The 114,369-nt window shown below is 41.4% G+C and overlaps 5 protein-coding genes across 18 annotated transcripts; 3 read left to right on the forward strand and 2 right to left on the reverse strand.

The window, feature by feature from the left end:
* Window positions 1-8,505: 8,505 nt before the first annotated feature.
* Window positions 8,506-54,336, forward strand: LOC120798499 (myomegalin-like). 8 transcript variants are annotated; one of them, XM_040142774.1, is made up of 49 exons: window positions 8,506-8,713; window positions 10,300-10,346; window positions 10,450-10,517; window positions 14,970-15,080; window positions 21,098-21,174; window positions 23,931-24,054; window positions 24,148-24,305; window positions 24,387-24,543; window positions 25,080-25,133; window positions 32,712-32,849; window positions 32,951-33,070; window positions 33,188-33,280; window positions 33,412-33,636; window positions 33,742-33,900; window positions 34,008-34,109; window positions 34,831-34,968; window positions 35,199-35,378; window positions 35,649-35,843; window positions 35,934-36,116; window positions 36,191-36,307; window positions 36,395-36,475; window positions 36,594-36,700; window positions 36,821-36,963; window positions 39,557-39,678; window positions 39,845-40,020; window positions 40,174-40,537; window positions 41,800-42,004; window positions 42,122-42,238; window positions 42,351-42,613; window positions 42,738-42,952; window positions 43,205-43,322; window positions 43,466-43,583; window positions 43,735-43,789; window positions 45,747-45,991; window positions 46,070-46,174; window positions 46,285-46,446; window positions 46,632-46,889; window positions 46,976-47,107; window positions 47,196-47,312; window positions 47,391-47,580; window positions 47,674-47,795; window positions 48,042-48,278; window positions 48,404-48,505; window positions 48,723-48,943; window positions 49,050-49,193; window positions 49,322-49,460; window positions 49,844-49,890; window positions 50,144-50,198; window positions 52,980-54,336. In XM_040142774.1, the coding sequence occupies exons 1-49, from the start codon at window positions 8,664-8,666 to the stop codon at window positions 53,117-53,119; spliced, it is 6,996 nt and encodes a 2,331-aa protein (XP_039998708.1). In that variant the 5' UTR covers window positions 8,506-8,663; the 3' UTR covers window positions 53,120-54,336. The 8 variants fall into 8 exon arrangements, with proteins under 8 accessions (XP_039998708.1, XP_039998699.1, XP_039998700.1 ...); XM_040142765.1 differs by lacking the exons at window positions 8,506-8,713; window positions 10,300-10,346; window positions 10,450-10,517; ... (4 more) ...; window positions 24,387-24,543; window positions 25,080-25,133 and adding an exon at window positions 29,993-31,327; XM_040142766.1 differs by lacking the exons at window positions 8,506-8,713; window positions 10,300-10,346; window positions 10,450-10,517; ... (4 more) ...; window positions 24,387-24,543; window positions 25,080-25,133 and adding an exon at window positions 29,993-31,327 and having other exon boundaries at window positions 48,726-48,943.
* A 4,040-nt stretch (window positions 54,337-58,376) lies between these two features.
* On the reverse strand, window positions 58,377-62,141 carry prkab2 (protein kinase, AMP-activated, beta 2 non-catalytic subunit). 7 transcript variants are annotated; one of them, XM_040143257.1, is made up of 8 exons: window positions 62,017-62,141; window positions 60,802-60,981; window positions 60,486-60,643; window positions 60,213-60,306; window positions 59,582-59,696; window positions 59,062-59,195; window positions 58,861-58,929; window positions 58,377-58,745 (listed from the first exon to the last, which is right to left on the reverse strand). In XM_040143257.1, the coding sequence occupies exons 2-8, from the start codon at window positions 60,958-60,960 to the stop codon at window positions 58,668-58,670; spliced, it is 807 nt and encodes a 268-aa protein (XP_039999191.1). In that variant the 5' UTR covers window positions 60,961-60,981; window positions 62,017-62,141; the 3' UTR covers window positions 58,377-58,667. The 7 variants fall into 7 exon arrangements, with proteins under 7 accessions (XP_039999191.1, XP_039999192.1, XP_039999194.1 ...); XM_040143258.1 differs by having other exon boundaries at window positions 60,802-60,984; window positions 62,017-62,138; XM_040143260.1 differs by lacking the exon at window positions 62,017-62,141 and adding an exon at window positions 61,976-61,996.
* Window positions 62,142-64,622: 2,481 nt separating this feature from the next.
* Window positions 64,623-68,869, reverse strand: LOC120798717 (calcium-binding mitochondrial carrier protein SCaMC-1-like). Its single transcript, XM_040143254.1, has 10 exons — window positions 68,247-68,869; window positions 67,949-68,075; window positions 67,699-67,786; window positions 67,412-67,523; window positions 66,195-66,353; window positions 65,956-66,108; window positions 65,742-65,849; window positions 65,465-65,632; window positions 65,146-65,296; window positions 64,623-64,838 (listed from the first exon to the last, which is right to left on the reverse strand). Exons 1-10 carry the CDS (start codon window positions 68,424-68,426, stop codon window positions 64,657-64,659), a joined length of 1,428 nt encoding a protein of 475 aa, XP_039999188.1. The 5' UTR covers window positions 68,427-68,869; the 3' UTR covers window positions 64,623-64,656.
* Window positions 68,870-69,867: 998 nt separating this feature from the next.
* Window positions 69,868-78,546, forward strand: LOC120798718 (protein FAM102B-like). The gene is made up of 11 exons (XM_040143255.1): window positions 69,868-70,150; window positions 71,712-71,832; window positions 72,138-72,167; window positions 72,690-72,806; window positions 73,327-73,373; window positions 74,787-74,890; window positions 75,295-75,390; window positions 75,496-75,703; window positions 76,311-76,447; window positions 76,980-77,043; window positions 77,297-78,546. The coding sequence occupies exons 1-11, from the start codon at window positions 70,005-70,007 to the stop codon at window positions 77,337-77,339; spliced, it is 1,113 nt and encodes a 370-aa protein (XP_039999189.1). The 5' UTR covers window positions 69,868-70,004; the 3' UTR covers window positions 77,340-78,546.
* A 555-nt stretch (window positions 78,547-79,101) lies between these two features.
* prpf38b (pre-mRNA processing factor 38B) lies at window positions 79,102-84,503 on the forward strand. The gene is made up of 6 exons (XM_040144583.1): window positions 79,102-79,531; window positions 80,145-80,213; window positions 80,473-80,624; window positions 81,112-81,172; window positions 82,428-82,663; window positions 83,002-84,503. Exons 1-6 carry the CDS (start codon window positions 79,322-79,324, stop codon window positions 83,666-83,668), a joined length of 1,395 nt encoding a protein of 464 aa, XP_040000517.1. The 5' UTR covers window positions 79,102-79,321; the 3' UTR covers window positions 83,669-84,503.
* The last annotated feature ends 29,866 nt before the right edge of the window (window positions 84,504-114,369 follow it).

Raw genomic sequence — 114,369 nt, forward strand, 5'->3', positions numbered from 1 at the left:
TTGTTTTAGTCAGGATGTTGTTTGAAACTAATCATCGTTACATTTCTTGTACATTTTCCACTCTTTTTCACTGCAGATCATAGAGAACAAGCATGTGTGTTACGCAACTACATCTTATGGATGAACAACATTTGTAAAGCAGGCCTACATCTAATGCAACTTTATCTTCTGTAACAAAGCGGCTGAAGAGGATTATGCTGCTGTTGCCACAGAAACTTAGTGACCAGTGGAAAGAGAGAGTAGAGAGGGGTGGGGAGTCCATGAGGAGAGAAGAAGCAGACTGTTTCAATCAGACGTACAGACAAGCCTTCGCCCACACAGCAGACAGGTTTTTGTTGAAGTGGCACATTTTTTTTAAAAGAGTCCACTCAGTCTGCCACCATGCTGCACCCTTTAATCATCGGTATTGTGACCGTAAACACCTCTCTGACAATCGTCTATTGGTCCTTCCTCCTGGGAGATGCCTACTTCAAGTGGCTGATGGAGCCAGAAGACAAACCCAAGAAGGTGGTCACCCCAGCCTGAGGGAGTCACAGTCAGCATGTACCTGCCTGACGGAGTGACTGGTTGTTATTTTTCTTAGGATTAGTTCAGCTTGTAGTGTTCTCTGTGGAGTTTGATTTTACAATCGATCCGCTTTCTGTTTCACTTGAAGAAGACTTGGAACCCCAGGGTGAACTTAAAAAATTTACTGAACTGAATTTATCCTGCAAATAAATGAGAAAGGAATCCTTCTCACAGGTAAAGTTGGGCATTTATCTAAAACATTTACACAAGAAAATACGTTGAATTGCATGATTGATTATCTGTGAATTGTCTCGTAGCAGTATTTGTGGCTGACAGTGTGAATCAGCGGCTTAAACTGCACCACCATTCAGTGTCAACAGGTACCTCAGGTGATGCTTAGTGGACTTCATCTTCTGTTTTGCCGTCTGCTGACTCAGTGAAAGGTGTTGCTGGTGATGGTGGGATGTGTCAGCCAAATCCTCTCAAGGATTACTAAAGAGGACCTTGATACTGACTCAGACAGCCTTATTCTCCTGACAGCCTCATCCTGAGACACATTCAGAGACCTCACACTGCTTTTTCATCACATCCCCTCTTCTCATTTGACATTTTTGTCACCTTGATTTTCATTCAAAATCATCACCTTTGTACATCTCTCCTCTTCTGGCTTTGACCAGCATGACCGAAGACGACTTCTACTACGGGCTGCACCCAGTCTCTTGGTTCATTCTCTTTGCAAATGTAGCCATCACCATCCTAGAATGGCAGTTTCTCATTTCTCGGTTTTGCCTAATTCAAAACCCGCCGAAAGTAAATGAGTCTAAAACCTAGAGGAAGCAATCCACAGCACATCCTGATGCTCCACCAAGAACATCTGAGAGGATTAAATAGCATTTTAGGATCCCTGTTTACCTGCCTGTAAAAAACAATGATGGTAGGGTTTTTTTTGTTGTTGTTGTTTTTTTTTGCTGTTTGCTGTGATAGAGCAGCCTCTACGATAAGCCTTTTGTTTGCATCACCTTAACCTTCTGCCATGTGTTGTGGTTATTTCCAGAACTGTCAATGTACAACGCGTGCTAATTTGGAAGTCCCTTCATATTCACAGGACAAAGAAAAAAGATGAGGAGCTGTTTCAAGTCTCGATTACAAGGTAAGGAGTTGAAAGTGTGCCCTAAAACATCTTAAACTTCATTACTTACTTTTAATTTCTAACATTTTCTCATCTTCTATATTAGGAAAGGAGTTGATATTTTGCTCTTTATCAATTTCATGTGAGTCTTTCATAAGTTACATTTGATGTTTTACAGTTTTGTGCTTGTCCTACCCATAAGAATATTTTCTGGTCACAAAACTCAGATTGCCTTTTGAAATATCAAAATCTGCTGTGTTGTGAAGCAAGAAATGAGCTGTGAAAATACAGTGTCGTATTAGTGAATCATATGATGGGACATTTATAGAATACAAGAAGTGGACCTGCTCTGTTTAAGATGAATTTAAAGTATGGAATATCCATAAAGTGAAGCCAGTTTCAACCCAAGAGAAACCGGGTTTACTGTAATATATTCATCATATATATTCGTATGCATTATGGTCATGGAGGACCATAAGCCTCTTTGGCATATTACTGTCCACCTCTTCTCGCTCATATCTCTAATCCCTACAGATGGAAAGCTGATATTGCTCTGTGACAGACTCAATCCTATTAACTCTGTCTGTCCTATATTCACCTCCCCTCCATCTTACACTCCTTGCTCCAATGGAAATTTGACCGGGAACCCCCTCTCTGAAAGACTAGAAGGAGGAACGCTGGGATTTAGGTCTAGACGAGAGATTAGGAGAATTGGCACACTTATGAGTTTTTTCTTGTCTGGTGAACTATATTTTTGTAGCAATATCGTGACAGAGAACTGTCACTCCTGAGAGACATTGCTCTCATTTTTGAACCATCTTCACATTTCCATCTGTCAGTCAATCATACTTCCCAACTTCAGACAATGTTATAAATCTTCTAACACTCAGTTCACCCGTTTTCCAAGTTTTCACAGTGCCATGAAGGAGCTCAGATCCACAACAAGACAATAAATCTGTCATCACCCAAAGAAAAACAGCCCCGAAGCTTCACCATATTCTCTGAACAGACTCTTCTATAACGAGAGTATCTGCTTGTCAAACTCAACCCTACCAAAGCAGCCAAACCATGAATCAACAACCAACTGCGCCCCTGAACGCCCTAGGAAGGGATCTGCTTTTGAACCTCACAAAGGTGGGGTTTGAGCACCGACAGCTCCTCCAGCTGTCCAGAAGGAAGGCAGAGGAGGCCTATTTCGTGGACTACATTCCCCCAGCTAGAGATGCTATAACTCTGCCACGCAATGTAGTCTATGTCCTTGTTGGGGTGGTGTTGGTTATAGTGGCCACTTACGCCATAGTGGGACACCTGATTAAAGATCTGATGCATGACCTGGCAGGTAACCCCAGGCTGGTGTCCTCTCCCTCCCATCACTCCACACTGGTGTCCATGTTGGTGGTGTCTCTGAGCCCTTTTCTTACCCTCAAGTCTCGGTTCAAGGTGGCGTCAACATTTTGTCTTTCCCCTCTTTATCCTTTTGGGTGACCCTGTTGCTTGATTACTCTCCGTCACATTTATCCTGAGGTTTGTGTGCAGAGTTAAACCTCCCTAACAGTTTGCTTGTTATACTGTAAAGGTGAAAACTGAAAACTGATAAAAATTTGAGTGTTTATGTAACATCTTAAAGGGTTACTCTAGCAATTTAGTATTGCACTTTCACAATGTTGGGAGGCCAACATATCCAGACTTTTAGTCAAAAGCACTTGATCCTGTATTTCCTGTAATCAATAGCATCTTTAATTACACTTTCCTTACCTGGTAGATGTCCACTTCTTTCAAACTCCATACCCCTATTTGTAACACAGGCTCTTTTAAAAAATGTAACTTCTAAACCCAATCTTAGACAACATCATCAGGGTTATCTATGCAAATTAGGAAAGAAACTGAATACTCCCCATGATGAGTAAACTAAACTTTATGTGCAAAATTGGTGGAGCACCCCTTTAAAACACACCTTCAGTTCACCATTGCACTTCATGTCACTCTTATGCTTTTTCACCTCACAGACTGGTTCCTTGGCCCCAAACCAGCGGAGGATGATTCAGAGGAAGGGAGAGCAGAAATAGAAGAAGAGCGGCAGCTGAGTGTTTCCGGTAAGCTGACAGGGAAAGACATGCTGAAGATGGAGAAGGAAAAGGATGGGCTGCTGCCTGGTTTCCACCAGGTAGATGAAGGCTGCCGCTATCAATCCACCCCTCCTCCACTGAGAAGCGCCATTGCTTCATCATACCCTGGAGACAAAAGGATGTCTACTTATAGTGTGACCTTCGCCTACCCCGTGACCCCTTATGTTACTTCCCTCTGAGTTTTTGCAAATGCGCTTTCTCACAAAAGTAGTTCAGATACATTGTTGTCACATATCTCATTTCAGTGCAGTGGTCAATGTTGTGTCTTGGCTGTAGTGATGCATAAGTTGAAGCGTTTTTGTTTTCTGTAAAACACTGCAAAATGTTGGTCAATAGCTATAGTTTGTACTCATTTTACAAGAAAATTCTTTCTTTCATTATTTAATAAAAAGCTATGTAAACATGATCCAAAATGTCCGTCATTTAATTATATTGCACTATATTATTGTTCGCTATCCAGCTTCTCATGCTACAAAATGTATATTATTCTCTATGTAAACTTCAAAGACGTTGTTGCGAGCTGTAAAAAAGCCATTTTATTTTGATAACTGACATTTAAATCTAAAAACTGTATAATTTGATAACACTTTTCAATGAAAATGTCACATCCTTCCATAAAAATATCAAGGTTTTTTTTGCACATGAAATGCCATTTCTGTGTATCTTCCACTGTCATAACTGTCATTTTCCAGTTAGTTCACACTCATTGCTAGAATCTGTTTCTGAGGAAATCATACACCAATTTTCCTGTTCTGTACTAAGCTTCTCTCCAGTAAACAACTGAATAATACAAGAGTGCTGTTGTGTCTTACCTGCTTTCATTAATCCATTTTACCTAACTCTAATACCTGGTTGTGTCAGGGGCAGTGACCTTATTTGTAAATGCAAGGGATTACTCTACATCAGCCATATTAAATACTGTTCTGTAATGATGTAAGCACAAAGAGAGCATTAAGATAAATAACTCAAGACACTGCTGCTAATCTCGTTTCAATGTGCCTATCTCAACAAGTGGACAGATTAGGAGTTTGTAAACAAGGGAAACAAAATGACAAAAGCATCAGATTGAGAGATGCAGTTGCACTCTTAATTGAAGTCTCACTTGCTTAGTGTAGTCTTTAGCCAGGGGAGTGTAAAGACACCAAATGAATTGGAGGATCCTCACCTGCTTCTTTGCTGTATGTTAAAGTATTTGTTCATGTCCTACTTACTAAACTTTGAGCAGCATTGTTGTTAGAGTATGTGAGGCCATGAGGTGATTTCTGTAGAAATGCTGCAGACACACACTTGATTTAAAGTCGGAGAATATAGTATTTCCTCTGGATCCCTTTGTAATTTGCATGGAATGATAAGTAGGAGAAAGCTTTGTGCCGGCTTCTTAATACAGCGATGACACAGAGATATTAAGTGGATATCCCCTGGCTGACAGCAGATTTTTGAAGACTGCTACGCGGCAATGGACATGCCAGTGGAGAGCTTAAACGTTCGTTACAAGGAGGGAGATGGGACCGTGCTCTTTGAGTCTTATGTACCCCCTTCCCGGGATGCTGTCCACCTACCTACCTATGTCCTCTACCTGCTCATGGCAGTCTTCATTGTGCTGTCTGTTCTTTATGCCATCATTGGGCACCTCATCAAAGACCTCATCCATGACTGTGCAGGTTTGTTGCTGTACTTCTAGCTTCTTAGAACCAGAAGATGCAAAGGGTGCCTGTTTCTAATATTAAATACAGCCACTCATTGTGCTTTTCTCTCGCATCTAGTCTAATGTTTTTCTTCCTACACATCTTCCCTCTCTCTCTGTTTTACAGATTGGCTGTTTGGGGAGCAGCCTGAGGAAGTGGTGGTGAACTACTGTGAGGCCAAGGATAAGTTCATGGCCGACTGGTGCCCAGAAACCTCACCTGAACTGGAGGCAATGGCTCGAGCCGAGGAGAACAAGATGGTTGACAGGGACTTCATGAAAGCCCCTGCCATCTGGATCATCTCAACAGAGCCTCGGGGGACCAGGACGGGACCCCGTGTGGTTTTTGGGAAGAGGTGTTAGTGAAGAAATTAATGAGGACGATGATATCAGATTAGAGACTTGTTGTTGATGCTGACCTTCTGTATCTGGTGGGAATGTATGGATACTAAAAGGACTGAGAGGTGAAGGGAGTGGCTGTAACCACCGCATTATTGACAAAACGCATATTGTGCATAAACGCGTATGTGATATCATATTGGGGGAATAGGGGTAGCTCTGTCTGTGTAGGGGCTAAATGCTTGAGTGGTCTCATGAGGACATCCAGTGTCTGTGGAGGTAACTGCAGCGGATTTGCAGCAACACACATGGATCTTATTGCACACAGAAATGGTAGCACAAAATTGAGATTAAATTATGAGATGAGCAAAGATAACAAAAATGAACATGAACATGCCTTGCCATGTCATCTCTGATTATTTTATAGCTTAAGACAGTATTAGTTTTTTTTCTGTTAATAGCTGAGTTGAGAATATGTAGATATGTACAGTGTGTCTCCTCTGTAGTACATCTATGATAGACGTCAGTCTAAAGTATGAAGAGTTGCGTCTCTGTTGTGACTGCTCAGAATTAAGTTGCAGAGTAGCCTAATTTTAATAAACACAAGTGGGAAAAATGTGTTTTTTAATGTTTCACTTTCGTCTATATCTTATATGTGGAAAAAGCTCTATGCTCTCAGCAGTTGAGGAGTAGTGCACATATTTAGTATTATATGAACAAAGACAACCAAAAATGTTGATGCTGGGATGTTTCAGATTGATTCAATGAATCATAATGGAACTCATTGGAAAACATAATCTGGGGATAGTAATATATTATTTGGATGCACAAAATAACAGAAAAACTCCAGCCCAACTTATAGTCACACAGAATGAGTAAATTTTAAGAATAACCATGAAATATGTATTTTTTAAGATGTATTAAACTGTATGTAATAAAGAGAGGCAAAATTTGTAAAGAAAACAAAACAAAAACAAAACAAAACACATATTTAGTGTTTAAAATGGTGAATAGGAAAACATAACATTTAATTTACACCAAATCTATGACGCACAAAAATGTGCATATCCTTCATCTTATGGTAAAAAGTTGATAGCTGTCCAATTAAGTACATGTTTTACAAGCTTCTTGGAATAATTCTGTTACAATCAGGCACTAGAGGCACTGTGAGTAGGTTATGTGAATAAAAAGGTTAGCAAACCTTAAGAGAGTTTTCTGTAAAGTCACAAAGAACAAATATTACTGCTCTGAATCAGAGGCAATTTGTTTCAGCTTAGAGTGTATTGTTTGGTTATAGCTGAATCATTTTGTCACATCCAAGTCAAAGAAAAGGGGCATTTGGAGATGCACTGTGAATTATGAACGTCACCTCTAACTATGAATTATATGAATGAGATAATACTAGAAACAAGCTGTCGATAGTAGAAACACAGCTGAGAGTGCAGTCGAGGGTAACGCTTAGGCATGACGCCCTTGTTTGTGTGAACATGAACCATTTTAAACATAAAAAATAACTTACCCTGATCTTAACCAGACTAAACCCAAACTTAAAGAGTCAGTTCACCCAAATAATAAAAAAACTACAACAAAAAAAACAAACTGCCTCACTAAATGGCAACATTGGGCCCAGGAGAGGGCGCTGTGGTAAAAAAGTCCCAATAAGCTAAATTCCACTACAACTGATGATGTGTAGGGAGCACAGGAGCCTTTTCAGACTGATATGAATGTGGGGGTCTGATAAGTCACAACCAAACAGGCAAATATGTTGGGATATTTGTGCTTACTTCTTTATAAGCTCAGAGTAATGACTCTTCATCCTCCAGGCTCGTGTGTGATGCCACAGGCTCAGTTACGGACTCGTCCAAAGCTGTTCCTGTTGCATCCATGAGTAATATTTTAAGGGAGAGTTACACGTTGGTTCTGTGGCCTCTAACAAGATTATCAAAGCTGTATCCCTCTTCACATCCCCTGGCTGTAACTGAGTGCTAAAGTAAACACTGGCATAATCTTATTAACTTTGTCCCCCTTCTCTTTCAGAGCTGAACCCCAGAGCTAATGTCACTATCTTCAAATAGATAAAATAGTCAGAAGACTCTGCAACTTGATACTAATTTCAAATGAGTGGGATCTCAGAGAATTTAGCAGAACTCAACTTTCTCACTTGGGAAAAGTAACAGAATAAGTAAAAAAAAATCCTTATGGTCAGTTTGTGCTGTATAAAGCATGCAGATGTAGTTTTTATGTGGCAACTGGTGATATGTTGATGATCTGTCTCTAGTGGTAATTTGCATTTTGATAAATCCGTACTATGCCTTAAAGAAAATGGACATTTGATTTAGAAATCAGTCAAGGATTACGGGGGGGGGGGCATTACAATAGGTCAGTATATCTGCTGTATAAAGAGCAGGACTGTTTAATGTACTATTTCAGTGAAAACTGGAAGCCTATGCTACACTTTGCTTTGAAAACATGGTTGTGGTACCTTTATTTTGGAAAAATCCGCTGCCTTCAGTTTGACCAGGGAATGTCCCGATCATTATTTCCGAAGGTGGATCCTTAGATAGCGTTCTTGCTTTTGAAACAGCATATTCTTCCCCTCGGCTCATCTGGCGGTGGGCTGGTTGGGCAGCAGGGGCTCTTCTCCGTGGGATGGGGGCTCTGACACATCCCTGCTTTCCTTTTTTTCAGGGCGCGCATCCTCGCACACCCCCTCCACACTAAAACCTGCGCGGTGTGCGGTGCGTCGACCGCGCAGATAACATGCCCCTGTATGGTTGTGTTTTCTCCCTAAAGAAAAAAAAAAATGAGTGACGGACGGGTGATTTGACGGCGGCGGCTTACCGGCATGGATGCCCGTTGACTTGAAGGAATAGCCTATATGGATTGGAGCTCATCATCGCCGGAGCAAACCTGGGGAGAGTCAGAGAGGTGAGGCGGCATTTGGTCGATCGTGAGCGCGGAGACACCGCAGCGGAAGACCGGCGCTCGCTGGGCATTTTGAACAAAACGGCCGTGGTTTGGGCTAATTAAGGCAAACCTTCCTGTTACAATGCCGATATTTTCTGTCTAATGCTGTGTTCAGTCTTCTGTCACAAAGGCCTTCTTCTCCACACAAGACGTGACTGTATCACACACAGCAGCCATCTGCATGCTTTATGGAACCGTGGAAGCTATCGAGGCCAGTGGCGATTACATTTTTGACTTTGACCGTCATATTGCTGCGGATGTCTGTACCCCACACACACACACAGGCTTAGAATGAGATTTTTTGATGAAATATACGGAGCAGGACGCGCCTCACGGGGCCAATTTTGGCCTCATTTGCACACAACAACAAACATTGCGGTGCAGTGGCAAATATTTGAAGGACCCAGTTGTGCATTCGAGCAATGGGGCCCGGGAAGACACCAAGACACAGGCCCAGAAGTAATAACTCAGCTCAAATTCCTTTATACGGTCAGGTTCTGAAAGAGCGTGACAAAATAAAAGCAGTCATTAAAAACGTTCTCATCGTAATTCACTCTATTGTAATGCACTGAACACCGGATAACAATAACTTGTATTTACTCAGAGTGACATGGTTCAAAATCTCCGTGCACTGGGCAATATGTAGGCTACTGCATAATCACATCCCTCCTACACACAGGTACACTTCAACCCAAAAGGGCCCATCCCACCGATAAATTTAATAAGAAAGCAGCAGTGAAAGAGGATTAAGATACGCTGCCCACCACAGTGTTGCAGCGTGGCTATTTCCCCACCTGGCGAACTTCTAAACCCCCTGGCATGCAGCAACTGTCTTTACATTTTCTGACCCAGCAGCTGTCAGAGGAATTTACAATGTGCAGAGTCTGGAATGAGGAGCACTGATGGGCAGTATGCAGCGCTGTAAAAGACATAGACTAGTAGTGTAGGCAAAATAGGGAGCCTATAATGCTACTGTCATGCTGTGGTCACTGAACTCAGTGTTTAACTGTATAGCTTTGTTGTGGTGTCCCTGTCATTTTCTTGTGAAAATGTGTTTGAACGCACTCTCATCAATTGGTTTTAACCAGATCAAGGGAAGAATTATTCCACTGATTGCAAGTGTCATGTAAACACCCTCCAGATTTGCTTGGTGGGCAGATGGTTGGGAATAGTTAACCCCCACCCCTCAAAATCTCTCCTCTCCCCTGCTGGGACTCCCTGGTGAGCCCCTACTCTCCTACAGAGGTGCAAATGAGATCATGCGACTATAGTGAAAAGATTTTAGTGTCCTTTTCATTTCCAGAAGAGATCCCTGCCTGTAAGGATTACGAAAAGACAGTTAAATTGTTATTTTGCGTGATATTCACATCTCCATAAATGTTGGAATGGATATACTTCTTCACAGGTTTGTCTCTCTCTCGTTAGTTATGTGTGTGTGTGTGTGTGTGTGTGTGTGTGTGTGTGTGTGTGTGTGTGTGTGTGTGTGTGTGTGTGTGTGTGTGTCTTACCCATGCTAATAATGCCTCTTTTTGTGTTTCTCCGGACAGTGCTGTGGAAGAGAATACTTCATCCAAGATCACAGGTCACATGACAGGTACATAGCTCTCATGAAAAAAAAAACAAAAAAACAAAATATTAGGCTTATTTAAAAACATAAATTGCTCATTTGTCTTGCTAACTCCATGATTTCTGTTTAGATTTGTGTAGTGATGAAACAGACAACGCTCTTCCTCTTCAGCTTCACACACTCAAGCAGTTTGAACAGGTGAGAGCCTTTATTTTGAATGATCATAGGGCTTGATGTGAGTGACACTACCTTGTCCTTCAGCATGATTAATAACACTGTGGGTGAGCCCGATAAAAATGTGCTCTAGAGGGCCATCTTGTGGATCCATGTCTTAATACAAGATGTAATGAGCTGATTTGGTTTGCTTTGATGCAGAATCCTCTCTGTGGGATCAGATCACAGAGTGTTGAGGAAATCAACAGTGTTTTATCCAGAAATCCATGATTACAAACAAACCATCTGTGGCACATGTCTCTGACATACTGTACAGAAAAGGAGAACACCTGCCGCTGAGGATTTGGATGGAAAACACCCTGAACCCTCCTGATGGTTCACGTCTGCCTCTGGCTACAGCATGGCCTACTTTAGGACTTCTCATCAGTCTCCGTTGCGCTATTATTGGGCATTGTACCAGTCACACTTTACAGGAAGGCTATATTAAATATTCTTTTTGATGTCTGACAGTAGGGTGTTGTAATGATCAGGCGGAATAGTACTGACCCAAATTCGAACCCATATATATTTAATCATGTATCAGGCTTAAGTGCACAGATTTGATACAAACTGCGGTTTTGTTGTTGCTGATCCACCTCTAGTTAAATTTCATTTAAAGATAAATTTGACAATGTGGAAGTCTTGAAGTTGGGGAATCGTCAAGAAAATGTGCGTTTTGATAGTAATAAAATCGTATAGGGTGGATGGAATACAAATTTTGGCTTATAAGTTAGGTTTTATTGTGAAATGTCAATGAAAGCAGAAATACAATTTGTGTAGCCGTTATGATTTTAAATGAACATTAACATATGGTTTTTTAAAAATTGCTATTTAAGATGGTTATGTGGAGAAAGGTATTAAAGCTACTTGTATCCACAGGCACCTACAGAAATAAATTTTGAGGAATGGCTCTGTCCAAACTAGTCTGTGATGAACAACAGTTTATCCTTTCAGCCAGCACTGTGCAGTGTCTCCGCTGGTTGCCTGACTCGAGGAAGTCACTGCTCCTGGCTGTTGTTCGCCAAAAAATAGTCACAACACGTAACTCCCCATGAAACCGCAACTTCTCGTTTTACATTTCCCTTTGTGTTTGTATCTAATTATAAAAATGCTAATAGTCTCCCAGCTCTAGCTCCATAATTAACATAGCGTCATACATCTACCTACTGCCATTCCTTGGCACCATTCGCCCTTGTTTCTCTTTTGAGTCCATTGTCCGTTAGTAGCCCAAATTAAGTGTACCCAATGGCAGCGTCTGCAGCTGTGCTCTTTGTAAAACAGCGTTGTTTACACAAGTATGGCTGATTATCCTCTAAAACACCCAGACTGTGTCACACTGTGTCACATTGATTCCCAAGTCCAGCACGCTTTTGCCTTCAATACACGCCTCAGTGCTCTTCTCCAAAAACTGTTGATGTTTCAGACACATACCAGATCAGAATAAAACACAAGCCAAGCACTAAAACTGAAAACACACCACCAGTGATACTCCTTTAATGTTATTGTGTAGGTGGTGCTGAGCCCTGTTAAAACGGGAGGTGTCACCCACCAGTCACGAAAGCTGAAGTTACTTTCTGAAAGACAGCAGCCGACTCGAAGCTGGAGTCACTTTCATAGCTGCCAGGTCTTGGATGTGTCACTTTTACACCTGACATAAACACATTCCAACACACACTGCACGCATACAATTACACACATTCACTCCTATTTATTTATCTCTGACCAAGAGCTGGAAAGGGATCGTGTGAGAGGGCGTGGCTGTGCGTGTGGAGTTGTTTAAAAACACACACTATGAACGATGAATGATGTCATCCCTAATGATATGTGGAGATTCCACTTGGCGCCTAGCCTATCTTTGCTCTGAATTATTTAGCAACAGCATGTAAGATGACACTTTAATGGGAACACTCACTGAATGCATCAAGAAATAATAATGACGAAACTGCAAGTGTTGGTAACATGTCGTAGTCCCTTTATTAGGGATTTTTTTTTTTGCATTGGACAGTGGTCATGAAACTTGATTTTAGCCAAGGTTGTTGTTTTTATTATGAGAAAAAATACTTAGTGGAGCCCGTGCTCCTGTCTGTTTCTTTCTTTTCTGTTCACTCATCTCTGAGGGACATTCAGGGATTCACCGCTCTGTGAGATTCAGGACACCTCCCTATTAATAGCACTGTGGCTCAGTGCTCCCAGGTCTCCTATTTCATTCCAGCTTCTTTCCACTCACCTGTCTGTCCCACTCCCATCAGACCCTTGCGACTTTATTTCCCTATGCTGGTTAGCCCTATTCGGGGGGGTTCTGATTTTTAACGGTATAACTATCATAGACGTATGGTAAATTCAAGGTGGGACTGGGTAGATGTTGTCCCTTTACAAATGTCAGATGATATTGACTCAAAAAAAAAAACTGTATTTCAATGTGCCTCAGTTACATTTCTATTTGCTTAGTTAAAAGCTACCTTTATTTTGCCACTAGGGGGCACAAAAAAACAAAACAAGCTGTCAGACACAGCCACATTGTTATGGCTGTCGTGTTAGCAAACAGTTGCCTACTTTGCTACACATCCAGCAGGCACTCGGAGTTGTATTTCTGGTCACCAAATAAAAAATACAAGTTCAGTACTTACTTACTTACTTACTTACTTTCTTCACTAGCTAGCTTCAGCTCATTGCTAACTTTACCTAGTGTTTTGTGCTGGGCATGTTGAATACAGTTTGGTTTATCAGTTGTTGTTGTATTTTTTTTAATGGTTGCCTGCTACTGCTTGACACAGAATTTACTGAGACTGGTGAGACTGAACCATACAGTAAATTTCCTAACTATACTACCAAAACAGTTAGCTAAAAGGTACAAAAAAAGCTCAGTAGAGCTGCTGAGTTGGTTGATAATTTTCTGCTGGTTTGTCACTTCAAGTAATGCCTTTTACAATAGACTTTCTCATTTGACTGAGTATTGGCATTTTTATTAAAAGCAAAATTGATTCATGTAAATATAAGACTCATATGCTGTGGGTCTGACTGGGCCCTTTTACCTCTTGAAATCTTTATTCCCTTTACTTAAAGGCATTGTCACTACTCTCAGCTAGAAATGCTGCATATTGTTATTTTCTAAAGAGATAAGGCTATCCAAAAAATCCATCGTTTTGCATGTGGGAGGTATTAATCATGCCCTAGGATGCCAAGTATTTTTGACCAAGTCTGAGTTCAGAGGGTTGAAACGATTGTTTTGTTTTTGGTTATTTTGGATTTACTTACCAAACCTTTTAAATATTTTTTGCTTGCTAAGAATGCACATTTATTAGAAAAAAGGAGACAATGGTTTGCTTCTTAGTGAAAATTTCCAAAGGGGGTGTAATTTTATAGTGTCTCCCCATAATGTTGTGAAAAATGAAACCTAAATCCAAGACAAGTAGACAATCTTGTTTCCTAAATCAAGGGTTTCCCAGTTTGATAAACTTGTATAGAGTGTATCAGCATCCCGAGTGAGTTATTACAAAAGATACTGATTAATTTGCTCAATGTGCAATATACCAAAATAAACCAAAGATTATTGAGATTGTCATTTCCCAAATTCAGCAGAGGCTAAATGGAAGTGAGTCACTGTTATGTAACATGGAGGCTGGTGTGGACTTTCAGCTGTTCTCTCAATACGGCTAAACCTCCAGACTCAAAAATATATTGAAAAGTGGTAGGGAGGTGGTTAAACCGGACAAATGAAATTACCTTCAATATGCTATCTGAAAGGAAGTAGACAAAATGAAAAGGACACAAAGGGACTCACATTTAACCCCCCCTTTTCTCTTCATGTCCCTGTTCCTCCGACAGTTCTGTTTTGCAGAGGGGTGAGATTTCCCTTCATACCACAAGTGCCTGTGAGCCCTGAGCCTTTTACCTCCCCCTACTCCCCCCCCCCTTCCACCCATCTCCCTTGGCAGTCTGGGATTCCAGGGATGTCTCCTCCAGTAAAACAAGCTACTGTCCCGTCCCCTAGTAGACCAGATCACACCATGGAGCTGACATGGCTGCATCTCGGACTGCCCGGGCTGCAGAGTAACCCCCTGCACTGCAAACTCTAGTGTTAGACTCTAGTGTATGTGTGGGTGTGTGTGTGAATGTGTTAGCTTTAGTGCCGATGTGGTTTGTTTGATGGTTTCCCAATGGCCTGTTAGAGGCTGGGATGCCGCTTTGTAAATAATTTGGCTTTTTTCAGGTGCAGCATTATGCTCTTTTGGAGAAGGAGGTAGCATGTCTAACGGTTACCGGACTCTAACACAGGGACGTGCCTTGACAGTCGCTGTCCTTTAATATGGACTCTGTATTCCTCCATGATACGGAGAGGACGAAGACGACTGTTCATTTCAGACCCATAACGGACATGTCAAGCAGTGTCGGTGCTTTTTGACGGTCATGTCTAACGGTTACCGTACTTTGTCACAGCACCTGAATGACCTGAAGAAGGAGAACTTCAGCCTCAAGCTCCGCATCTACTTCCTGGAGGAGAGGATACAGCAGAAGTATGAGGAGAGCAGTGAGGATGTCTACCGCACGGTGAGTAGGGCGGTTCTTACTGAGCAGGAGGAAATGAATGGGAACCTGTTTGACTGGTGATGAATGGGTCTGTAAGTGGTTGCTCTTCAGGGGCCAAGGGTCATTTCATTACAAAAAAAATGATCAGCACCGATTGATTTTTGCTTTGTCGAGAAATTTGGCACTGAGTAGGTAATCAAAAGAGTTCATTTGTGCCTTTTTCAATAGATTATTATTGTTAACATGACAGTGCTGAAGAATTGCTTTACTGAGCCACTTCCACTGCTTGTTGACGCAGCTGTTGTACTGACCTGGTTGAGGTGATGTGACCTGCCATGTGTTTGTTTTACCAAGTGCTTGTTTTCAGATATGGCCACCATGTGAAGGACTATAGATTAACTAGCTTTTTGCTCAGGAACTTCTATATGATGCAGTTTGTGTGTTAGCCTGTCTGTCAGCTGTCCAGTAGGACCTCTGTCTTACGGTGTATTGTTGTCTTATACTGGGATTTGGGAAGAGTTTATGTCCTTTAGTTAGATAAACTAAATGTAGTCTCTCACCACAGCGGTGATATACTTTAGATTACAACGCAACTGCAGAAATATAGGGACTTAGTGGGATATACCTGTGAACCTATAATGGAATCTCAGGAATTGTCGAGTGATTTAAAAAAAAGGGGGAAAAAAAAAACAAGAAAAAAAGTATCAAAACTTTACAATGACTGAAAGTTGACGTCAAACCCCCGAACAGAATGGCATTCCAGATCATTGCTGCTGATACTGACCTTATTAAGTGGATTGGGTATCGTCCATTTAATGCAGTTTCTTTGCCAGTGCCGTTATAAAATTCTGTGTTTCCACTCTCAGGTACATTCATTCAGTCACACTGGGCCACTGACTCAATCTTTAGTGTCACAGCAGTCTCTGGCCTCATGTTACCTTATTTAGAGATACAGTAATTCCAATAATTCCCCACGGTGAGGTGCACAATTTGTATTTAGAGCAAAGAGAGCGCTGACATTGGATCAATATTTTGTTAAAACATCCTGATTTGAAGTATTGGAATCGGTATTGGGAGAGATAAAACCTGGACCAGAGTATCCCTACTATTATCAGATAGTTCCTGACTTAAATATTGAAAATGCCAATTTTAAATTGTATTTCATGTAGGTATGGCTACTTTGGTTTTAAACAACATTTAATATTTGAGTACTTTAACTTTTGTAAAATGAAAAAAAGAAAAATTAAACAAACATTTTTGTTCCTGATAAGTGACCTCAGAACTACATAAATTACTGCATGATTTGGTCACATAGTGATCCCCACGCAAACCGTTGGGAAAAATCAATCACACAGTATAATACAGAGTGCTGACGTCACAAATCATGCTAACTTAAGGTATCTAAAACAGTATTGTTTTGGTACTGGTACCACAAGATATCATACTGTCACTAGTATTAATAATCAAACAATACTCAGATAGATTATTTTGCCAAACAACAAAATTGACAACAAATTACATTTCTTTAAAAACTGATTTATTGTTTAAATCTTTTGTGCAGCAAAATTGCCAAGACTGTCTTGGTCCAGCTTCTCAAATATGAGTATTTGTTCCTTTTCTGTTTTATAAATTATTGAACATCTTTGGGCTTTGGACTGTTGGTCAGATAAAACAAGGAATTCAAAGATATCACTTGAGCTCTGGGAACTTACTATGGTCTATATTTTACAAATTTTCTTGATCACACGATTAAATGATTAATCAAAAATATAAACAAATGAAACACTGATAATGAAAATAATCATTTGTTATAGCCCTTAAATTGTCACAATTTTTTTAAACTGCTTGTCTCTTTCTTAGGGTGTCAGTGAGTACACCATTTATATGCATGTATTGTGCACTGTTTGTTTCTAAGTATGCGTCCCTCTGCGCTCCTCTGTATGTGCGCGTGTAAAGTGTGCACCTACAATAAGGTGACCCAGCTCAGCTGGTGTCTGTTAGCATGGGCCAGTCGGCATTTAAAACTCATCTCTCTCTTCCTCCCTTCACTCGAAATCCCGCCTGATCATCAACAACTCTTTGATATGAGAAAACTAAATGGCCACTTGAGCCGGCCGAACAAGACCTGCGTGTTGTCCACTGCATACCAGCAGTGGCTGAGCAAACTGATCCTACGTCATCCAGACATCCAACTGGAGTTTAATCCCTTACTCTGTGTGGCTAAAGGTTAATCACTTTTTCATTGGAGCCTAAATCTTTGCACTGTAGATGTTATCAGACCTGAGCTGCTCGGGCTCATAGTGATCTCTCCCAGAGCTCGATAGACTCTATTTATAGAGCAGGCTTGACTGCACTGATTTATTTATCACATGTATTCATATGTGTCTATATGACACGAGCCACACTTTGGTACATGTGTTTGTGTGTTTGTATGGTTCTCTTCACACTATGTTTTGTTATATTGGTGTATTTTGTAAAGCATTGAATTTAAGTCATGTCAGTTCATTAATATACCATATGATTTAGGCATACTATTTGATATGAATTGTCGGTAAATACATATTTATCATCTTGTGCTGAAAGAATTGCAGTGCTTAATTCACTGATTTTTAGGGCTGAAACGGATGACTGTTTACACAGAATAATTTTTTGATTAATTTCCCGATTAACTTATTGTTTATAAAATTATCTATGAAATGTCAAAAAATTCTGAAAAATGCCCATCACAAGTTCTCAGAGTCAAGGGTAACATCTTCAGATGTCTTGTTTTGTCCAACTACCAGTCCGAAATCCAAAGATATTCAGTTTACAGTGATGTAAAACAGAGAAAAGCTGCTAATTTTCATATTTGAGAAGCTGGAAAAGTGAATCTTTGCTGTTTTTGCTTTAAAAAGGACAATATAAAAGTTGTGTGTCAGTTAATTTTAAGAGATACCACCAGATGATACTACCAGATATCTTTAGTATGGTTTAAAACGAACTGAGCAGGATCATCATTAGATGCCCTGAACCTAAGTGATGATACCTGCCAGTAGGGGATAAGTCATTGCACCATTGCAGGTGTGTTTGTTTTATGTGTGAGAGTCCTGTCAATGCAGCCATCTCCCTCTTCCTTCACTGGTTATAAGTGGATCCTGTTGCTGAGGGCCAACAGGCCAGGAAGGGCTAGAATAGCAGGTGCACTGTGATGGGTGTCTATATTTAGAGCTGTTTTCAAGATGGGAAGATGTCTCTCTTACTGTAAACCATGTTGACAAACACACACACACACACACACACACACACGAATACTTGTTCTGTTGCATGTGTGGTACATTATTTATTGTTAGAGAATTTAGGCAAATCATTTGCCGTCATTACCCATGCAGAGCATATGTCTGGTCATATGTTGCATAAATTGTAGTTACTTCTGCATTACTTAGTGTCTTAAGAGTAGAGTGTTTTGAAAGAGATTAACTGGTCAGAGTAACATTAATGAGCAATATAAGCAGAGAATCTGCAGAGTCTCAAATAGTGTTCATTTAAGACTATTACCGTACAAAACATTAAATCAGGTTATTAGGTAGGTTTTTCAACATTTCTTTGCACTGAACACAATCTCCCCTGATATGTAATCATAAAGTATGCATTGTTATCTGCCTTACTAAGCACAACCCACCTTCGTATCCCCTACAATGAACTTCTGTAGTTATTTTTTCTTCCTGTAAATACTGTCACAACATTAACATTTTTTTTTTACTTTGCTACTACAGTTACTAGTTACTACTACAAATTGCCAGCTCTGTAGGGCTGCAACTGCAGTTATTCTGCCAGATATTTTCTCGATTCATCGATGAATCGTTTTCTCTATAAAATGTCAGAAAACAGTGATAAATTTCGATCCTCAACCAGTGAATTGTTGAAGATTTGCTGAAAAAAACAGCCTTTAAACAATTAATTGACTATCAAAAATAGTTGCGTAGTTATTATCACTCACTCATTTCACTGATTTAATGTCAGCAAACAGCATGACTACTTTGACTCTGGTCACATGTGCAGAATGAATGTGTGCTTGTGTGATGACCAGCGGTATGTGTTGTTTTGAGCAGTCATGAGTAATGGTGCCTGGTAACTTGTTTATGGGGAGGTTTCGGGCTCCGAGTGTAGGTACACGTGTAGCCCGGCTCTCTGTGAGACTTATCGACATACAGTACATAAAGCTCTCTGGCAGGGACATTGGAAGGTCAACAGGCTTGGACATGCACAGAGGCACTGAAACATTTCCAAAACAGAAATAGAGAAAGGAAGAGACAGGAAAGGAGAGACAGAGAAAGACAGGGGGGCAGAAAGGCAGCCAAACCAAGATGATGGACAAGAGAAAGTGGGCAATCTGATGAAATGAACGTGAGCCAAGCTTCAGTGATAAAAGTGACAAAACAAATGAGAGCAATTATCTGATGTGAGTCCAGTAGACAGACAGACAGATAAAGTGTCCTCTCTCCTGTCTGAAGTCGGAACGGAAAGAATGAGCCCCACTATTCCCACTGTTTAAATCCTCTGTACCCTAGCCCTGTTTAAGAGCCCTGATCGGCCCTAAAATGTCCCCTGTGGACCCCAGCAGGTAAACAAACTGTGGAGTTTAGCCTTTGGCCCCAGTGGTGAAAATCTGAGCTGCCCTGAATTCTCCAGCTCTAAATATACCAGCCCTAACGGCACGGTCAGATGTTCTGTAGTAATGATACACAACACCCAGCAGCCGGGATTCGCACAGCAGAGACAGAGAGATCAGGGTGTGATGGAGAGATGAAGTGACTGGGGAAACTGAGTGTGGGACATGACAGATATGTGCATGAGATGTGAAGAAGAGAGGGAGGATACTAGAGATTCAGACAGACCCAATGAACATATAAGCAATAAATACAGTGCTACAACGTTTTAAATACCATCTAATCAACTTTCTTTGATATATAAAATCCTATATACATCTTATAAATATATGATAGATTTAAAAACAGCATGATCCTGAAATTGATTCAGTTTGTCTCCGCATATACGACAAGCTTTGCTGTTACTCCAATCTACATGATTTGCTGTAGGTATGCTAAGTCAAGTGTGTAAAGTGAGGTATCCCAAAAGAAAATTGTTTTATTTTTGTATTTTATACCATTATAATGAAACTGAACATGATTTTAAAGGTCTCAAACTTTGTACCTTTTGTACTGACTTGATGACTTTTGTTACTTCCACTTAGGAATATTTTTATTATTTGCCATACCCCCACTGGTGTTTCACTGTTGGCCTATTTACACATCACACAGCTTGAGTCCTGAGAAGAGGTCTCCCTAAGTGGAAAGACCTGTGTGGGTGAACCATAGGTGTGCAGAAGGCTTTACAATTCAAATATTTTTTATGTAAATTAAGACAATTGACAATTTTACAGTTTCAGCCACATAAATAATTACTAGGTGGTAATTTTACAGAAATTGAAATTGCTATCCAAGTTTTCACATAGATTACCGAATGAAAACTAAAAGGCAAGAGATACTAAAAAGCCTCTGTAAATCACTATTGCTGTTTGTGTTTGGAAGCTCCACGCCAAATGTAGTAGCTATATTGACAACCCAACTTATGCATGTCTGCCTGCAGAGTGTTTGTTTTAGAGGGAAAAAAAGCTTTTTTATTAAGTCTGCTTAGTGCCATGGGCATGGGGATGTGAAAGCAAATATTTGTTGTTGTTTTTTGAGGCTTGGAAAATCATATATATTGCAATTACTGAGAGAAAATTACATCTCAAAACAGAATTTCGTTATTATGTCAAGTTTGTAATATTCACAGGGGGGGCTCAATGATTTTGACAGCAAATTACAGTATTTATCACCAGACCGAGTCACTCTTTATTCACAGCTACAAATTACCACTTACTGACTCTGCAGACTGTACAATTGTCATTATCTGTTGCTGAGATGTTATGCTGGTGGGGGAGACAAAGTTTGATGATGATGTGTATTGAACAGTTAACTGATTGACAGTCTGACCTTACTGCTCTTCATCTTTTGCAGAACATCGAGTTGAAGGTGGAAGTAGAGAGCTTGAAGCAGGAGCTCCAAGAGAAACAGCAGCTTCTGGACAAAGCCCTGTAAGTCCACAAATATTAATCATAAATTTTTATTGTTGTGCACTTCCAACCCTCAAATTAAGGTTTCTTAGTCTGTAAATAAAACGTTTCTCTCCCTAATTATGTAGATACACCATACCAAAGAGAACATTTTACTTACCTGAAAAGTCAGCATCAATGATTATTTTCCAAAGTATCGTAATGTCGAAAGGTCTCTCTAGACAGGCAGGTATCGACACCCTGGCTTTATTGAAATGGCCTTCAGCAACAGCCTATGTATCATAATTACATCCAGTTATTTCAATGTTTTCTTTGGCCACATAGACTTTGTTTAATACAGTACATGGTGTGTATCGGTGGGCAGATAGACCAGTTGCTCCAGGGGAGTTAAGAGGTTGATAACACAGATGAATGGTGTGTCAGACCTGTGTGTGTTTGTGCACCTCCATCTATGGATGTTGGCTGCTGAGGAGTAAGTGTGTCCCTAGTGGAGATTAGCTGCGACTCTCTACATGGTGCTGTCTTAACTGTGGTATCACCTCATATCTCTAACAGCTCATATGTCATGCAGCAGCTGATAGAGACAACACACACACACACACACACACGCACGCACGCACACACACACAATGGAGTTACGAAAACCTTCATGTATAGGTGAGTGCAACCCACAATGTAAACCCCTAACGTGAGAAAAATCTTGGTTAGGACTATTGTATAAATGCTGTAGGAAAATGCTAGTGTTGTCAATATGACATGGTGATGAGGGCGACTGTCCTTTAACCAGATGATCTAGTTTTCAGAGTTTCACAAAAAAATCTGAAAAATCTTAGAGATCTTTCTACATGTCGGGCTTTTATTAGTCACGTTGGAGACACACGAAACACAGGTATTCTGTTCCCTTCGTGTAGTATTTTAAGGGCAAATGTTTGTTCCTTTTTTGACACTGTCGATTCCTTAAAACAGATGTTCTCCTCCTCCTGCAGGGCTTCTCCTGCCCCAGGGTGGAGCTTGAAACTGCTCTAGAGGTTTAGCAGATTGTAAGAGATATGTAGGAATGGGTGGTGCTTTCGCTGGGTTGTTTACATGGCAGCATTACAATTCCCATTTGTATGGCTTACACTTCATAATTGTTTGGGCCTGAACTACTTTGATATGACAAACTATCAAGAGAGAATCTTTCTACTGCTGAAATTGTCTGAGATGCTGCTTAAAGGTCGTGGTTGTTGACCTTTAAATCGGTATGGATCATCACTGGCCAGCCGTTGGTGCTCTTGGAAAGGATAAATTGGCTCTCATTACTTGCTCTATTTTAGTTGCTGTTGTTGCTCCCTCTCTGCACATTACTTTACTGTAGTAGAGGTAAGGATAAATATGATTTGAAAAGCTGTGCAGTGATAGCAGAGAGGATTCTGAAAGTGACGCAGTTATTATTGCATGACTTTGACTCTTCTCCCCTCCTGGCCAACAGTTGTGCTGCTGTATATTTTATTTCTACAGTGCATATTCTGTGGTTGTTGCCACAGAATTGCTTACCGCCGGTGTTAATGGTAAATGGTAATCTAACTATCAGCGCACTGGTTGGGAAAAGTGACCATTTCTGCACAGCCCCAGATCAACATGGAGGATTCTTGCCATATCAGCAGCATATTCTGTGTTTTGAGCATCAACCTGATAGCCAGAAATGACTGCCGTAGCCAATCACTGGAGCTGTTGTACAAACACGCATCACAAAACATCATAAAAAAAATACATGTAACGACAATGAAAAAGCACAGTCTTATTCAACAGATTCTTGAATTTAAGTCCCGCTGCATTTCTTGGTAGTTTAAATTGTGCATTATATTTTGGACAGATCAACGTTACTGCATTCTGACTTCTTGAAGAAAGGATGGTGTTTAGGCTGTCCACATTGACTGAAGATCTTGTCAGATACAAATAAATGACACTGTCCAAGAGACAGACATTTGCATTACTCAGACTGGTTCAAAATATCCCAGTTATTTGAGCTGTTGCATGTGGTGGACAGAGTTAAAAACGTATGTAGAGAGGGTCCAGAACAGGACTCATGGCGACAGAGTGGCGAGCACCATTCTGGGAGCAGGAATTCTGGGATAGGGTCGTTGACTGACTATGTGATATAGACAGATGCTTGCACAGTTGGAGTCCAAAGGAGTGAGGTAAAACACTTATGTCATGAGCCACATAATGTGGTTGTAGGAAAACACAAAGAAACAGGATGTGTGTGAGAAATTTCACATTTCAGAGTTAAGTCTAAAATATTCATGTTTTGTGAATATACAGCTTTTGCAGTTTATTTCAATTAACTGTTTTATCACAAACACATTTACCGAAAAACCTCCACATCTGAAATACAGGCCTCTGGTTGAACTCAGTCACTGCCACAGTCAAGATTACTTTCAAAAGGAAAAAGGGCCCAGATTGAATCCACTACTGTATAAATGTCAGACCATGGGAACATCACAACATCATCAAAGAGAGTACATATTGGTGTTAATCGTGACAATAAAAGCCTACACCATGGGCGGGGGCATACTTAATCTGTGCTGTGAGTGGAAGGGTGTCGGGTATCCCATGAGCACCGCACCACACAGGAAAATGATGGCACCATATTATTTCTTGGTTCTCACTAATGTCTCCATTACGTCCTAATGCCAACCCTCTGAGTACATAGTCAGAGGGGCTATAGGGCTATAGTCAGTCTGGTACCTGACTGATGTGGTGATCAAGTCTGATTTTTCTTTCCTCTTTGACAGCACAACAGCGGAGAGCTTGACCAATCACAATGAGGCAGAGCTGCAGAGACGGTGTCAGGAGAGACAGCAGGAAATTGATCACATGCAGCAAGTGCTTGAGACCAAGATTCAGCTCCTGCAGGAGGTTGATCCGCTTATACCTTCTGCTATTTAAACTGGCACAAAGGTGCCTCAGATTAAAAAAATTATAACAGTTTTACTCTTTGTGTGTTTCTAGGAGGCCCAGCTAGCACGCAGTGAGGCTGAGCGGATGGCCTCACTGGCTGGGTCGCACTCCCACGCCTCCCTCCTCTCCCTAGACACCCCCATGGAGGACATCCCAGAGGATGAGAGGCCTCCGAGCGTCCTGTCCCCATCCAACACCAACAAAGACAGGTGCAAAAAAATCTCTCATCAATACCAAACTAAATCGATCTCCATGTGGCACTGACCGATCATGCCTCTGTCTGTGTTCAGGTTGATAGAGGAGCTGAATAAAGAACTTCGCTCCAAAGAGGCCCTCATCACAGAGCTGAGCGGAGAGAAGACGACCCTCACACTCAGGGTGGGAGAGCTTGAGGGACAAGTTCAGGAGCTGTCTTCATCTCTGCTGCAGAAAGACAAGGATGTTGAGGTATGAATGCCTTTTATTTCTGCCTTAAATGACAACTAACATCAAAACTCCTCTTCATTGGCATTTCTCCAGTTGAGTCGCAGCAAATGTGTACCCAAATTTGCCATATGCTTTTTCTAATCTGAGGAACTGTTGGAACCCTTCAGTAAATTTCTTTCCATAAGCTATTTCTCCCTTATGTATGTATATCTGCCAAACCCTCTACAATGTATGACGTCCTTCTATTATTACTTCATTCCTGTGGACCACCATGTTTCTTCTGGTCAGACTTCTATTCTAGAAAGAGGCTACTGAAGCAGCATATGTGACATTCCTCGGCCTTATTTTAACAGCTATTCATGTAGGTCACAAGAGCAGTTGGCACGCACAAACTGCTACTTAAACAAACTCAGGCGGTGATGTATGCAGTTGGGCATACTTATGAACACCAAAAAAACTTGAGGTCATCTGATGAAACCAATCATTTCATATTTCAGGCCATGTTTTCCTAGGTTACTACGTACAGTAGGTTTATACTCTGTCTTTCTGTTACACAGTTCTATCAGGAGGAACTGGGTCGAGAGAGGCTGCGCATCGAACAGGAGATGCAGGTAGGTGGATCGCTAAATTTGAGAACTTCGATTTAGTATTTAAAACAGCTCTGGTTCATTAGCTTTCAAATGTTATTATACAGTTCTCCACTAAGTGTCAGAGCAGCATCGCAGTGCTCATTGTTAAAGTCCAGAGCACTTTGTTAGACAGACGCTGCCTCCCTATGGAGAAGTGAAACATAGCATTTTTACACAATAGTTGACAACTGTAGACTAAACATGACACATATTTGAATAATTTGGTATGTAACTTGTTGATTTACAGAAACAACCTGTAGTAAAAGAAAGATGGATATTAGATCATTCAAAATATGACCAATACAATATCATTTATAGTTAAATAAAGGGCAAGGTTGTGGCACTGAATCAACCATCGTCATCTAAATTTGACCAAGCAGAAAAAAAGCACAGCATTAAAAATGTATTCCATCTCTGCAGAGTGTTTTGTCCAGAAGTCAACATAACAAAATCAGTACAACTACTGTGTAAAAATACAAAAAGCGTCATCATACTGCTGAAAGACCTAACTGTTAACAATGTCATGGTAAAAAGTAAACATCCAGTGAAACATCCTGCGGTGAACTGAGACTTTGCTCGTCTTTGTGCAATCTAAACCTTGAATGTTTCACGAGTCATTATGACTCAGGGGCTTTTTCAATAGTTATTAGATACAGGACGTGCTGATGTGACATTACACACTGTGCATCTAAAACTAAAAAACAGAGGCGAGGAACATGATGCAAAAAGAACTATGTGTTTATTAAACCTGCCATGGATGGAGCATTATGTGAGGCTTCCAGTGAAAGTACAGTCCATCTTACAGAGGGTTTATATCATAACACAAAGTGCAAGAATCTTATTACATTTACAGGCTATAGCTGCACTGGCATCCCCAAGGACACATTTCTCCTTGGGTAGGTAATGAAACTACAAATGGAGAGGGACCATTACCTTGACAGCATATACCCTATTATAACCATAGCCTTAGCATAACCTGTGCACTGCTGGTTCTTGTTTTTGGGCAATAGCCTGAATGCGTCACAGTATTTACTGCAAATATTTCTGTTACTGGGTGAGTTTATACTGCAGGCTTTTTAACTTGTAAATCAGTTTTGGGTGAGGGATGCAAATGTACCTGCCAGACAGACTCTCTGCTCAGATTTTCACACTGGACGCATCTGAGTGTTTGCCTCTGTTAGTGTGCACTGAAAAAATACACAAATCTGAGTACTGTTTTGAAAGATTGACAACTACACTGAATGTGCAAAACATTTAGTCACTTAGGGAACAGTGTGCTAGTGTATAATAAACTTCAAGGTATAATTTACATATGATGAGAAACATTCTGTACAGGAGTATTTCCTGTATATACATAGCCTTAACATGAGGACTATAAGTAGACAAGGTTTTTTTTTTTTTTGATGACTGAATTTGAACTACCTGTTTGTCGAAATATGGGTTGCTGGTGCAGAGGACAGTTGACGTTGCAAAATTAGAGGGAAGTGACCGTTGTTTGTTGGGTAAGTGGTGCATGTGTGTGTGAGAGACTGTGTAGAACCAAATGAATATACTCTACATATATGCAAATGGTTCCATATTGTCAATTTTACAAAAAATATATTTTTGTATTTTGGACTTTTGGTGGCGTAAGATGTCTAAATCAAAACCATTTGTCATATTTTGTAGCTTTAAATGTCAACTGTGCCTTTTACTGCAAATAAATGATTCCAAATATGGACTTCATTTATATTTTTTAGTAAAGTTACAGCTGTGAGAGAAACTGTTCAGATGTGTTCTACACAGGGCTGCATTTGCATCTCCTCACAGAGATCAAAGGAGATCATGGGAGGATCAGCGTAACTGGGGTCTTGAGTTTCTGTATGTGTGTATTTGTGTGTGTGTGTGTGTGTGTGTGTGTGTGTGTGTGTGTGTGTGTGTGTGTGTGTGTGTACGCATTCCCATGAGGTGCCTTCTTTCATATGTGCGTGTGTCCCTGCAGGCATCTTGCTAGTTAGCACTTTAGCGGCTCTGGTTTCAGCCGAGTTGTTGATAGGTCAGGTTGACCTTTGCGTGATCTGAAACCCAGACACTGATATCAGGCTGTGTTGTTTCAGACGGACTACGGCCACAAGAGCTCTTAATTAGCTCCCCAGACACTAGCCATTTAGATCAAATCTATGTCTGGAGAGAAAGGAGGAGGCGGGAAAAGTATAACCTGAAAGCTCTTAACACAATTATTTCCAGTGTTTCCTTTTCAAGAATAATGTGTAGTAATTGGTACACTGTAAACAACTAAATAGTTTATACGTTTGGACATTTTCTTGTATTTATGAATAGGACATTTTACAAAACATAAAATAGTATGATCACATAACATACAAATATAATATAGAAATATCATATGTCTAGCCTTATGATTCATCTGCATCTTTCCCACATGTGTTGTTGGCTGTCTGCAGCCTCCTGAAATTATCTGATTCTGAGAAAATCACTCAGGCCCAGCAATTAACCTTCAAGTAAATCAATCAAGGACCTCAAAGCAGACTTACACACATTAATCTGGCTGTACGTGATAACACTCTGTCCTGAACCAAAGGAACTGCTTTGAGGATGAAATTTATGGACGGTAGCTGGGATTTTTTCATTGCGTATCTGTTTGCAAGTCACAGCATAGCAGCGTGACCATCTCTTTGCACACCCTTGGGAAAACAAAAATTGCCATCACTGCAGAGACAAACTTGCACAGTCGAATGCATTAGAAAGGCCTGGTTGTTCGGCCATCACAGTCAAACCATTGTTGAAATATCTGCACCAGGCAACAGGACGTACTAATAATAATGTTGGAGCATGAACACGGTTTAACACTTGGTACTGGTGTTTGGAAAATTACACTGGTCCGATGAGGGGACTATTAAAAGACCAAAACTAACACAGCAGTAGCCACTTTATATTATTACGTCTTCAAAATCTTTAATTCCACTTTTATTAATTACTTAATAGAGGACAGATAGCAATTGTAACAAACATTTTGAAGCTGTAGCCAAAACTGTTTATTTATGTATTTGTTTGTTTATACATGATAACTTTATATGTGATAACTGTGTCAAACAATTTATTGATTGTTGGAAAAGAATGTCAAGCACTGACTCTTTGATGCAGCCAGTATAACAACCTCTATTCAGAGATTATCTTATGTATGTTACATCACCACACAGAAGCCGTCATCCTTAACTGGTTTTAATGCTCGCTAATGATCATTATGTGTGCAGTAGAGAATACATCCTTTTGTCCTCACTCTGCGGAGCCTCTTGGCCTGATAAAATACTAATGAATGACCAAAGGTCATGCAGGTGACCCTGAAGAGAATAGAATAGAATAGAATAGAATAGAATAGAATAGAATAGAATAGAGGAAAATGAATAATCCCATTGGTCTGTTCTTTAGAGTTAGAGTTTAGAATTATATATAGTCTAATGAAGTCTAAATTACATACAGCATTCCCAGTATAATCATATGGGTTGTAGAGTTATTGCAGAAATAAAATGCTGGAAAATAGAAACTGGCTCCAGTCAACCCTTAGGCAGTGCATATGGGTGTTTGTGTGCGTGTGTATCTGTCTTTCCATTTAATTTGCTTTATCACAGAACCGAATAGGATATTAGAAAAAAAAAAAGAATTTATAAATAGACTGACATTGAATAACAACAATACTGTATTGTCGCGCCAATTAAAAAATAATTTAAAAATAGAATAGAATAGAATCTGTGTCGCTCTCAGTTGTATTTAATTTTACAGAGCTTCACTAATGTTACCAGGCTACTGAGCATTTCACCTGTTCAGTCAGGCGAGCAGAGCCTGGTAAACCGGACAGGAGGAAGTCGCAGACCCCCGGGGGAACTCCACTCCGCCTCTTTCACAATAAACCTTAAATAAAGCAGATAGTCAGTGGCTTCACATTTATTTGTGTGTTTCAAAATGAAATTCGTCGTTATGAATTGGAATCATAGCGGATAATAAACCGCGAGCATCCCTTTAGCCTTTGACTGCACCAGGCTCCTCCACCCCCGCTTTCCCTGAATGGTGCGCTCCGCCGCTGCAGGTCTGGTTCAGGCAGCCAATTCGTTATCTGCCCGGAGGATCTCCGACGGCACGGAGCACCGATCCCGGTGTGCGTGCCTCCTTCTCTGGCTGTCGGCAACAGCTCCGAAATGAATGAGGGGTCCATTTTCCCGAACACGGACACCGGCGAAGTACTCGGAGGACTGTCCCGGGACGCCTGTTACTGCTCCGTGTCCGGGTGAAGGGCAGCGGATTATCGCCGGTCCCCGGCCATAATGAACCGGACGGCGCGCGGTGCGGCTCGTGCGTCCGCGACAGCCGAGTGTTGGTGCAGAGGAGCGTGCGGTGCTGCGGGGAAGTGCTGAACGTATACGGATGAATACTGCACCTGACTGACGAGACATTAACGTCGGCGGGGGCATGCGCCACATCCCCGATGCACCTGCACCTCCAGCAAACGAGCTGATGGAAATCTTCTAATGATGGTCACAGCATCTATTGATCTGCTCTACACTCGCCGTTTTCTTTGCGACCAAGTACCACACGTGCAACCATTCTCTACAAGCCTGGGCGACTGCTTCTTCTTTTCTACCTCATCTCATTTACCTTTAAGCCATTGAATTAAATGCCATTGTAAAGACTGGTGCCACGAGTAGCTTTACACCATAACGCTTTAATTGTGATACGTGTTTTCTCTGTTTTTGTTTACACGGGTTCAAATTCATCAAGAGGATCCAGGTGTCCACATGTTAGAGCACATAAGATATTCTGCCACTCCTAGATAATTGTAAAGTTGGGGAATGCTTGATCTCAAGATGAAGGAGACATGTCGCATCTGTGGCCGAGAGCTCTGCGGCAACCAGAGGCGATGGATCTTCCACCCCACCGCCAAACTCAACCTGCAGGTGCTGCTGTCTCATGCTCTAGGGCGAGAGCTGACCCGCGATGGCAGAGGAGAGTTCGCCTGCTCCAAGTGCACCTTCATGCTGGACCGCATGTACCGCTTCGACACAGTCATCGCCCGTGTGGAGGCCCTGTCCATCGAAAGGTTGCAGCGGCTCCTGCAGGAGAAACATCGGCTGAGGCAGTGCATCGGTGGGCTGTACAGGAAAACAAATTCAGAGCAGGGTTCAGTAACAATCAGTGGAGGTAAAGAAGGGCCAGGAGATGGCATGGTGGATATTTCAGGTCTCACTCACGCGAAGTACTGTGCCCTGCTCCAGGATGACCTGGTCTACTCCTTGTATGAGTCCTGGGCTGACGACAGCCTGGACTGTAACCATCACCACCACCCTCAGTGTCCTGCAGGTCCAGGGTCAGAGGTTACAGTTGCAGGCTTGCAACGCTGTGTGCCCAGCACTCCCAGGAGATGTCGAGGATGTTCCTACTGGCGGGTGGCAGACGCTGACTACGAAGCTGTTTGTAAGGTGCCCCGGAAGTTGGCACGCAGTATTTCCTGTGGGCCATCGACCAGGTATTCAGCCAGTGTCACAGGAGGCAGTGTGATTGGAGGAGTAGGAGGTGGTGGAGAAGGAGACAGAAAAAATGTGGAAGATTCGGAAGAACCCCCCTCCTCTCTAACTCTGGTCCCTGGTTCTCAGGACCCCTCGAGGACATCGGACAGCGATCGCACACTGGCTGGACGAGCCAGCTCCAGCCCTTCTATAGCATCCCTGGAGATAGCTGAGGAATACATCCAGCCTGGAGCCATAACAGATGGTCCGCTGAGCTCCTCCAGGGAACCCATAGATGACCGGATATCTGATTCCCTTTCTGATGAGCAAATAGGAGCCCCACATGGCCAAGCCTCACTTGGACTCAGCCTCTCTCTGGCGCTCTGTTTGCTGCAGAGCTATGCCGTCTACCGGCCAGTCCAGAGCTCTAAGGGGAGCAGGCTGCCAGTGCTGCTCAGACGGAGCTCCAGTATCAGTGGCACAAGGCTAGGCTTCCCTGATCCTGTCCTGGAAATGTCATATGGAACTCCAGATGGAGAAAGAGACAACAACATGCCAGCACCTGAGCTGGAGACCCCTCTCAGGCTGGATGTCGGGGTGGATCAGGATCTGAACTTGAATGACATAGAGGATCTATTGGAAGATTTGTACAAAGAGTTTCCTCCCCCACCTCCCCACCAGGTATAAAACCATGATGACGATGGTGATGGTGCTGCATTGAAGTATGTCACTGAATTTTGACTATGCACTGCAAATCTGCAGTATCTGCAGCGCTCTGAGTGAACCATCCCAACAGGCTCAGATGTTTGACAAACAGTGCAGCCTGCCCACAAAACGATTATTCTCACCACTCTTTTTAGCTTAATTAGCCACATAATCCAGCTGTCAGTCACTTAAATCCTGCCTACAGCCTCTCCCACAAGCTTTTACTCAGGAGGATGTGAACTGTGGCTGTGTGTGTGTGTGTGTGTGTGTGTGTGTGTGTGTCCTCTGCTTAGTTGTCTATGTGTCGGTAAGCGGTGAAACACGACATGACCTAATTACCTAGTGTGTACGTGTGTGTACAAAGAGGTCATTAGTCATGTCAGTAAAGTAGAAAATAAGAATATAGAGTGAAAGAACATGCATTTTTCACTATTGAGTGAGTGTAAAATATCTTAAAATTTAAAACCAGCATTTAATATCTAATTGAGGCTCAGGATCAACGGGGACTTCCATTGCAGCTGCGGTTTTAAAAAGTCAACTTCCTCAAGTTAATAATCGTCTGTAATAGGTTTTGGAGGGCTTGCCTTTGCCTCGGAACGAGATGTTCTTCCTTCATAAGAGAGTGTGATCTTGGTGCTGGGGCTGCTGACTGAAGTAGGTTAGATGTGGGGAGACATTAAGACAGAGTGACTCCACTACTGGCCTATTTTCACTTAGAGCCCTTGAGGCAAATTTATCCACGCAATGTCAGACCACCCTGTCATCTCAGTAATGGTTGGCTACTACAGAAACACCATATAAATGACAACTTAACTTTATAATTTGTATTAGGGAAAGAAATTACAGTAACAATCGAAATGTAGTCATTTTAATCCCAGCTGCATTAAACCACATATTTCTCTCCGGTGAATCAATGTGTAAGTCAGTGTATCATGATAGCCTTACTATAGTTTGTGAAAGCGGGATTTATTTATACAGCGGTTATGTAAAGATAATAGTAGCACACGGCAATTTGGGCACACTCACTTGTGCTAACTCATGCATGCGAATGCTCACACACCAATCCAGAGGCCCTCTTCTCTTCATAGCTTTTAACAGTACACACATGAATGAGCAGAGTTTCTAAATGTTGTATGCATACAGTGTTACACAATCCACTGTGAGAGTTATGCAGCCTTCAGTTGAATCCTGAGACAATATATCTTCTTCACAAATAATTTAGCTGCTGGATTTGGTCAGAGGACTAACCCAGTAAACATACTATACAGTATGCCAGTAAACATACCATATAGTGTGTTTACTGTCAAGTTGTTTTTATATCTTTAAACTCTCAGTTCTTACCTTATTGTCTTCATCACAGAGTCTTGTTGAGGTGCAGCAAAGTCAGCTGAACCAGTATGAGTGTGCGGCCAGTCAGTGTGTCAACGAGCTGCAGAAGGCCCAGCTCCAGGTCCAATCCCTGCAGGCCAAGATCCACGAGAGCGAGGCCAACAATATGGTATGACACATAAAAACGCCTCATTGCAGTTGGATATGTTTGATAAAAGCACACCTGAGACCTGATGACAGTCTAACAGCGGTCTCTGTCTCCGTCTGTAGAAGCTGCAGGAGAAGCTGAATGAAATGGAGTGTGAGCTGCGTTCACTCCGCCATGCGGCTCAGAGTCAGGAAAGAACCATTCAGGGCCTCACTGAGTCTATTAGCACAAAAGACAGTGAGGTGTGTTTGTTTGTTTGTTTGTTTTTTGTGCGATAAATGAACAAAGGACAGCCAGTGTGAGATGATATCTGTTCCTGCTGAGAATTTGTTCATACATGTGGTTCATTATACTTTAAGGCCCAGGAGCTGTACCAGATGATTGAAGGGCAAAACAACACTCTGTGTAAGCTGCGAGAAATGGCCCACTGCAACCAGCTTGCTCAATGCAAGGTGAGACCTGATGCACATATAGTGGTGCAAACCCTGATCCAGAATAATTCTTGTCGATAGTAAGAACTCTTTTCTCCAGGCTGATGACGTACTATTTGTCTGACCTTGGTCTGTGGTCTTTCCTTCTCCAGGCTCTAGAGGGGGTCAGCGAGTCCTTGATGCTTGCTCAGCTGCAGGGCGAGCTGGTGGGGGTGCAGAGCTCCCTGTTCTCCCTTGGTCTGGAGCTGGAGGCCAGCCAGAGGAGTCTGAGACAGAGCCAGAGGCAAGGAGACGACCTGGTGAGGTTCAAGGACAGACTAAACTCTGATCTGCAGGAGGCACTGCAGCACAGGGAGGTCACTGAAAAACACAACCAGGTTAGTGTGCCTGTGAATGTTTGAGTGTGAGTAAACCAAACATTTAGAAGTAACTTTGAAGTATTAATAATGCAGCATGTGTAACCTCTCATCTCTGTGCTGCAGGACCTGCGCTGTGCCCTTCAGAAAACTCGGTCTGAGCTGCAGGCTAAAGAAACAGCTCTGAAGGAGAGCGACGCAGAGAAACACACGGTAGTACAGGAAAAGGACAGAACCATCACACAGCTCAAACGCTCTCTGCAGGACAAGGAGCAACAGTTACAGGTAACACACAAAACCCAGCACATGTTGCATGCATACAGTCTGTAGATACACAGAGGTGTACACATGCACATATTTCTGATCCTGTCTAAAAATCTTTATATCTTTAGGAGTACTCAGACATGTTGGAGTCCGCAGGAAGCTCCAAACCAAGAGATGCCCTGCTGGAGAAACTAAGAGAGCGTATTAAAGATAGAGACAGAGCTCTGGAGGTAAAACACAAACACACACACATATTCATATACATGCCAGGGACAGAATTTACTGGCAGCGTGGTGGGAATAGTGAGTGGATGCAAACAATGCTCTTGATACTGAAGACTACACCTCTCAACTACTGTTTCATCTGGATCACTGTACCATATATTGTGTAATTGATGGGACGGTCATGGGAGTCTTGCTTGGGGGAAAAAAAGAGAGGTTTTTCATCAGAAAAGAACTAAGAATGCATTTTGTAAAGAGCAAGTGGTAGACAGTATTGCAAAACCCCTCATAAACCAGTAGGTCAGTATAAAATTTCACCACCAGCATAGTAAAAAATCTTGCTGGTAGGCGTACGGGAAAGACAGGAGGGAAAAAATCACCACTGCCCTCTTTAATTTCTGTCGCAACCATGAAGCAGTGGTAAAGAAGTTCTTAGTTGTCAGTATGCAGTTCAGGATGCTATTTTATTAAAAAAATGTGCCATGAAAAGAATCAACATTTTCCTAAAAATGAGATGATGGTGGTGCTCCCTAACAAAAATGTTGATTTCATAACCTGATACATTCAATTTAATTAGTTTGTAAGGAAATAGACCTGCGAATACTGCATATTGGCTCCTTTTAGCTGTCAATTACAACACTGAACACTGTAGAGAACATGATGAATACCACAGTTACGGGCGCCCAAAATAGCAACAGTGTGATTTTTCTCCCCCCCTCGCTGTCTGCAGCGCTCCATCGATGACAAGTTCCACTGTCTGGAGGAGCGTGAGGGCCAGGTGAGGAGGCTGCAGCTGGCCCTCAGGGAGAAGGAGCGAGACCTGGAGAGGCTGCGCTGCATCCTGTCCAACAATGAAGAGACTATCACGGTACGTGCACTACACCGAGCGCAAAGATATTAGACCTGCTCGTTTACACTAAGGGCCAGGGCCCATACAGTAAATTTGTCTGAGCTGGAAAGGCCGGACAAGTCGTTTTGCACACAGAATCTGGATAAAGATCCATCGGCAACTCCGAAAGACTAAATGCACAACATAGACATACATGAGGTTTCATGTTTTGCTTTTTGTGTGGTTACATCTGTGATTGTGACCATCAGAGTCTGGACGGCTTGGTGCGAAGCAAAGAGCTGGAGCTGGAGCAAGCAGCAGAGGCCTACAGGAACCTCCAGTGGCTGAAGCAGCAGAGTGAGGACAAGGAGAGAAACACCCTGAGAGAGAAAGACACCATCATTAACCAGCTACAGGCAGCCCTGCAGAGCCGCAGCCAGGAGACACAAGTAACGCACTTGCACACACACACAAACACACGTCAGATATAGTTTATGCCTTTATTATCATGGCCTTTAATTGTTTGCTGTGTAATTGTTTGCTGTGTAATTTTCAAAGCTGTGAAAAACCAGCCCAGGGAGACAAAACTGTGCTACTTGTTTTCACTTTCACAAACACAACAAGTGTGCTGATGCAGCCTTTTCTGGGTGTACGTTGTTTTTTGTGTGTGTGTGTGTGTTTGTGTGTTTGTGTGTGTGTGTGTGTGTGTGTATGTACAGGATCTGACAGCCGCCCTCGTATCCAGCGTTCAGGCCGGTCCAACTGAGGTTGTGGAGGAGCTGAAGGCTCGTCTGGCACTGAAAGAGAAACTGTTCCAGGAGCTGCTGTCAGACCGCAGCCGCCAGTCTAATGAAAACCAACACCAGGTCCAGGATCTGCTCAGCACCCTCAGCTCCAAAGACCAGTATCTGCAGGTAGGCCACGTTGCTGGTATATGCAGCTGAGATTGTACACAACAGAAAGGAGTTTAAAAGCCTTCAATTTCTTCACTCTCTCTGTGTCAGGACTACTCCTACAGACTGTCCTTAGTGATTAGTGAGCGGACCAGCCAGCTGCAGGAGCTACGCAGACAGGTGTCGTTAAGAGAGCAGGAGCTGTGCGAGCTGAGACGGGACAAAGAGAGGGAGATGGGAGGAGAGACAGAGCACCTGCAGAGTCTACTCAAAGAGAAGGAAGCCTTTATCAAGGTACCTGTTCCTGCATGCATTCCCTTGCTCTGTTTCCTCTATACCTAATCTTCACAGTGTACTTTACTCATTAGGAGCTGGTGCAGGGACAGGAAGAGGCAATGCAGATGTCTTCTAAAGAGAGTGAGGCAGAGAAGAAGTCTCTCCAGGAGGAGCTGCAGCTGGTACTGAAGAAGGAGAGGGAGGCTCAGGTATCTGTGTGGACCCTGAGATCATGCATAAAAACAATCCATGTGTTTTTTGTATAATCTTAATATCTTTTTGTCCTCTCCCTGCAGAAGGAGCTCTCTGCTCTGCGTTTATCTTTGGCTCACCAGCAGGTCAAAGAAGCTGCCACCAAAGACAGCACTGATCCCCAAGTAGGATTTTGCTTCATTCCCAGACATTAGACAATATTTCGGAGTTTGTACTGCTTAAGTATTATGCATTTAATGTATATCTCCTTCCTCCTCAACCCTGCCTGCCAATCCAATCTAGTGTGTGCTGGAGCAGCTTGTGTCAGAGTACAACAAGCTGAATGACGCCCTGAGGGCAGAGAAGAGAGTGTACCAAAATCTCACACACATTCACACCAAGAGTGACAGGTAAGGAGGCTGCAACCAGGCCTTATGACAGCCCCGTTTGCTGTTGATACTGTCAGTCACAGGTTTTTTTTGCTTTTGCCCTAAAGACACTTTTTTGCTCTCCTCTTCTCCACCTTGCAGCAGCTCGGAGAAGATCCAGGCCCTCCACACCGAGCTAGACTCGGTTCAGGCACTCCGTGGGCAGCTGGAGGAGGTCCTGGCCAGGACCCGTAACATGGCCTTGGTGCTGGAAAGGGCAGCTAAAAGGCAGTCATACTTTGGAGGTGGGGATGGGCAGGGTCCAGCCTCCAGGGCTGCAGGGGGCACTGTCACTAATGCTCCGTGATGCTGTGTCTGACCACAGCGCTACTGAGTGACACTGACACTCTTTATGTGAGATGAAGCTGTCTGTAGCCACTGATGGTCAGTTTTATGAAAAATTGTTGTCCTAAAGTGAATATGATGTGGCACAATCTGCTCAAAGTATGAATGAAAATCCAAATCTGACCCTCAGTCTGCAGAAAGCTTTGTCCAGATAGCACAAGCACTACTCACAGTAGCAGCTGCTGGTTCAGATCAACCTTAATGATATGAAGTGGCAAAGTGCAGAGTCTTATTTATTAATATATTTCATGAGTGTGGTGTGAATATGTTTTTATATTGTTTTATGAAAACGGCCTGCATATTGCTTTGCAGTGCGATTGTTCTGTATTGCCATTTCTGTGTACTGTCTCTCACCGGTGTCACTCTTCCAGCCTTACTGTCACAGTGAAGTCACGTCTTGTGGAGAAACTCAAGCTCATGCCTTACAGTGAAACGTCTCACCATCCATCATTTGTTTTATGTCATCCGTTCGTGAAAAGGATATGCACACTTAACAAGGCCCAATCCTACAAATCCTAAAAGATGGCCAAGTAGTTTCCCTCAGTTCAGCTTACACTTGGCTCGCTTTCATACTCTGCACAGCTGTAGTTACATTTTAGTCCGACAGATATGCATGAAACATTAAGTCAGCCACATTAGATATTAGGTAGGTAGGTGCGTGCTGATTACTCCAAAGTAATGTTATGGTAAGTTAATATGATATGTGTTGTTTTTAGTTTATCTGCTGTACTGTGCTCTCTATAAATCATGAGATATGAATGCCAGAAGTAATACTTGCTCATTAAATATTTATATTAGGTAGAGTACATTTTCTTGGAATTTGTGCACTGATCTCTCATCTAGCCTCAAATATGGAATCCTTGTCAACAATTTTTTTTTTTGTATTTTAAATGCAACAAAAATAAACATGTGCTGGCTTTTTTGTCAAAGGCACTTCTGTTATGGATTTCTCTTTATTGTGTTTAATTGGGAATTTGTTTTAAAAATATCCCAAACCTGAAATCCCCCACTTGGTCCTTGTTATACCTTCCTTCTTTCCCCAGAGATCAATCCACAGTGTGTTTTATTTCTCTGAACCATTCCTCAAAGTAGAAATACCAATTACATGTTGTCCTCAGCCTCCTCAGTTGGTCCCCTAGTTTGTCCTAATATGAGTTTTTATAACTGTAAGAACACACATATTATAAAAGGCTTGAAATATTGTCACAATATTGTAAATGTTGTTAGAAAAATCAGAATTTGTCAGAAGATTTCTGTAGATAATTCAGGTTTATTGTTTATTTAAACATATGCATCAAACTATAGTGTGTATTACCAGACATTTCCAATCCAAATGACTGTTTTTTGTTCTTGTTCTTGCTCCCTCATGCATGAAATTGTGGCATGGTTTTCACGTTTGCATGGCTGTTCTGCTGTAATGCCCAGTTAGATGTTCACAACACTAAAATGTAAAAATTCACCAAATAAGGGAAGCTCACGTGAGCCCTTTCACTCAATTATTCTGATATTAAAAAACCAAACAAACATGAAATCCTTCTTAGTTTAAATGACAGATACGCCCCGCAACAGACAGTACACAGATTCAAGAAGTGCCTCTTTCAACATGTTCCCAGTATGAGAGTGGTGACAATATGTAGTGTCACAGTGTGTAAACAGGGCCCCACATTCAGTGAGTTCAGCTTACAGAGTACATTGTTCAATCAATAATAACCCAGCAGTTTTGCTCCATGAATTCCCTGCTATCTCACTAGCAGCAGAATAGAGATTTGATATATTTAACTTTCATCCTTTTTTAACGGGTGGAGGCATTTTAAGTTGTTAAATATCTTTGAACTTTCCCTGATTATAAAATAATCCCATAATAAATCCCGACAATGCACTGAGCAGCTGAAGAGATATACACCCATACACCTATGATTCACATCTAGCACTGTACAGTGTGTGTCATCAGGGCCTATTATGTAAAACAGTTTTCCTTTGAAATTCCTGCCAGTCACTTTCCACTGAGCCACTGCTTCCTGGCAGCAAACCAGTGTTCCTCACTCACTCTTTGAGTGTTAATACAATACCTTAATAACACGAAACAATAGAATATGCTGCATACATATTCAATTTTGGGGCACAATCACCACCAACCTTTGATGTGTGTGAATATAAATGATCCAAAACCAATTAAATTTGTTTCAGTTTAAAATGTGTAAAGTCTTTCTCATGAACACACACATGCACACGCTCGTACTGGGTTGCACCGCCTTGAGTGTGTTTTTGGCTGGCTGGCAATGTATGACATAACATTTCCCCTTAGTCCCATGACTTCAAAAGTGGCGATTCAGTGCACAGACAGAGGTGTGGAAGGAATGCCATAGAGAGAGAACGCTAGAGGGGGAGAGACGTAAAAATGAAGGATTGAGAAGAAAAGTCTTGGATTAAGATTTAAAAAGAGCAACAAAAAAAAACGTGGGTATCGTCCTTATATGGTTGTTGTGTTTCCAGAGCTCAGCACAGAGGAAGAGGAGGAGGAGGGAGACGATGAAGATGGTAGCAGTGACGAGTTCACAGACAGCATAGAGGAGGATGATAATAAAGTGAAGGCCAGAAGTTTGGCTGTCATTCAGGTAAAATGCTTCTTCTTACATTTCACAGTTGAATACCTTTAAATTCAGGCAGTTTGCAAGCACAGATTTATTGATTTTGTACTAATTTAAACTTTGGAGAATGTACTTTACCTAACTCCATGACTTAAATAGAAATTTAACTGAGATAAGTGTTCTGACTTTTTAGACTTCTGTGAAGGCCCGTGAACCTGAGGTTGTGATTGGAGGGCGGGCGAGGGGGGTACTGTTCCAGAGGGCTGATGTAAAGCAGCTTGAGGAAGCAAAGGACACATCTGAAGGCCAGCTTGAGGACATAAGGTTACAACTAGCGAGGGATGGATACACATCTGTGGCCCAGATGAGGTACCTATTTGTCTCAAAGAACGTCTAAGAGGACTTCATTGACTGTTGTGTTGTTGTTGTCTCTGCCCTCTGAAGCGCCAGAGGGGTTTAAACCTGACAGCTCCACTTTGCTAATGTCTGTTTGGCTTCATCTTTCTATCTGCCTTCCGCTAGGAGTGCACTGCAGAGGCTTCAGGAGGAGAACCAGGCTTTAAAAGAAAGCCAAGGACGAGCTGGAGTCCTGGGACTGAGGACGAACCCAGAGAAGAACCACAGGAGTCTGAACCAGGAAGAGGAAGAGGAAGACAAAGAGGAGGATATTGAGGAGGAGGATATTGAGGAGGAGGATATTGAGGAGGAGGAGGAGGAAGAAGAAGAAGATGAGGAGGAGGAGGAAACAACTCCAGCACTGGTGGGGAAGCGAGGTCCTCAATGTGTTAGTCTGAGTGAGGAGCGAGGGAAGAGGCACTGCACAAGGCCACATTCTCTGGACCTGGGCACGCTGACGTCCCACCGTCACACATACCAGACTGAGACGGTAACACATTTTATATTTAACCCAGAAATAAAATAATGTAGATGTTTGAGTGACTTTTATCAGCAGCTACTAACTATCACAGAAGATTTAAAAATACCTGCAGCAGAACTATTATATTCATGAAGAATTTCTTTTATTTCCCCTTCAACTTGTCTAATATTTGGATTAAAGGTACAGGGGCTAGACAAATCCCCCCATAGTAGGAACAACTCACAATGAAGTTTGATTCAATACAACAACACCATAACAAACATCTCAAAAAAAAAAGATCTTAGTTGCATCAACATCTCTCTGACACAATCTGTATAAAACTGAATGTACTAAGTTTACTGCAGGGTTAATATGTAGGATTATGCATGATATTCTTATTCATGTTAATTTTTCCATCCTTCATACAATATCTTCATTTTTACTATGATACACAGACACAGAAATAATTTTCAGTACTTTTTTCTTCAACCCATCTGACAATGTCTTAAAGAGAATAAAATGGCAAACAATTTAAGTCCTCAAATAATAACTATAATAATAATAATAATAAAGTTAAGGTGGTAAATAACAGTTGGATGGGAAAACAGGCAATTAAAAGTCCGTATTAAATTTGTAATTCCAAGCAATTATAATTGTAAATTTATTGGCAATAAAGTATCACACGTAAAAGTTCATTTTGAAGGATGGTTAGTGTTAAATAATTGAGGCACTGAAGCGCAATAAAGTTTTTGTAAATTTTCAGTTCTACAGGTTGCAGTGAATAACAGCTATACTTTAAAGTAATAGCAGTAATTTAAAAATGAATCATGCTTTTAAGCTCATCATACAGTATGTTTTGCACGTATAACCATATTTTGGAAAAGAACTGCAGCTGGCAGATTAATGTAGCAAAGGTGCTTTGTTAGGGTCCACCTCTGTTAATAAAGCAATATCTATGCTGGCTGCAGAGCAGATTTCAGTGATCTGTGCTAGAACGGCTTTGCCTCGAAGCCCTGCCCTCGTTTTCTGCCTGACTTCTCATCACTCTGCTCTCTATTTACAGTCATTGTGCACGGGTGTTGTGTTCTTTTAGTCTCGTGGTTGTTAACAGAAGTAGTGGAGTTCTCACTGCTGCACATTTCCATGTTAAAATATTTTAACAGTTAGTGTCCTGCTATATGTAGTGATCAATTAAACATAAGCTCCCATTTCTTAAAGTGATGAAATTGACATACCTGTGATATCATACCTTTGTATTACCTGTCAGTTGCTTAAACACTCGGCTGTTGCAGGAGGTGGAGACTGCTGGGGACAGCTGTGAGGTCGGGGGGCTCTGGCAGGATAAAGAGGAGGGTCTCCGCGAGCAGGCGGCCCACCTGCGCACCAATCTGGCTCTGAGCCACCAGGAGAACAGAGAGCTGCAGGAGAGGCTGATGGTGTCTGAGGCCACGGTCCACGCTCAGGCTGAACAGCTGAAGGACTACAGAGATCTGCTCAGTGAGTTGCTCTCAAGAACTTGCACTGTTTGAAGGAATGCAGACACACTGATAAACACATACACAAACAATCGATAGTATACAAGATTTCAGTCATTTCTCTTTTGTGTCTCTGCAGCAGAGACTTCGGTCCAGCAAGCCAGTAAACAGGTGCAGGTTGATCTTCAGGATCTGGGTTATGAGACTTGTGGTCGCAGTGAGAACGAAGCTGAGAGAGAAGACACCAGCAGCCCGGGTAACAAACATGAAAGTTTCTCTTAAATCGTGATAACCAACATTCTTTTTCTCCTGTAAAATACACTCATGAATCATGCCACAATATGTCTCTTCATCTCACCCTCCCGCAGAGTTTGATGACCTGGAGATGTGCACATCCCTGTCTCATCATCAGGACTATGAGGGTGTGGGCAGCAGCTGGTATGCTGGCAACAGCAGCAGTAACAGAGGAGCTTATGAAATAGGGGATGAGTCCTCTCTCCAGCACCTTGTCCAGGATCTGCGCTCACAGCTGACCCGCTGCCACAAGGTCATCCGTGGGCTGCAGCTGCGTGTGCGCTCCCTGTCGTCCACCAGCGACTACGCCTCCAGCCTGGAACGCACCCCTCGCAAGGTACGGCAACATTTATCAGCTGCTCTGCATCACTGACTGTTAAATTACTGAGCCTTCATAAAGTTTTTTGCTCATTTGTTTGTCTGTTTGTTTGCTTCTTTGCCATTTTATCCTCACCTTCTAGGTAAACTGGGCTTTTGAGACATCACCTGCCCCCAGCGGTGTGGAAGAGGACGAAGGCTGGATGTCTGACACGCAAGGAATTCGCTCAGGGTCCAAGCCCAGGAGGGAGCTACAAGAACTGATGGCACGAGTTGAGTCACTGGAGGCACAACTGAAGAGCTCCAGACAGGAGGGAAAAGGCCAAGCAGAAGAGGGGAAATGTGCCACCTGGCCTGGGTGAGTGGACAGAGACAGAGAGGCAGTGGTAAATGAAAGAAGGGGAGGGGGGCCTTGTAAGGGTTAGCTGGTCCCTTTATTATCCCCGTATCCTCTAAGGCATCTTTAGTTGATCTAGAATCTGTTACAAGTTGCACATGGGAATGGTTAGTCATAAGACTTAAAGCCTGCAGTTCTCTGAAACCAAACAAACCTTCCTATTAATACTGAGGTTCCTTGTGTTCCTCTCCAATGCTTTTCCTCCCTTCACAGGAAGTACAACTCTCTGATCCAGGCACAAGCTCGTGAGCTGTCCCACCTGAGGCAGAGGATGAGAGAGGGGCAGGGAGTCTGCCATATCCTCACCCAGCACCTGGGTGATACCACTAAGGTACTGTGCACCCCTCTGCATTAATTCAGTTCTTCAGTCGATGATATATTATCTGTTTTCTAGATATTACTGACACAAAATGGACCTGGGGACGTTTTATGGTCGATATTCTTATACTTGCTCAAATGCTCATCAACTTTCAGGCCTTTGAGGAGCTGCTGCGAGCTAATGATATCGATTACTACATGGGTCAGAGCTTTAGAGAACAGTTGGCACAGAGCACTGCCCTGGCACAAAGAGTGGTCACCAAGATCAGTGGACGTAAGAAACATCTTCCCCTTAATCCAGACGCTCAGAGAGCTACTTCATGTTTTACAGTTTTTTCGTTATTGTGGTCTGTTACTTTCTAAATTTTCTTTATTTTAATATTGTTTGCCTCTCCTATGCTGTTGTTTCATTTTGGTTTGTATAGGTGACCGGGCGGAGAGCCATGATGATAAGACGGGCCATGAGTTGCTTGCCCTACGGTGAGTCAACTTTATCGCGTCCCCATGGTGAATGTATGTGTGAAAAAAACAATTTCTAGCATGCCACAACTTGAGGTGGAGGTAAGGTGAGCTGTTATGTGGAGCCAGTCTGAGAGATTAGTTTGACATAGACCTCAATGCGTACATACACACACCGTCAATCATATAAAAGAGTTGCAATAGGTACAGAGTCCACTGTAGCTGTCTGCATGACATGTTATAGCCATGGTGGAATAATGGTTTATATTACATGCGCATGTGGTTGGTTGCGGACGTCCACATGTGCAGGACAGGTGAATGTTTACAAGCTTAAAGATGAGAAATCGGAATGTGGACACACATCTGAATCATAATCTGCCTAATGATTCGGCTGCAAATTTTACCGTTCAGATTATGTCTTGTATGCACTTGACAAGTGCATGCAAGTGTTTAATACTATTTAGACTCCTGGTCAATAAAATCACAATTAAAACGGGATAAATTCCAGCCTTTCAACCTTCGCCTCACCCACAGCACCCGGTTAGTGGATCTCCCTGTAAATTATAAAGTCACTTTGCAGGGCACTAGCTCTGTCCTACTGATTAGTTTACTTTGTCATGTGACATACTGCAGCACACGAGGGAGCATGCACATGGCTCCTTATGTTGGAGAGGAGACAGAAGGTTGCTGTTAATCCGCACACAGCCCAAAGTATGGATCCCTTACTGTTAAGTTGCTTTAGTTGAATAGACTTAAAGGTGCACCGCCAGCCGGGCTTAGGAGGCTCAGTGTGACTGTGTAACAGTCCTTTACTGGTGGTGCCTCACCCTGCTGAATGTAAGACTGTTGGATCTGTAAGAGGGGGTTATTTATGGATTTCTCTCATTTTGACATCTGCTCCTGTATTTATAACTACTGCATTTTTGTGGAGTTTCTGTTTTAAATTCATTTTCCAATACATTTTATTTATAAGGTCGTCTACAAGTCTGGGTAAAGTGAAAAGAACCAGAAAACAAAGATTGTAGTCAGTAGTTTTCTCTGCAGGGCCCAGCCCTGTCTGTAGTGCATCAAGGACTTGTACAGTTTCTAGACTGGACTCAGACTCAGATGGCTCCTTTGTGGAAATCTATGCTTTCTCAGAACAATTCCATATACAGGGACTCTCTGTGGTCTTTTTCTATTGGTTGAAGCCAAGCAAGAGAGACAGCCTTTTTTAGGATGCTGTTGGAGAGAGACAGGGAGTTCATGCTTCGACAGATGAAACAGTAAGAGATGCACATGTAGGTACCTCACACGGGCATATTTAACAGCTCTACTGTAAAAAAAACACAATTACTCCACCTACAGCAGAAAGTTTGCTTCAGATCATCAAAAAGATTAACGAAATGGAAAGACTGACTTTATTACTAAGCCTGAGATGTATACATTTATACTGAATGATTTTTACTTTCCAAAATGGATGAAATAGTTTTGCCTATAAAATGTCAGAAAATAATGTCCAAAAATGCAAAAAGCTATTCAGTTTAGTATCATGTATGGCAAAGAGAAGCATGAAACTCTCACATTTAAGAAGTTGTAACCAGCAAATGTTTGGCTTTTTTGCTTAAAAAGTTATTAACACTGTTATTTGATTATCAAAATAATGGCCGAATAATTTAAATTTTTCAACTAATTGATTATTTGACTAATCATTGCAGCAGCTCTACACTCTTTTCTTTTTGTTGTAAGTTTTTATATTGGTTGATTATCATTTGTAAATTATGGAGCTACATAAAAACATTCTGTCCTCAATTGTCAGTGGTTGTGAAATAGATGTAATAGTGTTGTTTCTTGTTTTCTTGTTTTGTCATGTAAAATTTAAGTATAAAAAAAGAGTTCTGTACCAGGAAATGTCAAACAGTTTTTAGTAGACACACTTGCTTCCTCTCCTTAAGCTCAGAGTGCCATAGCTGATTCTTGTCCTTGTGTGCACGTGCAGGCTTAGTAAGGCGCTGCAGCAGAAAGATAAAATTATCGAGTCGCTCCACACCAAGCTGCAGCAGCGTCCTGAGACCCCATCTAGCTGCCACGCTCTCTCTGAGACCACCGACCCATCAGACCGGACCTCCCTGGTGTCCGACGATTACAGAACCAATGAAGACTTGGAGCTGTGCTCTGATTTAGACGCCAGAGAGTATCAGGAGGAGCACCGGCTGCAGCCAGGACACGGATCAGAACCAGACGGTATTGTTGAAGCTTAATCTTTCTTTCTCTCTGTGAAATGCCTCTTCTATCCTTTCACCTTCCATTCCCCTCTTCTAGTCCGTCCATATTTCCCTCCTCCTCATGGCCTCCTCAAGTCCTCCAGCAGCTGTCCCAACATGCTTTGCTCAGCCCCTGTGGCTTTGACCAGTCAGTCCTCCAGAGGTATGGGACTCACAGATGGCTATGACTTGCAAAGAACCCAAAAATGAGATTTTCTTTTCCTCCTCTTCCTCCATGTTCTGTATCTGTCACTTCCTGTCATTCTCCTTCAGCCCTTTTCAGTGAACCTGTTTCCTCCTTCCTCTCTGTCCCCTCTGGCCCTGACGTCTGGGGTAAGGAAGTCACTTCTGACCCCCGGCCCAGGGCCTTGTCTGTGATCGCTGTTCGCCCAGAACTGGACACGCTGTACAAACAGATGAATGAGCAGAACAGGGGTGAGGGGCCAGGGAGAGTGTGTCATACGTGAAATTCAATTCTAAATTTTTAATTAAATACTTAACTTTCATAACTCTACTGTGTGTAACCACCATGTCATAGTCCTCTCTTGTCCTTTGAGTGTTTTTTCACATCATGTTTCCCACACATCTTCACTCTTTTGTGTGTGTCTTTATGGTTACAGGCTTTGAAGTTCCCCATGACAAGCCTCTGTTCACTCTCTCACCTGGTGCCCAAAACCACCACGACCTCTCCAGCTACAGCCTGCTATCCCCTCATGCCTTTCAACAGTACCAGCTGGGTGGCATCCCTGAAGGCCACTCGCTGAAGTCGGACTCAGGTCTAGTGACAGGTGGGACTTTGTGGGACATGGAGCACATGGTTCAGCCAGTTAGAAGCTATTCTGGATCATCTGGACACCAGCCAGGAAACAGCAATGCAGGTGTGAATAAGTTATGTTGTATCAATTATGTGCCTGCTCTGTATTAACATCACAGGCTATTCTTAATTTGATCTTTTTGTCTCTAGGGGTAAATTTGATAGAGGAGCACCTGCAGGAGGTGAGGTGTCTCCGTCAGCGTCTGGAGGAGTCCATTAGGACTAACGAGAGGCTCCGACAGCAGCTAGAAGAGAGACTGGCCACCACCAGGCGTGATGGAGGTACGGCAGCCCCCCTTGAGAAACACCAAACATGATCACTTCTTTCTCTCTAAGAAATTACATCAAATAACACATGTTTCTTGTCCAGGGGCACCAACAAACATCTACATACAGGGACTGGATACAGTCACTCAACTGTCCAATGAGATCAGAGTCCTGAGGGAAGAAAACTTGGGTCTACAGTCCCGCCTACAGGCCAGCACAGGTGCTATATCTGAAAGCCAACAAAATGTTTCTACTAGAATATACATGTTAACTCATTTGGACTCTCCTCTTCCCTCAGATACGTGTGAGGAGGTGGTGCAGTTGCGGGAGGCTGTGTTTACAGCACGGGCCCGCCTGAAGCAGGCAGAGCTGGAGGCCGAGCAGTGGAAGGAGGAGCTAAGACGACTCCAGACTCACAGCCAGGAGCAGGGACAGCAGATAAACACGTTAAGGCAGGAGCGACAGGCCAGTCAGGAGAGAACCAACAGGTTGTTGTGTTCATGAGCATATAAGAATTGCGCCTGTCTGTGTTTTCATATCTGTCATTTGACCACAAAGTATTTGTGCATATGTATCCTCAGGCTCCAACATGAAGTGTCTCTGCTGCAGCAGCAGCTATGTGAGAGCAGGGAGCTCATCCACTCCCTGCAGAGTGAACTACAAGTTTATGATCGAGTATGTTCCAGCACAAAGGCCAACAAAGGTCAGAATTGTAATTGTACACTAGCTACGCTTAATGTATTCCCTTTTTTAAATAGAAAAAAAACAGTTAATATAAAGTCATATGTGTGGGATTTCTTGTAGAATTCCTTACTTTGGCACCATCTGGTGGTAGTACCAAGAATGACATCATGGTAGACCATGGTAGAAGAAAGCCAACATAGACTGCTGAAATTGTTAACCAGAAGTATGTCCCAGTCTCTCCAGCAATTTTGCATTTTGTCTTCAGGCTACCTGTGTGAGCTCCCAGGTCTACCGGTGGAGCTGGGGGAGCTGCTTGGGGAGGTGAGGAGTCTGCGGGCCCAGCTGCAAACCAGCGTCCAGGAGAACAGCGCCCTCAAACAACTGGAGCTCCACAAGCAGCTGGAGCAGAAGCTGGGTGTCGGCTCTCCTCGGACTCCCTCCCTCTCTGCCCTCACTGCCAGCCCTCAAAGAGAAAACTTCTACAGACGACAGCTGCTACATGGTGAGACAGAGGCTTCTAGATGTGACTCCAAAATATTATAACACAAGCTGTTTGTGAGGCTCACCGTGCTGTGGTGTGGTTTGCGTTGTGTCCAAGCCTGGTTCTTGTATATGTGTGCTCCACAGACCCAGCTCCGTCTCCACCAGTCAGGGACATTGGTCTATTTAATTGTGGATCTCCTGGTCCTCCCTACTCAGACCTGGATGACAGCCATAGCACTGCCAATGGTGTGACTTACACTGCAACTGCATGACTGCATCTTAATCTGTCTTTGATTTGTTGGCTTATTATAGGAGAGTGTATTGCTTTGTAACAATAATAACTCCCTGTTATGATTCTAACGTGCTTGTTGCCATTTTGTTTTAGTCACTTCTGAACTCCACAAAATTCTCTCTTACATTACAAAAAATAAAATAACGTCATTTAAAGACCTTTTATTTCCAGCAGACCCTCTGGACCCTCACTCTGAGCTAGAGGGGGAGGCCCCTGATGGATCGTTTGCAAACCGTAATGGCCGCCACGCTATTGGTCATGTGGATGATTTCAGTGCTCTGCAACAGCAAGTCCTAGAGGGCCGGAGCCTCGTCCAGCGCATGGAGACCACCCTGCAGGCTTGCCTCGGCCCACCACTGCTGGAGGGCAACCAGAAACAGAGCCACGAACTGGTGAGAGCCAAAATATTATATAACAAATATTTTTAACACAGCAGTTTCAACAAATCATCAAGTAATGACTGTAGAGCACAAAAATCCACCTGAGATCTTTACGCAGGTTCTGGACTACGGATGTGTGAAGAGTCTTCTGTCCAACACCAGGACTCTGAGGCAGATCCTGGAAGAGGCAATGTCTCTGCTGAAGATGTTCTGGAGGGCAGCTCTGCCCAGCACCGATCCCTCCATCCAAAACCTGAAGAAGGTTTGGAAACACATTATGATATTTCTCGACTGGTTTGGTCTTCAAGAGCTCTGACGGTCAAACATGTTTACGTAAGAAAGTCGAGCCATGGTAACCAATGTTATTTGTGTGTGTGTGTGTGTGTGTAGGAGCAGTGCATGCAGGAGGAGATCTTGTCCCTGAAACTGCGTATGTCAGAACAGGAAGAGGTTCTTAAGGGGACAATTCAAAGACTGAGGAGCACCAGTCGCACCAAGGAGAGCATGGAGCACTTCATAGTTAACCAGTGTAAGTGTTTGTGTGCGTGTGCGTGTGTGTGTGAGAGAGTGACAGGAAAAATGTAGGAAGGGCAAGTGTAAAACAACAGACCTAATAGGGTAAAGTAAGTGAGAGAGCAATTCTCAGTAGACAACATTGCCTGTCCCTTCTTGGAAGTGTAGAGAAATTCCAGGTTGGGATTTGGACAGAAACAATAAACGATTATCCAAAAGAGCCCACAGATCTGTAATACACCAGCCTCTAGAAGGAAATGTGTTATTTTTACTGATGTCATTTGCACGTGTCAATATGTGTCGCACATATAGTGCTGATTTGTTTTTATCATCTCTGTGCTGTTGTGTGTAGTGTTGTAGTAGCAATATAACCATACCTTTTTTTCTTGTTTTTTGCAGTGTCAAGGACTCGGGATGTGCTGAAGAAAGCAAGGACGAATTTAGAGGTAAATTGCTTTATATGGACCCTCACTTATCCAGGATATCATACATAGTATAGGTTATCTGTGTGCATATTCCATACGTCACAGTATTATGTGTAAGAATATTGTATGTTGTGACTTCCCTGGTGTCCTAGACGTCTTCAATTCTTTGGTATTTATGATGTAAATTCATCACTTTTGGCTTTTGTGTCTCACTCGTTCCTTTGTCCTGCATTTGTCTCTCCTCTCCTCTCCTCACCTTTTTTAAAACCCCCAGAAGAATGAGCTGAGACTTTCCTCTCTAAGCTCCTCCTCTTCCTCTCCTTATGCTGGTAATTGTCTGACATCTCATGGCCTTGTAAATAGGTAGACATTGTCCCAGATACTCTATTTGAACAGCTCGACTGTAGTAATATTAGTAGGACTAGTCCTTCTGGTTAAAACGAGTTAAAGTAATGTTCTGATATCTGGGGCAGCCTTTACCTACGTGTGGATTTGCTTTTGTCTAATCATGCTGACATCACTGCTTCAACATCCCATCCGACAGTGAACTCCAGCCTGGTTTAACTGTTGACTGTTATTTTTAGCATTTTAATGTGTTTATAAGAGGGAAATAAAACATGGGAGATAAGGGAACTGATGGCACGCTGCTATTCTGGTCCTGAGTAGAAAACAAGATGACCCGCACACACACACACACACACACACACACACACACACACACACACACACACACACACACACACACACACACACACACACACACTGCTCACGTTGTTTTTTTTTACCTGGGACACTGCCATGGCAGTGCCTAAGTTTTTGGTATGTATGAATATTATATGCAGTGTCATGGCCGAAGCCTTAAGCTCCCTGTGTAGCTACTTAGCAAATTTCAACAAGTAAGTAAAGCTGGTTGAATGGGAGTTTTAAAAGACTTTGAGCTTTTTCCTGAAACCACAACGCTGACACCAAATTGCAAACAAATCCATCTACTAAGCTGCCACAGCACCAAAGTGTTTTTCACTTGTACATGTCCCCTGAATTAAGGCTGAGTCTATTTACAGCTTCAGAGCCTCATGTGTGTAACTACTGCCCTTCAGTCTTAGGATTGAGTGGTGTCATAGACACTTAGATTCATTCACACCACAAGGCAGGCAGCACACAGAAAAAAACAGTGAAAACACAGAAAAAAAAAAAAGTGTGTGCGTATGTCACACTAGTTATTAGGAAATATGGCCATATGGACATATAGAAATTGGGCCCCTCATCCACACCCACTCCACCCACTCTGTATTTGCTAGTCTGACTAGCTCCCCACCATTGTTACATTCGGCTTCCTTGGTCATACCAGGTGCTCCTTCACATTTTTTTCTTAGGCGGAACTTCAGCCATTGCCTCTCCGCTCCTTTCTTTTTCTCGTTCCATCTTTACTCTGGACTTTCTCTTTTAAAATCCCCGATTGTTGGTGACTCTGCATTTTTTCAGTTCGCGGCAGAGTTGTCTACTGCACATCTATCTGGCCAATTGTTTGGGCCGCACCATTTTCATAATAACAGCCCGGGGGTGGCGGGTATCAAATGGCAATTTGAAATGTGACAAATGTGTGTGTCAACACATATTTATATGTAAATATATATAAATTGTATTGTCAGTGATATATGTCAGTAAGTTATTTTAAATATCGCACTGAATCCCATTTAGGAGTCAACCCTAGACTTTTGCATGACCTTTGCACCCCCCCCCCCCCGGCTGGGCCGTGGGCCGGGGTCATGACCTCCTTTGACGGAAGGGCTGGTGTGATGTGTTTGTTTGTGTGAGGGATAGGACATTTGAGCATTTGAACAGCATTGCTTATTCTCTAATCACTCATTCTCAGCTCTTCATCTGCAAGCAGTCGTATTTTGGGGATTTTATGACAACTAATATTAAGCACAGCAACATGCTCCTTGTTGCGGTGTTACTTGTTTTAAAGGAAGGTTTGACATTTTGGGAAATACGCTTATTTGCTTTCTTGCCGAGAGTTAGGTGAGAAGATTGATACCACTCCCTCTCCTGTATGCTAAATGTGACGCTAGAGCTAGAAGTTGGTTAGCGTAGCTTAGCATAAGGACTGAAAACAGCTATCCTGGCTGTGTCTAAAGGTAAAACTAAAATCAGCCAGTACCTCTAAAGCTCACTAATTAACAGTGCTTTCAGGCAACTAGTGGAGAAATTATAACTAACTATAAATTGATAAAATTGGTTATTGTGTTTTCCATATTAATGGAGGTAAAACAAAAAACAAAAATTTCACAAACTTCTAATGTTACTTCTAACCCTTCTAACTGTACTTCATATCAAGATTTCTTTTAGATAATGTTGTATTTGCATCTTTACTGCAAACAGCCCTCTGCTTTACTGTCTTGCATTTAGTTGTGCAGTTCTGGCATCTTTTTAGGAGAATATTAACTGTAGATATATAAATTAATCTGAAAAACGTACCATTTTTTAAGCCCTGAGTAGTGTCAGCACTGTTCCTCTCAGGCTGCAGACAGACACAACAACTCACTGTAAGCCAGCCTGTATGTAGCCTGAGAGGCGAAACCTAGGGCCAAGGCAGACCTCTCCCCACACCACACCACACCTTGCTGCTCCTTATTGCATTGGGGGCACAATAATAACGGAAAGTGACACAAATGTGTTAGAGTGCATCGACATTTTTATCATCTCAGATCTTCTCTCAACTGGATTATGGTGGCTGGACAGCAAGAGAACAACCTGACAACAAAACAAAAGAAAATCAACCTGAAACAATAAAAGTGAGGAGGACAAAAATAAGATTTTGAAAAATGAGGGGGAGATGTGGCCCCCATCGCAAGTGGAAATTACACCGCTGTGCTAAGCTAGGCCATTTCCTGGCTATAGTCTCATGTTTACCATACAGACACGAGAGTACTATCAATCTTCTCATCTAACTCTGCAAGAAGGCAAATAAGTGTATTTCCCCAAATTTTTAACTATTCCTTTAAAATTTCACCTCGCCAGCAGTTTGTTAGTTTTATCAGGCTGTCTAAGAATTGTTGAATAATAACTTACATCTTTTTTTCCTCCTCTCCTTTTGTAACTAAATCCAGCTGAGGGCCCAGGAGGTGCTGCCAGAGAGCAGCCTGCTGATTGCAATTTCCTGAAGACCAGCGGTGCTTCCGGAGCCTCCGGGGCTGCAGCCAATCAGCGTCCGGCGGCAAGAAAGCGCAGCAGCCAATGCCTGCTTTAGACTTTTAAAGAACCAGCCTCAATGCACCACCTCTGACCTCTGACCTCTATGCTGAAACAGCCAAGACCCCTCCCCTACACACATCCGCTATCAGCCCTCCATACCAGCCTGCCCTCTCCCATCCGCCACCACCTTCCTCACCTCATCCATGAGAGTGCTTCCACCCTTCCCTCCTCTGGGCAATATGTGTACAGTATAATCTGCACCTTGAGCCTTACCAAATTCCCTCCACTCTCTCAGCAATTTTGTCACTGTCTGCCCGCTCCCCCCGCTACACGCATTATTGTCTTTGAGTGATTCAGTCAGCAATTTGCCTTGTCGTGTGTGTGACAGAGGAAGGTATTTGAAATGTGCCTCTGATGGTTTTAGTGACGTGTGTCCTACTGATGGAGCTGGTTGAAGATGCTCTTAGACCCTGATCCTCAGACCAGATGTATCTTTTCAATCTGGTTGCAGTGAAATGTTTAGGGTAATCGTGGTAATTTAAGTTACTGTCAATTACCTTGTATTTTTAGAAATTTAGACAAATTTTAAATTGGAGAATTTTTTTTAATTCAAAGTTAGACTTCAGAGAATTAAACTTGTGACTTAAAATAAAAAGTTTCTATAATTTGCCACCAGATCTGTTTATAAGAGCATCCTCTCCTGGGAGCCAGAAAGCCAGAAAGCCTGATGAACAGATGTTCATGAATGTTTAAAATAGCTTGTGAGAGGAATTCTACACACATATACACGCATATCTATATGCGTGTGATCGAACACAGCTCACTGGAAGACAAGACATCCTCAACTATGACTGCCACCGAAATGTTTACTTCTCGTGGCGCTTTTATTAACAAGGAAATCTTTTTTGCAAATACAATGCAAAGAACAATGACACCCACAATGTATCATTAAGACACAGTGGAGGAATGTAGAGGAGGTAGGTGATCACTGCTACATAGTTGTGTACTAGCTATATTTGTATTTGTGGAGGAAGCTTATGAACGGTATGTCAGCCATCAGCCAAGGGTTATGAATAGCAGAACGAAAACCAGAGAAAGGTTCCATTTCAGTCACAAGCCTCCTCTTTTACCTCCTAACGGTGCTTTTTGGCATCAAACTGCTGTCATGAAAGTACTGCAGACAGGAGAGTTGGATCAGTTAAATTCTTAAGGCCACTTTCTGTTTGGTCGGTTGTACACCACAGTATGTTAAAAAAAAAAAAAAAAAAAAGAGGTCAAAGTGCTCAAATGGAACCTGGCTAAACACGCGTATTCAAGCTCCTCTGTAGGAGTTCTCATACGAGCATGTGCAATAATAACATTGTTTCTTGAATGATCATGCTGCACCGGGTTATTATTTCTTTGCCTAACACTGGATTATTAGTCACACTCATAATAATGTTAGGACACGATCAGAGTAATGATTGTACTTTTTTTTCTGGAGTGTTGATGCATGACAGAGATTGGTAAATGGTAAAACATCTAAGCTATGGAACAGGGAATTGCCAATACTTGCCAAAGTTTGAACTTTGAACTCTTTACTTCACTTTGACTTGCCTTATCCATGTGAATGACACACTGTCTAATCAGACTGTAGGGATACCGAAGTGTCTTTTATCAGAGGGGATCTAGAACCGTGGAGACGGTAACCGTTAGACAGCTGGTTTATTTTATTTCAAAATATGCGACAAAAATGAGCTCCTTTTTTGGACCAAAACTCAACAGTGGATTTTCTCACAAGGTCATATGCTATAGTCTTTATGTTATTTCTCTCGGTTCAGGCCGTTTTAGCATTCCCATGGTAATGGCAATATAGGTTATCAAGTTCTTATAGATGACACAAACTTTGGCAGGATACTGGTGGGATCATTGTTCTATAATTCACTCACTTATAACAGTTCATCTCTACATTTAGTTTGATGTGTTTTCCTAATGTATATTTGCCATTTTATGCTGTAAATAACCTGCTTTTTCCGTATGAACTTTTGTGTGTGTGTGTGTGTGTGTGTGTGTGTGTGTGAGTGTGTGTGGTTGTGTGTGTGTGTGCATGTGTGTGCCTGAGTGTATGTGAAAAAGCATCCAACATTTGCTTTTTGCAAAGTTGATTATCTGGGTAGCTGTGCAATAGCTTTATATATTTTATTTTGATGTTAAACATCATTGTATTTCAAGTATGTTTGCTACATTCACTTCCTGCAATGTATGATTTATATGCAGTGTATGTTAGAGGATTATGTCACTTTGAATCAATTAGTCTCATAGATGTGTCTGATAAGAAACCATTAAAAATGCCTTCAAGATATGTAAGACACTGATCACAAAATCATCCATCTATAACAAAGCTCTGATTAATGTTCGCTTGCCTTTAAATTTAGCTTGAGAGCTTCTTCGATCTGCTCTCAGTGGTAGAAATGGCCTTGAACTAGTGCTTGTCTACCTGGGATCTGCCAAATTAGGTTTTATCTGTCTAGAGTCTTAGGAAAAAGATGAAAGTTGCCAAGTATTTCAATAGTGGTAAAAAGTTTGATATTTCCTTTTGAATTTAAAGAAATTAAAGGGAAAAGCTTTGAAGAATTGTCTAGTTTAGAAAAAAAAGCCAATGACTAGAAAGATTGTGAAACACTGGATTCACAAAGCACCTTGTTAGAGCGTAAACAAAGCCTTATTGCTATTTGTAATTAAAAAGGGAATTAAATTGCAGTTTGAAACAATGTATTTTTGGTCCTGAGTTGCGTATGTATATACTGCTATTTGATTGGTGCAGCTTTTATGTGATTGGAAAGCAGCTTTGTTTCTGAGTTTGTGTATAATGAACTAGGAAGCCGATACAGGACTCATATGGATCCTGTCTCTGATGACAGTTAACAGTGTGTTGCGTTGGCATAAGTATTATCAATGAAAGATTTTTGGGAGAGAATGAATTAAACACTTAAAAACTTGTGTGGTTTATTTTTGTTGAATGCAGTGTTTTGGTTCTAATTTAATGTTTCTTTTATATTTGGATCCCCATTAGCTTCCTTTTTTCCTTTTGCTAGTAGATAGAAGTTTACACCTGAGTTCATTAAAGAGTAATTTAATACAAGGCTGTTGCACCTCTGGCCACACCCATGAGTGATGTCACAATGTACTGACACACCCTGGGGTACACTTTTACATCACTGTAACAAGGTGAGAAGTTAAAGCACTGGAGTAAAGCAGAACAAGCAACTACTTTACTCTTTTACTCTTAGCCTTTGAAAACATTTTTTTAACTGATTAACAGAAATAAAAACTTGTGTATTAAGAACAGACAAAAGTGTGTCTTCTACTGAGAATTCAAAATAGTAGCTACTTGCAACAGTAGGTTGCAAGTTCAGGAGAAAGTTTTGTAATTCCAACTATAAAACAGTATTGCTGAAGTGTAATACTTGCTTCAAGACAAGGGTGTAAAAAAAACAAAACAACAAAAGTCAAACAAAACATACAATCATTCCCCTTAAACTAAGCTTAACAAATTTAAAACTTCTAATATGCACCCAAAAGAGTATGTCTTTAATCCAGAGTATTAGCTTCTTACACTAGGAAGAAGACAAAAAGACAGGAGTTTGGACCAGCATGTCCTCTCTTTATTTGCAAACAAGTAAAACTTCGTACGGTGAATCATCACACTGGTTCGGCAAAGCACTTTAAAACATTCATGAAACGGTTGTAAAATTCAAGTTTTGGTTTTAGCCTTAAATTACTACTCCTACAGCTTTTGTCCATACTCTCTTATCATATCTGTAAGTCTTAAAAACTCTTTGGACAAAACTTTATGGATAGGCTCAACATTCACAAAATACTTTCACTGTCCAGTTGATCACCAACAGGATTCATGAAAGCCCCTTTTATAGTTCTGTAGAGTATCAACTGTGGGTATATACTGGACTGTAAGTACAGACTATTAAACAACACCAGTTACAAGAGACAAAAATAACTTTTAAAGCCACCATATTTCAAAATACAGATGAGCTTAAATGATTATAAAGCACACACGTGAGCAAACTTTGCACAACATTTAAATTCATGGCAACTATTCATCCTCATAGCCCTATTTATTGTTCTGAAAATGTGCCTGTAATCACATTTTGAGGTGTGTGATTTGCTTCTGAATGTGTACCGCACTCAGTAAGAGTGCCATATCCTCATAAGTTACAGACATTCAATACATGCAAAGCAGCAAGTTGAAACAGTTTGGGTGTACACGCCTCTGTCTATGACTGTACATGTAACAGATACATACAGTACATTTCTATTTGATAAACAGAATTCAGTATAGATGCACACACATATAAAGCACTGCAAGTTCATCATATCAAAAAAAAAGAAAAAGCACTAATTGGGTTCTTCTATAGTCCAGAGAAACTACAGTACAAGAGTTGTCTGCTGCATAGTTAAAAGCTTCTATCGACACTCCTGCTCGCAGGATGGTAAAGTGCTTGCAAAATTATGTCAAGATAAAGGCAACAACAGAACTAAACATTGACCTTTGACCACCGTTCCCCATTTGGAAAGTGGGTTTTCCTCTAAAAATAGACAAGTATTCCATCTATACTCACGTTTAAATTAACGAAAACTGAAATTGTGAGAAATTCAACTTAGTAATGTGTATTGACAGCATCAGATCAGGTTTACTGCTGCCTCTTAAAAAAAATTTCAATACTTTTCTTCAGCAGGTTATTGCACTTCATGTTCAAGCAAAGCCAAGTCTGCTGTTCTCCTCAGCAACTCGAACCTGACTACGGCCCTGATCAACTCATTCTGTGATTCTGCATGCACATCCCAAGAGAAACGTCAAGTCAGTTAGTTAAAAACTTAACTGAATCAGTTGAATGAGGATATGACGACACAAAACCTATTATCCCATTTTTGATCCATACCAGAAACACTCAAAATCCCTCACTTAATGAGAGCATTCATGGAATAGATCATTCACAGATCCTCTATCTGCCAAGGTGGCATTTGACATGGCTATACAGAAAAAAATAAAAAAAAAATCCTCTTTTTACACACGAACATGCATATAATCACAAAGTGCAGCGAACACTCAAATACACACAGTGTTTTAGTCAGTCTCTTTTCTGTCGGTAGATGTCACAGGTAAAAACCACAGTATGGTTTTTCTTCTCTCGCCAACACCCTATACACACGCACACACACACACACACACACACACACACACACACACACACACACACACACACACACACACACACACACACACACACACACACACACACACACACACACACACACACACACACACACACACACACACACACACACACACACACACACACACACACACACACACACACTTTGCTACTTTTGTTCAGAGCCCTATGTAGACAGAAGTGCAACCTTTAAAAAAAACAAACAAAAAAAACAAGCCACAGTCACAGCCACTGGCCTTGAGCTCACCTGTAAACTTGTTTAAGTGCAAGATTTGGCTTAATGTGATGATACAAAAAACAAAAAAAACAGCAAATCAGCAGAATACAAACAGGCTGCTTTCTAAAAGCACTCTGAAGCACCCAAGTTGAGGTTTAGATAGGCTTGTAAAGCAGAGAAGTGACATATTTCTTCTTGTATCTGTGAGTCGCACTTAACACCATCACTCCATCCTACACAGGGAGAAAAATACACAGGCAAGCTGCCATTAGTGGGATCCATACCAACAGAGAAAATAAACAGAGTGAGAAGAGTGACAAGTATTTCAACTCTTTCCAGCAGACCTACCTTTATTGAGAGAGCGTAGAGATGATTTAACATGACGTGGTTGGGTTCAGGCAGTAGGGCAGGGTCACACTGACAAGACAGAGTAAGAGGAAAAGTAACAAATAACATAAAAAAAATGGTAAGCAATGATAAAGAAAATACAGTATTAAATCAGAGGTATAAATAGGGAAATGTGGCAATGGGAAAGGTATAGACACTGACAGATATATTGGTGTCTTTGTTGAGTATGACTTGAAGGAGGTGAGGAGGGAGTATCGGTGGGGCTTTGAAATGCTCCTCGGGTCTGAAGATGTACTGCTCCTGTCCATATGGACCTGGAGGGGAGCTGGATAGATCTGTGAACACACAAGAGAAACAACCACACTAGTAAAGTTTCGACATTTCCTAAAATTTTCCATTGCTAAAAGCCTTTGCTACTTTTCTGTCACTGTAAATGAGTTGATATCTGCTGGTAAGTGTACAAAAACAACAAATGTTCACAGGGATGATAAGGAGAACGGATCTGCAAGTATCCGGCCCAATCAGCAATGGTTTTGAAGAGATTCTGCCCAGTCCCTGAGACTATTCAAATTATTTTTTCATACATTTCCAAACCATCCAGGTCTGTTTGTGTGACCTGTATTGGAACATAATAACACTATTCCAGGAAGTACTGATGTGAATTGGTGAAATTTCATTAGCTAAATAAGAACCCGTATTAACAGTGTGTATGCAGGCTGACCTGATGTGTCTGAGCACTCCAGAGAGTCAACCTGCAGCGCATCAAACACCTCAAAGTCAGACTTCTTCACCTGGATCAGGTTGTTGATGGTGCCAAGCTGGCTGGTTACCACTGGCTGCAAAAGAGAAATGTTCCCAGAAGTCACGATCGAGCATAGCATAATTATTATTTACAACACTATGCACGCATTTCGCTGGGTATTAGAGAGACTTAAAACGCAGTTATTAGTAAGGGCTGAAGATTTTAAAAAGGCTTACAGCAGTGTTTGTATGGTTTTTCTGGGTTTTTGAAGGCCCAATAACATGACAATAGCAACATTAACAATATCAGTCACCACTGGTGAGTTTTGGAATGGATGAGATTATCCTGTCAATTTTGTGTTGATTTCTTTTATACTGTCTAGATCCCCTTAGAGGCTCCTATCCTTTCACGTTTATACCTTCATAAATCTCTGCAACACGCCAAAATTCAGTGTCTGGAACTTAAATTTTCCAAATCAAAACGCTGAGCAAAAAACTTGTACAGTATAAAAATGTTTTTTTCTAGATTTCAGTCTAAGTGGTGAAAGAAAGAACTTAATGAATGGAAACACTAGTAACATGAAAATGACAAGAAGAGAATGATGTTATACCTCAGAAGAATCATAGACCCATTGCCCATCTACAAAAAACTTGTACTGGTGCTCTCCTTCAGGCAGGTCCAGGATCGCTACGAAGTCATTATGGCTTTGGAGAGAGGAAGAAAAAGAGTATTAGTGCAATACTGGGCTTTCCTCTCTGTTAAAACAAATGGAATTTGTGGTTACAGCTTGGATGTAGTACAACTGGGGTAAATGTCATTGCCATCCAAATAAGGATAAAAGTGAGAATGTACTGATATCTACAGCAAAATCAACCCCGTTTACCTCTTATTTAGTGGTATCTTCGTGCTCCAGTTATTAAAGGAACCAGCTATGTAGACCTCCTTCCCTCCACCCGCCCATCGGATCACAGTGGGTCGAGCCTGAGGGCCCGTCTTCACCAGGTCATCCATATCTGGGGTGAATTCTTTCTCTCCTAATGCCTAAAAGCAATTCATTGCAAATCTTAACTGCAAGCTGTTTTTGGAAAAAATAAAATAAAATCCAACCTCACATGTGGCATTGAGATCAGCAAGTTGTTCTTGCAGAACAAACCAGGTTCTGCACAGTAATCTGTATTTCAATATTTTTCCAGTAGTACCTTGGACTCAGGCCCATGGGTGTTGAAGATGTTGGGGTCATCTGTGCTGTCCACCATCTTGCTGCTGGGTTCTTGGTCTTTGTGACTGCCGCTGCTGTCTGAACGGTGGGCTTTGGATCCATGGCGATCTCCCGACACCCTGTCACTTGTGTTGCCCATAATGCCTCACTATTTTCAGTGCTACTGGAAAGAAAAGACAAACTGTAAACTAATGGATTCTAACTTACCATTCAGAAACGAGGGAGCAGATTAAAAATTCAAAACAGACTGTAAACTAGAATCACTAATGAACAACATAATGTGTTAACTTCATGTCTTTGTTTATAACTTCTGTAAAGCTGATAAGGAGTTTGTCCACAAATGGTGGACAAAGTCACTGATGACTTTTTTTTTTTTTTAAATCTTAATATGGCGGAAAAAGCCCCAAGATGCCTGTTCTGCCGTTTCCTTATATGTTTACTTTTTCATTGTACGACCTATGGTACCAATACAAAGTATTGAGATACTATTGACCAATGATTGCCAATACGTTATTAATATTAAGATCAATCACAGTGAACGACAATCATAGCACTACCCCCACTATGAACCCCGTATGAATTATGATAACAATGTATTGACAAACCATGACAGGCACAAACTGGGGCTGGCATCAGGCTATCATGATATCTAAACACAAATGTGACTTGAAATTGAACATTTAATCTGACAACCGACACCATACATCTAGGAATGGGTAATGGTTTCCAGATAAATCATCTGCGAGCATGATGATCAACAGAAAGGCTAAAATGCTTAACGACAAGCTAGACAGAGACGAGTTAGAAACTGTGGCTGTCCGGTAACTGTGAACCTGGACTTGGCAGAACAGATCAGACCACAACAACCGCTTAACGCAAATACAATCATCCTGTCAGACTTACACAGTGCCAGCAACAGGTTTTAGCTTCACAAGCTAACCGCACATAAACAAATTCATACACCGTAGTTAAGAGCGTACATCTTGCTAGCTGTAAACTACCACAGTCTCCCCGCTGTCTTTTCAGCTGTGCCCACTGAAAATTACTTCGGCAGAATATTTTTAGCTGCTGCTGACAGTTAGCTGGCTAGCTGGCTAGCCGTTTGTCTAATGAACAAGGTCGGAATCGATTGAGATAACGCGACGAAAACTAACCGTCTGCTCCACGGAACAACGACAGAAGCGTATAAACTTACCGCTAACAGCTGCTGTTATTCCGTAATTCCCGGAGGGCCCACCTCTTTATAATAACTGCAGCGCCGTTGTGCTTCAACTACGGTGTGCGGCTAGGACAAAAAGAGTTCGACACCTCGGCAGGGAGAAGGACTGCTAGGTATGTCTGTGAGGAAACGCAAAATTCGTCAGCCGGGGAAACTGAGGGTCGTTCACAGTTTTCATACAGATGCAATACAAAAAACAGTGAGATCACATAACCTTTACTCAGGGGAATATATAAAATTCGACAGGTACTATAACAGTGACTTTAAAGCAGCAGGGGTGTTGCTGACTTTGGCAGCATTATGTGATGCCCGGCTGGGTGGAGTGATATGTTGATTATCACTTGTATCTAAACTTCTTTTTATAAACTCATTTTTATTATTATTCTTATTGTTCTTCTTCTTATAATTAATGATAATAATATGGATAATACTAATAAAAATGTTCTTGGTGGTGTCTATAATCTATGTTAAATTGTTGGTTTGGTAGAGTGGATGTTTGTCTACCTTGGCCTGGGTAAACACTGAGTTCAACTCTGCAGGTATTGCTTCGAGTGCCTGTCTAGACATCAGTAGACCGACCTTACTATCCTCACAGTGTTGTCATTCTCCTCTTGGAAGATAGTGTCTTATCAAGGCATAGATTTTCTTCTGAGAAACTCTTTATGAGCCTAGTCAGTGAGAGTGGCAACCTACTCTGCTACGGATTTATGTCTGTTACCTCTATAGTGTGTACTGCTAAATCAGATTTATATGGTATTTGCTCTGCAGAATTAGTTTCCTGATTCAACTACAATATTAGGTTGACTGAAACAATTAATTTTTCTTAATCCCACTTTTGGGGAAAGCCCCATTTATTATGTTCTGAAAGAATCATTCGTTAATGAAATCAAATGTAATTTATCAATTAAGATTGATATGACCAAAAACACCAAATTACAAATACAAAGCTGGTGGGATATTCTCAGTCTTATTTCTCCTGGTGAGTCTTCACTCTGTCTGCTTTCTCACAACAGTTTCTCTATAATATATTGCTGCCCATATTTTTATTAGGCCTGCTGGTATACATTTTGTTGAGCTACATAGTAGGATACAAATGATTGAGTCTAATACCCCAATAATAATATTACTGAGGGCCAATAACTTGAAAGGTCTAAAATACTATTGTGATCCTGTTTACTTATATTCTGTTGACACACACCAATACCATTAAAATTGTCCCACCAATGTTGTCTTTATTAACCACTAGGTGGAGCTGTTAACACATCTCAATAATCTTCAAACCAGTGATCTCCAGTCGAAGGGGCAGAACTTGAACCATCGCTCTCAAGCAAGCCTTCCACCAAAGACCATGTCAAGCCTCTATGTGAAGTTTTTACACGTTCAGGTTAACGACTATTAAATCATGAGACTTAGTTTTTGCCTCTTAAAATTCACATTAACGTAACTTTTAATATAAAGACAAACAGACGATTGTCATCTCACATGGTAATTGAAAACTTCACACCACCTGGCTGTGTGACAGAACAAGTCACAAAATGCTAAATGTAACAGGGTCCTATTGTGGTTGTGTATGTGGGTGTTTAGAGGTGGGGGGTCTTGATGTGTTGAAATGAGGAGTGACACAAGACAGAACCATGCTCCTTGCAAGCTTTTCAGTCCAATGATCAATTATTAGTTTTCTTAAAACTTTCACCATGTTATGTAATAGTAACAATCGTTAAAACCTATAATCATACAAATAAAAATATATATATATGCACACTACAAACACAGAATATACCTACAAATATAAACAAAAAAAAAGCATCTGTTGATGTCAGAAAGTTTACATCGAGTGGCTGTAAGGCACATTTAAATGATTATGAGATAACAGAATGTGGAATTAGTGATATGCACATTGCCCAAGATGTGTGTGTCTTCACACACACAGTATTCCAGTGTTAACTATTGATTTTTCAGGGCCAGTCATTTCTAGTTGACATCTGCTGATAGGAGCAGTGTTTGTCTGGAGCTGGTGTCACTCCAGGGCAGGTGTTTACAACTTAGAAAAGTGTTAACTTAGCCCTAAACGGTGTGGACTTAAACATTTAAATTGACACATTGTAATTTTTTCTCACTCTGAGTTAAAATAAGACATTAACTCTGCTGTGTATCCCCATGTAGTGTAGCTCCACCTTTCTCTAAAGAAAATGTTTTCTTTGGTAGCAAAGAGCACAGCAGTATGTTCCACTGAGCTACCAATGTGGCTGATCACAGCTTTAAAAGAATAACAGTAGGATAAATTAAAGAACTGTTGTGTGTTATAATTTTTACGTTTTATGCACAGTACTGTGTTCGTGTCAAGTATTTTTTTGGAGAGTGTATACATTTGGGGAGTATGTTATGTGTAACAGCAGGATGAAAGTCAAAGCATGCTCAAAACATATGATTAATGCTCTAGCTACCGACAGACTACCCTTATGGTGATACATGCAGTTTTCCATCCGCTGAACTCCTCTGCAAGATGGTGGAAGTCATGCTCTGTATGTTTGATGTCCATCTGTCTTCTTTGAGTTATTTCAGACATTTTCAAGTCTGACAAATACAGTAAATGTTCTTTTTTATTTGCTTGCACTATCATTTGGAGATTCCTAAGCCAGTTTTCATGTACTCGTAAACCACATAGCTAATGCTGACAGCAGGAATGACTTTCATAAAGTTTGGCAGGATTCCGCGGTAGAGTCCGGTAAAACCATCTTTGGCTACAATCTTCTTCATCAGAGAACTCATAGAGGGCTGGTCTGATGCATCCAGAGACGCTGCAAAGAAACCTTAAGTTAGGGAGGTAGTGTTGTATCCAAAAGCACACTTTTTATTTCTGAGTCTGTTCTGTCCATAATTTCATAATTTCATCTTTCATCTCCATCTTCATTTCTTCTCTGTTGCAGCCCACTTACATCATGTTAGCTCTAACACAATTGTATGTTTACATAAAATATTGGATACCTTTACAGAACTTTTTCACCACATAAACATCTAGCCTATGATCAAAAATATTATGCACTGTGTAATAACGTGTCATGTAAGTTTTGTCATCGCTGTTATCAAATGTCAGACGAGGCTTACCTTGTGCCTGCATCCGTGTGCGTACAAGTGCGAGTGGATAGCTAGCCAGCTGGCCACAGGTACTAGAGATGGTCCCACAGCCCAGCAACACCAGAACTCCAGGGTTAGCTGAGTCTTTGGCGTAGTACGACAACCAAGTGTTCTTTAGACTCTGAGATACAGCGGAACACAAAAATGTATTTCTCTGATTCAATTTAATGTATCCCTGCAACCCAGGATGAATTGGTTTATCATGCATATAAATGAGTTGATTTAATAAAGTGTACCCTGTTGTGAAATATCACTGAAAGTGGCAGAATGCTTCACAAAGACCGAATACCTCATAAACAGCGAGGTCTATCCCGGCGTAGGGAATGATGCCCAGTAAGTTTGGAATGTAGCCCTTGTAGAAAGCTATAACACCCTCCTTCCTCAGGATCTTCTTGGCACAGTCAAACAATCCTGAATACTGGCCAGTCTTTCTCAGGGTCAGTCGAGTTTTCAATACCTTTACAGCACGGTTTGGGGGAAAACTTTAAAGAGCTGACTTCATTTCATTTCAATGGATTCCATGAATGAGGCAGTATGATGACACAGTGATGCAACAGTCATCTTACCTCCATGGGGTAGATGGCTGTCTGGGCTGTGGCCCCAGCCAGAGAGCCAGCCATAAACCTCTTGTGTGTCTCAATCTTTTTGCCCTCTGATGATAACAACTTCTTATACTGTGACAAAAAACGCATGGCACGAAAATAAAATATTTGTTAGAAACACATAATGAATAATGTCAAATGTGTAAAAATGTTTTGCTTTACAGAGGCAGTCTCTTACTTGTTCATATGACATAAATTTGATTGCTGTCTCAGGTGCAATCTTTAAAACATTGATTCCATTTCCCCTCCACAGTGAAGTTAGACCTCCTTCTATGATCATCTGTTTAAAGCCCCCTACCAGGCTTATCTTGTTGGTCTTAGAGGAGTGAACCTGCAGTAAGAAAATGATCAAATTTAGAGGACATTTACACATGCATCTATCAATGGAGAAGATGCATCTTCTTTAATATACTTCACCTGCATCAAGACCTTCATCCTGTCCAGAGGGGCAGTACCAGTGCGAGAGATGGCCCCCGCTACTGCGCCAGCAAAAAGCTGCTTCCACCAGCCACCTGAGCTCTTCTCTTCTTCAGTGAATTCATCAGGGATGGCAAGGCTGTCACCTATGTCCAGCACCTAATGAATACAAAAGCACACCACTAATACATGGACACTGGTAGAGCTATAAACGCATTTACTTTGTGTTATATGAGAATTATTTTGTCTTTGAGAATGTATGTACATAAATGTACATGTCACATAGCGTCTTTTTGTATGGTTGTCCATGTGAACAAAAAAAATTCACATGCCAACTTAGCACTTTTGAGGTCTACTTCCACAATGTTGCAGCAAGAGTTTTTTTTTCAAAACTTGCCAAATTGTGTACTGGAGAGAGGACAACATTTACAAAACCTTGAATGTAAGGTTTCAGCCAGAAGGTACAAACATCAGGAAAATAACCCTTTTCACTCTATATTTGTTAAGATTTGTTCAAAAAGGCCACACGATGAGGAAAAAGCCACAAAAATGGCTGTAAATGTAACAATTTTAACAAACAAACAATGAATAGAGCTCCTTATCCTTTAGCTAGAATTGCTTGTGAAATCATATCCCTGAACTGACTGGACCCCAGTCTTGCATGCTTTAGCTGTTTCAGATAAACATGTCCAATGTTTTTCCAAAAGCATGAGGGTGACTGTGACAAACATGGAGCAGGTGGCAATTTAATGCAGCGGTACAGGGAGACATAAGGGTTTTAGTTATGTGTCCTGTGATCACTACACTGTCAAATAAATGGTACGAGAATGCCGTTCTCTCTGGTTATGCTACCAAAGACACCTTTGTGCCAAAATGTGCAGTGCAGATGTTCGATGTTCGATCAAGACACGCACTGTTTTGCTCATGATGGAGCAAAAATCTTTTGCAGCACAAGTAACAAACCAGTCAATGGCCTCTTTATTTGCACTAAGAGGAAGAGGAGCAAGCTGAGGGAGAGCTGAGTGTAGTGCTGTGACCTGATTGTCCTGGACAGTCCAGTCTGTCAGAGCTACTGCCAAAATGTGGACTGCAGAGAAAATCCATACTATCTAACACAAGAGGACTAGACCACATGTGATTTATTTCACTGCAGTTGCCTTTTTTTATGTGTCTACTTAAAATGTATTTGGGAGTGTTTGTGTGTATATATACTATACCGAGGAATGTTTCCAGTAGCGTATGATCTCTTCCAGGTTGTGGGCAGGGTATAACAGGAAGTGTTCTCTCCACTCATTCCAGTCCACCATCATGGTGCCATCAATGTCCATACTAAGGAAACAGAGAAAACACTTTACCCATGAACTGATGGCTTGTTATGTTGTATCACACTTTGCTAAACATGAGTGTGATCCAGGTAAAGCCTCCAAATTATACACAAGCAATATTTTTGGTCAAACTATAAACAGACACATGTTGCAGTGGGTAAAAAAAATGGAGGTCAAACCTCTGTAAGATTTTCAGGGCATCCTCTCTGCTGACATCCATGCCCAGCTCTGCAAGGCTCTGCTGGATCTCTGAGGCATCAATGCGCCCTAACACAATATAAAAAAAACTCTACTGAGCTATGCACCAGTATAAACAGGGGATAGATGGCTTTGTAAACATTCACGGGCATGTGTCATTATGGGTGAACATTCGTGCCAAGTATTTTTACAATGAGTCAGCTCCTGCAAAACCCTTCGCTCATTGCGTACCATCGTTGTTTCGGTCCAAACTCTTAAATGTCAGCCACAGCTTCTTCTCGTGCCCTTTCAGATACCGGGTAAACTCGTTAAAGTCCAGACTCCCATCCTTGTTCTGGTCACCAGACAACACAATTTTCTGCAGAGATGAAATCAAATCTAATGGTTCATTTGCCTATTTGAGTCACACGCACACACTCACAACCAGCCAGATAGTCACACTGTTAAGGAATTTCATGCAAAACGAGCAGGGCCGGAAACTCTTGTCTATAGGATATAGGAATCCTCCCCATGGCCCCCGAGTTTTTACCTGTGCAGCACCCTGGCGGAATATGCCCATTGCCTTGAGGCCCGCTCGCAATTCAGCTACATCCACCTTCCCATCTCTGTTGGTATCGAGCCTGTCAAACAGGTCCTGGTATGACCTCTCACTCTCTGCATCCCAGCACCGGGCATTTGATAGTAAAGACGTCCGTAACGTTTTATACATTGTAGGGCTGAGGTGGAAGCAGCGTCCAAACGAGCCGACCTGCAGTCAGGACGGGATTATTAATCCATACTGAGCACCATTCAGAGATCTGTCCCCGCTCTAATCCTGACACGAGCTCGTCGTTCGCGATGAAAACCGCGCGTCCAGTCACTGGATTTTGCAGACCGGTCCGTGTAAAAGTGTAGTCCGCAGCGTTTCAGGGAAACTGCAGTAATGGAGGGCGGAGCGAGGAGGGCACGTAGCTTCTGGACTTTTTCTGCGGAAACGCACGAGAGATGGTAAAATAGGAAAGTGGTGGGAAAAAAACAACCCCTGGATTAAGCATAGGCCTAATCCGTTGTATGCTTTTAATAATGCACTTCATCATCTGTCACTTTACGCTTGCTCCGCGTGGTACGTGCTGGTGCATTATAAAGGAAATTTAATCTCCTCATTTAGAGGAACGTGTCTTTTGAAACACATAGCACCTACAAGGCAATAACCCTGGTCCTCAGTAGAGGGCGGTGTCTCGTCGCACAAAAGGTGGTGCAGTCAAGAAAAAGAGTCAGGGGCCCCTGTGTGAGCCCCTCAATAATCCATACCTTCAACAAAATGACAGACATGTCATTACAATTTTCCTGCGGTAAATTGGTGTTACTGACTCTCTAGAGGTGTTTAATCGGGTCAGTGGCCGTTTTTAAGACGCTGGTGTTTTTGAGCAAAATGTATTTAGGGTTTACAAATGTGAGAAATAATGAAATAGTGTATTTACTCAAGTCTTATGCTTTAATACAACTTTGAGGTTCATCCTCTTTGGTTTATTTATTGAAAGCTTTTTTTTAAGTAACCCAACTGAATCCATGGGATTTGTTTTGGATGAAGCCCCCCCCCTTTTCTTTTTTACTGTACTACTTTACTTGAGTAACAACTATATCAGATTGAGAATTACAATTTTGACATGACAAATGAAGCATAAAAACATCAAGATAACAATCAAAAATATAAAACGTTGAGGAGACTATAACTTTATATCAATGTATTTGTGTATTCGTGTGTAAACGTGGTTTGTTTCTTAAAAATAATGTAGATTTTTTTCAGTGATATGCTTCTTTTGCATTTAATTTCTTCTTTTCGTGACATGCCGGATGAATGACAGATATTCTCCCCTCTCCTTTTCCTACTTCTCTTTTTTCCACTGTCATTTTGCGGTCACGGTAATAATGTTGCTCCGTGACATTAACTCTTGACACAGGCTTTTTGCTGGTGATGTGGGAAGTAGTATTTCTCCCGTCGCTGCGCATTTTGAATGAGTGTGCAGCCCAGCCTTTGTATTCGTGACCTCGGTAGTTCCCTGTTCCCGTGCAGATGCGGTGTCCAATCAAACCACGGATCCCCCCCCCCCCTACGTCATGAGACAGGGGGCTGGGAAGGAGGAGATTTGAACTTTGAGTCTTGTCTGCCGACAACAGCAAAACGGCCACAGCCAGCAACAGCTGAGTGAGCTGCAGTGGCTGCACAGAGGAGACGAGGCGTACAGCTGTCTGTCAGCTCCTCCACTTCAGCTGTGTCCCAGGCGGTCACCAGCGTTTAGCACATATCATGTCGTTCATTCTTATGAAGAAGAAGAGATTCAAATTTAAAGTAGACTTCGACTTGGAGGAATTGTCCTCGGTTCCCTTCGTAAACGGAGTTTTATTCTGTAAAGTTAGGCTCTTAGATGGAGGCTTTGCCGAGGTGTCGACCCGGTAAGAATTTTTGCTATTTATAGCAGCTGTTCACTGGTTGTTCGAACAAGCTCAAGATAAATTTAAATGAAACTTGTCTTGACCAATTTTAATTCCCTTGTCAGTTTACTTTGGAAATCTGTTTGGCATTTCTTGTCTTGGCTTTGTTTCTTTTTTGACTGAGGCATTCTGTAGTTTTTAGACTAATGTCTAACTAGTTAATGTTCCGCTACACAACAGAAGCTATAAGTATAAGCTCTCCTAACTAACGTAACTCCTAACTTATACGTTGTACTAGCTAAAGCTGAGCCGTAAACTCGTCTGTATTAACTTACCTAGCCAACAGTTGAAGACTTTCTACAGCCCGTGATTTAACGTGATTTTAAAAGAGCCAGTGACGCTAAATAAAATATAAGTTTATTTTTTTAAGAGATGGAAATAGTAGTTTTTTCGTTCGTTTTTTTTTTCCAAACAGTTGCTAAGCAACAAGTGCTGTAGGATAACGTTAGAGTGTCGGCTGGACACTTGATTTTCAGTGTTGGGTAATAATAATTTCTTTCATTTGTATGTTTATGCTATCTGTTTATTGTTCCTATTGTTTTGTTATATACTAAAAACAGACTTTCCTTCCATTGCAAAGGAGCATACAGAGTTAATCCGCTCGAGTCTACGTTTATAAGTGCTCGCAGCACTTAAATGAGTCACTCTGGAAAAACGGACACAGACTCAGCTAATGTCAACCGCTAGTCCTCGTTACTTTGCCATGGTGACTGTTCCTAAAAACTATACCGTAAACACTGTATTCTTAGTTTACCATGCTCCAAACACAGCTGTTTTCTCTTTGTTGAATACAGCTATATTGTCATAATATTGAAAATCTTGTTTGATTGATGATATATGGAGTGTATGAAAATTACTTTTATATATCATTTCTATTTCTATTATTATTGAAATATGCCCTAAATAATCCCAAATGTTATCTTAACATTAGCCTATCAAGCCATTATAAAAAATGTTCCATCCTTTTGGCAAAAACATACTACAAAGCTTCACCCCCTTATTGCTACAGCCAGTGATCATCATTGTCTACTCTTTACATTCTGTATGTATCCTGTGAAGTTAGATTTACTAAAATAGCCCAAAATCACAAGTTACTATTTTGCCTCAAAGGGCTGTCTTCGTCCAAAAGATTAATATGTCAAGTACAAGGAGAATCCCAATTTCGCACTTAGGTCAACCTCCACACATGATAACACAATTAAACTTTCCTAATGTCAGAGATTGGACTGAAGCACATAGCTAGGAATCAACATCTGACCAAATTTTTGCAAACTCAGAGACTAGATTTAAAAAAATATTACTCGCTGTGTTCTTCTAAATCTTCTTATTAAAATTAGAAACATGCAGAACCTCAGCTTTCGCTATTCTTGATGGTCTGGGACACAACCTTCCCACATACTCTTCATAATCTATGCATAAATCTGGCAGATTTGTAATTAATGTCTGCTCTTTTGGTTTTCCGTGTGCCTGTGTGTTTTTGTTTCTGTATGAACTAGTGTTTCTAAATATGCTTCTCTCATAGGGAGCCAGTCCAAGCCAACTGTGTACACTGGAAGAAGAGATTCTCTTTCATTTGTAAGATGAGTGCCAATGCCGGGACAGGTGTGCTAGACCCCTGTGTGTGCCGGGTGTCTGTGCGCAAGGTACGGGACATTTCATCTGCCATCAAGCTCTGTTTTGTTGACACAACAAAAATGCATAGTAGCTGTTTTCCATAGCAGAGTGTGCATGGACTCTGCTATTAACTGAGACTTGAATGTGCCAAGAAAAAGTTTATGTTCATAAGATCACAAGCACTATTAATTTGTAACCATATCACAGCACCCAAGTTCTATGTGCAGACAAGGGTCATACTGCAAGAAGCCACAAATGTTTTAATGAAAACAGTTGTGTGTTATAGAAACAGGCAAATGCAGCCTCACTTATTTTTGTGCTTTTGTCATTTTAGGAGTTGAAGGGCGGAAAAACCTTTGCAAAGGTAATACTTCTTTCTTGTCTAGACGGGCATTTGTTGTAAACATACAAGCTTAAGTACCAGTGACCCATTAGAACAATCTTATCATAAAATTGTGATAACAGTCAACCTTCAGGTTCCCTCAGAGGAATTTCTGGTGAGGTGTGTCTATGTACTAAGAATGTTTTTGTTTCCAGTTTCCGGCTTAGGTTACTGATTAAAAAAGCAGTGAAACAAAACTTGCACCCTGTTAACCAATAACTTAAATTATGCATTAAAGAATTAGGTTATGCATTTTTTCAAGTGTTGAAGGTCCCATCTCAGCCACCTGCAGTGTGTTTCATTTAAGCTGAGCTGGGATGGATTTCTTTAATAGATTACTGTATGTTTTATAACTCCACATTATCAAAGGATGATGCTTTAGTTTGACATTCATGAGTAGAGAGCTGCATTGTTACTGTTCAGTACAGTTTAAATTGAGTAAAATCTGCATTTAACAATTAAACTGACTGCTAAACGGTTCAGACTGATTGATCTTGTGTGCAGCTGGGCTTTGCTGACTTGAATCTGTCAGAGTTTGCTGGGTCTGGCAGCACTACACGACGGTGTCTCCTAGAGGGATATGACACAAAGAATACCAGACAGGACAACTCAATTCTCAAGGTATGTTGGCGAAGCAATATGAAGCTCCACAATTCTCTTTTAAATAGTGTGGGAAATGCCCTTAGGAGTCTCTACCATTCTGCCAATGTTTGTGGTAAAGTCCAAATCTGTTCGTACATGATAACTAACTAGAAAAACTGTATAGATATAGAGCAAGTCAACAGTTCTTGAGTTCACTAGAAGGAGTAGACAATCTTCTGTTTGAGAAAGTAAGATTTATGGTATGGATGGAAAAGCAGAATGCCCTGATAGTTGATGCAAGACATGCCTGAGCTTGTGATCTATAAACCGCCTGAGCCATGGGAACCATGGGAACAAATTTAAAATATGCTGATGTTCTTCCTGGGGCGCAGACCTACAATCAGCTTACACTTGTTGAAATCTTATTCTAAACCTTAGATAACAGCAAACCAGTGAAACCACACTACTCAGGAAAATTGTGCCTTTTTTTTTTTGCCTCAGCGGTACAGTTGCTTGTCAGCCTAAAACTGACATTACTGCTCTACTTTTTCTGTTACAGGTTGTCATCACCACACAACTTATGTCTGGAGACCCCTGTTTTAAAACGTAAGAGCTCTTCTTGATCTTATTCATCTGTTAATTTTTATTGCTCATCCTTAAAGTCTAAGTGTTTATTCAATTTGAAAATTTTAACTAAGGAAGTCTTGACTTGGCTGTTCTGTTTAACATTCTTCAACAACCAAACGTAGTTGTATTTACAAAGAAAGTACACTCTGCATGTACCAAAGTCTGCACCTAACCTCAGGGGAACGTTTTTTTCACTACATCCTGTGTGTCACCTTACTGAAAACGCTCTTGTCTGATATTACTGAAACCCACACAGTTCAAAGTTATAAAGTATTATTTTGGAGCTGGGATCTTATCGCAGTCTTATCTGAGAGCTAATAACACCTTGCCCAGACATTAATCTGCCCAACCTCAGAAGTGAGCAAAAGCTGATGTGTGATCAGCTCAGCCCAGAGGTTGGAGTTTTCAACCAAGTCAGGAGCTGTATGTAGAGCAGTTTGTCACCAAGGACGTAATGAAATATCACACTCCTTTCAAAGCCTGTACCATGTGCAAACAGTTAACTTTCTTCAACCAACACAAGTCTTTCTCTGTATTCTTTCATGTTCCAACTCCCTCTTAGTGTAGTAACACACACACGTAGGAGATGTCTATAGTTTAAACTCAAGCATAGCTTAGTCATTCATTCCACCCAGTGTTATTCACTGTATGTGGTAGATTTACAACAGTGCACAGCAGAAAGATGACGCACAGTTTATTTTTTTCACTGTCTGTCTGTCACTCACACACTTCATCTGCTTTTAAGCCCTAATTCCTGTGTTTAACAGAGAGGGGGGGTTTTCCTGTGTTAATGTGTGCTATACCGGGAGTTGCTAAAAAGTTAATGTAATTCTGTTTTAATACACTTCTTTGTTATGGACCTATAACTAATGTATAACTTTACCAGAGACTGCTGGCTTTATTGTTTGCCTGCTGACTTGTATAAATATTAGCAGTGTAGTTATTACACATTGCAGTATTTTTAAATGTAAATGTATGTTTCATGATCGCATCAGCAAAAAAACAATATTTTAGTCACAAGATTTGTCCACTGTACATGAAATTTCTAAAAGTCAAGGCCCTTACATTAAATTACAGATTTTTTTTTATATGATTATAGCATCTCTTAAATGATTCGGATGGCCTAAGTTTTTGCTAATACAATAACTGACATTCCCGCTGATGGTAGCAGTGTGCATTGCTGTCTGCCACCATGTCTTTATGGATCCCTTCACTAGGATTCACCAAAGCCAGAAATAGTTAATCCTACACATACTGGCTCTAATCAGTCAAATTTATAGTGTTTATGTAAACATACATACTGTTGATAAAGCAGTTGAAGGAGCTCTTTTGTGACACTTAAGGCACCACTTTGCTTCTAAGTAACTTCAGTGCTTCCTGTGTTGCCTACAGTCCTCCATCTACAGCCATGACTCTGGGAATCCCACAGGCCAAAGCAGAGTGTCTCCTTGAGGACAGAAAGGGAGGGGACATGCACATATCCCGTTCACTCACTGGTATGTACATATATACTCTATGGAGTACTCTATAGAGTTTGCTCTTTCTTGAAATAGATAACCTTCCATTTTAATTTCTCAGTTCTTAACAAAAGCAAAGATTTTGTGGTAGAGAGTTTTGACAAGGTTCTACAAAGAACTATCCTTCATAAGGTACCATGATTATTCAGTAGCAAACAGTAATGTGTTCAAAATTTTCTAAATAGAAAACCTCTGTGTTCAAAGCATCTTTAAGAAACTAAAGTTAATCCTCTATAGTTTTACTTTTAAGAACCAACACTGCCCGTGGACAGCAGTTTTTACTGTAGATGTGTGTGCATTTTGTCCTTCAAAAAACACTTGTGACAAAACTTGTGATTTGCAGATTTTCCTAGTGAATGGCTTATACCTTATACCTTTTTTAGAGCCTCCAAAGAAATCAGTATCAGTCCCAGAGGAGCTGGTAGTGTATGGTCACTCTAGAACATCCAGCTATGCAAGTCAGCAGTCAAAAATCTCAGGTACTAAACACAGAGACACATATTCCCTTCAAAAAAGGCAAAATTATTATCACACAAATCATAAACATATCCTTTCATACAGTTTTTATTTCTCCTGTCCTGTAGGTTATAGCTCAAATTACTCCAGTTTAACAGATCTGAGCCATCGGAGGACTGCGTCAGGAGGTTCTGCCTCCACAGGCATTGGCAGCATCCTGGAACCCAGTGATCAACAGGTAGAGAGAGGAGAGAGGGAGAGCAGGTCCACTCCACCAGACTCTGCAATCTGTCATGATGCACCTGAACACCCCTCTACCCCTGTCAGGGTTCTAAGGTAATACATTTAATTACAAAGAGGTCTGAAATTGACATCCACATCTGGAGGTCTTTCCCTGTTTTCTGACATTAAAACTTTTTATTAAAAAACAATTGATCCAGTCTAAGTGAAGAAGTTTCAAGTCAACACACTTGACTCCTCACAAATCCATACATGATTCATTTGTCATGGACAAACTCTTGGTGTCACAGCATACCGTAACTCTATAAGACACGGCACAGGAAGTAATGGGAACATATAAATTGCTATCATGTACATTATGTTATACCAAATAATTAGACTATATATGTGTTATTCTTTGTTTGTGGCTGACTTTATACTGCAGTACTTAATGACCAGAAATGACCAAACATTGCAATAAAGTTATATCAAAAGGTATCTATTGTTTTTTATTTTCTTCCCTTCTTCTCAACTTTCATTTTCACGTATTTTGTATGCCATTTTTTTACCTTTGTGTATAATGACCTTGTTATAATGAAGCCTGGGGCTCACGCTGTAATGTTTCCCCAGTCGAATAAATATAATGTCTCATGTCTTTTGTTTTTGTCTTTTCCTATGAAGGCTATATTTGTAATATTCCACCCTGTTTCTGTTTCCCTATTAGACACCCTATAAAGCAGAACTCAATGGAGAATCAGATGAAGAGAGTCGATGCCACCAGGGTGGATGCTGATGACATAATAGAGAAAATCCTGCAGAGCCAGGATTTCAGTCATGGCCTCTTGGACTCCAGTGCAGAGGGTGTGTATACTTAATCCGTAATTTAGTGGATTTATGAAGGATGGCTTGGAAAGTTTCCTGCTATCCTGCTGATGGGATTAAATTACTTTGCGTTGTTGCAACACAACAACACGGTGTCTCTTCCTCAACATGATGAATGATGATTAGAAGTTTTATAAATTGGACATCAATTTGGACCATACTTACATGCTTACCAGCCTAAATGCTAAGAATTATTTGAATAAAGACTACAGAGTTTAGGTTGTTTATCAGATAAAAGACTCCCACGTCATTGAGACTGATGTTGCACTGTTTTTTAGTTTAGAATTGCATCTTTTGATAGTGTTTCTCAGCTATCAACTACCTCCCTGAATCTTCTTTGAAAGATGTCACATTTATGTCTGCATGGTTTAATGTCAGCTGTCAGTCAATAGGCATTTATTTTTAGCAATCCTAGAAACTAAGCGTGAGCCAGGCATTTTTAAACCTGCCTGTGTGAATTTATTGGCAGTTTCTTTATTTCTCATGTGTGTGTACATGTGTAATGCTGCAGAAGAGGGCCTCAGCTTGTTTGTTGGTCCTGGTGGGAGTACAGCCTTGGGAAGCCAGCACACAAGGTGGGTGTGATTATGTAACTGTGGACTTCAGCAGGCATTTACTACAAATATAAATTAATTGCAAAGATGCTAAATTGGGATATTAAACAAAGAATTTTTGCATTAACATGAATGGTCATCATGTCGTTTGTAAAATTGAACATAAGACACTTTCACTCTCACAACATAGTGTTAGTTTTGCATGTAAACAAATGAACCAGATCAGATAACAACTCTCATTTCCTGTCATGTAACACCTGGCATTCTCTTTCAGGGTCGCAGCTGGAGCCTTTGAGCAGGTGGTGATCAAATACTAGGCTTTTGGAAGTATGTGCCGGTCACAAAGGGTGCCATATTAAACTGATGCGGGGGATGCAAGACTGAATAGTAGAGGTACCATAAGGACTTGCTCCCGCCTCACTCCAGGAGATTTCATTTTTCTTATGCAATCCCTCTGCATCTGACCTACAGCTTCTGTTGACCAGGAGAGCCCTCTGGTGTTCACGAAGTGGAGTTGAAGGCCACATTATTGGAACATTATAATGACTGAAATAACTGGTGTACTGACATATTTCTCTTGGTCTTCTTATAGGAGGGAGTAGTACTGTAATTCCTCTGTTCACCACTGTCTGTCAGGGAGCTTGTAAGGGATTTTTTCCCTGTTATTTAAAAAAAACACATTAAAGCATCCTACATGTTTTTACTTTGGTATAATTTGGATTTTTGTTTCACTATTATAGTCTTAGTTTTAGTATTTTATTTGTTTAAAAAAAAAAGTGGGTTGTGATTGAGTTACTGCAGCTGGCAACAAGTGCAAAAGTGTTTCTCTTAAACCAGACTGGATAGAACATGTATAAGAGATGATGTCACAAATTTGAACCGGTGTTGTCCTCTTAAAAACAGAGAAACTGCTAATTAGATTCTGTGAGCAGGACATTATCTAAGAGGAGTATGACAGATAGCAACTAGTCTTGTACTCTCTCTTTGATAATTGATAATAGGATAAGTGGTTTGAGGGGGGCAGTGTCCACCCCTTCAGTCTCATATCTAGTGTAATAGAAAAATAACAATGTGGAATTAACGTACAGTGGTCGCAGCACCATTGTGTGTCATTAGCCCAAACCCTTTACAGATAAACACCTCTGCTCACCTGGTTCTGAGGGAGGACAACTGCATTTAAAATACCATGAAGTTTGTACGTTTGCTTCCTTAGTATGATACCTTGTGTGTGTGTTTGTGTGTGTGTTTGTGTGCGTGTGTGTGCGTGTGTGTGTGTGTGTGTGTGTGTGTTTTGTCTGTAAAGTCAAAAGTAATTAAATCATTTGTACAACAGTTTTTGTAAATGTTGCCAAACACTTAAGAAGTCATACCTGCAGTATGTAAGCTATGGTCCTTGTAATGAAAGTCAGCTGTGTAAAGCCCATTATGTTTTTAAGATATCTGTATATTATTTTTAAGAAGTTGAATGTTGATGTTTTATTTAAGGCCAAATCTGTAAATAAAAAAAAAACGTGTACTCTGGATATAGATAACTACCAACCTTTTTTTTTTTATACTGCATCTCACTAGTCCCTCTGGAAATGGGGTATGGATGATAATTTAATCCAGTAATACAATTAAAGTGGAAAAAAAGAAATATTTAAATAAAAGAAAGAAGGGCAAATAAACTATTATTATATTTTCTATTCTAGATAATCAGACCTTATTCATGTTTAAAAAAAGGAAGTTGAAACAAATTTGAAATTGGCAAGAGAAGTTTAAACAATAGAGGCACACCGAAATGACCGTAAAAAGTTCGACAAAATTATTTACGGTTTAGACAAGACACATTTCACAATAAAGGTCTACTGAGTATATTTATATGAAAAAAAAAGTGAAGATGTTTTTAAATGAACCATAATATAGATAGATAATAATTACACATTATATGTACAGAATCCGTAGATTTTTTTTATTTTTTATTTTTTTGCGCAGTCAAATACAATTCAAACCGTTTGGGGATTGCTTATATGCTTTTATTTTCAAAACGAAACGTTCATCGTGCTGACGGTTCTACGGTTACAGCAGCAGCCATCCGTTCACACTGCACCACCAACGGTACAGTTCCGGTTCCACCTCGCAACAGGACTTAAGCTATAACGACGGCGGGAAGTTGTTATCACCAATTTAACCACAAATCAACAACAGCTTAACGGGCGAAATTGTTAAGGATCGACAATTCACTATCGAATATTGATGGCTCTGTAAACGGAAATACGCCAACTGTAAACCAAGTTTAGCGGCGTGGGATTCAGCTAACATGGCTAACGTCGGAAACCAGTTACCAACACAGGCCGTTAGCAAGTCTGCACCAGGAAAACATGGAAATGTACTGCCCCTATGGGGCAACGAAAAGACTATGAACCTCAACCCAATGATTCTTACCAATGTTCTGTCCTCGCCGTATTTCAAAGTTCAACTTTACGAACTAAAGACCTACCATGAAGTTGTGGACGAAATCTATTTCAAGGTAACATTAGCGAATGCTAACCCGCATGCTAGTTAGATAAACCACACACCAGGGAAAAAAGCGTTACTGTGGTAGCAGTGTGCCGCAGTCGTCAAATAAAAAGGGGAAACTGATACCAGACAGCTCTAGTTTTATCCCACTTAACTTTACGACTCAGATGTTGTCTTATTTCATGAAATTGCGCACAAATGATTACTTTCTATTTATTTCTTGTTGGTAACTTGAAAGTGAGCTAGCTTGCGAGTGTTGGCTGCCATTATAAAGTCAATAGTTTACCGTTAACGTTACGTCTGGTTTACTCAGAATTGGTTAGTTTTGTATTTGTATTGTTTTGGTGTTATAGGTCAGAACTTAAAGAAGTATGACGGTAGTTCAGCATTCTTGTGGATACTAGGTAAGCTGTGTTATTAACTCCGATGGATGGGGAACTTCCACCATAGTCTCAGCATTTCACACGAAGCCTCTAATGTAAGTCATCAGGGAGAATCTTTATGATGTGCGGTGTGTTTAACGGAAGCTCAAATTAGGTCTCGCAGACAAGTGTGTGTGAGTGTGTGTGTGTGTGTGAGAGAGAGAGTGAACTAGTTTAATACAGTTCTCTATGTGCCTACAGGTGACTCATGTTGAGCCTTGGGAAAAGGGAAGCAGAAAGACCGCAGGCCAGACTGGAATGTGCGGAGGGGTAAGTGAGAAGTACGTGCTTTTTATACTCCCCGTCTTTTAGCCCCTGTATATAGCCCATGTGTATATATACCTTTACAGTCTGGGTGATACCTTAGATAATTCGGTTTGAAATCACTTTATATAATTTACAAGTAGGGCAAATTTACGTTATTCAATATTTCTTAGATTGTTGTCAGAGGGTCAGCCATTAACAAGTAGGTTAACTATGAATGATGTGCAGTGATGGTGCTCTACAAATATGTCTTCACCCTTGTTAGGTGCGAGGAGTTGGGACTGGTGGTATTGTGTCTACTGCTTTCTGTCTTCTATACAAGCTGTTTACTCTCAAGTTGACTCGCAAACAGCTGATGGGTCTGATCACTCACACAGACTCTCCATACATCAGAGCACTTGGCTTCATGTATATAAGGTATGATTTTAGGTATGATATGTGGACGTCACTTTTAGAATTGCAAATATTTAGTGTAGTAATAGATATTTTGCATGTTTTGCTTGAAACATTTTGATTGCTGAAAGATGATTTATTCTTAAAGCAACATTTTCAGTGCAAACTTAATTTTAAGGCAAGACAACTATAAATTGAGAAAAGTACCAAATAAGTGAGTTAATACGGTATATAATAATATATATTGTGATTACTTATATGCTGCATTTGTTTAGTATGTTAAAGACAAATTTAATTGTAATGTTTAAGTTTAATCTCCGATACTGCACCCAGAGCATGAAAAGTTTTACTTAAATCATTCCCCATATTAGCCTCTCATGAGTGAAAATCAGTGAATGAAATGTCACTGGAACAGGTCCATAAAAACGTAATTGAAAGCTGTGCGACATCAAAACATGATTAGGTGACGCACATGCTCACATTGTGCTCTCTTTTTTTTAAACTGTCTCAGATACACTCAGCCCCCAACAGATTTGATCGAATGGTACGACGGCTTCCTGGATGATGAGGAGGTATGTCACCCCGGGTAATAATTTGATGTTTCTTTCTCTCAATTAAATACAGTCACATGACACAGGTTAAAAGTTGTGCCCCTCCCCACCCCCCTTGTGATGCTCATAGCTGATTTTTCACCTTTGCCTTCATTTGGCTTAATTGTCCCCAGTTTTTGTCCTTTAAACCTGAGTAGCTAGGTTACTTGCTCACTGCTCTGCTGCTGATATTTATCAGGGTAAGTACCATATATAATGCTGAGTCAATCTTTTAGTCCAATGTGATATCAAGGCATGCTCTGTTTTTGACAAGATTTTATCAGGACTTGTTGCACAAAACTAAATTTGGGATATATGGCAATTGGAGAATTCATACAGATACACGCACAAACATACAAATTATATAACACATGTCACTTTTTGCATAAATCAATTGTTTTCTATCTATATTTAATTGAAATATAATTTGATCCCAGGCTGTGCAACCAGGCCTCCTTTGATGTTCTGTTGCATTATATTTGAATTAATCATATGAAATCCTACCCAACTGGTTAATTCCCCTGTTTTTTTCTTTAGATGCCCATTGTGCAGCAGGTGAATTGGATATTGTATCTCAGCACTGTTGGTTTGCGTGTGTGAGTGCAAAGCGGCTGTTCTCTACCATATAAAGTTGATAACTATTCAACTGGTGTGCACTTACCTACCTGCTCCAATCTGTGCTTACACTGTGGGCATTTTTTATTCTCCTTAAGAGTTCATTGTGTTGTTAGGAGACTGATGAAGGAAGCCAAGGCTTCTCTGTCTTTGTCCCTTCAGCTCAATGGGGATTTGTCTCAATGTTCTGTGCTCCCTTCCCTTCATTTATAGTTTGTAAAGAGTAGATGCAACCACTTTTTGAAGGTGCTTTTTAAAACAGATCATCTGAAGGAAAGGGACGAGGATCTTACGATACACAAATATATTAACTTTTGCTTTATTATCAAAGCTCACTTTGTAAATACAGACTCCAGGAACTGCCAGAAAGCTTAGATGAGGCAAACTGTTTGTGATATTTAAAGTACTGTTTCCTCTTGTAAGAATTAGCAGAAGTAAAGCCAGGCACATTTGATTGATATGAGAGATTAAGCTAGATGAACAGAGGTGAAGGTTCAGTACTTGGTCATCACAAATTACTTTTTGATTTGAGGCAATATTGAAAAAGCAATCAGATTTACCTACTTCCTCCCTGTGTGCTAATTGAGTTTTTCTTTGGCTCTTTCCCACCGTTTGGTTCTAGGAGCTTGACGTGAAGGCTGGAGGTGGCTGTGTAATGACGATCGGAGAGATGCTGCGCTCCTTCTTGACCAAACTGGAGTGGTTCTCCACTCTTTTCCCCCGTATCCCAGTGCCTATGCAGAAGATTATTGACCAGCAGATAAAGGCGAGGCCTCGTAAGATTGTTCAGAAGGAGACGCAGGAGGACGAAGCCACGTTCACAGAGTCAGGGAGGCAAGGGGAACGACGCCGCTCCAGGTAAAGTACACAATTCATTTTCTTTTCTGAGACAATCTTACCTGGCCCCATCAATTTCTTTTCTGTAAGTGGTTAGAAATTAAAAGTTCAGTTCATTTTTTCCCTTTTTATCTTATCTTTTACTCTAAGCAGTTTAAAAGTATATTTGCAATACATATGTAAAACTTTTAAACTGTTGCACTGTCAGGAGACAAATTGTCAAATGTTATTATTGACTTCAAGCCCATACACACCCTTGGTGCAAGTGCACAGGTTTTGTCAGTTATTTTACCTGATTAGACCTTTTCTAAGAACTAGAAAGTTTAATTGTTTGAAGCTAATGGTACCTTTCTTCCCAGGACACCCAGACGTACACCGAGCCCCCGACGGTCGCCCAAAAGGTCAAGGAGCAGGAGCCACCACCGTGAGAGAGACCGCCATGGCCCCAGCTTCGACCGAGAGCTGGAGAGGGAGCGTGACCGGCAAAGGAAGGAGAGGGAGGGCAGGGACCGGGATAGGGACAGAGGAGACCGGGGGGACAGGGAGAGACGGCGGTCCCGCAGCACAGACAGGAACCAAGATCGACGAGAACGTAGAAGAAGTCGCAGTGGTAGCCGGGACCGAAGAGGCGAACGCAGAGACAAAGAAAGAGATGGCGGGGATGACAGGAGCAGGAGGAAGGACAGGGATCATCATAAAGATAGAGGCACTGAAAGGGAGAAGTCCAGGGATAAGAAGAGCAGGGGAGAGACTGATGACAGGAGGCATAAAGAAGACAGGGAGAGGCACAGAGAAGAGAGGAAGGCCAAAAGGTCAAGCCGGAGTCGAAGCAGGGAGAGGAGGCACAAAAGTGGTGAGGAGAAGAGCAGGAAAAGGGAGTGCAGTCATAGCAGAGACAGGGAGAGAGACGGAGAACAGCGTTCTTACAAACGTAGTCGTAGCAAAGAGAGGAGTCATCATCAGCGTGAGTCCAGCAATGACCATAGTAAACATAGTGAACGCAGAAGGAGTCAGAGCACTGAGTAATTATCGCCTAGCAGCAATATTACTTCTTCTACTCCCTGTGTTTTTCTTCCTTTTTTCTACCCAGTTGTCTGGTCTGTCAATTGTGCTAAAGAGTCGGATGTTAGCACTTTGGACATCTGGAATTGTCGTCTTTGGCCAATGTAATGTCGCTTTACGTTTTATGTTTTTCTGCCTTTTTCACTCCCCATTAGACCATTGTTAGTCTTCACTTGAAATTTGGAAAGTGGCAAAAATGGCATTTTAGTTTTCTATGGTTCATTATTTTGCCCCTGGACGATATTGGTTTGTATATAATGTTTTGGAGGCTGTCTACACATGATAAGTGGTCGGAATTGCATTCACTGCTGGGTTGGGTGCAGTCTGTGCCGAAAGTTCAGCTCAACAATGTTGTCATATAATTTATAAAGAATAACTGTTATGTTCAGGCTATACAAAAGCCAATACACACCTTTTTTTTTCTTTTTTTTTTTTTTTTTTTTTTTTTTTTTTTAACTGACATACTACATTGCACATGTGTGAAATTTCCTCATACTTATTTCTTCATACTATTTTTCCACTGTATGTTGATTTAAAGATGTACAAAAGCCAATTAACATGTAATGAAAACGTCCAAAGTGAACGATTAAAGTTCAAATTTGAGCTTAGCGTCAATGCCGCACAACAGTGGCTCAAGCCAGCGCACAGTAATTCTGTCAATGATTGTGTGTAGACAGCCTGGGAATGTTTTAATCCTCTAAAGGGCAGTATGCAAAGGGTAATTTTTACCACACACACCTGAGCCCTGCTTGTGCTGTGATTGGGTTATTGCTCTGTTGCATTTTGTTTTCTATTAAAACACTTTTACGAAAAACATGTATTGTCTGTGTTTTAAAGGAAAAGGGCATTCAAATGTCAATAAAGCACAGATTACTGTAGAAACTGGAGTATATCATAGTGATGAAATATAAAGAAATACAAAGTCTGAACACAAACATTGATTTGGTAGTTTTATTAGACTGCAGTCTAAAAATAATTTCCATGTGAAATATACATTTAGAAATGGCAAAAAGTAAATACTCTGGACATGTTAAACACTTCCTGATATATTACCTTTAAGCTGACCAAAATATAATTTACAAAAGTGAATAAAATATAAAAAGCAGGAGGAACAAAGCCCTAGATATAAAATATATAACCTCAACCAACAGCAGACAAAACATGTACCTTTATAAAGGGTCTTTGACACAAGTATAGAATAGTGGAACTTAAAATTTTTAGGGCATGGGTTTTTATTGGGAAGATGTACCTATTATATCACTCATGGGTGTTGTTAAACAGGTGCATGCACTGTATTTTTGACAGTGGCTAGACTTATTGCAGCAGCCCCAATATCAACTTTTCATTAAATGACCAACGTGCACTAAAAATAACTGCAGTTTACAGTAAACCAGCAAAAATGTAAACGTCAGAGCAACCTGCGCTCCCATGTTCCACCACATCTGAAGTTATAATGAATTATAAGTAAATATCAAAAGCGCTGCCACTTTGATAGAAAGACCATCACATTTGATTGGGAGATGTTCACAGACCTCTTGCTTAGTCTACAGGAGTGCTTTCCTGTTTACTGTTGAAGCCCTTCTCCTGTTTGCACACACACAGGCTCAGACTCTGGTCCACTATTGGCCGAGTTGCTGGCCGACACAGAGAAACAGTAGGTGGAGTTGGGGCTCAGATCAGTGAGAATTATACTTTCCCCATACACTGTTAGTTCCTGAGGTTTACTGGATCTGTCCTGCTTCCTGATCCCCAGGCTGTAATGGGAAGCAGCATCCACTTGAGACCACTCAACAAAGAAAACTGTTGACATTGCTTGTGTGACGTCTAGAATGGGAGCTGAGAGACCTCCTGTTGGGGAAAAACAAGCCAAAGGTGTTAGGTCCCGGCTGATTTATGGCTTGTTTTTCCTGTAAATGAGGAATGAGTTGAAGTTGCATGAAAGTCTAGTAATACATTTAGAAAGCATCCCTCCCATTTAGCTTTAAAATAGTAGCCAATCAAAGGCATTGATAATTTGGAGTAAAAAAAAAAATCTTGCTGGCCTAACGCCATCAGCCCCCCAAAAATCGGTGCAACATTTAGAAAAAAATACTTAATTACTTCTAAAAAAACAGCCACATGTTGGTCTTACAAATACAAACTCACCATGCTGCATTTCACGGAGATCTCTCCTCCTGCGTCCTTGTTGAACCACTAAAAAGAGAAAAGGCTTACATTACTTAGTTTGTTTTAAAAAATACAGTACAATGCGTCTTTTGACACACGCATCAGCTCCTACCATTCGTGACACTTTTAGCTTCACTCTCTCCAGCTGCGTTGCTGGCTGTGATCACCAGGTTACCGGACGTGATGTTGGCCAGAGAGCAGGACAGCCCCATCATGCTGCATAGCTGAGCCTTTGGCGTAACACTGTTGTCATAAACAGTGTACGCGGTGGCAAACGCTGAAGCGTTCCACGAAACTGTGGCAAAGGAGCTGTTACCACTGTACACCGCTCCTGATGGTGGACAAGGCGCTGGGAGAAGAGAAATCACAGTTAGTTGAAACACCTGAAAACTTGGTTATAAAAGTTATGCTTCTCCCTATAACCATAAATACTGCCATGGCTATATGAGCAACAACGGCCTTTTTCACCGCAGACATTCTGACTTGTCATAGCAGGAACAGGACATTAACCATACTTCTGTTTTATTCCAGTGTCCCTGTGAACCATGACAGTGAATCTAATCCATGAGTGTTCCTAATTTCTGCTACTTCATATATCTACTTCACTACATTTCGATGGAAAGTATTGCACATTTTACTCCACTACATTTATTTGACAGCTATAGTTACGTAAGTTAAACTGCAGCACAAGTTTATAATGGTTTATGGATTAAACCATTATTATTAACATTAGTTACACCTGTGTATGACAAGTGAAAATGTCAGCCATGAGAAAGTCAGGTAACTGTGGCTCTGTGGAAACCCTCACTCACTTTTTTATTAAGAAATCCTTTGTTTTAATACAGACTCTTACCCACACTCCACTCTAATTGTTGAAATGTAAAAGGTAAAAAACACGTTTAAACAGTAGATCAAGCGTTAAGTGTAGTCTACCTGTCGTTCCACTGAGAGGCACGGATGGGTCGCTGGTACCAGCACCGTTCCTGCTCCGCACTGTAGCAGAGTAGGAAGAACTGCAGGGGAGAGGAATCTCAAAGTACGTCCTGTTTGTCCAATAGGAAGACAGGTCGAACAGGGCCTGGCTGTCTCCCAGCAGACTTCCTGTTAATGCCACCATGTACTCAGTGTCTCTGCAGGAGATCTGTGTCCACCTGAAGCGCATCACCTGGATCTCCATCTGCATTGGCAGCAGCTGCACCTCGACAGCACCTGGGGGACAGGGAGCTAAGGGAGAGAGAGCGGGATTTAATGATAAACTCCATCCGAGCGCAAACATTACACTTATTGAGTCTTTGTGAAGTGACGTGCAGCTTTTATACCTGCTCCCCTCTGCACTGGGTCACTGAAGGAGCTGTTGCAGGTGCCATCCGAGGCCTGGACAGAGAAATTGTAAAGTGTTCCACAAACAAGACCCTCTATGGTACAGTTGGGATTTGTGCTGTGACAGTACAGCATGTCTCCATTCCCAGACTGGGCACAGCCATAGTAGTCTACAGCGTTATCTTTGGGAGCCCATGACAGCAATGCAGACCGATTGTTACAGTGGAACGTAACTGAGAGTCCATCTGGCTGGCAAGGACCTGGATAGAAAAATATGAAATTCTTACTTTGCTGAAACTGGTATTATTTAATCATAATAGGTTTCTTGAATGTATGTTATTATTCTTTGAGTCTTTTGTATATATAAAGACAAATACCTGTAGTCAGTGTCGCATTTCGACTGGCCTTGCTGGAGCAGTTCTCATGGCTAGCATATACAAATACTGTATACTGCTGGTCACAGTGGAGCGCTGATACACTGCAGTTACTGGAGGTGCTGTTGCAAGTGTGCACGTGTCCATCCACGCCCACAGCAACAACATGGTAGGTTTCAGCAACAGGAGAGGGAGTCCAGGACACCAGTGCACTGTGGTCCTCACAGGAGCTGCTAACCATCACCTTCCTTGGTGGACAGGGCTCTTGGAAGAGGAAATAAATCCGTATTAGTTGGCTTGAAATAGGGTTTTCTCATGAAACCACAATAATTTTTAATTATTAATATAAACTGGGGGATTTAGTAAGATAAGGTAACAAGAAAAAAGAAAGTTATACTATACAAATTTTTGTTTTACTTTGGCCTTTTTTCTGAATATATCTTTTTTAAAATGAAATGTGTGATGGTTTTGCCTCCTCTACACTCACTCTCTCCCTACCCTAACGATTATTCATTTGAAACAATGTGTTCATTTTTGAGCTGCTCACAGCTCAAACATGCAAGTAGCTGCTGCTTGTATGATGAAAACTTGAACATGTAATATGTATTTGTGGAATTGTCTTTTGATCATTGTGGTAATGTTTTATTTAATGCCTGACAGAAAAAAAAACAATGTACCCATGCTAACTCTGTAGGGCGGACTTCTCATGCTGCTGCATTGGTCTGATGAAGCCGCTACAATGATGGTATAGTAGAGGTCACATCGCGCTCCATGCAGGTAGCAGCTGGTTCCCGTGTTATTGCAAGATAGGTAGGTGTGATCGCTAGCCTCTGCTGTGGCAGTGTATACAGTGTTTCCCTCGCTGCCCTCCATCAGTTCCCACACGACGAGGATGGAGGAATTATGGCACTGAGGGGAGGCGGTGATACCAGAGAGGGAGCAAGGCGCTGGGGGAGGAGGCAGATTTCATTAACTGTAACAATGTAGCATGAATTAATATTTAGAATGACAAAAAATGGCACATTTCTCTCACTAAGACTGAAATTTGTTACCTGTCTGCAAGTCGATGGTGGCGCTCGGCTGACTCTCACACTGGCTGTTTTTAGCAGTAACACTGAAATTGTAGAGTACACCACAGGCCAGGTCTTCCACCTCACATGTGATGTTATTAGAAGTGGTACAGTTGGCTGTATAGTCCTCTCCACCTACAGCTGACACCGTGTAGCTGTCTGCAACTGGAGCAGCGTCCCATGATATCCACGCAGAATTGGTCACACAGTCGAGGGTGCCCCTGACTCCCTGAGGCCGGCAGGGCGCTAAAGAGCAGATAGAAAAGTTAAATCGGTGAGTGGATGGATGCATTTATGCCAGGATGGATGGCTTTTAAGGTTTTCATACCTGACAGGGTGCTGTGGGTCTGACTGTGCTGGCTGCGGCAGTTCCCTCTGACTGAGGTGACCCGAACGGCGAATGTTTTTCCACAGGTCACGTTGCTGATGGAACATGCTGTGTTCGTGGTGTTACAGGATTCACTGAGTCCTCCATTTTCTGCATTTACTGAAACCAGAAATTGGTCAGCTTCTCTGATGGCATCCCAAGAAATATCCATGTCGTCTGAGGAACAGCTGTACTGGACACTCACGTTATGGGGCGGGCAGGGGGCTGGGAATAAGAAGATAAACTGATCAGTCAGCTACGAATTTTAAGTTGAAAATGTTTGGTACGCACAGCGCAAAAGCATAAAACTGTAACTGTGTATTAGAGTGTTTGCTGGTGTTGCATTTCTCACCTGAATTTAATATCAGAGCCTGGCTGGGGATACTAGAGCAGTTGTCATCCATAGCCGCTACCTGCACGGCGTAGCGACTGCCACACATGAGGTTGTCAAGGCTACAGCTAAGGTCAGAGGTCTGGCAGCTGATGTTGCTATGACTAGAGCGGGCTGTCACTAGGTACTGCACAGCCCCACGACTGGCAGACCAGGACACGGTAGCAGTGTTGTTGGCACAGTCCATCACCACTGAGACATTAGTGGGAACACACGGCACTGCAGATAAAGGGTAGACACCGTGAGAAGAGCACGTAAAAACCTGCAGTTGATTTCAGTTCAGCAATAATTAATGTATCCATGTGTATATGAGTGATACAATTTAGGCCATCCTTCAGCGTAGTAAAGGAATAGTTCACAAAAGAAAGACTACCAAACTTCAAACCTTGCCATCTGTCTTAGCTATTAAAGGCAATGTCAGTTTAGCTCTTACAAAACTAATGCTGACATATATTGAAAAGATATAATACATTACATTACATTTATGGTAGTTATACTTATTTAGTTTAACACATACCATTGTCATTATTTTTTCCAAATATAATGACCATAAATCACAATCAGATATATACTGACTATAATAAATGTATGGAAAACATATGGTAATGATTTATACCCTCAAACTGTTTGGCTACAAAACACCTTGATAATGCCACGTAACCTGGTTGGAGACATTTTGTTTGATTTGAATAGATATTTCAATGCCTTTTGTGGCTCTGAAAAGTTGTCAAATGTTAAGGGGTTTAACTGGATTTCTATTCAGTGTGCTCCAACAAATTTTAACAGACAAAATTCATTTGAAAAATATGAATAGGAATGGAAAACAAGAGAAAAGAAAATATATCAATTAGCTCTTGATTACCATGAGTTTGAATAGTAACAAATGTGACATTTAGAAACTGCCCACGTTTTAGTCAAGTTATGATACGAGTACTTGAAACTAAATGTATTAATAATAAATTAATTATATAATTAATTCATTCATTCATTCATAATAAAAAAACTGCATGTGTGCCATTTAATACTCACCGGACTGCAGACTGATGGTTTGACTGGAGATGGTGCTACACTGTTGGTTGGAAGCTGTGACTGACACAGAGAAGTTGTACCCACAGGTCAGGCCTGGGAAGCTGGTTTTTGTAGAGTCGGACATGGACATTTCTGAGATGCCAGTGTCAGTCTGCATGGTGACTGTGTAGTAGTCTGACCCATTACTGGCTTGCCATGTGACCATGACGATGCCAGAGAGACAGTCCTGCATGGTAGAGGCTCCTGTAGGTGGACACGGCCCTGGAGAAAAGACATGCAAGTTAATTTTAGACCTGTTTCATCAGCTTCAAGTAAACTAAACTCACATCCAACGCTTTGACACGCATATATAAAGGGCGTTTAACCTACATGTCTGTACGGAAGCCGGCGCACTGGAACTGCCAGGACAGTGCTGGCTGTAAGGTGCCACCGTGAGGCTGTAGTTTTGTCCACAGGTAAAGTCGGAGAAGTGGGCTGCGGTGACATTAGTGGTGAGACCAGTTGTTTTGTCTCCTGCCGCAGCTGATACCAGGTACATCTCTGACCTGTTACTTGCGTCCCAGCTCAGAGAAACAACTTTCATATTGCAGTCCACAGAGGCAACCAGATTCTGGGCCACGCAGGGATCTGGAGGAAAGAAAGATAATGGATATGTTATTACAGAGATATTCAACCATATCTAGTTTTTAGTACACCAGCTGATTTCAAGGATTCTGTACATTTATTATTTATTTGGTAATATTTAAATTCATGGGTCTGTAAATTCACAATAATTTCATAGGAAACTTTATTGTACATATATGTTGAATTATGTTTGCTTATAGACAAATGTAGACAATTAAACACAGTCTCTATTTTCCCTATACTTAGTACCAAATTGCAAAGTGCTTTCTAGGAGATGTCTTAGAAATTATCAGAAAAATGACAAACACATTAAATAAATCATTGACATTTATGTAAACAGCACTTTTCTGAACAAACATTGCATAACATACCCATATGGATGACTGAGCTGTTGCTGGGCAGACTGGTGCAGCTGTCATCCTTTGCTCTCACTTCAACAGTGTAGTCCTCCCCACAGTGCAGGTCATTCCAGGTGCAGGCGGTGGTGTTGGTGAGACACTGGTGGGTGTGTCCATCAAGGCCAGTCGCGACGACAACATATGTTTCGGCACCATCGCTGGGACCCCAGACGACAGAGCCCATGTTATTTTCACACTGCACATAGGTCGTCACATCTCGGGGGATACATGGGGCTGCGGAGAGAGGAGGGGTGTAAACAGACACACGTGCAGTGACAAACAACACTCAATTTAATGTAAGTGTGTGTTGAGGTGTAAAATGCAAAAACCGTACAAGTTTTGAAGAAGGCAGGGCTGCTGGGGATACTGTCACACTCGCTGCCTCGTCCTTGCACAGTGACATTATAGTCCTGTCCACACGGCAGAGTGGCCAACAGAAGGGTCTGGGTTGTGTTGTAGATCTCCACGTAACCGAGGCTCCCTGTGGCTGTAACTAAGTAATTCACAACACCGCTTGCTCGATGCCAAGAGATCTGGACCTCCCCACTCTGACAGAGCGCCTGAGCAGACAGAATCACAGGCTGGCAAGGCTCTGAGAGGAACAGGAGGAAGTGAAAGGAGAGAAAAACAGACGGAGAAGTACTAAGACCCTTGAGTGAAAGCAGGAAACTACATGAAATGAAACAAATAGTTTAGTGACTTAGTTCAGTGACTTGGTTTAATGTTAGTTTAAACTGATCGATTAGTAGATCAACAAAACGTTAATCAGTTAACTATTTAGATAATCAATTCATTGTAAGTGAGCGATTTTCCAAACAAAGTTCTAGCTTCTCAAATGTGAGGATTTCATTCCTTTCCTTGTTTTACATTACAGTACACTAGATATTTTGGGGGATTTGGACTGTTGGTCAATCAAAATGACAACAAAAGTTGTTTGAAGACATCATTTGTGTTTTTGTTTTGTTTTGTTTTTTGGTGCTTTATGGACCAAACGATTATCTTTCATTCGACAATAATCACCAGATTAATCAATAATAAAAATAATAATAAGTTTAAGTAAGTAAATAAGTTTTAGCCTTGAATACTATTATGTAAAATTACTTTACTACAAGTAAAATTCATTCAAAAAATGAAAAATATAATATTATCAACAATATGAACTGAAGATATCAAAAGTAAATCTCAAATATACCAAGTAACTATAGCTGTCAAAATAAATGTGGATTAGAATTTACAACATTTGCCTCTGAACTGAAGTAAAATAGAAGCATAAAATGGAAAAACGTAGCTTAAGAAGTATCTCAAAACTGTACTTAAGTACAGTACTTGAGTAAGTGCTTGTGTGAAGTGTTTACACCACTGAATAAGGCATAGACCAGACATTACCTGTTTTGATGGACACAGTACTACTGCGCAGGCTGCAGCAGCCTTGGCTGTGAGCTGTGACAGTAAAGTTGTACGTCTCTCCACAGGCCAGACTGGGGAACTGACAGGTAGAGCCTGTGGAGTTACAGTGCTTCACCTCCCCTCCTGATGCCTTGATGGCAGTTGCTATGTACAGGTCAACATCAGACCTGTCCTCCCAGGACAGGACTGCAATGTGGGAGCCACACTGCAGGTCAACGGCTACACGCCGAGGAGGACAAGGACCTGAAGAGAGTTGTGGAAGGATAAGGGTCAAATCCTGAACAGTTACAATCAGAACTAACGATTGCTACTAATGAGGACTAACTGTAAACCATCAACCCACGTGTGGTGAGGTTGGCGTGCACCGGTGCTATGAGGCTGCACTGTTTGTTGCTGGTGGTGAGGCTGAGGTTGTAGGTTTCCCCGCAAGTTAAACTTGTCACATTACATCTGTTCTGCTGAGTTGTACACAAAGCCTGAAGACTTCCACTGACAATGGCTAGCAGGGAAAAGTTTGCTGTGCCGTAAGTGGTATTCCAGGACACAACGGCGTCACCATCAGAGTTACAGTTGACTTCTACCTCTACGTCTCTGGGCAGGCATGGAGCTGAGGACACAGCACGAGTAAGCGTATGAATATACACAAAATACATCCAAAATGGATGGAAAATTACATCCAGTATGTACTGATTATGTGATTACCTGATGTAAGAGACACCACTGTGCTGTCGGAGCTGTTGTATGGCTGTCCCAGCGCCTTGACCCAGACGCTGTAAACTGTGCCACACGTCAGTCCTGAGACACTACATTGGGTGTCTGTGGCAACACAGGAAGTGGAGTGGCCATTTTGGTTGTCAAAGTAGGCAACATAACCCAGAGCGAGGTCACTCTGCTCCCAGGAAACCGTTGAGGTAAGCTGTTCACACTCCATATTGGCCTGGACGTTGGTGGGCGGACAGGGTTCTGAATGAAGGGATAGCACGCATATTAAAGCGCGAAGGAAAGGCATACAGAGCCATACCTGTAGATACTGAAAGGTTCCAGCCATTTCATATTTCTCCCCAATCAGGTGACACACCTGTCTTGAGGCGGTAGCGTTCAGAGGTCACAGTGTTGTTGCAGGCCAGGTTTCGTGCCATCACAATGAAATTGTAGATCTGACTACACTGCAGGCCACTCAAGAAGCAGCTGTTGTTGGTAGTGTTGCAGGTGACCGTCAAACCCTGGTCAGTCACGGCCTCAACGGTGTATGAGCTGGCACCACTTGCCGCACCCCACGTCACCTGGGCAGTGCTTATGTTGTAGTGGATGGAGAGATTCGTGGGAACACAGGGCTCTGGAGAGAGAAAGAGTTAATGCTGAGGTAGTTACATTCAGTCTGATGAAAATTAAATGTGAAGAATGATAAAAGTGATCTGGAAACCAGTATACTCTTGGCTGTCTACTGGTTGTAAAACGGTTGGTCTCCCACGAACACAACAGCTGACATGCTACAAACACGCACGCAGGTGAACATGTTGTACCTGTGGTGAGGTATCCTGCCATTTGAGCGGTTCTGTTGCAGGTCTCTCCCACAGCTGTCACAATGACACTGTATTCCTCTCCACACTGCAGAGAGCTCAGCTGACAGTTGGTGTGGTTGGTGGTGCAGCTGGTTGTGTTGCCTGATGAAGCTGTAAGCTCAGTCACATAGAACACAGCTCCAACGCTGGGCTGCCAGGATGTGGTAGCAGAGTGAGCCTCACAGTCCATTATGGCTTCGATGCTGCTCGGCAGGCAAGGCCCTGTGGAATTAGCAAGAATATGACTTAACATTTATAGCAAAATCATATCTAACAATTTAAGGTGAAGCGAATCCACTTACTAATCATTCAGAGCTTTCAACTGCTTTCCTTACCAACGCTACGGCATATACATTAGCACAGAGGTTGATCAGAATAATGCCCTCAGTAGAATTAACACAAAATGAATGTTAGAAAATTAAACTTGCTGCAGCTGCCAAAACATCCTTCAAAGATGCTGCTGGTTGCTGGATTGCTGTACTGGTGTCTGCACATATTAGCAGATGTGTATAATAGGTGTAAATCTATATACAGTATGTACTAAGTATGTCTTTACCTGTGGTAAGCGACACCGCTGTGCTATCAGAGCTGTTGTACTGCCATCCCAGCGCCTTGACCCAGACACTATACACCATGCCACACGTCAGTCCAGAGACACTACATTGGGTATCCGTGCCAGTACAGGAAGTATAGTGGCCGTTTTGGTTGTCAAAGTAGGCAACATAACCCACAGCGAGGTCACTCTGCTCCCAGGAAACTGTCGCAATAAGTTGTTCACAGGCCATATTGGCCTGGACGTTGGAGGGCGGACAAGGTTCTGAATGAAGGGAAAACACACATGTAAATATGGGGAAGAGACATTGCCATTGCTATACAGAACCATATCTGTACACACATCCCTTCCTGATCAGGTAACTAACCAGTCATGAGGTGATGGGTTTCAGAGGTCAAACTGTCACATGCCAGGTTGTGTGCAGTCACAGTCATATTGTAGATCTGACTACACTGCAGGCCATTCAGAAAGCAGGTGGTCTTTGTGGTGTTACAGGTGACTGCGGAGCCCTGGTCAGTCACAGCCTCGACAGAGTAGGAGCTGGCACCACTTGCTGCAACCCACGTCACCAGGCTGGTGCTCACATTGTAGTGGACAGAGAGATTTGTGGGAGCACAGGGCTCTGGCAAGAGGAAAAATTATGTAGTTTTCATTTTGTTTAAGTAATATGACTATTAATAGCCCAAAGTTTTGAGTTATACTCACCTGTAGTGAGCCTGGCAGGGGCACTGGCAGGTCCAGGACAGCCAGTGTGCATTGCCTCCACAACAACAGAGTACTCCTGTCCACAGACCAGGCTGTTTAGGTTACAGGATGTCCCCATCTCACTGCAGGAGGAGCTGTGTCCATTGGTGGAGGTTGCCTGGATGCTGTAGGCTGTAGCTGTGGCTGCAGCTGCGCTACTCCAGCTGACCAGAGCTTTATGTGTGGTACAGTTCAGTTTAGCTGAAACATTGGTGGGAGGACATGGGGCTAGAAAAAGAGACAGGTGCAGTTGAGAAGAGGAGACCATTAAAATGAGAGACACTGCTTTCTTGCTGAGAATTAAATAAGAAGATCAATTCCACTCTCACGTTTACCACTCTCTAAATATGATGCTACACCCAGCAGCTGGTTATCTAAGCTTAGCATAAACACTGGAAACATAGGGAATTGGCTAGCTCGGTTCTGTCCAAAAGACAAAAAAAATGCACCTTCTAGCAATGTCTCATTTCGATTTTGTTACCTTTGGACAGAGCCACGGTAGCTGCTTCCCCTTGTGTTAAACTAAGCGAACCGGCTGCAAGTTGTAGCTTCATATCTGGCTCACAGACAGAGAGATATCAATCTTCTTGTTTTAGCAAATAAGTGTATTAGTGTATATTCCTTTAAGAAATCGTTTTAAAGTAAACCTATTCAAGGTACCAGTGATCTTCTCGATAGGGGTGCTTATTTCGCTCCTGCACACATTAGTGTGTCCCATCACAGTGAAAGTGTAGAGCTGACCACAGCTCAGGTCCAGGAAGGAGCAGCTGCTCTCAGTGGAGTCACAGGTCGCGTTAACACCTGAAGCAGACGTGGCTTTAACAGTGTAGTTCTGTGTTGTGCTGCCCTGGTTCCACTTTACTGTCATGACGTTGCTGCTACAGTTCTGGTCAGCAGTGGTGTTCTCAGGTCTACAGGGAGCTGGAGGTGGTTGAAAAAAGAGAACATTTTCTATTAGAATCATATTATATATTCTTCAGGAACATCATTTTGTTTTACATTGATTTTACATATAAGTTACGAACATGAAAGAGCTGCACTCACCAGACTGAACCTTGTAGTCAGAGCCAGCGATGATACTGCAGTGAATGGACGAAGAGGTGACGGCCACCTCATAGACTTTGCCACACTGCAGGTCACGGATGGAGCAGGAGTTGGAGGTTGAGTTACAGGAGGCTCTGTGTTCATCAGTGCTGATGGCCCAGGCGGTGTAGTTGTCTGTGCCCGTGGTCTGTGTCCAACTCACATGCATAACATTAGTGTTACACTCGACGTCTGCTACGACATCTTCGGGGAGACAGGGAGCTATGGGAGAGAGTTTGATCACAGATGAGCACATGTGCTACCAGTATAGGAACATAGAGGAATCTGAGGTGTCATAAATTAGTGAATAAACTGTTCACAAATCATAACCATTTGGTAACAAAATATGCATAGGTTTCCCCAGGATTTGGTTACTGCCGTCCTCTAACCTTGATCTATAAGGGCCCATTTGGGAATAATCTTACACCACTGGTAATTACGCAAATCTGCATATTAAAAGATGTTTTGCCTACTGTCTATATGCATGTGTGCCTGTGTGTGTGGATGTAAGCTTGTCCTCATTTCTCACCAGAGTCAAAATGAATTTCAGCATGTCTAGTGCTGTTGCAGCTTTCTGTGGAAGCCACCAGTGTAGCGGAGTATGAGCGGCCACAGTCAAGTTTTACGGTGCAGGAGTTGTCATTGGAGGAACAGGATGCTACCTGTCCATGCTCTCCTGTCACCTCGACAGTGTAGAAACCTGCTCCAGTGCTCTCAGCCCAGGAGAAACTCCCCTTGTTTGTCCCACAGTCCACACGAGCAGAGAAGTTTCTGGGCTGACAAGGGGCTGAAAGAGGAGGAAAACTGACACTTAAATTTAGGTTACGCTAACTTTTTTTTTTTACTCTGCTGCAGCTGTTGCCATAGAAACACATTCTACCTGTGCTTATTTCTATTGGTGGACTGTGGCTGCTGCGGCAGTTTCCATCCTGTGCTGCGATGTGGAAAGCATATCTCTGTCCACACAGCAGGTTTGTCAAAGTGTGTGAAGTGTTAGAGGTTGTGTGCACTGAAGGGGGGAGTGTGCCACCTCTCCTTTCAAATTGTAAAGTGTAGGTGGCCGCGGACACTGCACTCTGGTCCCATGTGAGGGTCAGTGTATTGGTATCACAGCTGACCTGGCCCGTCAAGTTAGTAGGAGGACACAAAGCTGGGATGATACAAAGGAAAGTTGATGTGAATAAACCAACCTGAAGAGAGAAACACTATATCAAAGAATCCAAATTCAGTGCAGTTTCCTCTCACCTGTTCTCAGAACCACGGCTGAACTCGACTCACTCCAGCAGCCCCTGTCCACAGTAACTGCAGTGACAGAGTAGGTTTGCCCACAATGGAGGTCGGTGAAATTGCATGAATTGGAATAGTTTGAGCTGCAAGTTTGGGTGTGTCCATCATCTGCAGTTGCTGTCGCTATGTACATCTCTGCCCCTGTTACTGGAGACCATGAGACAGCGCTGTCCTCACAAGACGGCGACACAGTGACATTACTGGGAGCACAAAGACCTGGAGAAAAGGGTAGAAAAAAAGGATTTCATGTTGTAATTTTTTTCTGAACAGAAATGTAACAATTTGAGTGGATATTTAGTCTTTCTGCACCTGCTCTAAAGCCATAAACTGCACTTGGGTTTCCTGTGCATGTCTTAGAGTACGATGTGACTGTGATGCCATAGGTTTCACCGCAGTGGATGTCAGGTACTTGGCAGCTGGTGGCGTTGGTGTGGCAGTGGTGTGTGTGTCCATCCTGGCCTGTCACTGTCGCATTGTATCCTACAACACTGGGGCTTCCTACCCACTTCACCAGAGCTGAGTGATTGAAACACACCAGATTGGCGCTCACATCCTGCGGGGCACACGGGACTGAGGTGGGAAAATGGAAAAAAAAAAAAAAAAAGATGGGTGACAACACAAGAAGCATCAACTGACATTTTGTGAGGTACAGCAGGAGTTCAACATTTTGAGAATAGCTATTTTTTTTTTTCTTGCCAAGAGTTAAATGAGAAAATTCCTACTATTGTGTTTGTGCTAAATATGAAGTTGGAGCCAGCAGCCAGTTAGCTTGTCTTAGCATAAAGAGAAGAAGCAAGGGGAAACAGCTCTCCAGGTAACAAAAGCTCGAAAGCTCAGAAATTAACATAACAATTAAAAAACATCATATCTGGTTTCTTTAACACTAACAAAACTTTAAGTGTACAAAACCTCAAGTTGTGGTTTTTCGGGGGTTATGTGCTGGACTATTTAGCAGGGAGCAACCAGTTACACTTCAATTTTTGAACGGATTAAACAAAAGACACACGACGTGCTAACTGTCAAGTTTCGTAGTTGCCGGTAGGTGGTTTTGTTTCCAGTCTTTATACTAAAGTAAGCGGCTGCTGGCAGTAGCTGCATTTTTACTGGCAGTGAGTCGTGTCAGTCTAACTCTTCATACAAAACAATTGTATATTCCAAAATATCAATCACCCACATTAAAACCATCTTTTTTCCTGCACCTCTGTAACAGTCAGTTGGATCGGTTTTTTACGGGTTTGAGCTTCTTTATTAGCAGTATATCGGTGGAAGATTTACCTGTTTCGAGGGATTCACTGACACTTGGGATGCTGTTGCACAGCGCCCCTTGAGCCTGGACTGTTATATTAAATTCCAAGCCACAGGGAAGATTTTGGAACAAACAACTGGTATCGGTAGTCTTGCAGCTATCCTGATACCCTTCTCCTGCTAACTGAGCCAGGAAGCCGAGGCTTCCCACAGGGTCAGTCCAGCTGAACACTGCTGTATTGGTGCCACAGGTGTACTGCTTAGATATGACAGCTGGAGAACATGGGGCTGAAAAGAAAACAGGAGATACAACATAAAGATGAGTGTTTACCTGGTGGAAGAGGCAAGAGGTGATTCCTTTTTCAATGTTCTCTCACATCCATGCAAACACTCACCTGTAGTAATGTTGGTACTGGATCCAGGTGCACTGTCACACTGGCTTCCTCGTGCAATGATTGTGGCTGTGTAGGTTTCACTGCACAGGAGATCTGTTAGGCTACACGTAGCAGTAGCTGAGCTGCACGAAACCTTGTGCCCACTTGTAGCTGTCGCGTTAACTATGTAACCCATCGCATCAGCCATTGGCTCCCAAGACAGAGACGAAGAATTGGTACCACAGATCTGGATGCTGTTCTGGATAGAGGGAGAGCAAGGAGCTGAGAGGGAAATAGAAAGGGAGAAGGATCAGTAGTGTTTAAGGTAAATGTTTTAGTTCTTTCTCTTTGTACTTTTAAGTTAAGCTGAAGTCTGTCCAGCTTTCTTATCTTCTACCTGTCATAATGACTGCTCTGGCGCTTCCAGTGCTGTTACAATTGGCATCCTCAGCCACTACAGTCAGGTTGTAAACTTTTCCGCACTGAAGCTGGTTCAGCTGACAGGAAGCTGTATTGCTCCTACAGGAAGTATAATTGTCAGAGCTGCCCTCTCGAGCAACTACAGTGTAGGCCACGGCCCCGGCGGCTGCAACCCAGGACACGGTGGCCGTGTCTGAGCCACAGTGGAGACTGCTAGTCACATTAACGGGGTCACATGGTCCTGGCGGAAGAGGTAGAGAGGAGTTATACGTGTTGAGATATGTTCCAAGTCAAGAAAATCCTCTTGAGATACATAAAATGTACAAAAATATGTCAACACAACCTGTTGTTATAAAAGTTTGACTAGGAGCGCTGGTGCAGTGGCTGTCCAAGGATGTTACTGCGATGTTGTACTGACTGGCACACTGCAGGCCGGAGAAAGAGCATGTGAGGCTTGATGAGGAGCAGGTGTCAGAGAAGCCGCTGGGGCCCGTAACTGTTGCTGTGTAGGTGGTGGCACCAAGAGAGGCTTTCCAGGAGGCCAGAAGATAGTTTGTGCCACAGTGTGCCACTGCTGTTAAGCTCTGAGGGGCGCACGGTGCTGGAGGAAGGTTTCACAGTGAATGAATTAAATCAGAGTAGCAAAATATATTTAATGGATGTTATTATCCTCTCATCAACATCTTTATTACCTGTCTGAACAGTTTTTGGGGAGCTGTATGGTCCGCTGCAGCTGCCAGAGGAAGCTTTGACAGAGACATTATACAACTGTCCACACTGAAGACCACTCAGACTACAGATGGTACTGTTACTGTGACAGGTCACTGAACTGATGTTTCCAGCCAGTGGCACAGCAGTCACACTGTAGTTGAGGGGGTCAGGAGAAGCGATCCAGCCGACCATTAGCTCATTGGTGCCACATAACAGGTTTGTACTGATGTTCTGTGGAGCGCATGGTACTAACAGAGACATAAAATAATAAGTTTAAGTCAGAAAAAAACAGGCAAGTTTGTTTCCCTTTCATCTAAAGTGGGTGTAAACAAAATCCATGCATTTTCAATTAATTAAATCTTGTAGTGCTTCATGAAAAATAAACAGATGTCTCCTATTGAAAACTGAAATTTCTTAAAGAAAAAGTTTGACATTTTGGGAAATACTTGTTTGCTTTCTTGCAAAGAGAATGTGTAATCCATACAATACCAAAGCATGAAAAGATAAATGTGGTTTTATTGTTTCATTGGGAAGTTATATGAGGGAATATTTCTCAGCCAGGCACAGTGATTACCTGGAAATATAACTTCTTAATCAGTGAGGTTTAGAGGTGCTGGTGGGCGGATTTTTTATTCATTTCTTTTGTGGACAGAGCCTGGCCAGTTGTTTCCCGCTGCTTCCAGTCTCTATTCTAAGCTAAGATAGCCATTTCCTGGCTAAAGTCTGCTAGCTTCATATTTACCATACAGACATTATAGCGACAGCCTTGATCGTCTCATCTAATCTATTGGATTTTCTCAGCAGGAAATCCAATAAGCATATTCCCCAAAATGTTGAACTGTTCCTTCACTGTTTTCTGTCATAGCTACTTAGAGTGTATATTTACTTATCATTCTGTATAGACAGAATGATAAGTAACAAAAGCTTCTTGCATAACCACAAGATTCATCAATTTATGTTATGTTATGAGCTCTAACCACTGGCAGCTGTTGATCATCATTATCTACTGTCTTTTGGCTAAAGGCATTAAGATTAGCTTTTTCAAATTAGGTCACGTGTCTTTTGCAACAGCTGATCATGAAAACAAGTACACTAAATTTACAAAAGAAAACTACCTGCTACCCAAAGTGCTCACACTAGCAGAGAGTAAAAAATTTAGCCAGTGTTACTTGTGATCAGCTCATATAAGGGATATTTTAAATAAACTTTTATCATTTATTTGAAGTTGTTTGGATGAAAATTTTGATGGGCTCTACCACATCTGATAAAGAATCAGTCACAGAAGTTGTGTGGTAGGTCTGATCAAACGTGGCTTGACCTCTCTCTCAGTACCTTGGTCTTGTCTGAAGGGAGCACTGTAGTTGCTGACACAGGTGCCATCAGTGGCACTCACGTGAATCTCGTACGCCTGGCCACACACCAGGTTACTCAGTGTGCAGTTGGGGCTGGAGCTGTTGCAGGTGAGGATCTGTCCATTGCTGGTGGCTTTCACATCATAGCTCATTGCATTGGCACTGGGGGCCCAGGACACTTGAGCAATGCCAGCGCTACAGATCAGCTGGCTGGACACATTAGACGGAGTACATGGCTCTGGAGAGGGAATCAAATAAACACCAATCACTGTGAATTAGGTCTTTGTGAATGACGCTGTAATGACTATTTAAAACCTCCTAATTAAGCGACCCATTAATGACATAGATGGTGGTGGTCAGTGTTGTTACCTGTGTCCAGAGAGACGGTGTTGCTCAGGTGACCTGTACAGTTGTCATCAGCTCCTGAAACACCAATGATGTAAACCTCCCCACACTGGAGCCCAGGGAGGCTGCAAGAAGTTTTGTTGGTTGAGCACTCTGACCTATGACCTTCACTGCTAATAGCGACAGCTGTATAGTATTTGGCACTGTCGCTGGCCACCCATGACACAGGTACGGGATCTGGGGAACATGTATGCACGGCTGCAACGTTGGTGGGAGGACATGGCACTGAAGGGAAATAAATGGGAAGGAGAAGTTTGAGGATGTGTTCAAGAAAGTCCCCCAGCTGCATCTATGTCCTTAGGAATGATAAATCTGCATTTCTCACATGTTTGCACTGTGACCTCTGTACTCGGAAGACTGAAGCACGTCCCAGTGACAGAGAAGACGATCACCCCGTAGGAGCTTCCACACAACAAACCTTCCATGGAGCACTGCGTCTCTGTAGAGTTACAGTACAGAGACTGACCCATTCCTCTGGAGATGACGGTGGTGTAGTTCTCTGCAGGAACAGAGATGTTCCAGGTGACCGTCAGCTCTCCAGTAACGCAGGCCACACTCGCCTTCACGTCCTCCGGGCCACATGGCACTGAAAGAAGAGGGGACAAAAATGAGCAGACATACGACATTCAAATTTTTGGTCATCGTTCTTCCAGGGAGAAACAGTTTATCCCTCTGAGTTTGCTACCTGAGTCCATGTTGATCGGTGTCGAGGTGGAGGGACAGTTTCCATCATTGTAGGTGACAGTTACACTGTATGTCTTTCCGCAGGGCAGAGAGGTGATTTTACAGTTGTTGACTGTGTTGCTGGTGCAGGTCAGTTGAGTTCCACTTTGATCCTCTATAGTTGCTGTGTAGAGGCCTTTGGTTTGATGGTTTTGCCACACTATCAGAGCATGGTTGGCATCACAATCTCTGAATGCCTCAATGTTGGTTGGAGGACACGGTGCTGGAGGAAAGGCAGAGGATATGGTTGGAGAGTGTGGACACATCAAATCTGACTTTGCCAAATTATCATATTTTGAAGGAAGTGAATGTTTGTAATGACTAGGGAGAGGAATGATCAGAGTTTTCAGTTGTTGCAAAGGTGCATTGTATTTTTCCCGATGACACAAACATGTGATCCAAGCTTCTGACCTACCTGTCATAAAGGTGACCTCCTCACTGGCAGTGCTGTTGCACTTGAGATTAGTGCCAATAACGCTGGCGGTGTAATTCTGTCCACATCTCAGTCCTTCGATCAAGCAGTTGGTGCCCATTGAATTGCATCTGTGTGTATTTCCATTGGCATCCTGAGCAACAGCAATGTAAAATATGGCACCAATTCTTGTCGTCCAGTTAACTCTTGCAGAGTCTTGGCTGCAGTCGGCTGATGCTGAGACATTGAATGGGGTGCAGGGAACTGGAGAGAGGGGGAAATTATGTGTCTAAGACCAATCTCTCATTAAACAAGTCAGAGTAATAGAGCATCACTGATGAATGTTTCACATCTTAGGAACTATAAATAATATCATACAGTTGTCCTACAGAGCTCCCAGTACGTACCAGTCTGAGCCACTTCTCCCAGCACCTTGTTAGTGGAGCAGTTGTCATTGGAGGCGACGATCCACACACTGAGATGTTCGCCACATGGCACGCCAGTCACCGCACAGCTGTTGGAGGATGTGGTGCAGTTGTAGGTTTCTCCAGTGTTTCCCTGTGCTTCTACAGTGTAGGAAAGAGCTCCAGCAGCAGAGTCCCAGGTCGTGATCAGCATGTCAGAGTGACACTCGGCTGCCATCTTTACATTTGTTGGTAGACAAGGAGCTGCAGTGAAAAAATAGAGAAGAATCAGGCAGTGTGTGGCATGCTCCTATCTCTTATTTTTTCTTCCCACAAGTAGATATTGGATAGATGCCACATTTATTAAATAGAAATTTAAATAAAAACTGTTTTTCTTGAAACTACTTCAACTGCTCAGAGCTCATAATTATAGCAACTAACAACCATGTGTTGTTACATGCATGGTTACAAAACAGAAATTAGTAATTAGTCTAATAAATGGCCTCATTATCACAATTTATTATATTTAATATACCACAGTGATCAAGTGATGTATGTTTTATCATTTCATGATCTTCATCATGAAGTCAAGTAAGTCAGAGATAACACACTTTATAAGTTTACAATACTATAATCTATTAAACAAAACCTGTATTGTAATTATTTTAAGTTATATTTCGACAATCAGGTCTGTTCCATGTTTAACAGTATTGAACTAACAAATGCAAGTTAAAGGATAAGGGTAGTGTTAGTGTCTATTTTTCTTATTGTCAACAAAAATGAAGACCAGAAGTGGCTCTTACATTTAACATTTCATTTCAAGAAAAGGCTCCGTAATTTAATGAGACACCTGGGCACTGTTTTTAGCAAGCTTTACTCAAAAAGGAGTAAATGATGATTTAGTTAAGGACTACTTTCAACAGCCAGTTAATACACACTTGTGCTCTGGTAAGGTACAGTATATGTGTGACTCATAATAAACTACAGTGCCCATGTTCATTATAATGAAGGAAAATGTCACCTAGTGTTGCTCATTGATGTTTTTTGATTGATTTTGATTTTTGATTGATATATCAGGCTTTGACTGACTACACAGACAATACTTGTTAATAAAATCAATTCATTGTTAGTTTTTATCTTTTCATGGGATTTGTTGACAATAAGAAAAATATACAGTACAATATCACCAACATTATGTTGTTACAATTTCAGAAAAATCACACTAAATAGTGTGATTTAGCCCTTTATGTGATCAAAACAAATGAAGTCCTACTCACAGGTTCGGACAAAATCAGGCTGGCTGACTTCACTGTTGCAGTCAGAGCTGACGGCGTACACAGTGTACTTGTAGAACTGACCGCAGCCCGTGTTAGTGAAGTAACACGTGTTGTCCACCGTCCTGCACTCAGTCACTTTGCCAGTGTTGTCCACCGCTGTGGCCACATAGTAGAAGGTGTTGTTGGTGGGCTGCCAGCTAAAGACGATCACATTGCTGGCGCAATCGTGAAGGGTCTGAGGACGGGCTGGAGCACAGGGGACTGGAGATAACAGAAAGGAGACAGAGAATTAGACAGTGTTGCACAATAAGTGAGAAATTAAATGCAAATGGGTGGCGTGGAAATCCTCCAAACTCTGGCTGAATGAGGAGAATAGAGAGATAAGGTTTTGCACTGGGAGAGGAGTGGAGCTTATATTAATGACTGAACTTTCTAAAACACTATATTAATTCAGGAGGTAGATGTTTACAGCAGATTTAACAATCTGTTTTTTTGAAAGGCCACAAATATCATCTAAGGAACCAGACTCCTTTTGTAATTTATCCCTTTTCAGCACTTCATTGGCATAAACAGGCATGTGTGCTAGGTGTGTGTGTCTGAGTGCGCTAGACACTAGATCTTTTCCCTTGGCGGACTGTATATGTGTGTGTCTCCTTCACCTTTTCACTTTCCAGACTAATACTATAGCTGACCTTTGGGATAACTCCCTGATTTCAAGTGACTGTAAAGAGCTTTACATTGACTGGTGTTGGATGGCAGGTCTTGGCGGCTATTGTGAGGGTGTGTTTCACCGCTCAGCATGAGAAAAGAGCATAGGACACCATGGGAGGAACCTAAACAGCTTCCCATAGGAGACACTTATGGGGAAGGTTAGTGATAAAGAGCTTATAGTATGTCCAGAAGTGTGAGTGTGTGTGATATTGAGTGATACAATGAGAAGGTGTGTGCATGCATGTGGGAAACATATACAGACAGATGATGAGGCACAGACAATATAAGCCTTGAAAAAGGACCGACAGACAAATACAAGCCACTTTTGTAGTTTCCACGTCAGCAGGTGCTCCGCTCACCTGTCTCGAACAAAGTGGAGGTGGTGGAGGTGCTCTCGCAGTCGTCAGAGATGGCTGTGACATGGACCCGGTACTTCTCACCACATTTGAGCATGGTGATCTCACAGCTTGTGGAGGCTGATGTACAGTTAAGGGACACGCCAGTGCCATCGACAGCAGTGGCCCTGTACAAGTTGGCCCCAAACACCAAATCCCAGGTCACTGTCACCATGCCGCTGGAGCAGCTGTAGTCCACAGAGATTGTCGTCACCGGGTTTATGGCTGAATAAAAAGTGTTCAGATAATGTAAACAGATGTTCAAAATATTTATTATATCAGCTTAACCCTAATGTTCTATGTGGGCTCCTGGAGTCCCCGGGCCCTCTTTAACAGCTCAAAAAGATGCATAACATTGTTTTACCAGCTTGATACTTCATGACTTTAACTAATTTTATGAGCTTGGGTTGATGACATGTTACGGAAGTCCACTACAGCTGGGTAAATACAATGGATTTTCATATTGTCTGTGTTTGTGATTGGTGTTGACAGTACTTTTTATGAGCAGTACCCACTTAGAGCAGGTTGTTCAAAAGAGGTCTAACAGTAGTTTGACCTCTCTGGAATCTGACCCCAAACGTTGTTACAAGGTAAGATAATGTACTGTAAATCTCTTTGTCCGTGAGTGACTTTTTGGCAAACAAAAGTAATATACAGTGTATTTGTTCATACATCATTATTTGGTGTAATAACAATACTTTATGGTAATTTCTGTATTTTGTCACCTTCATCAAACGTTACCTCAGCAATACTTGATATTACTTGATTTTGTATTTATCAATACAATTTTTAAACATACAACAATGGGGGTCCGAGAGGACCAACGATACAACAAAACACCAGGGTTAAAGTGAGAGTCTATCAATCAATTCTGTTGCTAAAATACTCACTGGAAGTAGTGTGTGTAACATTAGAGGCTTCCCCAGGCACCAAGAAGACGCTGACTGACGATACTCCCACTGTGTAGGTGGAGCAGGGCTCCAGATTACTGATATCCATGGATGTAGTTGAAGTGTTTCTGATGCCCGGGGCATTGCTGGGGTTGTCATTGTCACTCACGGTCACTTGATAAAGCAGGACTTTACTTACTGAGTTCCAAGTCACTCGGGCTGTGCTCTTTCCCGTCGGTACAAGGGCCACACCAGTTGGTGGCTGCACCACTTCCAAGAGAAAATACAGGTGTCACTCTAATGCGTTTAGAAATCACTACCTATGTTTTCATATATCTTGAGGTTTAAATGACTGCTCACACATAACTTGCAGCTCAGCAAGGTTCTAATTCTATATTACATAAATGACGCCCTCTGATTAAAATGAACTAAACCAGCATCTTTTGTGCACTTACATGTCATGATTGTCCTTATATTACTCTGGGCACCATTTCCAGCTCTGTTGGAGGAGTAAACGTAACAGTTGTAAGTTGTAGAGGGAGTCAAGCCGTCCACTTGTCCACTCAGGGCTGTGAAGGACTGGTTGTATTTTCTTGCGGGAGAACTAAACAACTCCTCCACAAACAAGATGTATCTGTCCGCCCCTATCACGCTGGACCACTCAAACTTTATAGACGTACTCGAAATAGCTTTGGAAAAGGTGATCTGAGATGTGGCGGGCACTGTGGGAATGTAAGAAAAGGAATTCAATATTACTCAACAAAGGGATTCTTCTGATTTATTTAAATTTTTATTTTTTTAAATTCTGTCTTTACCTGTCATCGTTATTTCGATGTCTGTGCACACAACAGTATAAAATTCAAAGACCTTCAGTGTAACTTGATAGACATGTCCGGGTCTTAACCCCTGAATCACCCTATGTGTGCTGGGTGCTGACTGCATCACCACCACTGGGGCGATATTGGTAGAGTTCACAACTCTCAAGTCCAGTAGATAAACTGAAGCTCCAGTGTAGCTGCTCCAAACCACACTCAGTGTTGATGCTGAAGAGGATGTCACTGACACAATATCACATCCTGGAAAAAAACAAAAACAATGGGTGATTTGATATTTCTATACAGTAAAGAGAAGAGCAACAGATTTTCATAACACATTATAAAATACTCTGAAAATAAATATGCTGAAAGTATTAAAGCCTGCAGTGTAAGAAGACCAATGTTATCTTACTACTGAATGATACGGACAAGCCAGAAGAATATTATCCATTTAAGTATTTTAATAAATTTTTAGATAAAACAGGTAAAAATAAGCTAATACTGAGCACTTTATGTTTGCCATTATAGGAGTGCTCTAAACTGAGGCACAAATATAACTCCGTAGACTAGCTTCAGTAACATCAAGAACTGATTGAGAGGAAAAAATCGGAGTAAAAGTGCTAAAGATGTTTCAGCACTAATAAACTAATTTAAGGGTTGCATTGATTGTTAGACAGTGATGTTGAGTATTTGAGAGGTGGTGACCCCCTTAAGGTTGAGACCTGTCCAGGAGCTATTATCATTTTCAACCAGTCATACTGTTAATTATTTAATATACCCAACTCTTCCAGTTACCAGCAGTGTTTTCGTATGATGAACACGTTGAAGGTGAACCACTCATAATCACTCATTTCCACACACTGGTTCATCAAGGACACTGCTCATGGATTTCACTGAAAAAACTTCCAGAATAATTAACCACAATCAACTGATTTTACTTTACCTGCTTTATTTGCTCAGGTAATTCTTTTAATCTATCAATTTGGTTTAAATCCAAAATTTTACATTGGGGTACTTTCCCTTAGTGGATTTCAGTGAATTTTAATTTTGACTAAATTTTGTGGACAGTTTTTGTGCTAATATTTGAATTTGCTTGATGATTATTAATCCCACTTGCCTAATTAGTGATGGACAAAAAGATGTCTGTCAACTTTAGTTAGCTACAAACCACTAAACGTAATTTTCACATAAACTGTCAGTCAGAACACTCACCTGTAGCCAAAACATGTTGTATCTTTAAAAAAAAATTAAAAAGAAAGAAAACAGATAAAGTAAATTAATTAGGAACTATTACAAAATAATAACATCATGAAATGAAAACAAAAAAGAAACTGAATAAAAATGTAAATTACCTGTATGACAGACAAAAGAATGGCGGATGAATAAAAGGTCCACATCTTATCCATTGTTAATGTGAGATTTGCAGTAAGTTACATCCATACGTGGGTCCTGCACTCAGCAGCTCATCTGAAATCTCTACAGGCTGAGCGCTGTAGATCAACTTCATGGGAACCAATCAGGACGTCCTAAATGAGGACAGGTAGATGCCTGTGGGCTCCCCTGTCATCGTGAGAAGGAAACAAAGTATGTGGCCCATTATGTTCAAACTGCACTTCTTCCATGTTCCCGGAATATTTCATTTCTTTTACACATAACTTTGCAGTCTATGTCTGTACTAGACCATCTTAGTTTTGAAGGTAAAAATATAAGGTGTGACACTGATTTTTGTCTAAATATCACTATCTAATTTTTCTTTTTTATAATTCTGCCTTTGTATAGAAAGAGGAATGACTTGCTCTAAGGTAACATGATCTCCTTTGTCCTATGACATACTGAGTGACTGCAAAGTGAAGTGACCCAAGTCTCCCGTCTACATCCTTCCCGGATTGATGGAATTTTTCCTGGATATGTCATTCGCATCATTGTATAATGGCTGCCCTTTAGGCTTGTGTTGGTCAGCAAAAACAGCAATGTACAAAAATGTGTGCTGTTTTTGTCTGATCATTAATTATTTGGCCATTAGTTTTGTATTGATTTGAAATTAGCTGTAAATTACTAGTATATTTCCAAGAAAGGCCTAAGCAATTAAGTAGTAAGTATGAGGGAAATGAAGAAAGAAGCGGGTGAAAAATAGTTCAGAACCAGAGGCCAATATCCATCAGAGTTTCCTAGAAAGACTAACAAAAATTCTTTATTAGAAAAATGATAGAAAAAGTGCCTGGTTAACTTTATTTTACAGATCTGTCTGTGGAAATTAGGTAAAAATATGCTGAGTTGGTGAAATTTAATAGCATGGCATGTGTTTATTTGTTGATCATCATATCGGTTTGAAACATAAAACTAAGGAACTTCCAGTCCAACTGGAAACTACAGGTAATGCAGTTCCACCAATAGGCAGCATAAATGCTAATTTAATGAATATTTACTGATTACCTGGCAAATCTATAATGTATGGTAGTTCAAAGTTATGAAGAATCCAAATTAAGATTTTTTTGTTATTTCTTGGAAATAAGTAGCAATTATTATTCTGGTAATTTGGGAAATTATGAGGAAAGTTTTCAAGAAATTAGCTGGGAAATATGGGACCTGTAAAATAAAGTGTTACTGTTTTTTTCACATTTCAAATTGCTGAATCTGAGGATTATGTGAAACAGAACATCAATTACAGTTAAAATCATTAGCATAAAGGAACATGGTCAACAACTTCATCTCAATCTTAACTACTTTAACTAAACTTTAACTCAAATACTTTGCCATTGGAAATTTTATATAATAAACATTTTGTAAGATCTCAAGCCAAAAATGAAGTTGTGACCAAGCTGAAGCTGAAAACTGAAAGATAAGTAAATAGGAGTATGATCAGTCTTGTGAAGGCTGTTTACACATATAAAGAATAATAGTGGTCCTGTGATTGATCCCTGGGGCACACCAGTAGAAACTGCGAGGGAGGTGGAAGTACCTTCAACTTGTTCACACTGTACTCTATTTGACAGATGGTTTTTAAACATGTTTCATATCATGTCAAAAATATTGTTATAGTTTATTATCCATGTGTAATGAAGTAGTTTCAAATATATGTTATGTACAACATTTTTAGAATTGTTTTCATACTGCTTATTTTTGTGTTGAATAGACACATCCTTTGGCCTGTTACTTGGAGTACACAGCCATGTGAAGTGTTAAAGGATATTAAGCATAAGGTGTCTTTTTAAATATTTTATTATTTCCCTATAATCCTGACTGTCAGTCTTTTGGGAAATGTAATATTGGATTAAGGGCCCATTGTGCTCAATGCCACAGAGCAATTAAAGTTTATCATGTAAAACTGAATATTAATTTTGAAAAGCTGAAACATAAACCAATCCCAGTCGCTGTTAAGAAACTAACACATTTATAGACTAAAATGCAGGTTGTTCAACTTTACTTTGCCTTTGATTTGTTATTTCTATCTCACTATAAAAAACTTTTTGAAAACCTGAGTCTAAATTCATTTTGTCATTTCATTCAAATTTTATTAGTTTATAGAGTTTGATTCCCTTATAAAGTCTGAATTAAAGATAGTTTACAAAGATACCCTTTTGTGAACCACGATTTGGAAACAACAAACCATAATGGACTCATAACTTTATTACCATCTTAAATAAATGGCTACAGGGATTTCCTGTCCATAATATGAGCTGTATCTCAATTTTAAGCTCACTTTGTTCTGCTAATGGTGTTACATAAATGAATGTGATAGCTTGTTGCGTGTTGCCGTGTGTAACAAAAAGAACTGTTGACAATAGGTCCACACCTCTGCCTCCTCTCTGAGCCCTATCTGGCTACTTGTGTTTGTCTTTAATGTTATTCGTCCCTTTGTGAGCCTGCAGATCATCATGCTGAAATGTATCCTCCCAAGTGTCAAGTAGCTTGTGTTTGACACATGCAGGAACCAAACGTTCTTGAATACGTGCACGTTTTGTGAATTCAGCCTAGTAATTGTTTCTCAAAGTCCACCTCTGGGATTTGTCCACCATCCTTGTTTGCATCAGAAGCAACGTGATCGGCCAAGTATGTTGACACATACGTATACATATAGTACAATGAATCTGGTTTTCAATAACTCTCAATTTCTACACAAAAAAAACACATGTACAGATAAACTGTAGATTATACTGTACAGTTTGCTGTATAGATAATCCAAAATTATATAGATTTTTGTGTTATGGTTTTTTTTTTTACATCAGATTTTATTGTGCTAATACTTGAAAAAAATCTTCAGGAAAAGTTTATGCAAAGACCCTACCGTTTAGTAGGGTTAAAGAATGTGCAAAAGGGTATAAATAAGACTGGGTAGAATCAAAATATTGCCTGATTCCTTCCAGTGAAGTTTAGGAGCTGTAATCCAGTGTGCAGAGATGCTTTAATCTGGTCCTAAAATTAAGGTAAAGTTAAAGTATACAGCAAAACGTTGCAGTGGTTCATTAGTGGAAAAACAGACATGATAAACACCTAAATATCACGGCACAGTTTTATTGTACTATTTTTGCACTGAAGAGTACAGAAAACAAAATGGGCCTCATAGGGTTACCTTTTAATCCATGCTAGTTGCATCGCTCTTAAAACTGCAGTGTTGGTCGGTCAGTCCACCCATTTGGACCAAAGTCAAATAACATGTATCAGATAGATTGACATGAAATTTTGTACAAACATTCATGGTACCCAGACAGTGTATCCTATTGACTTTGGTGATCCCCTGACTTTTCCTTTAGCAGCCCCAAGAAGTTGACATTTACTGTTTTAATTGAAATGTCTCGACAGCTATTGGTTGGTTGGATTACCATAAATTATGATACAGACACTGAAGAGTTGTTTTGCGCTGATTTTAATCGCTATATTCTAATAATTTAGCGATTACATCACTCACCAATTTACATTTTTGTCACATCGGCCTCATAACTTTTGGGGGTACAAATGTTAGGGGTACAATTTGACAGAGTACTGCAGCACAGGTACTGCCCAGATTACAAGCTTTTCTACTCCAATTATTGCAAATCTGCTTTACCTCGTTCTTCTGAGATTAAGCCTCACATAAAAAACCCCATTACTTAAAGAAGAAGGGCTGAAACTATTCAGTTCCTTTCTATGTATATGTATCCTATTGAGCCACTGAACTTCAGAGCCTAAGATTATGAATTAAAATTATTTAAGCAATCAAATCATTCATTGGTATTTTACAGGTTCCGATACTGAGCAGTAAGGCGTTTCTCTTCTGCTTTAGAGTGGCCCTCATTAGTCAATCAACCAAATGAACCACCAGGTTTGATCATCCACCCCTGAAATGTATAATACATGTGCAGTATGCTCAGGCACAGAAGGCTTACTTGGGTCAGTTTTACAACTTTTGAGGTCAGTGAAAGTCATCAGGTATTCCATAACAGGTTTGGTGTAAAATCTATTTTAGCAAATTTCTGTGATCGTTTTTTTTTTAATGGATTATTTTGGAGCACCAAATATAGCTCATATAGTCAAACCCAGACACCAGAAGATGACATCTCCACCTCATAAAAGAAGACCCACAGAAAATTATTGACAGCACACAGTATAGTAATGCAAAAAACAATGTGCTTTATTGTTGATGTCTGTCAACTGGGAGAAAACAAATCCAATGATAGCAGAGGTAACATTGAATCTATCTTCAGCAATCTGATCAGACGTATCATCCACAGGACTTGCCGTGCACGACTCCAGGCTAAAGAGATGGATTCCTCCTGCCCCACTTTTAACTGTGGCCTTCTTCTTGGTGGCCAACCTCCTTTACAACCCAGACACGACATACAGCAGCCGTATGGAGGTCTTCTACTTGGAGAAGTCCTAAAATGTTATTTTAAATTCATTTTGTCTTTGAATGATTATTGCCATGATACTGTTATCTGGGGGTTCACTGTAAAGTTTCAGTTTCTGCTTCCTTTGCATTGTTACTAGATGTCATTACATGGTGAGGTTACATCAAGTCTCATTCTGAAAGGGAAACTGTAGGCAGAGCAGAAAAGAAAATAATGTGTGTTGTACTTCAGTAGCAATATGGAAAATATTTTTCAAATACATAGAATAAATGTGTACAGTTTTTTTTTTCCCCAAAAGCCCTCTGTCATGTTTTTTCTTGTTTTAATTTAA

This window comes from Xiphias gladius, chromosome 14 (assembly GCF_016859285.1).
Source record: "Xiphias gladius isolate SHS-SW01 ecotype Sanya breed wild chromosome 14, ASM1685928v1, whole genome shotgun sequence".
NCBI lineage: Eukaryota > Metazoa > Chordata > Actinopteri > Istiophoriformes > Xiphiidae > Xiphias > Xiphias gladius.

What these genes read in the sequence shown, in the direction of transcription:
- LOC120798499 (XM_040142765.1), top strand. Translation starts at nt 29,993, where the DNA reads ATGCTTGATCTCAAGATGAAGGAGACATGTCGCATCTGTGGCCGAGAG. An exon ending in AGAAGGAGAGGGAGGCTCAG is followed by an intron (nt 36,308 to 36,394) that starts GTATCTGTGTGG and finishes CTCTCCCTGCAG; the next exon opens with AAGGAGCTCTCTGCTCTGCG. An exon ending in GGTCACCAAGATCAGTGGAC is followed by an intron (nt 43,584 to 43,734) that starts GTAAGAAACATC and finishes TGGTTTGTATAG; the next exon opens with GTGACCGGGCGGAGAGCCAT.
- prkab2 (XM_040143257.1), bottom strand. Translation starts at nt 60,960, where the DNA reads ATGGGCAACACAAGTGACAGGGTGTCGGGAGATCGCCATGGATCCAAA. An exon ending in AAGATACCACTAAATAAGAG is followed by an intron (nt 60,307 to 60,485) that starts GTAAACGGGGTT and finishes CTCTCTCCAAAG; the next exon opens with CCATAATGACTTCGTAGCGA. An exon ending in GGAGTGCTCAGACACATCAG is followed by an intron (nt 59,196 to 59,581) that starts GTCAGCCTGCAT and finishes GTGTGTTCACAG; the next exon opens with ATCTATCCAGCTCCCCTCCA.
- LOC120798717 (XM_040143254.1), bottom strand. Translation starts at nt 68,426, where the DNA reads ATGTATAAAACGTTACGGACGTCTTTACTATCAAATGCCCGGTGCTGG. An exon ending in TCCGCCAGGGTGCTGCACAG is followed by an intron (nt 68,076 to 68,246) that starts GTAAAAACTCGG and finishes TCATCTCTGCAG; the next exon opens with AAAATTGTGTTGTCTGGTGA. An exon ending in AATTTATGTCATATGAACAA is followed by an intron (nt 65,850 to 65,955) that starts GTAAGAGACTGC and finishes TTTTTGTCACAG; the next exon opens with TATAAGAAGTTGTTATCATC.
- LOC120798718 (XM_040143255.1), top strand. Translation starts at nt 70,005, where the DNA reads ATGTCGTTCATTCTTATGAAGAAGAAGAGATTCAAATTTAAAGTAGAC. An exon ending in AGGACAACTCAATTCTCAAG is followed by an intron (nt 72,807 to 73,326) that starts GTATGTTGGCGA and finishes TTTCTGTTACAG; the next exon opens with GTTGTCATCACCACACAACT. An exon ending in CTTGGACTCCAGTGCAGAGG is followed by an intron (nt 76,448 to 76,979) that starts GTGTGTATACTT and finishes GTAATGCTGCAG; the next exon opens with AAGAGGGCCTCAGCTTGTTT.
- prpf38b (XM_040144583.1), top strand. Translation starts at nt 79,322, where the DNA reads ATGGCTAACGTCGGAAACCAGTTACCAACACAGGCCGTTAGCAAGTCT. An exon ending in AGACTGGAATGTGCGGAGGG is followed by an intron (nt 80,214 to 80,472) that starts GTAAGTGAGAAG and finishes CACCCTTGTTAG; the next exon opens with GTGCGAGGAGTTGGGACTGG. An exon ending in GGGGAACGACGCCGCTCCAG is followed by an intron (nt 82,664 to 83,001) that starts GTAAAGTACACA and finishes CTTTCTTCCCAG; the next exon opens with GACACCCAGACGTACACCGA.